General features: G+C 37.1%; 6 protein-coding genes across 11 annotated transcripts in view; 2 read left to right on the top strand and 4 right to left on the bottom strand.

Annotated features, from left to right (window-relative positions):
- Nucleotides 1–37,502: 37,502 nt before the first annotated feature.
- Nucleotides 37,503–60,373, bottom strand: LOC148820995 (PRELI domain-containing protein 2-like). Of its 2 annotated transcripts, XM_088931901.1 has the most exons (7): nt 60,308–60,373; nt 59,743–59,837; nt 56,738–56,795; nt 55,337–55,410; nt 53,483–53,643; nt 47,957–48,062; nt 37,503–39,192 (listed from the first exon to the last, which is right to left on the bottom strand). In XM_088931901.1, the coding sequence occupies exons 2-7, from the start codon at nt 59,815–59,817 to the stop codon at nt 39,136–39,138; spliced, it is 531 nt and encodes a 176-aa protein (XP_088788027.1). In that variant the 5' UTR covers nt 59,818–59,837; nt 60,308–60,373; the 3' UTR covers nt 37,503–39,135. The 2 variants fall into 2 exon arrangements, with proteins under 2 accessions (XP_088788027.1, XP_088788025.1); XM_088931899.1 differs by lacking the exon at nt 60,308–60,373 and having other exon boundaries at nt 59,743–59,949.
- A 980-nt stretch (nt 60,374–61,353) lies between these two features.
- grxcr2 (glutaredoxin and cysteine rich domain containing 2) lies at nt 61,354–63,731 on the bottom strand. Its single transcript, XM_088931898.1, has 3 exons — nt 63,387–63,731; nt 62,300–62,518; nt 61,354–61,527 (listed from the first exon to the last, which is right to left on the bottom strand). The coding sequence occupies exons 1-3, from the start codon at nt 63,729–63,731 to the stop codon at nt 61,354–61,356; spliced, it is 738 nt and encodes a 245-aa protein (XP_088788024.1).
- A 760-nt stretch (nt 63,732–64,491) lies between these two features.
- On the top strand, nt 64,492–94,790 carry sh3rf2 (SH3 domain containing ring finger 2). Of its 3 annotated transcripts, none has more exons than XM_088931897.1 (11): nt 64,492–64,627; nt 65,043–65,164; nt 65,875–66,299; nt 76,352–76,534; nt 80,348–80,638; nt 87,016–87,149; nt 88,615–88,785; nt 90,337–90,593; nt 91,072–91,394; nt 91,714–91,973; nt 93,200–94,790. In XM_088931897.1, the coding sequence occupies exons 3-11, from the start codon at nt 65,916–65,918 to the stop codon at nt 93,408–93,410; spliced, it is 2,214 nt and encodes a 737-aa protein (XP_088788023.1). In that variant the 5' UTR covers nt 64,492–64,627; nt 65,043–65,164; nt 65,875–65,915; the 3' UTR covers nt 93,411–94,790. The 3 variants fall into 3 exon arrangements, with proteins under 3 accessions (XP_088788023.1, XP_088788021.1, XP_088788022.1); XM_088931895.1 differs by having other exon boundaries at nt 76,352–76,621; XM_088931896.1 differs by having other exon boundaries at nt 65,038–65,164; nt 76,352–76,621.
- plac8l1 (PLAC8 like 1) lies at nt 94,635–97,033 on the bottom strand. 2 transcript variants are annotated; one of them, XM_088931903.1, is made up of 4 exons: nt 96,946–97,033; nt 96,421–96,625; nt 95,900–96,036; nt 94,635–95,594 (listed from the first exon to the last, which is right to left on the bottom strand). In XM_088931903.1, exons 2-4 carry the CDS (start codon nt 96,545–96,547, stop codon nt 95,463–95,465), a joined length of 396 nt encoding a protein of 131 aa, XP_088788029.1. In that variant the 5' UTR covers nt 96,548–96,625; nt 96,946–97,033; the 3' UTR covers nt 94,635–95,462. The 2 variants fall into 2 exon arrangements, with proteins under 2 accessions (XP_088788029.1, XP_088788028.1); XM_088931902.1 differs by having other exon boundaries at nt 96,421–96,580.
- Nucleotides 97,034–98,284: 1,251 nt separating this feature from the next.
- Nucleotides 98,285–120,910, bottom strand: lars1b (leucyl-tRNA synthetase 1b). The gene is made up of 32 exons (XM_088932648.1): nt 120,810–120,910; nt 119,617–119,738; nt 118,927–119,014; nt 118,556–118,636; nt 118,288–118,425; nt 117,553–117,714; nt 117,165–117,277; nt 116,719–116,782; nt 116,566–116,633; nt 115,864–116,089; nt 115,691–115,778; nt 114,994–115,070; nt 113,986–114,039; nt 113,587–113,727; nt 113,199–113,276; nt 112,705–112,790; nt 111,939–112,004; nt 111,609–111,691; nt 111,354–111,492; nt 110,039–110,251; nt 108,366–108,423; nt 107,380–107,443; nt 105,294–105,477; nt 104,968–105,058; nt 104,555–104,695; nt 104,142–104,282; nt 103,360–103,470; nt 102,017–102,127; nt 100,862–100,966; nt 100,615–100,710; nt 99,947–100,079; nt 98,285–99,252 (listed from the first exon to the last, which is right to left on the bottom strand). The coding sequence occupies exons 1-32, from the start codon at nt 120,813–120,815 to the stop codon at nt 99,050–99,052; spliced, it is 3,531 nt and encodes a 1,176-aa protein (XP_088788774.1). The 5' UTR covers nt 120,816–120,910; the 3' UTR covers nt 98,285–99,049.
- Nucleotides 120,911–122,868: 1,958 nt separating this feature from the next.
- Nucleotides 122,869–144,179, top strand: part of rbm27 (RNA binding motif protein 27) — a 23,596-nt gene continuing 2,285 nt past the window's right edge. The window contains exons 1-21 of one of the 2 annotated variants that reach the window (XM_088933074.1): nt 122,869–123,088; nt 124,654–124,772; nt 125,351–125,490; nt 126,017–126,096; nt 126,955–127,157; nt 129,610–129,969; nt 131,125–131,352; nt 131,782–131,916; nt 133,055–133,207; nt 135,282–135,423; nt 135,699–135,852; nt 136,203–136,418; nt 136,853–136,975; nt 138,011–138,136; nt 138,687–138,761; nt 138,985–139,152; nt 139,556–139,660; nt 140,079–140,270; nt 141,956–142,039; nt 142,823–142,933; nt 143,805–144,179. The exon at nt 143,805–144,179 is cut by the window's right edge and continues 2,285 nt beyond it. In XM_088933074.1, the coding sequence (XP_088789200.1) occupies nt 123,030–123,088; nt 124,654–124,772; nt 125,351–125,490; nt 126,017–126,096; nt 126,955–127,157; nt 129,610–129,969; nt 131,125–131,352; nt 131,782–131,916; nt 133,055–133,207; nt 135,282–135,423; nt 135,699–135,852; nt 136,203–136,418; nt 136,853–136,975; nt 138,011–138,136; nt 138,687–138,761; nt 138,985–139,152; nt 139,556–139,660; nt 140,079–140,270; nt 141,956–142,039; nt 142,823–142,933; nt 143,805–143,894 (3,063 nt within the window). In that variant the 5' untranslated portion in view covers nt 122,869–123,029 and the 3' untranslated portion in view covers nt 143,895–144,179. The remainder of the gene's footprint in view (nt 123,089–124,653; nt 124,773–125,350; nt 125,491–126,016; nt 126,097–126,954; nt 127,158–129,609; nt 129,970–131,124; nt 131,353–131,781; nt 131,917–133,054; nt 133,208–135,281; nt 135,424–135,698; nt 135,853–136,202; nt 136,419–136,852; nt 136,976–138,010; nt 138,137–138,686; nt 138,762–138,984; nt 139,153–139,555; nt 139,661–140,078; nt 140,271–141,955; nt 142,040–142,822; nt 142,934–143,804) is intronic. The other variant, XM_088933075.1, reaches the window with a different exon arrangement.

The following is a 144,179-nucleotide window of genomic DNA, read 5'->3' as shown; positions in this document are numbered from 1 at the left end:
GATGAACTAACCAGGGTGGGCCAAGATGAGCCTCTCCAGTGTCTTCCTGACATGAGAAGTCAGTACTACCAGTTTATAGTCATTGAGGATGGTGGGGCACCCTTTCTTTGGTACCGGGACCAGGCATGATGTTTTCCAGACAATAGGGACTCTCTCCAACCACAGGGTCAGGTTGAACAGGCACTGGAGCACTCCGCTCAGCTGATCAGCACGAGCCCTCAAAACTCTGGGACAGACATCACCTGGTCCTGTGGCCTTACCCTGGTGAAGCCTCTATCACTCCCTCTTCACCTAGTCGGCCATGATGGTCAGCTTAGCCTGGGGGATGGTGCTGATAGCACTGTCAGCACTGCTGGTGCTAATGGGGAAGGTGTTGGAGAGTGGGGGAGTGAGTAGCTGTTAGGGGCTGTAGCTGTAGACGGCCGTGGTTGTGGGGGGGATGGAGGAGGTGTAGTGCAGTCGCAGCTGCGAGGGCTTAGGGAGCGTGTGGCTGTTTGAAGCCAGTGATCTTTCTCATACTGCTCCATATGTTCCTCACCTTATTCTTTGCATCTTGTTCTCTACCTTCCTCCTGTAGAAGTCCTTACACTTCCTTAACTTATAATAATAATAATAATTGCTTACACTTATATAGCGCTTTTCTGGACACTCCACTCAAAGCGCTTTACAGGTAATGGGGACTCCCCTCCACCACCACCAATGTGCAGCATCCACCTGGATGATGCAACAGCAGCCATAGTGCGCCAGAACACTCACTCCACCTCAGCTATCAGTGGGGAGGAGAGCAGAGTAATGAAGCCAATTCATAGATGGGGATTATTAGGAGGCCATGATTGGTAAGGGCCAGTGGGAAATTTGGCCAGGACGCCAAGGTGACACCCCTACTCTTTTCGAGAAACACCCTGGGATTTTTAATGACCACAGAGAGTCAGGACCTCAGTTTTACATCTCTTCCGAAGGACGGCGCCTGTTTACAGTATAGTGTCCCCGTCACTATACTGGGGGATTAGGACCAATATGGACCGCAGGGTGAGCACCCCCTGCTGGCCCCACTAACACCTCTTCCAGCAGCAACCTTAGTTTTTCCCAGGAGGTCTCCCATCCAGGTACTGACCAGGCTCACACCTGCTTAGCTTTAGTGGGTTGCTAGTTGTGAGTTGCAGGGTGATATGGCTGCTGGTGTAGTTCCGCTTTAGTTCCCTTTATACACGCTTAACCTCCTCCCTGTCCCCCCTCCTAAAGCCTTTCTTCTCGTCATTCAGAAGAGCCTTCAGATCGCTGGTGATCCAGGGTTTGTTGTTGGAAAAGCAGTGCAGTTCTTTGGGGGGAAAGGTGTTGTCCACACAGAAGTTAATGTTAATGTTAATCTATAACACAGTCCACCATGTTGTCTATGTCGTCTCCATGCAGCTCGCACAGCACATCCCAGTCAGTAACATCCAGAGCACCACATACTGTAGATCCTCCATAGCCTCCTGAGACCATCTCCTCACAGTGCTCATGGTCACAGGTTGGCGCTGGACAATAGGCCTGTATAGTGGTGTAAGCAGGACAAGGTTGTGATCTGATCTGCCAAGGGGGGGAAGGGCAGTGGAGCTATATGCATCCTTATCATTAGCATATAGTAAGTCCAGTGTTTTATTTTCTCTGGGTGGGCATTTAATAAACTGCTGGAAAGTAGGCAGAGTGGTGGAAATAGAAAGGTGAATAAGTCCCCTGAAATAGCCATGAAAGCACTAGGTGTTGTGTTTGTAGCCTGGCTGTGACAGTGCGTATGGCATCACACACTGCCTCCGCATTTGCCGTAGGCGGAATGTAAACAACAACAACAAAGATGGTGCATCTAAACTCCCGTGGCAGATAGTATGGACGCAGTCCGATAGCAATCATTTAAATGTCCGGGCTGCAGAAGCGCTCCTTAACATGAGTACTGTATGTCCAGGATTACACCATCTGTTGTTAACATGCACCGCAAGCCTCTCTCCTTTCCTCTTGTCGCTCTCGGTGGCGTTTCTGTCCGCCCACACTGTCTGAAAACATTAAACAATACTACAAACTAATTTTAGGGACATCTGGTGAAATTCTGCATCAAGTCATTACAAAGTTCAAGATAGTGGTCAATACTATCAAATGTGACATGCAACTGAGTCTGGTTCAATGATTTCACTCCCCAGTTCAAAGGCAGGGTCCAACTGCTTACACTACACAAGAAACAGTATGAAAGTTCCCCTTTTTGTGTCCACTGCAAGTGTGCTGAATAAGAATGATAGATACCCCAGGAGACTTGGCATTAGCAGAGAACAGCCTCTTATCAACCCAACCAGCATTTCTTTATGTAAATTGGGTGAAGTTAAATTATTAAAATGGATTCAATTAAAATGAAATTATGGGTCTTGATTCTTCTTAAAAAGACAGACCCTTCAGCTTTAACTCATTGATTTAATAAAATACATTTAATTACCTTTGAATAAAGAATAACAGGACCAACAATAATACCAGGTAAAATATTTGTAAAAGCCGACGTATGTCACTAATTCTGCACATACTGTATGAACAGCAGCCATCTTCATTTGAGATTCTAAAGTAGGGGCTGATTATTATATAAAGTTTAATCTGAACTGAGCTGTGGATTTATATAACAACTATTATGGTTACAATAACTTGAGTTCTTCAAGTGTGTGTCTGTGGTAGAATTCTGCCTGAATAGATCAATACGGGTTTATGGGATGGCCTGCAGTACAAAAATAAAGTTTTGAAAATTGATATTTCAGTGCAAGTGTATACAAAAATCCTTTTCAGCATATTCTTGCTCTGTTCCCCTTGATCTCATGGGACCTACAGCTCAGAAACAATGAATGCTGAGTATTTATAGGATTACATTGCTCACTGACTTCAATTCATCCGAGGTTTAAGATAAACGACCAAGCACCCAGCTCTGGTCTTTCAATGTGTTCATTATTTTCTGAAGTTATTTTCCCTGCAGTACTAATTCTGTTCTTATAATGGGGTTGTAATCGATTAAGTCAGTGAATCCATAACAACATGTTGCTGTAAATTTAGAATCCAGGGCCTCTTTTTGTTGTTAAGGTTTTCATAATAAGTCTCATGCCCTGGACACAGCATGATCTCGCATTGCACTTGTTTAAAAGGTCATTAAGAACGATATATAAGACAGATGGTTGTCAAATTAAAATACTGTATGTGGACCATTAGAAATCCTGAATACAAAATAATATCTAAAATGATGGAGCCCCTTACATACTTATACGTACAAAAAATGAAAGGGTTGCACATTTTTCAGTTGACATACAGTATAACTATAATCCAATGGCTGCAAAAAAAAAGAATGAATGTGTTTATTTTTCTAGAAAAATATTTTTTCGGAATTCATTCACAGGTGATTTTTAGAATATGCTGAAAGTTGTACATGTTTTCATCCAATACTTTTATTGAATCACATAATGGCAATGGATGTTTTGTACATAATATAAAAGTCCAGGTAGAATGTGATATTTTAGAATATAAATACATAATCAATAATGCCACATTGTTTGGGTGAAAAGACTACAAAGCAATTTGGAAAATATTCTAATACATGAATGGAATAAGATACGTTCTTTCTGTGCTCAAGTTGTTGTTGTAACTAGCTAAAAGCATGAGTAACCTAGGGTGTTCAGTGAGTGGGGAGTAACTACAGGCTTTCAGTGACTGTACTCTTGCAGACACAAGAAAGCCATTGCTAGAGTTTAGAATTGGCCTGTACTTTGCTCATTACCACATTCGTCATTCTGTTGCAATATTATAAGGATAATATATATTAGCATAGAGATGCCCACCTAGAAAGACAAAACAAGATTTATGGAAAGTTTAGTTCCACCAGGACTTGCATGTGAAGAAACTAATGAGGTATAGTGTCACGCCATGTAGTTGTCCCCAGGCAGCATTCTTATCATCACTCCTATTTGCAGGATCAGTACACAGTGCTGTGAGATTAGTACCTGAAGCTGGTAACTAATCGTGAAGCTGCTTGCAACAGACGCATTGCATCTTCTTTAACAGAAACTGTAAAACAAGAGTATTTTATTTTACTGGTGTGGAATGACTTATTTTTCCATTCTGCACAGGTAAATGACAAAGCTTAGGCTCTTATATTGTCTCCCTGCAAAATAGATGTTTTTTTTGTTTCCTTTGGAAGGTTGGTGTTATTAAAAGTAGTACTGTGTGTGTTATCAACAGAACTTAGAGCTCACTGCCGAGGTGCACTAACGTTTACAGAAACCTATTTAACTGCAACAATGTGTTTTATTTCATGCTATTACGAATGCTTTATTGCTAATATAAAATCTTCAAATTGGTACAAACTAAGGCCATTGCAAAACCTGAACAATAAATAATGAATAATGCCATATTACAGTACATATTGCACCATAATGCTTTTTTACATTGCATTAATTTATTCTTGTAGAGTACCAGCTTCATCTCCATCTCAGAATGTAGTTTACAGCTGAACAAGAAAAATATCTATATAAATAAAGCATTGCAGTACAATACTATACTGCAGCCATAAAAGAAAAACATAAAAACTGGAACTCGGCTAGAAAGCACAATGTCAAGCAAGAGTATATTAATTTTTCTGTCAAAAAAAATCAGAAGCACTTTCTGCTCAAAGATCTATTTAAATATATTTTTGATATCATAATTATTGCTTAGGCTCCAGCTCCCCTGCAACCCTGTATTGGATAAAGCATTTAAAAAAAAAAGATGGAGGGATAATTATTGCTTGTCTGATCCCCACAAGAAAAATCTTCTTGAGCTGTAGTCAAGATGTAGATTCAGTTGGAATAAAATAATGCTGCAAATATATTGATTCAGCCTATTAAAACACTGAACCATAAGAAAGCTAGAAAATTCCACATCCCATTTTACTGATGAAGTCAATAATACCTTTTTTCACCATTTGGAAATATGTTCTTGCATATTTAAGAGAAATTGTGAATCACTGGTAGTATGATTTAAAGTACAATAGTTTAACAGTATTTCAATTTTTAATCAGCAACTTGTCTTACAGTATACAGTTGACACATGCATTGTAGTACTTTCACTTTTACCCTGACCAATTTCAGCTCTTCATTAACTTTCAAGTGGATATATATGTTCACTATTTTTTTCCTCGTAATCCAAATATTTAAGGTGAAATATTTGAGTTCTACAATTTTTTAAAGTGGAAGGATCCGTTTCAAGTTTAGCTTTGTTTTTTTCTTTATTTTTTGCCAGCATGACCTATATAATTATGCAACACGTTTATATAAACAATTCAACTGAGCTATTTCATATATTATTTACAACAAAAAAGATTTAACAGACATTTTTTCCCGCTTTTAGCAAACACCTATTGTGCACTACAGAAGAGGACTGTCTGATGCAGTAGAACCAAAAAGCAAAACTCAGCCTGGGAGAGCACTTATATAGCCCAAGCCATTTTTCCAGTGCTGAAACTCATCCATTTTTAATATCAGAAGTAAAATGTATCCCATTATAGCCATGCTGAACCCAATGGTGATGCATTTCAGGTCAGGTTAAGATCAAGTATGAGATGGTTAAATCATTGAGTAAACACCTGAGCATTAAAGCCAAAGACTAAACATGTAGTAACTGGGTCAACAAATATATGATTTCTCTAGGTGGCTGAATGTGATGTTTGTTTTTATTCTGCTTGCCTACAAGACTTGTACCTTACATTTTTTTACCACTGAATAGTGTACTGTAGGTGTGCATAAGTTCTTTATTTTATTGTGTTGTATTTGATTAAATTAAGAGCTGGATTAAATTTTTCTCTTTCCAAAGATGCATTTTTACAGGATTATGTTAAACAGTTCAGACCTGCTAAGTGCACATTAAATTGCAATGCATACTTTGATTCACATGATGTTTTTTTCAGTATGAAGACAAGAAAAAACAAGCTAGCTACATGCAATCATCAAAATTCCTTGCTCACTTAAATTTCCATGTTAACTTCTACTGCTCATAATTACATAAGTGCCTTGTTAAAACCATCTTTCATTCATGCTTACATTAAGCAAACTTTACTTTATAACCCCTGCTGATGAGAAGAGATTTTAAAGTGTTTTGTGGTGGGCACACACACACAGTAAACAAGTTTAAAGCTTCATTTTGACTGAGATCTGAATATTGTGGCATATCATAATAATAATAAACTTTATTTTATATAGAGCCTTTAAAGGTGGCTTCTCAAAGCGCTTTACAAAATGAGAACAGTAAATAAAAAGAATACACAAGATAAAACACAATTACGATATACAAAGGAGACCGTGGATGGTGGTACTAGGAAAAGCAGAGGGGTGAAGAATGGAACCAGGTACTGTAAGTAAAGGCTCTTCTAAAGAAGAAGGTTTTGAGTCTGGATTTGAAGGAGTTTAGAGAAGGTGACTCTCTGATATCCTTGGGCAGAGAGTTCCAGAGCTTGGGGCCATAACAGGAGAAGGCCCTGTCACCCATGCAATGTAGACGGGCTTGGGGAACAGTTAGGAGACCAGAATTAGAAGAGCGAAGGTTGCGAGGTGGGGACTAAGGCGATAATAGTTCAGACAGGTATTGAGGTGCCAAGCCATGCAGAGCCTTATAGGTGAGCATGAGGATTTTAAAGTCCACACGGAAGCCAGTGCAAGGACTCCAGGATAGGAGTCATGTGATCACTTGCACTAGACCTGGTCAGGATCCTGGCTGCTGAATTTTGGACATATTGCTGTTTGTTCAAAGTAGATTTAGATACCCCAGCGAGTAGAGCATTACAATTCAATTTGAGAGCACACAAATGTGTTGATCAGCTTTTCAGCCACAGTTAGAGATAGCATAGGGCATAGTCTAGTGATATTTCTGAGGTAAAAAAAAAATGTTTTGACAATATGCTGCACATGTGGGTCAAATGTTAAGCCAGAATCGAATATCACCCTAAGGTTTTTCATTTTAAACTGAAGCTGAAGTACAGAACCATCTACAGATAGGGTTACAGGACTGGTTTTACAAAGTTGATGGGGGGTGCCAATAAGCATGACTTCAGTCTTGTCACAGTTAAGATGAAGGAAATTTTGAGTCATCCAAGTCAGGGATGCAACTAGATAGAATAGAGACAGCCACATCAGTGTCAGGTTTGGAATGGATGTACATTTGAGTATCATCATGGGAGAAGGTGTTTTTCTTTGTGATCTTAAGACATCTTACATATCTTTTTTTCATTTCTAAAATAAGATGGTGCACTCTGTAATTTATTCACATGGCAGTTTGACTATGAGACAAGGTTTAATATGATTATTTTTCTAATGGAATATCAGGTTAATTGAGGTTTTCTTGTTGAGGACAATCTAAAACAGACTTCAGTTTGAAAGCACTGAAAAAATCATCCCAAAAAACTACAGTACTTATTTAGGTCATGCTTGTTTGTCTGACAATTATCTCTGCAGTTCTGTCAAAATTTGATAAATGAAAAGACAAAGATTATTTATGTGTATCCCTATTACCTTTTGAATATTATGGCATAGAAATGAATTGTTGAATCCAAATCTTTCAAACCATCAAGGAAATTGTGGTATTAATTGTACTTCTGAAACAACCCACTACTGTAAGTAAACTCTTATCCTAATTAAATAGATCTTTTATTCTGTTTTAAAAGAAGATCAGTTTGTTTCCAACAGTCTGGGGTTGTGTTCCTAATAACCACTTACATATGAAAGTGTAGCTGAATATACCCAGGTTATTGTGGGTTATAAAACTTAGCTAGCTAAATGAAAATAACGGACCTGAACCAACTATTTCTGGTTTATTGAATGGAGCATGTCCTACACTCTGAATGAGGGTCTTTAGAGGGGGAGACATTTCTATTCTATGATGCTCTCTCGTAGGCTTTATGTGCACTTTTCACCAGGCAATGGGACTGGTGACAATCTGATATGTAGAACTTTATCATTTGCCTTCTGGAAATTTAAATAGACACTATCGTGGAACAAACTCTGTTTATATCCATCACTGCTCTTGCTTGCTCAAAGAAGTCTAAAAAGATAGTTAAACAGGATACTTTTCTAAACCTTTTCTAAAAGGGATAATGTTGGTGAGATAACTACAACAAATATTCTGGATTCTCTGGGTACAACTGCTTCTTTCTCACATCAGCCCTGAAAGATCTTGGCTTCGAGTTTATGAATAACAATTTGTTTCTTTTGAGAAGAACAGGGAACAGATATATCTTCTGGCCCTAATGTAACAATTATTTAAAATATTTGGCTTTTTTGGTCATCTACAATTTCCCCTTTACTGTATATCTTTATCTCATCTCTCAATGTGCTTTTGCTATTATAATGTTAGAAGAACTGTTTTGTATCACTTTTGACTTTGCAATATTTTTTCAACCCCTTCTGTATTCTTTCTAATGTCTGTTTTGATCTGACCTTACAGCTGCCTAAACTCTTTGTTTCCACATTTCAGCTTTGTTTCTTCTTGATTATTAGAACTGTTATAACATTTAGGCCTCCTGTGCTTTGCTCAACTCAGGTCCAATTATTTCTCTCAGGGCTCAGACATGTATTTTAGAATACCAATCACAAATAATTTATGACGTGGTCCAGGCTGGGGCAGCACAGTGGCATGGTGCCTTGCAGTGCTCAGGCCCTTGGCTCAATAGGGCTTCTGGGAAAACTGGGCGTTGTGTGAATATGTGTGCATTTGTATCTATTTGTGACCTATGATGGACTGGCTTCCCATCCAGGGTGTATCCTACCATGTGCCTGTTCCTTACTGGGATAGGCTCTGTCTCCCCCACAACCCTATATTGGAGAATGCAGTTAGAAAATGGAAACATGGTCCAGACTGCAACTGGCAGTATTATATCTGCTTTATGGGGGTGAACCCATATTCTAAATGAACATTTTTAGTATCCAGGCCGTCACAGAAGCATCACAAAGAAACCTTTGAGAGTAATATTATAAGCAGTCATGTGAAAGAGTTTGGATAAATTAATACAGTAGGCACCAGAATGTGTTGTGAGGTCAGAGAAAATAATCTGTCATGTTTGAGAATTCCAGAAATGTGGCTGAAATTAGTTGAATGATGAACTAGGCAGATACAGCTTAGGGGCTCAATTAAGAAACATTTTGCTACAGCATATGGATCTATACTGGCTCATCTGGGCACAATCTAAAGTGCATTTTACACTCTGTGTTAGCAAGCTACAGTGTAAAAAAAGGTGTTGACCAGTCAAAATAATAATACATGCATTCGCATAGGCTCAACTAATGAATATAAATTAATCGCAGTATTCATTTTTTAGGTCAGTTAGCAGCATGAATCATGCCTCAGATATTTTCATAGATCCAAGAGCAAGCCATTTTAAATTAAATCACAGAAACACACTTCTACTCAGATTAATATCACATTCATAGACACATTCCAAGCCATGGATTTGCTTTTTTTTTAAAATAAAATCCCTCTAGTCACTGCTGCCTGCTCATAATGCTTCTTTTAGGGTAATAATAGCAAAGTAGGCACCTCAGGCAAAAAAAACTAAATTTATCAGCTTTGTTATATTAATCATCATACATTATAAGTAAGGGATTATAATTATTAATTCATGCTCTGTTGGATTTGAGATTCCCAAATCAATTCTAGAATGTCCCTCTTATTTGTTAGTTTCTTATTTGCAGTTTATTGGAAGACCTAGATCTATGTCTTTTATTATGTATTTTTAAGGTTTGGTAGTTCAAAGTGTTATCTCAGCTTGCTATTAATGCCATTAAATCTTCCTCCTACTGATTCAGAAACCCAGTGACACAATTAGTGTGAAGCAATGAAATCAGATGTAGAAAACAGAAATCTTCAATGAAATACACAATACAATTACAAACAGGGGATTACAGTAAATATTTATCCAGTTAGTTGGCTTCTAGTTACAGTAAGTGTAGATGGTGGATTATGTTTAAAACATTTACCTCCATTTTGACTTTTTAGTGACACTTGACATTACAGTCTTAAAAAAAAACATCAATTTTTGTGTTTCTGGTAAAAATCTTTTTCTGTTTCTATATGCTTCTTCTACAAGAGCAATCAACAATATAAATGAATCTTCAATTGAATGAATAAAATAATTCATTTTTACCTCATGGTTCTTAGCTCAATTAATTCAATATTTTCTTTTATAATTAGCCTGAATTCTCCAACTTTTGACTGGAAAAGTTTTGAAAATGTTTTACTTAATGAACATTAGTTTAATTGTAATTAATTAACTGCAAATTTGACAGGCACAAAAATGAAGGCTTATAAAAGTCCTGAATATGAAGCCCTATTTTAACAGTTATGAGAATTACCCTGGTTAAACAGAAATACATGAAGGAAATGCAATTCTTAAATGGCCACAATATCTTAAAATGTACCACATATTCTTTAACATAACATCAACATGTTTGCCAGGATATGTTTTAGACTCAAAGAGGATGTGAACAGGAATAGACTCACACAATAGCAAAGTACATCACTGTAATAGTACATCCTCATAGATCTGGAGAATGAAACGTAGAAAATAAACAGACAAAAAACTTGGAGAGATTAATTCTTGAAATGGGATCCTGCTGAACAAAATTGATTGAAAAACAGTTTGACATTGCCCCCAGACACTGTCAGACAAGATCGCTAGTAGCCCTCAAGAAGTCTTCTGAAAAAGTCAGATGAAAACATGAAGGCACCAGAAACACCAGAAATATGACTACACTGTATCAAAGAAAAAGACTAAAAAAGCAAAAGTAAAATGCAAACTGTAGAGATTAGGTGCGTATATGTGCATGTAGAATACAGGTGTGTTAGTTATTTGAACAGCGATAGTGGCAACATTTAAAAAAAATGAGAAATGTTCACTATGATTTGTAGGATGTTTGTGGTCACCATCTGATCAACTGAATTTGTTGCCAGAATGTTTTCAGAAGTCAGAAGAAATCCCCAATATATCCAGGTACTATTCCTATGATATTTATTTAGTATCCATTGCAAACCTGTGGCCATTATTCAAAGTGTAACCTACTGTATATGTTTGAGAGTTATAAAAGTAATTTAAGTGTGTGTGATATTTTAATCACTATTCACTATGGCATTTTCATATTGCTCAGCATGGAAACACAGACTACAGAATATACAGAGTAAAACAGACAAAAATGTATAATTTAGACAGCACAGTTGGACAAATTCCATAAAGAGCATCTCTCAATCGCACCTCTGGATAACAGAGATAGAGCGAATATTCTGTTCAGAAATTGTAATCAAAGAGTTGTTTTGTAGATTGGGGGAGGTGGATTTGGATGGTTGAAGTAGCAACATTTTATTGCACATGCTTTATCCCTTATAACCCATAGAAAATACATTACTCATTATTTAACTGCTGCATTACGTAAGGATTAGTGACTAAAAGATGTACATTATTTATCAGGAACTATATTTTTAGATACCATGGAGAGGCAGCAGAGCAGTCAGGAGTCTAGAAGAATGAAAGAAAAATGGATATGAAAATGAAATAACTCAACTTCACTATATACATAAACAAGACTCAATTCTTCACCAGGAAGGAACAAAATTACACACATAGTCTTGCCATTAGTCTTTATGTCACTCCCTTATTCACTATCAACTACAACAACATTTATCGCATCTGTATCGTTCCACTCAAATACATAAGTATCTTTTGAAGTGAAATAAGTGTAGCAAATTGGATGCCAGTTTCTGATCAGAATCTCAGGCACTGAGTAGCTGATCCAGATAAACATTGCACCCACATCATCCAGAAGAACTGTCTCTTGTTTTACAGAGTTTTAATGCTGTTGTGAATCTAATTCAGCTGACTTCTTACATCATATGACTTTGTACATCCGGAAAGGACATCATCCTGCAAATTAAGGTGAGATTAGCATGGAGGATAATATTATTTTTTCATTAAGTTCTAATTTTCTGCAATCCTACTAGCTAACCTTGCTTTTCAGGTGAAAGCTTTCTTCTTTCCCTTGAACCATAACATAAGTGGAGCTTTTGTCAAACCTAACAATACAAACTACAGAAGTGTGTCCTAACTCCCTAAATTTCACTGTTTTATTATGGATTTCTTTATACTTCAGCTGCAGACTTAGTCGGATGAGAGAGGACATAATTATCTGAAAAGCATCAGGATCTGCACATTGCCAGTACCAGCAGGATTAAATATGGCTTCCAAGACCATTCAAAATATATATGCAAAATTAAGGGCTCACAAAATGCTAGGATTTTATGTCACATGGTGAAAAAGAATATGTTGCCAAGAATCTGCAGAAGCAAATTCAACAATATGGCTGGACTGCTTGTTCCAGACTTCCAAAACCTTTGTGTAAAAGAGTATCTCCTGTTTTCAGTCTGAAATGCATGTCTGCAAAGTTTTCTACTTCTACTTGTGTTCCTTTAAAGAAGTCCTCAGGATTGATTTTGTCCACACCCTTTATATCACTAGACTAATAAGATCCCTTGTAAGCTTTCTCTGTTCAACAGTGAAGAGCTCCAGTTATTTTAGGCTGTCATCTGTTCTTTCTTTCCTGGACTGACTCCAGAGAAGAAATATCTTTTTTGGAACAAGGAGACCAAAATTATACAATATTCTAAATTAGGTCTCACTAATCCATAGTACAATTTTAGCATTAAAAAATCTTGAATATAAATTTTATATTTTTAAACACTGTATATGTCCTGAGACTTAGCCTGTTTTGGTGAGGCTATAAAGGCCAGTGATGGTCTTTCTCTGATAGTAGTTCAAGTAGGTACTGTAGCTACTTCAGCATGCATAGGCTGCAAAGGAACAAGTAAAGGCTTATTCCATGCTGAAGAGAGAAGAAAGGAAACAACGCTTCGGCTGTGGAGCTTTCTTCGGGTGTGAGAGACAGAGTCAGCAGAGATTATATAGCATAGGAAAACAAAAACCGGGAGTGGAGAGGAGGAGGGAGCAGGAGGGAAGCAGTGTGGGCACTCAGGTGGCACAAAGTCGAGAGAGGTGGAGAGAGGTGTGAAGTCAAAACCTGTAAATGAATAGAGAGGATTAGAAGGAAACACTGTCGTTGAGAGAAGGGGGAAGGTGTGAACATAGTTTCAGGATAATTTTGGTTTCGGGTGTCTTTCTGTTATGGGAGTTAAGAAACCCTTCTTTGAGAACGCAGATGGAGAGATCAGTATGATATTGGCCGTTAGAAGTGAAATGAGAAATTATAGGCTTGGAGAAATCTTTGATCCTTACTGCCCTAACGTTCTCTGAAGCGGTCTCCAAGTCTCCTTCCTGTTTCCCCAATGTACTGTAGATAGCTGGGCATTTTCTGCAAGAGATGCAGTAAATACGGTAGCTGGAGGTACTCTGAATTGTCCAGAGAGGCCTTGAATGAGCGTGGTGTTAGATAAGTATTTGCAGGTAAGGCAGCAATTATGTATTCAGTGTGAGGACCAATTCAGCAATTCCTCTATAATCTCTGCTGACTTCCCTGTCTTTCTCACACCTGAAGAAGGCTCCATAAAGGAACAAACCTTTACTTGTCTTCCTTTGATTGCAAGAAAATGTATATCTTTTGGTCTCATTGAGCTAAAAGAGAGGCAGTAATGGCGAAAGACAGAGGAAAATCTTGTACTCAGACATTCCATGACTGACTTCAACCAAAAGAAAATATAACACTCACTGAGATCTAGAAAACTCATAACTGACTATTTCAGAGGTGAATTATTTTTATCATCTCCAGCATTCAGCTTCAATTTAGTTAATCTATAGTCATGTTTCTTCCACACTTTCACCATATTCAAAATACATAATAATAATGATGATTGCTTACACTTACATAGTGCTTTTCTGGACACTCCACTCAAAGCACTTTACAGGTAATGGGGACTCCCCTCCACCACCACCAAGGTGCAGCATCCACCTGGATGATGCAACAGCAGCCATAGTGCGCTAGAACACTCACCACACATCAGCTATCAGTGGGGAGGAGAGCAGAGTAATTAAACCAATTTATAGATGGGGATTATTAGGAGGCCATGATTGGTAAGGGCCAATGGGAAATTTGGCCAAGACAGCAGAGTTACACCCCTACTCTTTTCGAGAAACGCCCTGGGATTTTTAATGACCACAGAGAGTCAGGACCTCAGTTTTACATCTCATCCGAAGGACGGCACCTGTTTACAGTATAGTGTCCCCGTCACTATACTGGGGCATTAGGACCCACACAGACTGCAGGGTGAGTGCCCCCTGTTGGCCCCACTAACACCTCTTCCAGCAGCAACCTTAGTTTTTCCCAGGAGGTCTCCCATCCAGGTACTGACCAGGCTAACACCTGCTTAGCTTAAGTGGGCTGCCAGCTGTGAGATGCAGGGTGATATGGCTGCTGATTACATATACAGATACATATATCTGTATGGTGTGTTTTGGGAAATAATGCAGAAGAAACTGTGACTTTACTCGGTAATTGCTTATTTTCGTTTTACATGTCTACAATATTTCCTTAGCCTCTCTGTAAATGCATTTCTCAGACTGCATTCACTCACATACGGTATGAGATGGTTCTGCTGCTAATCCCTAGCCACCTTTCCCTGACTTCATAAATCAGCGGCGATTAAAATGTCCACATGTCTTGCATGTGAATTATGTGAGTTTGAGAACTGTATCTATGAAATTCTTCACATTTAAAGAAAAAACATTGAGAACCCTTTTTAAGCACAAGTATTAAGAGAAGGAGTGAACATATCAAATGTTGGAGAGCCAATTTCACAATCGCTAATTTACAGGATACTCTATTTTTAATCCTTTAAGTACTGAGATACTGTACAGCAGTCCTTTACATACTGTAAACATACTCTCATTTGCAATGGAACATGGATAATAACAGTGGTGTTTTACCGGAATAATGTGAGCAGAGTACCTTGTTCCCACCTGGATCTGAACCCAAGAGCCTCCAGTCCAGAAGCCTAAGCTACTACTTCCCCAAGCTGCTACCCTGAATCAGGATAGTCACTCCTGCCTCATTGCTTCTCATCAGCCACAAAAAGCATTCAACAGAAAAGTTCAAATTTGCAGGCCCCAAAGACTGACAAAGTGAATATAAGACCTTTGGGATTTTTTTTTTATATTTTACTGTTTGTATTCTTTCTCCTACTGAATACCAGTGCATTGTACAGGTATGCATACTTAGTCGGGTTGTCATAGACCGAACAGGTAATCACACCTACTTGATGTATACGTCTTTCATTTTATTTTCTTTTACAAGAGCTAAAAGGCAAAGTCTAATCCAGAAGACAGTGACTTATAAATCCAGGCCTCATTGCAATAAGTGGACTGGGAGCATTTGACTGTTCCCTTGGATGCTGGCCCATACTCATACATCTGTGTGGATTGAAGCAAATGTAGCAAAGTACCCTTCTCTGGGACACAAGGATGCCTTTTAGTATCTACAGTGGAGACTTGAACACATAACCTGACAATTATGAGTCCAGAGGCTTACCCTCTACTCTATGCTGTTCCCCCAGTGGATGGGAAGGAAGATTAAATATAGAATCCTTGCACGCAAGACTTTGGCATAGCTGCATAGAAATTATATGGGTCAATAAATATGGGTGTTAAATAAAATACTGCATTTTCCCTGTGGAAACACATGTCCACCTAATGCAGTTACTATAGTTTCCCAACAGTTGGCATATGTGGAAAATTAAAGACCTTTATTTTCACAATTTTTTCACAATGTAGGGGCAGTCGACAGCATCTTTATTTTTTTCCATGATAAAATGGCTCAATCAATGATGGTTTTACAGACAATTAGGAATACCTAGGTGGCACTTGGTTTGTGTTGAGGCCTGCTGTTTAGCAAACTGCTAACATGATGCCAAGCCAGCAGCAGGAAAAATGAACATCTTTACCTTATTAGTATAATGTACCTTGGAGCTTTGGTTTGTATACGCACTGCACTTGCATCTAAGAAGAGATCCTGTTTTTTTTACAGATACTGTATGTTATACAAAGTTATTTGTTCCCGTTTACTATGATATTAAGATATAATCAAGATTAAGCTACAAAGGCCTTGAGGCTTATTTTTATAAATTAAAGGCAAATTCTTTTTAGAAATGAATCAACCATACTGATGCACCACACGCCTTAAAACACTGCAGGCCTTTCATTTCATTAATGTAATATATTATTTAGGCTGTCAAATAGAAAACCCATTACAACTTTTTAATAGATTTCTTAACTGTTACTAGGGCTTTTGATTTAAAAGACATATTGTAAACTTTTTTTGTAAAAAAAGACATTGGACAGGAATAAGGCAGCATGGTGGTGCAGTGGTTAGCATTATTACCTTACATCACTGGGGATTACCTACAGTACCTGGTGCACTATCTGTGTGGAGTTTGTATGTTCTCTTGTTTGCGTGGGTTCCCTCTTGGTGCTCTGATTTCCTCCCGCACTCATACCAACATATTGGTAGGTTAACTGGCTTCTGAGGAAACTGGCCCTAGAGTGAGTGTGTGCTTGTTTGTCTTTCCTGCTTTGTAACTGTTGTTTGCTGGGATAGGCACTAGCTCCCCTGCAACCCTGAAGTGGAAGCAGTTACAAAACTGATGGATATGTCAGTAATGACGATTCCAATTTCTAATTACAGATTAATTTGTTGTTTAATTAACTGTTTGGCCCTTTACTACTGAGTTTGTGTATTTCATATCTACACAATGAAGCATCTGGTTACATTCTGATACAAGCCAGAGACGTCTGATGGCGATTTCCAATGTATACTCTTACTGGTTATGAATCGTCACCTCAGATATTGCAGCTGGGTGAGGCACATTGGTGAGGACAATAATGCAGTTTTTGAGATCCACTTACCAATCAATGAAAATGATACTTACACTAAGAAAGGTTATTTGAAGTGATATCTTGGGATTTGGTGAATGAAAGAGGCATGTGAAATACAGAATGAGCAAAACCAAAGAAAATCTTGCAATATCTATGGTAAGGCATACTGTTGCAGATGTTTAATACAGTACCTCTTATCTCTCTCAGTGTGTTCTGCAGGTTAACACATACTGTATGACCATTCTCAGAGAGCTGCCTGCAAGGGGATTCTAGGCAGCAGAGGTAAACAATACTATTGGCAGTTTTTTAAGACCATTTCTAAGTGGATAACCTCATGTCAGTTTAGTTCCACCATCTGGTATAGGTTCACTCAAGGGTGATTATGAAGCATTAAGATCTCCAAGCTTTTTATATGCTAATTTCTTGCATCTCATTGACATCATGATCCTTATCATGGCCATTTCTACTCTTTAGAATTTTGTTTGACTAAAATATGCTGCTGTTTTTAATATATTTCATAGGAAATTTCTAACAGAAAATACACCATGCTTTAATAGATAAGAAGGGAGCCGCAGTACACAAAAATAACACAAATTTAAGGAGATAACAAGATGTGGGAAAACAAGCATTCCTCACAATATCCACAGTGTATCCTTTGCACTGACTTCTCACATCATGAAGACACTGGAGAGGCTGGTCTTATCCCACCTGAGACCCCTGGTCAGCTCATCACTGGACACCCTACAGTTTGCCTACCAGCCCAGTGTTGGTGTGGAGGATGCGATCATCTACATGCTGCAAAGGGCCTACTCACACCTGGACAGGGCTGGCAACACTGTAAGGATCATGTTTTTCGACTTCTCCAGTGCCTTCAATACCATCCAGCCCTTACTTCTAAGGAGGAAGCTGGAGGAGATGCAAGTTGATGCCCCCACGACCTCGTGGATCACTGACTACCTGACAGGCAGACCACAGTCTGTGAGACTTCAGAACTGTGTGTCTGAACAGGTAGTGAGCAACACAGGGGCACCTCAAGGGACAGTTCTTTCTCCATTCCTCTTCACCCTCTATACTTCGGACTTTAAGTACAACTCAAAGTCATGCCACCTGCAGAAGTTCTCAGATGACTCTGCAATAGTGGGATGTATCAAGGGTGAGCAGGAAGAGGAGTACAGAGGACTGGTCAGCAGCTTTGTGGAGTGGTGTGGGGTGAACCACTTGGAACTGAATGTGACAAAGACAAAGGAACTGGTGGTAGATTTCAGGAGGAAAAAGGTCAAACCTACTCCTGTCTACATCCATGGGAGTGGCGTGGAGATGGTGGACTCTTACAAGTACCTGGGAGTGCACATCGACGATAGACTGGAATGGTCTAAGAACATCGAGGCCATCTATAAGAAGGGACAGAGCCGACTCTACTTCTTGAGGAGGCTCAGGTCCTTCAATGTGTGTAGTAAGATGCTACACATGTTCTATCAGTCGGTGGTAGCGAGTGCCATTTTCTACGCAGTGGTGTGCTGGGGCTCTGGGATTAGAGCAGTAGATTCCAAAAGGCTGAACAAGCTCATCAGGAGAGCAAGCTCTGTCATTGGGTTTGACCTGGACTCCTTGGAGGTAGTGGCTGAGAGGAGAATGATGTCCAAACTAGAGGCCATCATGGACAACTTCTCCCATCCCCTCTTTGACAGGCTTGCAGGAATGAAGAGCACGTTCAGCAATAGACTGATTCATCCACGGTGCGACAGGGAGCGCTACAGGAGGTCATTCTTGCCGTCTGCCATAAGACTGTACAATGCATCCACCTTGCGTCTTGGCAGAGGCAACATCGACAGTGACCTGTTTCTGGACTAAACGCATCTACACATCTACTGCTACATCTGTTCTCTTTCTTTTTCTTTTTCCCGTTTACAACCACTTTTTGTGCAATATATGCCAGGGACCTGTGCAATACATTTATATTTATATCTATAGTTACATCTATATTTATATTCATATGTGTGATATGAGTGTGATACGATTTTCTGTGTACTGTTCTGTTCTAGTTTGTTCTTGTGCGTCCGGACTGTGAGTAACTCTTGTATTGTATTGTATTGTATGTATTGTACTATTATTATATAATTCGTTACACTGTGGCTGTGTTGTGTGTGTTAAGCTGCTGTTGCACTGCAATTTCCCTCACGGGATCAATAAAGTATCTATCTATCTATCTATCTATCTATCTATCTATCTATCTATCTATCTATCTATCTATCTATCTATCTATCTATCTATCTTGTGTCAAGGCTAATCACAAAGAGGTCATGGCCAAACTCTGTGGGCTTGGTTCCAGTCACAGACTGCACTGGTGAAACACTAGACACTGCGCAGGGCACAGCAGGAGTGCCAAGGACAGTGAGAGAAAGGAAATGCATGAGACATGGAGGGTCATGGGATGTACCTATTTAGGGGTGAGGCAAGTATAGTAGTTGCACATCTGGAGGTTGCCAGGGGTCACAGGGGCATCCTGGGCAGGAACACTGAGCCAGAAGGTGTGTAACAGCTGTGTTGAAGCAGCCTGAGGAGCAAAAGTGTACAGAGGCCTTGTCTCCGTAATCAACAGGAATTTCTCCAAAACCAAGATCCAGTGAGCAGAGCAGAGGGCGAGTGATGGTCAAGGCTCCCTTTCATGAATGGAATCAAATAAGAAGAAAGAGGCAGAACACGCTTCAGGTGAGAAAAAACAAAGCAAAACAAAGGAAGAAGAATAAAATAGAGAAATGTTGAGAATTTTCTTTTTGTTTTATGGAAAAATCTTTAGTCATATGTCTGAAAGAAATTATATCCTTGTTTGAGAGTACAAATATAGTTAATAATTATCAAAGTCTCCATAGGGTTCTTCATAAGCTGTAATTAGGTAGAAGTACATGATTGATATTATTTTAACTATTGATGTTCTGCCATCTATGCTAATATTGTGTTGTCAAAGAACCACCGACGCCATTTCTTCTTGAATGCTGACGGAAAGGTAAGCAGAAAGGACTTACTAATGCTTAATTTTGAAGGTACAGCATTGTGCCTTCTGTTATGTGTATGTCATTTGTTTCTCATAGAAGCTTTGTGAATTTCTGTTACACAGTAAACATGGATTTGGTACTACAGAAGATTGCAATGCCTTTGCTTCTAGAACATTAATGTTCAGCAACACCCTTGGCAGAGTCAGAGGAAAGCCGAGAGATAAAGCTGTCTCTCTGACAAAAGTGCTCCTTCAACAGTGTCGCTATGGTAATGGACTGAGAGAAACGACAGTTATTTGGCATAGTGGCATCTGTCAACACATAGCTTACATCGGGTGGGTTGAGAGTAATGTTTTTAACCTTGAATTCCTGTTTCTGTTTGGATGGAGGCAATTACCCAGCTAATCTAATATTGTATCATGTGTATACAGGCTGCTTTTCCTTGATTTGTCGTCTGTGCAAATATTACTACAGATAATCACCTGCTCTGTGGCGTACAGAAGATAACAAGTAACTAAACTCCTCCTGTTGCTGCATTTATCCAACAGAAAATATAACTATTCTTTTCATTATTCTCTATCAGGGCATTGCTTGGATATATATAAAGAGCTCCTGCTGGTATTATTCTTTAATTGTAGGGAAAACAATGGAATTTATGCAAGAGTGGGGAATTATTGTGTTTCACACTTGGTAAGTCAGGGTGAATTAATGATTATTTAATAAAGTTCTGGAATTACAGAAGGCAGAAGATATTGTTTTGTTTGGTTTATATCTTCAGTACATTACTCTGAACCCACATTTGCCAGATGACATGGATATAACACATATGCAGCAGATGCTGTAGTGGTCTCAGGGGAATAATAAGGCCTGTTCAGATAAGTTAGAAGAGGTTTTGAACCAAAAATAAGATTTCCTTTTCTTTTCCAGTATAGTGGTGTTATATTATTTACTGTATGATGCAATGAATGTACTGTTTCTGAAACGAATTTTTCTGCAGAATGCATAGTCAATTCCATGCACCTAATGTTGTCCAATTGTATTGTTTTTATTCATATGCCACTTTGAATTAGAAGGGAAAGAAATTACAATTTCCTGCTTTGTTAAAACACTAAAATATAAGAATAGCTGGTGCCATCTAAAATGCTCTTCCTTGTAGTTTCAGTTTGTGTTTTCCAGTGCACTCTTCACCACTAATACTACTGACTTTGCCAACAAGTTTGAGGATTCTGGGAACTTGAATTAGATCCCTTTGTAATTTTCTGTCTTCAAGACTAAAATATTCTGATTTCTCTTAACCCATCAAGTGCAGGGTATTCCTTCAAGCGCTGGAATGTATCAGGTCCCTCTTTTATGGACTATCTCCAGAGCAGCAATATCTTTCTTGCAATCCTATGACCAAAATTGCATATAATACCCCAGATTTGCTCATCCTAGCCTATATTTTACTTAGCTTCCTTTGATTTTCTGGAAGCTTCTTACATGTAATACTCTGCACTTGTCTTCATTATCATCACCATCACCATCAGGTGGGTGACAGACATGATTGGGACAAATGTAGATGGACTAGACCTCAGCCAGGCATTTACCAAGTCTTGAATTCTAAGTCTATACAGTCTTTCAGAATTTTCTTTACATCCTCCGCAGTGTTTTCTGATCCTTCTTTCTTGGTGTCATCTGCATGCACGTCTGTTGCAACAAACTACTTACTATACAAGAATACAGTATATATCACTGATGTAAATTAAGAAGAGCAATACTCCACTAATTACAGTACATCACCCCAATCTGAGCATTCACCACTTACTGTATCCTCTGTTTTCTATCAATTAACCAGTTCATCAATAAAAATATGTGCAATTCTTTGAATGCCTACCGCCTGCAATTTTATAATTTAAGCCTTCTGAAAATCTAAACATAAAATATTCAATATAACAGTAATATATGTTGAAATATATATATAGGTGATGAATATATATATATATTTCTTATGCTCTTTGTATCCATTTCCACTGTTGCTTGCTTAAAGAACTAACAAATTAGGTCAGCAAGACCTACTTTTTTATACTGTAAATCCATCCTGACTATCTGTTAGAATCCTGTTGCCATATAGATAATCCTCTCATTTTGTTTTAAATATATTTATTTAATAGAAGTAAGAGATACTGGTCTGTAATTAAGTAGTTCGTTTTGTCACCCATTTTATGGATGGTTACAACATTATTTTTCTAATCAGTATGTATTACCCCAGTCCTGAGTGACTGTTGGAAGAGTAATGGTCTATGAATAATATTTCAGGTTTATTTAAGTACAATTGATAGAATACCACCAGGCCCTGGAGGTTTGTTTATTTTAATTGCTTCAACTACCTGCAGCTCTTTGACCTCTTGTACTGTGCTAAGTGGTCTCTGGTAGCAATATAATCTTACTGATCTGCAGCTGTCTTACTGAAGAATCTCATGTGGCACTGTTCAGTTTTGGAAATGGTATGTTTGATTTGCTAAAAAATACTTTACATAAAATGAAGTATGCTGTATAATTTGCATGTAGATTTATTTCCTATCAGGAATCATCTTTAATTAGAAGAATGGAGCAGCTCAGCTATCATGTTATCTGATTTGACTGATTTTGTTTATGCACACTTTGTGAGATTTTCTGAAACACCAACTCTGATTTTTCCGCTCCAGGGAATTTTTTTAACTTCTCATGTGGGAGGGGTAGTGTGCCAAGACTGGGAAACATACCTCCTGGTGAGAATTCTGATTTTGTCTTAATTACATGGCAAATCTCTCTCTCCATGTACAAATGTACATACAGAGAGACTCTACTGTGCAAGCAAAGATAATTCTTCTTTCTTTTACACTTACCTAAGGCACACTGTACACAGAATTATGCTTTGTATTAATAATGTATTGATACGGATGCTGGTACTTTGCTTTTGGCAGGATTTCAACATTTTTCTGCCTCAATTTCATTGTTTGCTTCAAGCCTGCTTTCCAATTGTCAACAGAACGATCCTTGTTAAATGTGATTAAAATGTGTAACAACTTCCAGCAGCCTTTCTCCAATGAAAGCTCAATTTTCAAAAGAGCAAAATCTTTACAGCTTTTCTTTTTGTTAAAGCTAATTTTTGTTAAAGCTAAAACTTGCCAAAAGAGAGAATTTAAATGCACAGCTGCATGAAGACTCACAGCTGAAAAAAAATACCTGGAGTCTGAGGCGTATCCTTTTTTGTCATCTCTTCCTTCAGAATAAACACAGGATTTACTGTTTGCGTTTCATTCTGTCAGATCTGAGACGCATCATTGCCACATACTGTCACTGTACCCACTAACAACCATGAGTTTTCTTTATTCTTTACTTTAACAGCTACCAAAATAAGAATAAATTAATATATAAAAGATACAGGGCCCTGAATGAATACATACATAATAAAACTAAAAATGATGGAACTAAATACAGTTTCATATCTAATTTAAGACGCCACACTGAAACCTCTTACTGATGGCAAACCAAATGATGGCTCATCTCATTGCTTTTCAACAAGTGACTCTCCTGGGGTGTGCTGGCTAGTTTAAGCATTTGCTGGTTGTGTTGTGTAATATCAATTCTCTGCTTGTCTTAGATTCTCTATAATTTGCACTTCATTAACATGTCCACTTTCTCTGCACCCATTGCTTGTGTTGTGTAAATCTTTGTATTCATAAAAAGAACCACAATGTATTCACCTCTGACCCACTGCAATCAGAAAAAATAGTAGATCTTTTATTCTCCAGTACAATCACCCATACAAATATGTCCAGGACACTACCACTTCTGGAACAGCAGACACTAAGCAATATATCTTTTAATGCTTCTATCAAATACAAATTACTTGAGGTAATGTTCTGAAATGGCACAGAAATACATTTTTTTCTGTTTGGAAATTATGGAATATTCCACCATTTGTTCTTATTTTGTCTGCAGGGTTCCTATAATACAACTTACTCTTGCATTAGAGGAATTCAGCAATATTCTTCTTTACTAAAGTCATTCAATTTAAATATAATTGACTAAGTTATAAAACAAATAATACTGTTGTTTCTGGGAGAGATAAGAATAACTTGTGAGGACTGGAGCAGTATAAAACACACACTTTACACTTCAGTGCTGTTGTGAATAGTAAAAAACAACATCTAAACATTTACAGAATGTGCAAATGTAACATTTCCACAGTGCTTTTAATTTGAAATCGCACATTCTTTCACTGATCACAAGATTGTTTTTATTCCTAATTTAGGTAAGTAAACTGTTAAACTCTTCCAATGTTTACATCAATATTTGCTTATAATTATTTACAGAGAATTAACCCTTCATCACTGGAAATTAATATTTTCATAAATGATTATTACGTGTCTATCATTTGATTTAACATTTAAAAAATAATTTTCCTCATCTTTACAACTCTTTTACAAATAATCTTTAAAAAAACACATTGAAAAGTACATATGTGACAAAACATGGATAAATAAAAATACACTAAAAGGCTTTATGCCTCAATTATAAGGTTTTATATATATATAATGCTTTTTATAGTGTCCATAATAACCATGCACTTCGATTTTAAGAAAATACATTATTGCTCACAATGTTATTGTAAGAAGTATGCAACACTGTCTTTATGATGTGCTGTGAATACTGTAGAGATCCTTCATGTTTTTATTCAAGGAAAACCAGGTTATGTAGTAAAGAGGAGAGCTGAGTGAGTAAAAGGCAATTCCTCCCAACAATACCTGTAGAAATTAGATGTAAAATGATTTGAAATGGTTAGATGTTTTAATTGCTATTCCTGTTACAGTTAAACACCCAGGGAATTCCATGAAAGCACAACAAACATTCTTGACAAATGGTCTGAGGCAAAACTTCATTGTGGGAATGGGAGAGAAGGTGTTATCACAGGACAGGCAGCAGGTGCATCTTTCTTCATTCTAAATAAATGAGCAGCATGGTCTAATTATAGTGATTAGTGAAGCAGTCGGGGGAAAGGAGGGGGGGGGCTCTCCTGTGTTTCTGGTTGACACAATAGATAATGACATATGATGAGAATGTTTGAATTCGTTAAGTAATTTTAGTCATCTTCTGAGCAAGGGAGATGATGCTGAAGCTCTCAGACAGGGGAAGGATCTGAAGCATCCTTATAATAATTGTTTACACTCAACTCCACTCAAAGCACTTTACAGGTAATGGGGACTCCCCTCCACCACCACCAATGTGCAGCCCCACCTGGATGATGCGACGGCAGCCATAGTGCGCTAGAACACTCACCACACATCAGCTATCAGTGGGAGAGGGGAGCAGAGCAGAGCAAAGAAGTCAATTCATAGATGTGGATTATTAGGAGGCCATGACTGGTAAGGGCCAATGGGAAATTTGGCCAGGACGCCAGGGTTACACCCCTACTCTTTTCGAGAAATGCCCTGGGATTTTTAATGACCACAGAGACTCAGGACCTCTGTTTTACGTCTCATCTGAAGGACGGCGCCTGTTTACAGTATAGTGTCCCAGTCACTATACTGGGGCATTAGGACCCACATAGACTGCAGGATGAGCGCCCCCTGCTGGCCCCACAAACACCTTTTCCAGCAGCAACCTTAGTTTTTCCCAGGCCAGGAGGTATCACATCCAGGTACTGACCAGGCTCACACCTGCTGAGCTTCAGTGGGCTGCCAGTTGTGAGTTGCAGGGTGATATGGCTGCTTATGAAAAGACTAACATGTTTCTTAGTGATTTTTTGCTCTTTTACCACTGTTGTATCTTACCTTTGCTGTGACTTCCTATGATCTTACCACACCCTCACTGCGCTACTCAACACAAACCTATAAGAACTCCATGGTGCGCTATAAAGTAGTAACAATTGTTTTCCAAACTTTTACAGCACTAAAATTTATTATGGCATATTACAGTATGCTAACACTTTCTGGAAATGTGGTCTCATGTACCCTGGGTAATACCTTTAGTGAGGCTATATAACCATTCAATAATATCAATCATAATGCTAACCATTTTTCCAAAAGACATAACGGGTACATAGGTATGTGATTATAAATTTACATATGGCCTGTACTGTATAAATGTGTTTTGCCGACTGCACAAGACCCCATTAAGATAGTGTCACCCATGCTATTTCTTGGAGTCAGTGTGGTTCAAGCATGTTCCAACAATAGAGAGCCATCACAAAATTAAGGTAAATTTGTCAGGCCTTACTATTCTCTCTCGTGACATTAAGATGAGCCTGCAGTGGAACATTCACTTTGTATGACAAAATGGATGTGGTGGAGGTGGAGCCCACAACCTACTAATCTACATCCACTTCACAACACATCACAGGAAACATCTCCACAAAATTAAAGCACTGTCACCGAAGATAGGTGCTGAAACAAAACATGCCTTCAAAATGAACGATACAACCAGCAGTTGTTATTGTTGATGTTTCTCTTTATATTGTTATCTCCCATTATGCTTCAGACTTCATCAAATAACATCTCACTTGGCGGCGCATGAAATTAATGGTTGAAGCAATTTAATAGCAAAGCCAGCAATTGTACAGTCTTGAATAGATCATAATGGCTTTTTTTTCCCCAGAAATGCTTTAAAGTGTCTTCAGTATTGTTGTCAGAGGGAAATATTTGAATGTATTTTTTTATTTAAAACTGAAAGTTTACAAGAATAAAAATGCAAACGTTTAGTGTGTTCAGGAGTTAGGAATGCAACCTTTGTCATGAATGAGCACCAACATTCTTTTTATAAAAAAAAGGATATAAATATATTGGTGCAATCTCTAAATCAGCGAGGGAGAAAGTAGGTCCTATTTACTTTGGCGCAGTACTCGAGCTCTTATATAACAAGCAAAGGGATATGAAAGAAGAAAAACCTGGTCTCGGAAGAGGACGAAACCATGGCGCTGCTGGATGTAATGTAACCTTTTTTCTTCTCTGTCAAATTACTTCACTAGGGGTTGGTGCTTTTCTTTAATGTTGAGATACAAAGAAGAAAAAGTCCTAGAGGGCCTTGCTTTTGTCTTCTTGACAAGCGCTCTTTTTATTTCCTGGGCTTACAATGAAGAGGCAATACATTAAAAGCCAGCCCTACAAAGCAGCATTAGAAAGAAAATCTGTGCATCATGGGTGGCAGGGGGCTGGAGAGAAAGAGGGTCAGAATGTTGCAGTGTAACTATGTATTCAGGCAAGCAATGGCCATTATCTTCCTTTGTGCCATAGTTGAAATACAGACATTTTGTTGTCCATCCAGCTGAAGGAAAACGTCATCTCTACAATCTCTACAATCAACACAAAAGAGAGAAAAGAAAGAATGTAGCTGAGATGACAGAGTACATTGTTTCTAACACTGCTTTCATACTACTGGCGGATACAAGTTTACAATTAACTGCAGAAATCTCTTGTTGATATTGCAAGGAAAGGCATTTTTTCCGTATATTTTAAAGGGGTGAATGCTGATCACATTCAAACTTAATTATTTTGGCTAAGTTTGTAGTGAAAAGCTGAATGTTTCAGTATTCAAAAAGCTTGTGTACTATGACTATGACTATGGAAACTGGTAGGATGGAGGGGCACTGTCCTATCTGGAAAGCAGAGCTTAAATCCATCTTAGCTCATGTATGAAATAATGGTTGATGCCTCCCAGCTTGTATACCCAACAGCATAGATGTTTGTGACAAAAAGACAACAAAGTAGAGGAGTGAGTAGGAAGTGTTTCCTAATTTCTTATCAGTAAGTCTCCTCTGGGGCAGGTTTGAGGCTATTTCAGAAGAACTTTTGATTGTCACTGCACCACCCATGCACTAATAATGTTTTAAGAAAAAAAATGGTTTCCTGATTTCACCACAAAAGCAATATTATTCTAATGGGAAAATTGGCTCTGTATAATAAAGGTAAGAATAAAATATACTTTACTGTGAACTCATTACAATAAATGTAGACACAAAGTACAGTATACAATGGCATGGTGGTTAATAAGGCTTCACAGCTACATGGTTCAACCCCATCTTAGGGCACCTGTCTGTGTGGAGTTTGCAAGGTCTCCCATGTTGATATACAGTGGGTATAGAAAGTCACCACCCCCTTTCAAAATTTAAACCTTTTGTTGCATGACACTCTGAAAATTAAAACCAATTTTTATTAGGCATGCTCCATTGTTATTCATACACAGTAACCCACATTAGCCAAGTGAAAATAAAATTCTAAAATATTCTTTAATTAATATTACAATAAAACACCTTAATAAGTGAACACCCCCCCATACAATTGCATTTGTAAACTTGCTCAGGTATAACCAATCACCTTACAGATCACACAGTGACCTAATTGGTTCCCACCTGTGATCAATTGTGGTGATTGATTAGTTCAGAATAAAAGCAGCTGTTTCTAGAGGAATCTGCTGCTTAGAAGTGCATTTCAAAGCAAAGAACCACTATGGGTGGAAAGGCACAAGTTAGGAAATGGGTATAAAAAGATTTCAAAGGCTTTAAGTATCCCATGGAGCACAGTCAAAATCATCATTAAGAAGTGGAAGGCGTATGGCACCACCCAGACCTTGCCTAGATCAGGCCGTCCCTCCAAACAAAGAAGGAGACTGATCAGAGAAGCTACCAAGAGACCAATGGCAACTTTGAATGAGCTACAGGTCTTAATGGCAAAGACTGGTCATCGTGTGCATGTGACAACAATATCACAAGCGCCCCACAAATCTGGCCTGTATGGGAGGGTGGCAAGAAAAAAACCACTCCTTAAAAATAGCCACATCAAGTCTCGTTTATGTTTTCCTAAAAAGCACCTTAAAGATGCTGTGGTCAGATGAGACCAAAATTGAACTTTTTGGCCAGAATGCAAAACGGTACATCTGGCAAAAACCCAATACATCTTACCATCCAAAAAACACCATTCCTACAGTAAAGCACAGTGGTGGCAGCATCCTGTTGTAGGGCGCTTCTCTTCAGCTGGGACTGGGGCACTTGTCAGGATAGAAGAGAAGATGGATAGTGCAAAATACAGGCAAATTCTTGAAGAAAACCTGCAGCCCTCAGCCAGGAAGTTGAAGATGGGAAGATGGTTCATCTTCATTGTCAACATGATAATGACCCAAAGCAACTGTACAGTCGCTGAAGGACAAGAAGGTGAATGTCCTTGAGTGGCCTAGTCAGAGCCCCAACCTAAATCCCATTGAAAATCTTTGGAATGACTTGAAGAAGGCAGTCCATCAACAGTCACCATGCAGTTTGATCGAGCTCAAACAATTCTGTAAGGAGGAATGGGCAAATATTCCTCCCCCTAGGTGTGAAAAGTTGGTAGAGATGTATCCAGTCAAGTCTGTAATTCAAGCAAAAGGTGCTTCCACCAAGAATAAAACTCAGGGGGGTGTTCTCTTATCCAACTCAATGATTCTACTTTTTTTTGGATGTTACAAGGTACAATTTGTAAATGAAACTAGAAAAATTCTGATTTTATACATCTTCTTTTTGGGCTTTAGGGCATCAAAAGGTGAACATTTTGAAAGGGGGTGGTGACTTTCTATACCCACATTGTCCATTTTTGTTGAATGCTTTTGTTTAATTTCACCTCCCAAAAAGAAGCAGATTAGGCTTACGTGGCTATTCTAAACTGTCCCTTTGTAATGGGGTTTTCATATAGGTGGTGGTAGAAAAAAATGTATTCTCAAGGAAAAACCATGCTGGCTATAAGATCACAAAACAGAACCAAATTAGGATGAAGGGCTAAATGGCCTCCACTCATTTCTTGCCTGCCTTTCTGATGTCCTGATAATGTGTAACAGCAAATAAAAAAGTGGCTTTCTGCATTATTTAACCATTTTCATTATAAAATTGTTCCCCAAGTTCAAATCCAGTTGCACTGAAGGAAGACCTTTTATGACAGCAATGTAAAATAACTAACAATACTGGCTGTAGCACCAGAATTCTTTCTAATTCAAGAAATGAAAATGGGGAAATAACTTATACACTATTTCTCAAATTACACTTTCTGAAGGATGTACGCTGTCAGCTGAGCAAGAACTACTACAGGCTGTGCATTGCTTATTCTGGGCAAGAAAAGGAAAACCAAAGGCTTCCATATACAAAGGAAAACTACAGTAATTAAGGCTGAAACACAATTAAAAAAGTGAATAATTAATGATGCCCCTAATTAGACTCTGACTGGAAGAATGCAGCTTTGATGTCGTTTATCATTTCAAATTGATAATTAAACCAGATGTAGCACAGACAAATGTATGGTTAGGTTCAAGGTCACTGTTGCTTTTGCCTCTATAATTTATTAAATGGTTAAACAACTTAATTTCAGATGTCCATTAAATTCATCTGAGCCTTTGTCATAGAAGAAAAGGCAAAATCTCTCAACTACTTTTAATCTTTTTTTTTTCTTTTTGGTCCAAAAACAAAATGTATGATATTAAACACATCATCATAAATCAAGGTTACATCGCCCTACTGTATTCAAAAATAAAGCTGTAAATATGAACACTATATCTCATGTACATCTGGAGGAAGGCTTAGATAATGAAAATAATGGATAATGTCCTTTCAGTTACCTTGTCCAAGGTACAGTTGGATGCTCCCACAATCATTTATAAAACGTTTCCTATTCTCATTTTTAATTGCACTTCCCTGTAGTTTCCACTTTTGTATTCTGATTTATGTTTCACTGATCAATTTGAAGAAATATTCAGTTGACTTTGCTAATACTTTTCAGAGTTTTGAATACTTGAATTGCCGTTTAGTCATCTTTGTTAAAAACTAAAAAGACACAGTTCTTTCATCCTGTAAGTGTAAGACATTCCTATAAGCCTAGAAATGTACTTTAGACACATTCTATGGATTGATTCAAGATTTGGAATATATTTTCTGTAATGCAGTGACCAATATTCTAAATGAAGTCTTACTAATCCATTGTGTATCCAAAGTATCTTGATTTATGACAGCGATGTAAAATAACTGTTAGTAATAACTAAAAATACTGTACTATACTTATTTTATGTTGATGTTTTGTGGTTTCTCTACATTATTTAAAGGAGGAAAATTATCTGTCATGATAGTTTAGTAATATTCTTCACCTATCTATATTAAAGGAGTGCTGTCAGATGTGTGTGCAGTCTTGAACTGTCATTTTGTATTTAGTTTGTTGTTTGTACAGTATTCTCTGATTATTTCCTTGTGGTAACAGCTATGAACCTGAAGGAAACCTGGTCGCTTTTCTTTTCAGCATGGAATAAACCTTTACTTGTCCCTTTGCAGCCTTCACACACTAATGCAGCTCCCTACTTGAACTACTACTAACTTCTTCAGTTATGAACTTGACTGGTTTACTGACTACTGTTGACTACAATCTATCATTGATGGATCTATATATTGAGAATCAATGACAATTTAGAAAGACCATTGGTCCTACTTCTGATCCTTGCCATACTCCTATATTCTACCCCTTATCTTTTTTTCTGTCCATTAGTCAATTTTCAGTTAAAATACTGTACATTTATTACAAAGGGTGCCTTCTGCCTCCAATTCAAGAGTTAATATTTTATGTAGAACTTTATCGAAAGCCAGCTGAAAACTTAAATATAGCTTCCATGGTGTTTTCAAATGTATTCATCCATTACTGCTATTGCATTTTCAAAGAATTTAAGAATTACATAAGAATTTCTAAACCCTTATCCCCTAGAATCCCATTAGCTTTAAATCTCGTGGTCTCCATTACCTTCCAAACTGTAAGTCACTATTTTTGCTGAATTGGTTTCACCAGAAATTATAATTCTTTTTTTTTGCAAAGTATTTACTGCATTTGTAATCTGGAGAATAATGTGTATGATACTTGTTTTAAAAAATTAAATGATTATTTATTTTTTTACTAAATGACATGACAAAAACTGAATTTTACAAAGAAGTGCACAAGAGATATAAAAATTTACTCCTCAAAAAATAAACTAAAAATGTCATAAGCAGCCTAAACAGGATTACTTATCCAGTAAAATACCATGCATAGCAAATGTACCACTAGTGACACTCTGAAAAATGCACGAGGCCCTTTGGAAATCATTGTAAATAGGCAAGGAAAGCTCTTTTGCAGCCTAATTAGTTTTGACAGCAGTTCTGGTGAGGGTCATTAAAGCCAGTCTTCCAATTCCACCTACTAATAAGCCTAAAACGAGGTGGTTTATTGCTAGTTTAGTCCAAGCCTTTCCAAAGCATACAGATCCCTAGAATGCTGAGAGGGTACTTGCAGGTAGAGAAATAAAACCAAAAAGTAGAAAAAGAGTTAAGCTATTAAAAGTCAGCAAAAAGCAAAGGATCCTGAAGATGGAAAAGCAGTTGGCTTCATGTCAATCCTATTTTTAGGTTAACTCATGCATGCCTTCCATTAAGACAGCTGTCTAGGTACCCTAGCAGTTTACACTTACGATGCTGATAAATCCTTCTTATCCTGTTTATGAAAGAGCTGATATCAGTAATGTAATGATCTTTAAGACTCTCAAACTCTAAAGGGAAAGAATAGAGGAGATTCCACTTAAGTACACAGATTAAACATATCAAACAGGGTACCAAGAGTTTAATTTCTTTTGTATTTTTGTCATACATTTGTCATAGCCAGCAGCTATATCACCCTGTAATTCACATCTGGCAACCCACTGAAGCTAAGCAGGTGTGAGCCTGGCCAGTACCTGGATTGGAGACCTCCTGGCCTGGGAAAAACTAAGGTTGCTGCTGGAATAGGCGTTAGTGGGACCAGTAGGGGGGCTCTCACCCTGTGGCCTGTGTGGGTCCTAATGCCCCAGTATAGTGACGGGGGGGACACTACACTATGAAAAAGATGAGATCCTTTGGATGGGAAGCAAAACCAAGGCCTTGACTTTCCGATGTCCTTAAAATCCCAGGGTGTTTCTCGAAAAGAGCAGGGATGTTAAAGGGGGACTGCAAAGCTATTTTTATATTTTGGGGTTAGAAATGAATAAGCATTAATGAGTGCATTTCAAACAACAATTTGAGTAAAATTACACAACATCTTGTAAAACCTCCAATTTACGTCACAAAACAGACGAAATTTTCAGGTATGTGCAGTGCCATATCGCCATCATTGTCTGCAATCCAGAACAAGGCAACAAAACTACCGGTGATGTGAAGCAGGCTTGTGAATACATCTCTTTAAATCCAATAGAAATATTGCACTTGACTTCAGTGAAATACTACTTGTTTACACATAGATCACATTGGAACATTTCTGCTGCACAGCCAGTACTTATGTACAATGGTGACCATACAGTACTTTAACAAAGTTCACATTTTTGTGCTTCATTTGAAAGTGGTGAATGTTTTATATACTGTCAATGAATTAATTTTGTTACCGAGATTTAATAACTGGCCAAATTTACTCCTGGCCTTTACCAGCCATGGCCTAATGTGGTGAGCGTACTGTGTGGACTTTAGCTGCCGTTGCATCATCCAGGTAAATGCTGCACATTAGTGGTGGAGGGGACTCCCCATTACCTGAGAAGTGCTGTAAAAGTGTAAGGAATTAACAAGACATACAACACATATAACAAGTTTAGAGTGTCATTAAACTTGGGATTACATTGCTTTAGTTGCAAAATTCTCAATATTAAGATGAAATTGGCAAATTTGTCTAAAGCACTAATTTTACCTTTTTTGCAAACAAAAAATGTTGAAAATGAGTTTGTGAAGGAAGGAGAAGACAAAGGTTTTTCCATGACCAAAACTGAAATTTAAAACCTAATTAATGAGGCAAGTTATTCCATTCTTTATATTAATATATACAGTAACATGTTTGTTGTATTATTTTGTTATTCAAGGCTTTGTACTCTTGGTAATGACAGAGGTCAAACAGTGAAGTTCATTTTCTTTGTGTAATTGATTGATGTATTTGTGTAGATAAAATTTTTACTTTTAATTATGATATCAAAAACTAATCAGAAGACATGACAGAGGATTGTTCAGTATTGGAATTCAAATCAAAACAAAATATACTATATTGTGACAGAGGTGCCTGTCATGAGGTACAGGCAACACGGGAAATACACTTTTCATACACCTTCCATTGAGCGTTTGCTAGATAAGTTCCTGAGGGTGCACACTCAGGGCTTGACTAGTAACTGCTATTACTTAATTTCATATACATTCACATACATAAAACACATACCTAAACACAGGTATGAGTGAGTATTGTGGTGTGAATGGAGAGCACTCTCAAAAAAGATGATACTCACTGTTTGGTGTTGGTACTTCCGGGGGGCATAGGGCAGGGTGGTCAGCCTATGGTGGCCCCAAAAGGCCAAACCTAACCCCACTTCTCCAGGGGTTATTTACTTATTTTTGGAGATGGAAAAACCACATGCATGTGAAGAAAGGGAAATGTTATTGTTTGTATTGTTTATTTTCTGTATTGTTTATTTGAACCGGGATCAAAAGAACTGTGTTATTAAGATATGTGATGTCCTTTGGTTAGAAAGGAATTATGAATGTATAATTTGTGAAATGATTATGAATTGGAGAAATGGTTTGTTCCAGAGGGGGAGGGGCTTACATGCTATTTAAGCTGGCTCCTCAGCCTAAGAGGGAGTTGTTGTTGGCAGCTGGTGAGTCAGGTAGTGTGACTTAAATCAGAGTGAAAGCAATAAGAAAAGGAGGATTTGTCTTTACTTGAAGAATAATTTGTGTTCATTTTTGGGGGTTCTGCTCTCTGGTGTGGGGGACTGGGAGCACTGTAAATAAACTGCACTTATTTTACTTGAGTGCTTCGTGGCGGAGCCATTCTTCTATAAAATGGACCTACTTTGGCCTTCCTCAGGCCATTGTGTGACATATACAAATAACGTCAAAATCCTTTCTTTTTTTAGTATTTTCATTTTCTGGATAAGTGTTTTTTCTGTCCTTTAGAATTACACTGTACTGAATGTTTTTTGTTCACATGTTATTCAGAAATGTTAGATGTAAATGCGAAAACCCTTTTTTTTTCTTCACAGCCCAAAACCTTTCATTAAAAAACATGGATGTTTGAGTCAGTTATGCTGGTAGATGAATACCAATAATGATTAACACAGTAATCCTTCCATGTCAATAAAATGTGAGTCAGAGCACTTTACCTTTAGACCTTAGGCAGTCTGAGTCGTCAAGCTTCAGAGCTAGATTTGCACTTACCTGGGCCAAATCTTTAGGACTTCTTATCAGCAGTGATTAGTATATGATTATGTGCATCACAGAAACATCTTTCTTCATGACTTCATTTTTCAGAAACTTGGTAACAAAGTGTCATCAAGTACTACGGTACTTCAGATTGCTTCCTTCAACTTTTACTGGTAGGTCTCAGGGGTTGGATCAAGTGCAAGGAAGAAACATCACTGCATAAGCCAATAGTGAAGAATCTTTCAACAGTGCCTCTGATCTACATAACTTGGTGACCTTCAGATCAAGGTGAGGGAAAATATAATTAGGTGACATACAGATCTGAGTGTAGACATGTAAAAAGAAGGTATCGTGTAAAAAGAAGGGCTGGAGAGGACTTGTAATAATAAGATGACATGGAGATCAGAGCTAGACTAGACTTGTAACGACAAGGTAATACACCGATTGAAGCTAGGGTAGACTTGTAATAAAAAGGTGACATGCGGATCAGAGCTAAACTATACTTGTAATAACAAAGTGACCTGCAGATAGGAGCTGGAGTAGACTTGTAACAACAAGGTGAGATGCAAATTGGAGCTAGGGTAGACATGTAATAAAAAGGTGACATGCAGACTGAAGCTAGGTAGACCTGAAATAAAAAATAAGACATGCAGATAGGAGCTAGGGAAGACTTGTAATGACAATGTGACATGGAGACTAGGATAGACATGTGTAGGGGTTTTGAGCATGCACTGGGACAATTATTAAATGTAGCAGTAAATCACAAAATGATTATTTGATGGCTATTAGAAATCGACCTTGCGGAACAACTCAGCAACACACACACACAGATACTAATACACGAGAATACATTTATTAATACATAAAATGTGCATATAAACATAACAGATCTTATAGTGAGGGTTAGCAGAATACAAAAGGCATATATTCAATCACGAAGAGTTACAAATACCAAGAGGCACATACATTCAGTATACCATTCATTTATACTGTTTCATTAATGAGGTTTGATTACAACTTCTTCACTACTCAAAAGCAAGTCCATCACTCATAGGAATTAAATAGACATCAACTGGGGTTGAGGTAACAATTGAATTCTCAAGCTGTAATGCAGAATGTTTAATACTCATCCAATTTATGTGGATTCAGATCTCCAGCGGACACAAAGGAATAGCAACAGGCTGTTGCTGCATCCAGTCAGCGTCCTCTGGCCCGGTGCCAGCCTGTCCTGGTGTAGCTGGATGTGTGGGAGAAGGAGGGAAAGATTCCTTCTGCGGCGCGCTGCCAGTGACTCTCTGGAAACCAGCTAGTTAGTCCTGGCTGAACTAGCAGGGTTTGTGCACATGAAAAGTGACTGCGGGTCTGAGCAAGTCACATTCTTTAGACGGGAAGAGGACTGGTTCGTTCCCGATGTAGCGCTAGTCCTGAATACTGATATTCAGCTGTCGACAGTTCCGACCGTAGTTCACTCGTTGATCAGGTGAGCGGTCGCAGTGGGTACCAGCGGTTCACGAGGCTTGCTGCTGGGCTAACCTTGGGTGGATCCTTTGGTTACATGCGGGCGACCTCCGTTCTCGACTCGTAGAACAAAGTACTGGCACTCGGACACACTGGCCATCACGTGATTGTCCGAGTTGAGTCTGAGAATGTCCTGGAGGGGCACCTTCTGGGCCTTGTGCTGCCTCTTTTATCTAGAGGAACTACGGTCGTTCATTGGTTAAAAATTTTGCAGGTATTTGGGACCCACGTGGGGTTATCCTGCCCTATCAGTTACTAATTGGCAAATCAAGGTGGAGGATGAGTAACGATGCTCTCTGACCTTAGGGTTGTAAACACTTTGGGATGAGACTCTCCCTTGGAATCTCCCAGACAGAAAGGCGCCAGAGATGACATTCATTGGGGTGGCTGGAGAATCTCAGCCCTGGGAGTTGTTCTTTATCAGGAAACTCTATCAGCTAGAAAAACACCTTAAATCTGAACCACATGGAATGGCCTCTCTGTGTCCAGCACCACTGAGATGAGAGAGAGACTGGCAAGGGAGCAGCAAACTTAATTCCTGTATTTTTAATAAGCACTGCCGCTATACCTGAAATAAAAAATGTGACTTGCAGATGAGCTTTAGGATGTGAACTCCTGATCTGTATTGTTGCTCTGAATGTACTTGTTTACAATTAGCTTGATTGTAAAATCATGCTTGCAATGTATCAACTGTAGCATGAACATAACTGTTCCTAAATACTGGGGGATATTTTATCATTAGTCAGTAGTTGATATATTGATAGCTTAATTATTCTTAAAATCAGTTTCCTTGAAGTGGCTTAATCGACATTTTTATTTTTTAGTCTGAATTAAGCAGGTAATTCTAATCTTGCTGTGTAATGTGCCTGATGTTTTCACATATAGCATACATTTCTTAGCTGTAGAAACAATGTTCTGAAAACAGTTAACAGTTTATTTTGCATAACATGAAATGGTTAAAATACTTTTTAAGCAATGTGAATAGACAATAAAAATCATTTAATACACAACATTTCTCTGTGAACTTTTACAAAGTGTGTGACCCATAATTTCCAATGCAAAATACACCCACATCATTGCAATATCTTATTGCACAGATAGAAAAATGGTTCTGCGTCTATATACTACCGAAATAAAAAACTGGATGTGCCACACTCATTTTAAAATGTTTTATGTTTCTAAAATGTTTCATTACAATGCTGTAGGCTCCTATTAATTTTCCTGATAGATGTAATAGTGCTGCTGAAGAATGCTCTGCATTTTCACATGGTGCTGTAAAATGCAAAACTGCCTTAGATCAATTTCATTAACATAAATTACTGCAATGTTTTTTATTCAGTTTATTGTATCAAAACAGCCTCCTGCACCTTATTTATTCAACTTATGAACTGTCTGCTTACCTGCTTTTCTAACAGTTTAAAAATATAATTCCTTCTTCAGTGGGGAAAAGGAACCAATACTTGGAAATATTTTAAAAAACAGAACCTTACCATCTCATTAGCCTCTAGTAAACTGCTCACTATATCACTGCTGCTTTCAGGAGATCAAAAGGTCACTCCTGGGCTGATCCAATATGAGTAGATATGAATGGCACCCCAAGTTGAAGTCAAGTTTATTAGCTATACTAATAAATTAGGTAGGTTTCTAAACTGACAACTGACTTTTAATATGGTCTGCAGATCACCAGATCCTTAAAAGGACGGAATGTTGAGCGTCGTAGGATTGAATATTAGTAAATCTGTTATTCTTTTAGTTTTTCCTGAATCTTTCATGATGTAATCAAACCCAGTTTTTACATATACCAACTAATTTCATTTTATACACCTCCAACTAGGAATCAATAGTGAATAATTAGCTCTGCTTTACCGTTTTAACACCTATGCTATCTCGTGGTAGTGAAGGCAATGCTTTCTTTCCCCTGAAATGTGCATTTGTCACCTTTCTTTATGTTCTCTACCATCTTTCATGTTAGAAGTTCCCCTGGTGCTTACAGGATACTGGCTCCCCGATAGCACTGCAGGCACCCAACAACTCTGTGGTGACCAACTCCAGTGCCGTCAAACCAGAGTTCTCTGACAACTGTGTGACACTACTTTCAGGGCTCAGCCTGCACTCTGAACAAACACCCTTAATACCTGAGACAAACTCAGGAGCCCCCTGGTTAATTAAATTCACAAGTCTGGAATTATTACCCTTAACATTAAAAAAAAACTAACAAACAAAAACAAAATCTTCAAATTCTGATTCCAGAAAGCATACAAGCATATACAGTAAGAAAGGGCAGAAATAAGCAGAGGCTATACAGTTCATGATTCATACCTGAAGAAGTCTCTGTACCAATACAGGCTATAGGTTGAAAATAACAGTGCTACAGTATGTGGATATCTTAATTGGCTTCTCAGTTACAAATAATTTGACTAAACAATCTGGTCCTGGTGTGAAGAATCAGTCAGAATCCACTGTGACAATGGAACAATTTGAATTCAGTTTGAAAAGATTGTGTTACTTCAGTAACAGCAGGATAAACAAGATCAGTCTTATTGTTTTTAAGAATAAGGACGTCCAAATCTTTGTTCCAGGATGGTCTCCATAATACGGACACTCTGTAATACAAGACACAGATTATATATTAATTTGCAGTTTTCCATTTTAACAATAAAGAGGTATTTTTATGTTGATCACACTTACAGAATAAAGACAGAATAAGAATAAAAACATTCTTGCATTTAATTCCAAGCCATATTTGAGAATATTTTTATAACTTCTAATTATCAAAATCTTTAAACTACTGGAATCTTGAATAGAAAATAATGCTTAAAACACATTTTATTGAGCGGTTAACTGTTCAATTTACGTTTTTAGCCAGCAGCCATGTCACCCTGCAACTTAAAATTAGCAACCTGCTGAAGCTAAGGAGGTGTGAGCCTGGTCAGTACCTGGATGGGAGACCTCCTGGGTTGCTGCTGGAAGAGGTGTTAGTGAGGCCAGCAGGGGGTGCTCACCCTGCAGTCCATGTGGGTCCTAATGCCCCAGTATAGTGACGGGGACACTATACTGTAAATAAGCGCCGTCCTTCGGATGAGACGTAAAACCGAGGTCCTGACTCTCTGTGGTCATTAAAAATCCCAGGGTGTTTCTTAAAAAGAGTAGGGGTGTAACCCCGGCGTCCTGGCCAAATTTCCCATGCCTCCTAATAATCCCCCTCTATGAATTGGCTACATTACTTTGTTCTCCTCCCCCACTTCAACGGCAGGCAGAGTGACGCGCCGGTTGGAGTATTTCTCGGTCTCATTTAATGGCAACGTCAGCTCAAAGATTTGGTTCAAACCACCAAATGGAGACGGGCGTGCCAACAAGTGGACCCTGCTGATGCCGGATTAACGCTAGGATGAGAGAACTGTTCAATTTATGTTTCTAGAAAGGCTACTATTTACAATTTGAGGGTGATGATGACAAACTATTTTATATAGTGCCTTAGATGGTTACCATTTCTCTGTCTGTATACTAATATTAAAAAAGTACAGTAGCTGCTTTCAAGTGTAAACTTCTAACCAATCTTTAGTCAATGAGAGCAAGGATAATAAAAGGCTTAAAGAAGTGTGATATGGAATGGCTACTTATGTATTAGAACCAAATCCAGCAGTAGCATGTGGGCAATGATTGTATACTGAAAACCTACTGCTGCTAGATGGAAGTCTTTAGTCCAGCACACTGATACTACAGTAATTAAGAATGAGGATCTCTAAACACTGGACAATAGCAGGTACCTGTACAGAATGAGTGAGAGCACAGATGTTTTGGGGTAATCTATTGATAATTCTTGCTGACAGGTAACCAAAGGAAATGGGTCTATTAGTGGAAATAGAAACACTATGACGGTAGGGCTTTTTCAGATTTAAAAATGTGCATGTACTATTCTTAAATGTTACAGTTTAACACTTAAGTGGTAAAGGAGAAAACACTGCTCTTTACTTCACTACAATTTTTAACCTTTAATGCTAATTATAACTTCATGTTAAACTCGAATCCTCTCTAGATGAAAGCTTGTACTGTACATCTTTAAGATGTAAGATGTCTAAAGATTTTCACATTAAAGAATGCATAGTGTAAAAAATGCTTTCTTTGTGATTTTTGTGCATTCATTAATTGAAGTTTAGTTTGCTTTATAATAATCATAAACATGTGAATCCACATTTTCTAAACAGATTTTCAATTTCAGCCATTCAATCCTTTGACCTTGTACTACCTTCTCTGAAAATGTCACTTTTGATGCATGGAAAACACATCAGTGATGTCAGATTCTTAACTCTTGGTTTTGATCTCAGGTTGAAAGACAAGCCATTAGACTGCTTTGCTAAGTTCCCAAAACATGTTCTTTGAAAGCAAAGAAATAAAAAAACACTTGTAAACTTGTTAGCTCTTTATATATACATTAGCTTGTGCATTGGAGATGACATATCTGTTAGACTTTGTAGAATTTGCCATCATGCAAGAAACATACTTTAAATGGATTATGGACTATTAAAGGATAGCTGTGGGTCACAGGAGGGCATTTTGTTAAAGAATGAAGAAATCAATAAAAAAATATCAAAGCATTTTTTTCAAGTGAAGTTCAACCGTTCAGCCCTCATGAATCTGAGATTAAAGGAACTTAATTTACACTTATTATGTGACAGACATTTAAAATGCACAAGAAAATTATCTTGTGTAAAACCATCCATTTTAACATTTATTCACTTTAAAACCTTTTACAGATGGCCTAAATAGCAGATTAGTTTTAGAGAAGGTCTTTAAGTGCTAAAGAAAATTATACTCTACATCAGCCCTCAGGGAAAAACTCTTCGAAGAATTAAAGCATGAACAATTAAACTGAGGAAGAGGGAACTACAATACTCTGCTGACCAATGTTTAAACATTAAGTCTAAAAAGTAACATTAAAGAAACACTTCAATGTCAGGAGATAATAAGATATGAAAATGTAATCTGTAGTCATTACCAAAGAAGGCTTTTTGCAGTTCAAATTATTTTTCCCTTTTACCCATTTTATTCCTTTGTATCAAGCCAAACAAATGCAGAGATTACTGAAACAACTTTTAGCCCTGCTATTTTAAAAGATATTGTGACACTTCTTAAAGAATGTACTATAACTCACATTTACAGGACACCGTTTACAAGATTCAGGAGTCCCAAAGGAAAACAATACAAATGTTATGTTTTTAAGCCCCATTAACCCCACAAGTAATTCCATCAGAATGGAACTGTAAAAAAATGTTTCTGGAATTTTCAAAGTAACAATACCCAGTACGGTATTTCTGTGTTTTACAAACATGGATTTGAAAGATCCCAGTGTGAGATGTGTATTTACCTCTGCTCCATGCTCTTTAATTCAATCTAGAAATACACAAAGACAGTAATGCTATGCATTGAAGTTTAAACAGCTATTCTCTATCTCTGTTAGTGTGGCTGAAACTCTTGAAATGATTAGGGTATACAAAAAGAGACGTTTCCAGAAATAAAAGTATTTCGATACAGAAATACAGAAAAAAATGCCTGCACAGAGCTCATATTACACTGTTTCTTTTTTTCCAACATTATGAATCACATTTGAGGTCCTAACCTGCACTGGAAATAAAAATACAAAAACATTTAATTGAATGATTCCTAATGCAAACCTTTTTCAATAAAATATAACAAACAGTGGGAACACTGGACTGCGCACAAAGTCAAGGGAGTGTTGAAAGATTGTACTTCATGGGATGCAAGTGTATTCAAAACAGGTACATGTTCAAATAAATTTTCACAAGTAATTTACTCCGAGGTGGAAACTAATTTAATCTGCTGCCAGCGGAAAGAATACAACTCTGTTCTGCAAATTGGAGTTTGTTAAACAGTGGCTTGACAGACTTTAAAGCTATTCTCTCAGCAAGTGACTACATTATACATGGATATTAAGGACATTTGTCAGAATTACACCTATCACTAAGCTAACATATATTTTGTTTCCAGATTAGAGTAGAGCTTTCAGAAGAGCATGAAGACGTTTATGCAAATTGACAATCCTTGCTATTAACACAGCAGATTGTTTTCTAAAGGAAGTTCTCATCCATCTTGAAAAGAATACCTATTTAAACTTTTGTCCAGTGCTGCTGCTCTTTGAGAAAGTTTTCTTACACTACGTGCTATATATTGTTATTTGCTTATTTATTTGCTTTTCTTGCAGATAAATGAAAGTACACAGTAAGTTATCTAACCATAATGTAACATTTCAATCACATGATGGTCAATTAATACAATTAATTCAAAGATTTTTCGTATTTAAAAAAATACTACACACACACAGCCAGCCATATTTTAAAACCGGATCATCCACTGAGCTCTTCATACTTGTTATACTTGTTATACATACTTGAGATATACTTTATATCGTAGTACGAAACGGTCTGAAACTGTTTCAAAGTGGTGGAAATAGTAATGTCACTTTGGGACACATGCATTTTAATCAACAGAACACATTAATTACATTGACATAGACTAAATAAACTATTATCAGATGCCCTTAAATCCCCATTACCCAAGATAAAAACAACAGGGTTTTAACACCTATTGTATATTGAATGTCTACCTCAATATACATTAACCAGCAGCCATATCACTCTGCAACTCACAACTGGCAACCCACTGAAGCTCAGCAGGTGTGAACCTGGCCAATACCTGGATGGGAGACCTCCTGGGAAAAGCTACGGTTGCTGCTGAAAGAGGTGTTAGTGGGGCCAGCAGGGGGCACTCACCCTGTGGTCCATGTGGGTCCTAATGCCCCAGTATAGTGACGGGGACACTATACTGTAAACAGGCGCCGTCCTTTGGATGAGACGTAAAACAGAGGTAATGACTCTCTGTGGTCATTAAAAATCCCAGGGCATTTATTGAAAAGAGTAGTGGTGTAACCCTGGCATCCTGGCCAAATTTCCCATTGGCCCTTACCAATCATGGCCTCCTAATAATCCCCATCTATGAATTGGCTTCATTACTCTGCTCTCCTCCCCACTGATAGCTGATGTGTGGTGAGCGTTCTAGCGCACTATGGCTGCTGTCACATCATCCAGGTGGATGCTGCACATTGGTGGTGGTGGAGGGGAGTCCCCATTACCTGTAAAGCGCTTTGAGTGGATTGTCCAGAAAAGCGCTATATAAGTGTAAGCAATTATTATTATTATTAACTACTGTCCTTATATTTTACATTTATAATGGTATTTACTGTATATCAAACAATAAAGTTCACTTTTTTTAAATTGTAAATATAATTTGATAATATAATTTGTTTTCTCTTCCCATTATTTGTGGCAAGATAATGACATTTTGTGGCAAAAAATGATTTTTTACTCTGCAGTACATATACAGTACGTGACTCATCTGCATTGCAGTAACTGGCATGAGCTATGTAACAAAAACAAAAACTGAATACCTTTCATAGAGAATTCATCAAAGATATACAGGTGAAATTGACAGTTTTATGTACTCGCTTCATTACAGTCATAAGATTTGGGGGAATACCCCTGCACTTAAAAGTTTTGAAACATCAACTGCAAAATGAAATAATTGCCAGGTGCCAGAGGTATTTTTCACAACTGTGCTGTTCCTGCTGCCATGTCTGCTGCACTGTCACTCATAATTCCTTTGCAATTAGCCCATGCTAGTTTGTATTTTCCACCAACACACTCACTCAGTGCTTTTGAATCTCTGAGGTCTGGTTGTGTTTGTTGGTTCAAGTCAGACAATACAGCAGCTCCTCCATAAAATCATCTTGCCACATGTGTCTCACAAAAAAATAAAATGTTTTGCACAGTTTGAAGCATCAGTATTCCTGTCAAGCTGTATAGCAATATCCTTGGTGAACTGTAGCCAAGTAATAAGCTGGGCTCCCAAATTCACGGCTATATCACATATTCACTGAGACGTCATGTTATCACTGAGAGCAAAGCTTTCCAATTTTTCAGCAGACTTCTCATCGAAAAGTTTACACACCATATTCAGAGATGCTGGAAGAACAAGTTTTTTGACAACCACTTGGGCTATTTTCTCTCTTTTTTTGCAGACCCTCATCGCAGAAACCAGTTAACCAACTAAGAACTTGCACTTATAACCTCAGTGCCTTCGTTTCACAGTGTTCAAAATGCTTATCCTCAAGTTCCATGTGTTTTGTTTCTGAATTTATTTTCAAACTTCAACAGTTTTAACCTATTTACAAGCACCTTGCTACCGTACAAATAATATGCTGCAACTGTGGATGTTGGTTTGTGTTCACACAACTGACTAATCCCTATGAATCCCCTCAAAGGATGTTAACAAGGCAGAAGTCCTGTTCACTACTCAAACTTTTTTCAGTTTTCAGATGCAGATGCCATAGATGATCAAACATCCAAGTTCTATTGTCTTATTAGAAACCTATTCATTTTTTGAGCAGGAATCTTTATTTATTTATGGTTCCTGACTTGTTACTCCATAATAAAAGGTAGTGTGTGGAAAGTGGTGTCCCAGCTGGTTACATCCAAACAGCTACAAGACACACTGTTCTTGTGCCTGCACAAACAAGTTTCTCTTACCAGAAAAGAGTAGCCTATAATGTATTGATGGAAAAAATAAATGCAACACCTCCTCCTCCACACTCTGGCCCTCCTGTCTGTGTGGAACAGGCTAGAAGGTTTGAGCAGAGGGCCTGTGACAGGTCTCCTTGCTCTAAGGCCAGCAGGCATTGCGGGCATTGTGTCTGCCAGCAGTTTCAGCAGCTGTACGGGTGGCAGATCTGAAACGATCTCTCAGATGGACCAGTTTGATGTGTCAGTCCTGCTCCGTCACTCGCTCTTGGATGATCATCTGTCCTGCCGGTGTGCTGAAACCTTCTCTGCAGTTGGGACACAGTGGAGCGGCTTTCTCCATAGTGTCTGGCAACGCTGGCACATTACATGCCTGCCTGCAGCATGTCAATGGTCCTCTCCCTTGCTTCTGGTGACATTCGTGGCATTATGGAATGCACAGAAACCTGACTAAGTGTGGCCTTTTTCTTGCAGTGACCTAAGCTTTGAAGTAAGGCCTTTTTAAAGGTGACCTGATCAGGCATTGTCCCACCTGGACCTCGTTGGGTAAAAGTGCTGCTAATGAGCTTTCATGTGATTGGCAAGTTGCAATCCCTCACTGCACAAGCTGTTTTGCTAGTTAGAGGGCTTAAAACAAACTGACAACTTTTTGTGAAAGTACATAAGCTATAACTATAGTATTCTCATTCCAGAAAATGTTGCGCTTCTTTTTTCCCTCATCAGTATATATTTTAAATGACAAATATATACTGTTACAACTTGAGGGGGTGGGGTGCTCAACGTTTAGCAAGTGTCAACAGTGTCAATGTGCAGTTATCAGGTTTGAAAGCAAGTAGAAACAATGTATGGAAGATGAGGTGTTTGCAGAGCTGTAGGTGGTCTCTGAGACACATTGATCAAAGAAATTGGTTAGTTTACTTTAGTTAATTAAATTCTTGGCAAATCATTAAGAGTTTACAACAGTCCAGCAAAGCAGGTTAGAAAGACAGGTAGAGAAGGGGACACGAGAGAGACATGGGAAGGACAGAAAGACACAAGGAGAGAAAAAGTAGCGCCTGGTGAGAGGTCCTTTTTCCGTATACGCCTTAAAAACCAGATTCAAGTTAAGTGTTTGAGCCCCGTTGAGAGAGCATTTTTAGAATAGGGAGATAGGGCCTTGTTCATTTTTTTGCAACTGGATTTATAGAGAATTGACATCATGTTGTATTTTTTTTCAGAAGGCAGGTTAGTCTCTCTTGTTGGAATGTATACTGTGGTTATTATGCAGGAATTTGAATAATTAGTAGTTGTCTGAGGGTTTTCTGAGAGTATGTAGGCCTCTGAAACATCTTTTGTAGATAGAATAACTTGTATGTTGTGTGTTGTTTAGTTAGTGTCATTTTTAATAAATATTTGTTTAACCCAGTGTGCCTGATGTATTAAACATTGACCAAAGTTGTGCCCAGACAACAATAATTTACCAAATACCAAACTGGATATACTGGCAGGAGCTTTACAAGTTGGGGGTTAGGATTCTTTATTTTAATTATTGGCTATCCTGTCCAGATTTACATTTGCAAGCAACTGAGTGCCTAATATTTCACAAACTATAATAGCTTCTGATAATAACAGATTATAATAATAACAGAACAAAGTTACTGATTTGTAATATAATCTCACTTTGGATGATAATAGTAAACAGCAGCACAGGACACACAAATAGATGAAGAGAACAAAGATAAATAAGGCCCAAGAACACAGCACAAGAGAGAGGGACTCTGAGCCATGAGACCTGATCTCCATGAACTCTCCTTGCTGCTTCACAGAGAAACCAGATTAATATCTTGTCTATGAACAGAGCAGATGCTATCAAATTATTCTCACATCATTTTGTGCAGTATTAGATATCTAATCTGCAGTAATGAATAGAAACGGGTATATTTTGACTCATTTAAATCGTCTCTTTAATTTCACATTAAGTATATAAAGCACATAAAAGGGTTAAATAAATTTACCAGGGTTAAAGGAAATTTATATTCACAATTTCCCTAACAATACACTTAATGAATTTCTATCTCAGCTGTTCAATGCAGGTTGACCTATTGAAGGATTCACGATGCAAAAGTCTAAGAATTTCCCGATGAGTGCCAAACAGAAAAAGAAAACTGACTGCCCACATAGATTTTCGCTTGCTGCTGTCAACGGAATCCCTCTTGACTATGGTAAACCCCTTTTGTCAGCTAAACATAAATAACAGTGGAGTCAACGGAATAAAGAGAGAGCTGGTAAAGCAGCATGTACTGTACCACAAGACAAATGGGAGGCCTTGTTTGTGTTCAGGACATTTACCTCCTGTTTGTTACAGTTTGACAAATATTAAAATGAAAAGACGCTTTTAAGAACCGAGGCATTTACATTAATCTTTTCAAACTCACAAATCCTGACGTGGAGGCTACCTTGAAGTGATTTTAATAAAATATTATAGAACATCTTGTAGCTTGGGAACACAATAATAAAAAGTTTAAATTTACAAATTTATTCAGTTTAGGTTGGATCATATATAAATATGTGCACACATACATCGTTTCCATTCATTTCTATTGGATTTTTATCTCAGAGGGTTCCAAATATTACTTTTTTATCAGGTGTACAAATTCAGAATGAGTAACTGCACAGGTGCACAGTAATATTACAAAATGATATGTTAGCATTCTTATAAATACTTTACAAAGCCTTGCGAGCACAGAACAAAGACAACACACCTGAGAGAAAAAAAAAACAGGACAAGACTCCTTACCTTCTTCACTCCTTCACTGAAAAATGATTTAGCGAACACTTCAAATAACCTGTTGAGTTTCCCTACACCCGTGACATTGATGCTTCCTTGCTGACAGAATTCTGTCCTGTAAAAAGCATACAAAATGTGATGACTTTATCCCTTTTAACTACTTTAACAGAAAAAAGGGCTGTACATTAGTTTAATACCTGTGTCACAATCAGGGAATACAAAATATATCCACACATATGTGCACATGTTAATTCCAATTGTGCTGTAGGTCTATTCATTTTCCAAGAAATAATTATTTGACATACCCAGTTAGTAGATGTCCGAGAGCTAGACAGCATTTTACATTAAACATCAAGGCCAGGGAAGTGTGACATCAACAACTGTGTGACGGCAAATAATATTTCTAAAGAGATAACACCCGTCTAAGGTGACATTTCCCACTCTTAAGATTAGATAAGATAAGATCACTTTATTAGCCATGTACAATTTCTTGCATTACCCTTTTTGCATACCCAGCTTGCTCTCCATGAGACACAGACACACAGACAGGGAGAGAAGCTTGGGGTCAGAGCGCAGGGTCAGCCATTGTATAGCGCCCCTGGAGCAGTTGGGATTAAGGGCCTTGCTCAGGGGCCCAACTGAGTAGGATTCCACTCTTGGCTGGAATGCAAATCCGAATGATCAGAAATATTACATTAAATATTAGAGGCTTGTGTTCTTCTCTCAATCCAGCTCTCATAGCATTAATATATTGACACTGGGACTTGAAGAATTCTCTTAAAACAACAATTTGCAGTAGGTCCAACCAAGGTGCTGTGTGCGAACCAAACAAGTTATATAAAAAACACAGTCAAACACCACAGTAACATCTCAGTAGAGATGAACTGGCCTTCAAAGAAAAACTAAAGGTGAAGTTGCCCTCACCAGAAACCTACTGTACTAATAATGACTAAGAGCCGAAACTATTTCTTTGTTGTTCAAAATTGTTTCTTATTCTGCTGGAAACAACCCGGTGTTAGGCAGTCCTAGCAAAACCAGGGTCATGAATGGTATCTTTGCATCTACAGCAGGAAATCAGGAAAAGAACTGATGATGCTTTTTAACTATTTTAATTTCCAAAAACATATGAAGGGGGTTACTATTCAATCATCACAGTTACTCTTAATATGCAGGGGGTATTACAAGATGCTCCATTATGTCAGTATGACCCTATAGTGTATGTCCAGCTGATGCTTATTGCATGGTTGGGCAGAGAATGCAGCTTCTTAAAGCCAGAAATCCTGTATTGTATTTACAGTTTCATAAACATCACCCTGGCAGGCATCACACATACTTCTAAAACAGGGACAGAGATGACACTTAAAACGTACCATTAAAGATAATCAAAAAGACCCATGCTGGGACTGCCTGTTCAGAATGACTGCTTTCTGCAATCAAATGCATTCAGAGGTAGAAATTAAAGGCATTTAAAATTTTAACATCAACAATATGCTATCAAACTCTCATAGAATGCAAGATGGGAAATTGTTTACTGTGAATGCAGCGATCACAATGAAAAAAAATAACTATCATATAGCCCTTCAAACGTATTGGGAATAAGCATGCTTAATTAGCATCTTACTGATAAAGACCAATTATGTCAACAGTAACTAATTAATCCACCTATTCAACATCTTATAAACACTTCAGTATCTAGTAAGATGATAGCCTTTTGGTAAATCAGCTGCTAGATTTGTTGCCTGCAGGTCCTGATAGGATTCTTTTTCATAAATGAATTTATGTACTTATCTTCCAGAACCAAACACATAACGGAAAGATGCTCACACACACACAGTGTAACACCTACAGCAGACTTCACAATTTGCACTTCAACTCTGAAATGAGGTCAATCTCGCAGGTTTTTTGAAACAGTAAACCAGATTCTCTAGAGTTTACATACCTAACTGTGAAAACATGTCCAGCTGGTGTCTTAATAGCAGTCCCACACAAGAGAAATGTAAGTAAAGACTTGAATATTATTAAATGATGTTATTTCTTTAATGAACTCTCCTGGAACAACTGGAGGTGTATTATCATACTGTACTATAAACAAGAGTTTAATTTTAAATTATTTGTTTAATTAAAAATAATATTTGCAACCTTTCAAAAACAACTGCCCTTTAAGTTTTAGCTTGTAGGTTGATATTTACCATATTAATTTAGTTAAAAACTCTAAATTCTATGTATCCATCATGGATAAATACACTACATTATAAGCTCCTGTGTGATTCAATCATGGGAAAAGCACTGCACAGCCCATTGACAACTATACCATCACTGTCAATTTTAACTACCAGAAAATTACAGCCTATTACATGAGCCATTTGAGTGGCAAAGCAAACTTGTCTTTTAAAATGCTTCATACAGTGATGTGTGTTTCAAATTCCTTTCTGTGCAAACCTTCCTGTGTCAAATCATACTTCTCCTGACAGGTTTTCTTTATCTTAGTTTACATCCATAGCAACATAAAACTGTGTAATTACAACATATAGGTCAAGCAAAAAGAGAATGTTATTATGTGTTACAAAAAATGTTCAAGACACTAGTTTGTTCATCTATTTGTTTAAAGGTCGGTTGCAATTCATTTTTTCCACCCTTAAATAATAATTACATAATGTTTTTGCTTATATTACTTCCTGGAGCACAGTCTCAATATCAAAGAGCATGTTAATGTAAGAGACTAAATGTAAATTATAATAATTAGGCCATTTTTATGAAGGTAATATAACTTGAATTAATCACAACACATCACCTTAGAAACACTAATGGAAAATACTAACATTAGTTCTAAAAGAGCACTTAGTCTATTCTTCAGTTCCTTTTATAAGCCATCAATGTTATAGCTGACAGTTTGGAACTGTGGATTATGTCCTTGAATATGTCTGTATTACAGAGATCTACTTTTTAAGCATTAAGCAATACAGAAAAATATCTCCAATGTATTCATGTATAAACCAACTTTGAGAAACTCCTTTAGCCTTAAAAGGTTTGCATAAGCCTAACAATACAATATTAAAAACTCTTATTTACTTATCAAGATCCTCAATGGGTCTACAGTTGTTGATTTAACTATGCATTTAGCACTTTCAGGAGGCAGCATAACTTAGTGGGTAAGCCACTGGATTTATAACCAACAGACCTGCAGACCAGCTGTTGTACTACACTCAAGGTATTTTACACAAGTAGCTCCTGTCCACCCAGCTTTATAAGTGGGGACCAGCATTGCTGGACGTGATCCCTGTGATGGACCAACAGGAGAAGAGTCACTAGCTGTCAAGTTTGCTTAACACTACAGAAAGTAGGACAAGTTCTGGCTTAACAAGCTACTGTGACATTTACTTGAATTTTTTTTAGTTCTTCAGAAAGAGCAAGCATGTTTCAACATGGGATGTGTCACAGAAAATGACCTCTTGTAAACACAACTAAATAAATATCCCTTCCTCCTTATCTGCAGTTAATTTATTTGTGGTTTTGCATATCCATGGTGTCAGGCCAAGCCTGACATGAGAGGCATTATTCTAGAAACTTCCAGAACATTCGCAGATGCCTGAAGTGTCCCAGACATTTTTCTGCACATTATGTCATTAAGAATATTCCTTATCCCAACAGAAAATTATGCAGTACTATATTTATTTTCAGTCACATTCTTTTGTTATTTGGAATATTTATGTTTTTACCTTTTGTCTTTACACTATATACAGTGCACAAAATGTATTGTATAGTAGAGCTTTTTCTGGTATACACATTTGCATTATCCAGCGACAGTGCAGCATTGTATCGCCTGTGAATAAGAAGGACTGTGTGTATAATTATTTAGAAAAATAAAATACATTCTCAACATCTGTTCAGATCAGTACAGAAAACGAGATGGAGTGAAAGAAAAGAAGCCTTGCTTTCTTTTTCCTGACCACTAAACAGACTGTGTTATTCAATTGGTCTTGTCAGGAAGAGGGTGTTTTGCCACTAAAATTAACAAAGTGTAAATCTTTTTTTCTAAATTGTTTGACATTGAAATTCAGAACATAGATCTTTGGCAAATAACTGAATCAGATTAAACCATTTGGAGATCCTAACAAATAAAGGTATTTTATTTTATGTTAGCAGGTTGATATAATTCCTTTAAAAGAACATTCCTTTTTGATGCCAGTACTGCCACTGATGGTAAGTGTTTATTCATTCAGTTTCTGTAAAATAGGTTGCTTGTCTGCCTAGCATGCACAAGAAAACAGAAAAGACAAAGGGTTCATGGAGAGTACTGATCAAAAATCAATACCTACAGTACAAAGTCAACCAGTCTGCTTCATTAGGATGACCGAGTTACACTAGGAAGTCTATTAATGAAAGCCATCTGCTTAAATATTGAACACATTCAAGGAACTGATTTCTCTTAATATTCTGCCTAAAGCAGTGTAATTTAGGTGTCACTCCTTTGCCTGAAAGACGAAACTAAATAATGAACCATTTATTGGAAAGCTTATGATTATTTAACATAGAAATTACAGCAGTAACAGATTTGTAAAGAATATCCAGCACGCAACTAATTACTGCACCTTCGGAAAAAAATATTGCCCCATGTTCAAATGAATCTATGTAGGAATTTAATATGCTTTAATATAAAAACTAAGAAAATTAATGGGCAGAAAATTCGGAGAAGCAGAGGAAATGCTAGTGTGCACACACAGTATGTGAACAAACAGAAATAGAAGGCCTAAGAATCCAGGACACCAGCTGTCTTAGGCCTTGACTTTCACTGGGCAACCAAAAGTGTTTTATTTAGTCTATCACTGTTGGTTTATGAAGCAGTAATTCAGTCCATCAGTGGAAAACCTCTTTGCTAGGCAACAAAATGCGTGACATGTCAAGGCCAAAAGCTCCATTAACACTTTGAAGTAATAATTTCCCAAATGGAACAGAAGATAAAAGATAAAGCCCTCTGTACCATGCATAATACTGATACCGTACGAATGTATTTATTTCTGACATCTTTAAAAAATGTAACATTGGCAGAACCCAGAATTTCACCACATGGATTGTAGAATTTATGAAGAAGGCTTACAAACAAAAATAGGCACTTCTTTAAAGAAACTAGGATATTGACTTGTACTGCACGACTGGGTATGAAGGTTGAGCTCTTGCTCGATAACCCTTTGTGCAAAGAAGTGCATTCTGTTTTCCTATTTTCAATTTTCCCCCTTGGTTTCTGTTTGTGTCTTCAGAAAAACAAGAGGAAGTTCATTAGGTTGGCTTTGTCAGTAGCTTTGAAGATTTTACATCCATGTATCAGGTCCCTCTGTAGTCTTCTTTGGAAAAAAAGTATAAGTTCTATAAACCTGTTAGAACAGGACATTCCTTTGAGACCAGGAACTCACTCATCTTTGGACTGAATCCAGAGCGACAATATTTTTCCGGAGAAAGAAAACCAATACAAAAATATTTACATATTCGACATTTTTCTGCAACACAGTCACCAGAAAAAACAACAAAAGAAACACTTACCAGTTTGGGTTAAGTGCACTTTCCCTGAAAACAGATACTTCATGTAAGGTAGCATACTGGGCCCATGTGAGACAACGGCTTTTAATATTCATAATTCTATGCTTCAGATCCAACCATGACTCCTCTTCGAGGTAAATGTCATTGACATTCAAGACGTGAATCTGAAAAGTAATCACATTGCTTCACTCAGAACAGTGCTGTCCTTATTATGTGTATGATCAAACATTAAATTATTATTTCTGAATTCATTCATGCCAGCACTGGAACCCAACTGTTAAATAATAAACAATAATAGCAGTTGGAATAGAATGGAATAACTTTTTTGCAAACTCCATAAAAGAAGAAGTTTATATGTATACATATAAACTTTATAGTTTATAGAAATACAACTACTTATTATAATTTTCTCTTAATAGTGACTATCCTTAACGGCACTAACAGTCAACCCAGTGGATTTCTTCAGAATTGACAGCAAAACAGGAATGAGGACACATGGAAACTACACGAAAGTGCACTTAAAACGTTTACCCAAGGGGATGTGGGAGAATGGAACAATCTGCCCAGCCATGTCTGGAATTTTTCAAGAAACGACTCAATAAGATCCTTGGATCAAAAAACTAATAACCACCATTTGATCTCCTCTTTTTGCTAACAATTCTAATCTTCTATGTTCTTAACAACTATTTTTTTAAATGCTTATGCATTATTTGCCACCGGACAGAAGAGGAAATGTAAACATAAACTGTGTCTGAATATCAAGGTCTGGTGAAGGGGAAAGGAGCACATACCCAACGGATGAATGAATGAACTGATTGATGAATGACCAGACAGAGACAAACATACACCAGTCATAATTTTGCAATAAAAACGGGAATTTCTAAAGGTACAGAAAGGGAGAATGTAATGCGTTCACAAAAACATATCACATAAAACAAAGCCACAACTATCATCGCTCCATGTATGCATTTTGTGAATTGATCAATATTTTAATTTTTTTAGAGCACTCAATATCAGATGTTCCCAATAACAGTGATACAGGAAATGTAAATGTAAAAAGGTGTATCTTCTGTAAATGATACTTTACTATTCACAAAAGGTAATATGTGTATAAACAGCCAAACTGACATCATGATTCTTAGGATGGCTGCGTTCATAAAATGAATCCATGTTTCAATGTGAGTATTTAGACTGGATTAATAAGAAAAATTCATAGTTAAAAACTGTACACTTAAGATTGCGTTAGAGTGCGTACAGAATTTTCCCTTTTCGCCCTTTAGCAATGAAAGACTACTCTAAGCTACCACTACAATGAAACTGTCACATTTATGAACAACTAGGCCCACACCTTTGGAAGAGACATGGAAGAAGCAGTTTAATGTTTTTCACAAATGTTTTTCATCAAATGAAAATGTCACACTATCTATCACTGTGACATGGCGTAAACTTTGTTACAAGTGTAGAACCATTAAAGTAACTCATGAAGTTATGTGTCAGCACCTTTGACAACTAATAACGCCCTCTGGCCAAAGGTCAGTGTATCAGTGATAAAATGCAATACTTCTCCTGTCATAAATGGATGAAATAATGCCTTTATATATGCAACTTAAAAAAATGTACATACCAAGACATAAAAACATATAAAAAATACAAATGGGTTAAAGACAATAAAGACACAGAATGTTGCTAACATTAAAGTTTTTAATCTTTACAAACCTGAAGAACTTATTACCCATTAACAAAAACAATATTTCCAGTATTCTAATGTTTGCAAGTGAGAGTATTATTCATAAAATATACAAATAAAACAAGTTTATATTTTTTTATAAAACAAGTGGAAAAAAAACCTCAACATACCTTTCTTAAGAATTTAGGGATCACATTGTTGCAGGTCGCTATCCTTCTTCTATATATAATTCCTGAGATCTGGTCTATGTAGAGGGTAAAAATAAAATAATGTAATAACTCCAGCCTAGCATAAGTTCAAAAGAATTACTTCCGATACCTGTCTACTTTCATTACTTTGTAATACTCTTTGTTATATCTTACTGCTAGCCAATAAATGTTCTGCACACAACGCATAAAGCTATGTGCTTTTTAAATATTATTTATAATTGACATGCAAACATCACAAACATATAGATCAAAGTTCCAAGAACAGAAATGAGCAAGTAATTTCTCTAAATGACTACTCAATGCAGATATGAAAATAATAAAAGCTACAGTTATTAAGACTTGTACCACACAGAAAGCTTGCTCTTTTTTCCTCGACTTTGAATGTTACTGTGCCAGGCCTAAAGAACTGGAATATAAGCAGCACCATCTTAAATTAATAATCCTTTCCTATATCTTTCTGGGAAGAGAAACAGTTTAAATTACACTTATTTTAAAGAATGCAAAACTAAGCAAAATGTATTTTAGAAATTTTGTGTTAGAAACACATGGACCAAACAGGCAATATGAAGCACTAATCCCCTCCTTGTCTATAGAATTCTAAAATCGAACACTAAGCCCTTCTGAAAAATTGCAAGGCATGAACAAACTTCACTGAATTTGTCAACAGGACATAAAATAACATAAATATAATGCCTGCACAACAAATCAATAAATAACAAAGTAAAAAAACTCTTGCTATTTAGCAGAGAGGCAATGCAGCTCAATGAATATACAGGGGGACTGAAGAACAAGTAAATTACGTACAAAAATAGTCCTACCTTATTAATCTTGGTATTTGTGTTAATATTCATCTGACTGTATTGTAAAAACAATACTTCACAGTACTTAATTTACATCATATAAAGGTCAAATACAAAAAGAAGAGATTTTCATTATTTAGCCTATATTACTAACAGTTCAATTTATAGTATACTATGAAGACGTTCCAAGTAGGTAGGTGCAGTGGCATGCTTGGGCTGCAAAAGAACGAGTAAATGTTTTGGCTGTGGAGCCTTCTTCACGTGTGTAAACCTTCATCATGGAATAATCTTTTACCTGTTTCTATAGTATAGTATGGCCGTGAATATTAAAGCCCAGATAAAGACCTCCACTTAGTAGTCCTTGGTGAAGACTTCAGTAAGTCTCCTTTCTATACATCCTGCTTTTAATATTTTAAGTTTTAATGTTAAGTACTATTCAATAACAAATAACAGGACTATGACTATGTTAGGTGTGCTTTTTTCTTTAATTCAGAATTTTAGTGGGCTAAAGTGAGAGGATAAACTAAACAGGGTTTATAAATATTGAACATACTGTACATACCTGTTTTTTCTTCAACAGTTTTAATTCCCCTGACATGTTCCTCGAGAGGAGTAGGATACTGTAACATAAATGATATTAAAAAAACTTTTCATTTTCTGTAAAGATATATACATATAATTTCATGTGTTGAGTGGTAGAAGATATCATAGTTATAATGAATATCTTAACCATTCTCTGTATAACCAGCATTGGTAAATAGTTCCACGGAGTGCAAAAAGCAGTTTTAGCATAGGTTAACATATCCCCTTATAATTCAAAACAACCATAGCAGGAAATGGCCTTTGGTTAAAACATAAAAGGAGAAAAATATTAAATGAGTTCAGCTGTGCCACTGATTGGTTTGTCTTAGGATAACTAGGTTATGGTGTGAAATATAAAAAACATAGAAGCAAAACAGAAAAGCATACTTGAACTTACTTGAAGATGTATGTGTTCCATTTTACAATCTTTGGAAAAACTTCACAAATTTTATGATCTCAGCACTGTAAGTGATGAACCATTCCCACTAGCAACACATCCAAAGTTTAAGAACTTAATTGAATGTTGTACGACTGTATCATAGGGATTTGCTTCAACTAAATATGGATAGAAATGTGCTGAATGTCCCCATGAAGGTACTCATGACCAACTAAAGAGGCTCGTGTATGCTGGCATGAAACAGCTGTAACGCCACTCGGATCCTTCAGTCTTGTCACACACACTTACAGTATCTCCACGTGGTTCCACCAGAACAGAACACAGAACCTGAGGGTCACATTTTGGAAATACTGTAGCCGAGAGATTTGCAGAGGAACAGAGGTCCATCCATCCTTTTACCAATCGCTTCCATTCAATTTAGGGTTATGGGGAAAGTCAGAGTTCATTCGGGCAAACAACACACGCAAGGTGGGGTACATCCTGGGACATGATGCCACTCCATCACAGGGCACACACAAACACAGACAAGCACACACTCACAATAGGGTCAGCTTTCCCCTTTGGTTAAGCCAATTAACTTACCATTATATGTTGCACTGTGGGTGGAAACCAGAACACCCAGAGAAAACCCATGCAAACGTGGAGAAAACATATAAACTCCACACCGATAGCACCCCTTATCCAGAATTGAACCCAGGGCCCAATCAATTCTAACCACTGCACCACCATGTCACCATTTGAGAGAGATGTCTATTGTGCTTGATTTAAAAAGATCACTTCAATGTAGAAAATCTGTTTCAATTCTGCATACCTTAAAATAAACATCAGGCTTTTTGTGTCATTATTTTCCAGACCTAAATACTTTATATGTTTATATAAAACAGGAAATTAATTTTCTAATATCCTATTGACGTTTGAGTCTAAGAAGGGCCAAAATGAAAGCATCTTTTAACTTCTTTCACTGTGTTTACCTCTCTTAACCTGAAGCAAAGCAGCTGTACAAACACCCACTTAGCACACAGTACAAGAACACTCTGGGTAGAGGCATAAGCATCACAGAGGCAGGCTGAGATCATGCTGTGTATCCAAACTGCCCTGACAAGACAACAGAAAAGGCCTGTTTTATAGGTGACAGCTTGTGAAGATGAGCCTGTCAGCGTTTCAGAGATTGCCCATATCTAGTAAATTGGAAATGTATGCATTAAGGCACTTGGCGTTTATTTATTGTATGTGACATTATCTAGCCTGAGGTCCTGTGTTGGTTCTGCAGCTTTGTTATTATTTATCTTGCCTGTAAAAGATCCAACGCTAAAATACTGGCACACTTTATATATCAATTCACATAGCATACTATACAAATGACAGGTACTTCTTTGTGGGTGGTGGTAATTAAACCAAATACACCACTATAGATTTTTTTCGTGATCATTAGCTCTAGATGCCATCATTAATTTTAATTACCTATTTAATTACATACAATTAGTTTAAATCTGATGACATTTTGGCTTGCAGTATTTTCAGATGCTCAACTGTTCTAACCTTATACCACAATAAATAAGGCATTTGAATTTTACCGAATGCTGTAACTCAAAGATCTTCAGCGTCCTCAAGTGGCTACATTACTTTTAAAACAATAAATAATCTGAGTTTTACTTTCTGCCCCCATGGTTTGGGTGTTGTCCGAGATGAGCACACGAGCAACAAAGCAACGTTTATCTAATCAATAATTTGTAAAGATAAAATTAAGGATATATCGTCACATAGAACTTATGTGAAAGGGACCGGTTTAATGGGTTTATACTACTCATGTGACAGTATTACTTATTAACCCTCATCCCTACCTAAAATGCAAACTCCACGTTTGTAGAGTACTTTGTTTTAGTGTATGAATACAAATCAACAAAGAACCCCGTTATATTAAACTAGAGACGAATTTTCATTTCAGTTCCCGGATTCCTCTGGTAAGCGAAAATAACTCTTCACCTCCAGTAGAACGCTATGAAGTGAAATGTAACACTGAAAGGCCTGACATAATTAAATTCCTGTGCACGGCTGTCTGTCCTGCATAATATGATATCTTATTCGACGGGCAAGTAGAGAAATATTTCAGTCTTAACTGTTCTGTCCTTCGTGTAGCAAAGCTTTAACGGTAATACAGACAATGCCGCTTTAAACGTACTGTAAACATTCGAAACTTGACAAGATAATGATATCTGCCCAGACCAGAAAATGACATCACAACACATCCTGGGGTTTGTAACCTATTCGCTGCGCCAGTACAGTATAAAATGGAAAAAGTCGATTATATACTATATATAAAAATAAAAAGTTCAATATATAAAAAAAAGTCAAAACTGTAATGGTGGAAATGTGCAATGCTCGGGCACCCGTTCAGTTACTGTTGTATTTAATCTGAATTAAATACGATGAAGGAATCCAATTCCTATACCAAAACAGTTAACCCCGTTTAAAACAGTTATAGTTTATCATCAGCTGCTGATTTTTCAAAATCGATTAAAAAATAAATACTGCGATGCGATACCACTATGCTCCAATGGATACATTATTGTTTACGAAACATACAGTACCTTGTTTAAGTGCATATCTACCACGCGTTCAAAGGGATATTTGTACAGCTTTCTTGCGTCCACCGTGATAACCATGCTTATAACAAATATCAGTTCTGTGAAAGAAAATAAATATATTTTTATAACTTTTTGGTAGAATCGTTATTATCCACTTTTGGGACGTTTTGCTCGACTCCTACGTAATGCCTATGTAGAGGAAGCATGCATTCTAACTAAATCTATTGAATAACTTTATTGGTTACCCTAAAGCTGCAGTGCAGGACGCTACGTAGAAAGAGATTTACATAATACTAGTAACACCAGACATTTGCAAGTAAAACACTAAATCTAAAACATCCTATGAAAGTTATTTTGTTTTTTTAATATACATCCTATAAACAATACTAAATCTACGCAATAACAAAGCGAATGTATTTCAGCCCACAAAATGTGCTGCTTCGATACTGTACATACACCTACCCCTACTTTCATTACAGTTTTTTTTTAGTTATTTAGTGTAGTATTTGAGATGTTTGTAGCACTGAAGCGAGACAACAAATTAAATTTAGGGTTGAAAAAACTGTACCTGTTGCTTTCCTTTTAAGTGGTGGTGCTAGTTACGGATACGGCACTTACTGTAAGCGGAAATACACTCTTTGCTAGTACCTAGCACTACTGTTAAATACGCTTTCCGCCGAGATCGGCACATAGTTGGGAAAGACATATACAGTAAACCATTTCATGCAACACATTCAAATATCGTGTTCATCTTATTGATATAATTAACTACTATAGGCCATCCAATCCTCACAAGCCTGAAACGACGTCACCCCCCGAATAGATCTAATACTAATAGTATAGATTAATCAGATGCTTTATCTCAGCAGCGATACTGTACAGCAGAGTGTAAACGAACTCAGGGCAGTTGGGTCCTGTTATGTACATGTTTATACTATTTTGTACTTTAATACAGATATATTAAAGAAGCCGTATTTTTGGTAAACTTATATAAAGTTTATTATGAACGTTCCCATTATGAAATATATAGTATTAGTATGCAATTCGTGTAATGCATTGTACAGTTCATGTCTGAAATGCTGTTATCTGTCACCACGTTGTGACAAAACCAGAGTTGTTGGGGGAGCAACCAGGTGGTCGAATGTTGCAAATACAGTATATTTGAATCTGAATGAAACTTGATACTGGTGGTAAAGTTACTGAAATAAATTGATGGGTACTCCTTTAAAAATCCTCATACCATTACAGTCTGGATGACTGTCAGATCGGACAACCTAAAAAGAAAAGGCAGACAAAACTGAACGTGGACAATCTCGGCATTGCACAAAACTGGGGTCCTTCTTAAGTCAGTCATGTTAACTTGACACACTATACATGCAATTTGCACAAATTTCTTTAGTTTTGTGATTCAAGTGGTGCTTTACATGTGTCACATTAGGAGCCCTGATTTAACAAGAGACAACTCTGTAACCTGACGTTTTTTATTCTTCTTAATAATTACATTTACTTCACAAACCTTTATTTACACAGTACAATTTTTCAACTTTGCAGTGTTCAACAACACAATTGATACAATCTGTATATCTTATATTTATAGTTACAGGTCTAGCTTCCTCAGTGGGTACAGGACTGGCAGGGTTGCAGGCCATCCGCATTGCACGCAGGACATCGCAGAGCTCTGATGGATTCGTTGAAGCGGTTGGCCAGCATTGAGAGCTTGCTTCCGTGGCACAGGGAGCAGGGACAGCACCCTGACCCCCCGCACTCCAAGCATCCGGTCACCTCATCCTAAGAACAGCAGAAGAAGGACAGGTCAGCTCCTCTGAATTCATCCACTAGGGGGCGCATACTGGCAAGGGCTGAACAACACCTGCCATGGTGCAGAAACTGACTGGGTTGCATTCTAAAGGCAAACACAGAGGGGTTTGTCATTGAAATCCTCTGTTGAAAGCGTTCAGATTGCATTATGTATTTGCATGTCACATACTGCATGGTACTGATGTATAATATCACATGGCAATGCAAGTTCCCACTGAGCTTTTATTTATCCAGTTTCAAGCCATCTACTGTATAATTAACTTACTCCCCTGCTTGTGACCAAGAATGAGAATTTCTCGTTTTTCACATTTGTTACAATGGAGCCCATTGCTTTTTCATTCACTGGGTTATGATTCATTTCTCCTGCTATTAAAAACTCGCAAGTTGTGATTTAGCCTCTCCCACAGCATTTCTGATTGTCACCCAGATCAAATGTCCTCTGAATCCCAAATAATCCCAGCAGTTCTGGAATAAAAATCCAGGAAGTTCTAAGGACAAGAAGAAAAAAGAAAAAAAAAGAAACAGCACACACAGAAAGACCCAAATTTATCATATAGATTGGTAATTGTGCATATTCAACTACCCTGCTTCAGGAGAATGTTGAGACTGTAGAAAGATATGTGGTGAATAATAAAAAGAACACTTTATCTTTGAAGATGTTTAACAGCCGAGTCTTTGAGTGCAGGAATAGCTGCTGAACAGACTTATTTTTATTTGATGAGTAAGTATGTATTAGTATTACCTTGCTGTTTGCAGTTTTATTAGGTTGATCTTCCCCAAGAACACCATGCGCATAGTCTTGTCCTTCTTTACCACCTTCATCTGTTCTTGAATCCCCGTCTGTGCTGTCTCTGTTCTGAAGAGAGCTCTTTGTAGATGCCTTCTTCACCCAGGGAGACCTGATGATCCGCAGATTGCTAGTGTAGATTATTATCTTTCCAAAGTCCAAAACAGATGATGGCTGGAAGACACAGAATGAAAGGCATTCAGGTCACCGTCAAATAACTGAAACAGAGATAACACATAAACTGTAGGTGCCCCCTTTTTTGTTCAACCAGATAAATGTAGCCCTACTTTGCAGGAATCACATCATATTTAAATGTGTATTTATTGGAATACTTTACCACGCTGGTATATTTTAAAGAAACGTTTATACCGAAAAATAGTGGGTCTACAATTTCCAATGATAAATCTTGAGAGCGTTTGCATAAGGTGTCAAGTTACTGGCTGTTAGTAATAAAACCTGTTCTTTTCGGGGTTTTGACAACAAACCACTAGAGGGAGATCACCACAACACAGAGCACTGAAACTACTGAAAATAAAATGATTTGTTCTGTAGAGCTTTTCAGACACTAAAATACACACTTTTTTAAAACATTTGATCTTATTCGCTTCTATATTCTCTTAAAGCTTTTTATTAAAACACAGTACTAAGTAGACAAGGGTACTGAAGATAAGTAAATTAAATGCAGGATATACGGCCAAGAAGATGAAGCAAAGTGTACCTGAGTAAACTACACATTAAGGCAACAGTATATAGCAATAAGCAAATTACATTTGTTTTGTAGGTGTTGTATATATTTAGACATGTACTACAATGGTGCAAGATAGGTTTGCCTTTTTCTAGTTTTAGTGTGATTGCCAAGTTTTCTTATTATTTATTCTATTCTTGTTTGTTCCGGTCTTTTTGCTCAAATAAAAATATAGCCATTAAACTGTGAATAACTTTAAAGTTATTTTTTTATTCCTGCATTGTACTTAAATCTGAAAAAAAAAGCACTTTACATGCCATGCAAGATTTAAAAATGAACCTTTAGTTAAGTACTCACTTTGGAGCTCACTGAAGATGGATCATCAAAAAGGGATGGTTCACCTGTGAGGCTGTACTTTCCACCTCTGTACACATTGATCCTTTGAGCCATTAAAGGAGGTGGCGAGAACAGTTCTGGTTCCCTCAGCTCTTCAAATCCATACAGCTGTTCAACCTCTAAATGCTTTGGGAGTTTCCCATGGATGAAACTATGTGGATATTCGTCTTCTGGACTCTCTAGCTCTTGCCCATCTTCATAGACATGCTTTAAAACTCTCCCACTGTAAGATGAAGCGATTTTAAATCTCACTTTCCTAGGTTTCCCTTCAAATCTCTGATTCAGTTTAATTTGAAGTTCATCCATTTTGAAAATACACTGAATGGCAGGATCCTGTATAAAACACTCCCGTCTTACACTTAAGGGCTTTAACATTATGGTAACATCAGCTTTCCTCCTGTCTCCTGTCCCTTGAATTATTTAGTCTCTGGATCAGGTATACAAAGGCAGTGACCACAGTGATACCCTTTCATTTCATTGTTGTGCTTAGCATGTATGGTAATGGTCATATTTTTAATTAAATTAAAAATACGATTTGAGGTAGTTAAATGCTTTAAGACTTTAGAAAATAAAAAAGAAAGACATGGAGAAATAATTGATTATAAAAGAAAAAATATGATTTGTAGAAATAGGTGACCCTGTCATTTTCACTGTTCTCTTGGAAATAAAAGAAAGTGATGTCAAGCTAAGGCCAGTCAGAGAAGATGTTGTCTAACTTAACAACGTATGCACTTACAGCTCCATATTGTTAGATGTTGTTTTCCATATTGGCATATTGCTTTGCAGGATCATGCTATGATTAAATCCTGTGGATTAACATTGACATTATTAATGAATGGTGCCAATCTGTGCATATAATAATAAAATCATTACATAATCTAAGTGAACTAACGAAACATCCATGATTTAATGTATTTAGAAAATAAATGTGTATTACTAGAAAAATCCTTATTCCCATTCTTTGTGCTTGTTAATCTCCGTTTGTCGTAAAACAAAATTCTAACCTTGTTAATAACTAAAGAATATTTATTCTGTTCATTTCCTGGAAATACTTTATGCATTTGGCTTTAAAAGGGTTAACGAGTGCTGCCTGAAAGTTGATACGAGTACAATAAGTGCTTAGTTGTTCTAAACTTGTTCTATGTGGTTTGGAGCTTTGTCTCCAGTACTGTCATGTACCTGACCGAAGACAATAACACAAGGTTAGTACTTGTTATTTGTGCTTTACAAATCTTTAAATATTGCAATATCTGTTTTATTTTTGTATATGTTGCTAATTTAAGTAATTTGTTTGTAAAACTGGTTTTGGTCTTCGTAATAATTAGGTCGTTTTATGTCTCGTAACTAAAAACGTCAATGTTTTCATCTTTTATCACTGTTTAAAGGTACAGTTTAAGAGTAGCTTCCCTAGCACTCCGGAACGTCTCTGTTTAGATGAGTTTTTACTATTTGTTAGTATCTTTTCATGCGTTATTATTGCTTTGTCTTAATAAATTGCACTACGTACTTCATTTCTTATTTTTGATGTCGTTTATGATTACTTTTTTTCAGTGTTTGTGTGATTTTAAATCCCTAAATTAGATATTGTTATATATTATGTTATTTTTCCAAGAACAGTGTGTTTCAGACACCAACAATGGGAAATTCCAAATACTGCTTGGGTAATCCGCATTCTCGTGTATAAGGGAAGTTACACAGAATTTGCAACGTGACTACTAAGGGCGTGTCGATACTAGAAGGTATGAAATAACGTGTCGATGTCTGCCTGCCATGGAAGTAATTAGGAACTGCTAGAATTTCTTGTCTTTATAGATGGAAACGATTCTTTTTACTTGGCGCAATATCACACTTAGCGATATATATCCTTTCTGAGCTCAAGACAGTCGTTCAAGAGCTGTCGTCATACTGTCAGTTGAGATCTACGTGCAAAACATATTGTGACCTGCTTTTTAACTTTGTTGAAATTACTTTTTAAGAAGTTTACAGTGATACGTTAGTAGCGATACATTTCTTTAAAAGGCATGTTTAACTCATAGGTAGAATATTGTTACTTATTAGTGTAAAGCGTGTCAATTGTCTGTTAAAAATCTTATTACAATACACATGTGCTGTATACAGTATATTTAATTTACTTAAGACATTTTTAAAATCGCATTAATGCAAGAATTTTCCATTTCTCTGGTTATGTTCTTTTAAAACATGTAAACATGAGTTAACTAATCATCATACCGTCATGATTTGGAAAAGTGCAAATGCAGTTTTGTATGTTTTAGTTTGGCAGCAGTATATGAACTGGATTTGCAGGTGAGGATCCACATTTCACCTGATATCCACAATAAAATTCACAGCTTTACAGAATTAATAGTTTTGCTTTCAGGGTTTGCAAAATGTTGAACATTCTGATCATCATTAATGCTGTTTTTAAAGTTGCTTTTTACTGTGTTTTAAGAATGCAGTAACCAGTTGAATCTGCAATAACCCTGGAGGAGGATGGGGGACTTAGCCCTGTTGGACCTGTTGGAGTGCCCACTATGCTTTGAAAGACTGGACATTTCTGCCAAAGTGTTACCGTGCCAACACACGTTCTGCAAGCCATGTCTTCAAAGGATGGTGTACTCCAAGGCAGAAATGCGCTGCCCTGAGTGCAGGACCCCAGTTTCCTGTGGAATCGAGGAGCTGCCAGCAAACCTCCTCCTGGTTCGTCTTCTGGATGGAATTTGGGAAGGCTGCCAGAATGGGATGAGAAGGAGCACATCCCAGAGACACATTGTTCCTATGGCCCACAGCCAGTCAATCAGGAAAGGCAGGGATTCCAGGAGCTCACAAATACCCCAGCGTAGGCTGACGATGAGTCGCAGAAGCCCACTGGATGGGGCAAGTATCTCTTTCATCGTTTACAGCTCACAGTGTTACCTGTTCTTTTGTTTCAATGCCAAAATCAATACCTTTCTTTCTAGGTTAGAAAACACAATACATTTCAATGCACCTCCAGCTGTTTTTTTTATTTGGCAAAAGCTGTGACAAAGCAAGAGTTGCTCTCTGACCCATCAGCCTCAAGATCAGTTTAAGTACATCAATTAATTTTATTTAATTTCTTGTATTAAGAATATAATAGAAAAGAGTAGCATGTATATTATATTGTATTGCATGATTCCAGAATTTATTAACCACAAATAAAAAAGTAATATTTTTTTGTTACACAATGACTGCAACATGTTGTTTTATTTAAATACAACCTACACTGTATTTGCAATATTTTTTAAATGTGTACTTCAGCGAGTATGAACAATGTTTCAAAATGAAAACTAGCACATTGAATTTAGAGAAATTTTCTGTGTTGCAGAATGGCTGATTTCATAGCTGAAATTGGTATTATTTCTTATTTAAAAGCAGATTAGCTACACATTCAGCATTATAAATTGAAATCCTGCGAAAAAGTCTACATACTCTTGTGTTAGTTTTTTTGTGGGTACATTAAAAGCAAAAGAAGAATCTCTTGGGATATTTCTTTTTGGAGGAAATAGGAGGAAGCTAACCAATATAGAATCAAATAAATACAGTAGAATAGAAGAAAAGCTTGTGTAGTTCCATTCTGTGGTTTTTTAACAGTTTTTTAATTACATTTTTCTAAACATAACAAGAACTCAACAGATGAATACTACACAGACAGTGCAGAAAGGGTATAATCAAAGAAGCCTTTTAAACTAAAAACATGGCTGACACAGTTTGTTATGTCTGTTCTATGATCTGCCTGTATTTCAAATGAATTGCACTGCACATGAACACAATGAAGTGTGATTCAAGGGTATTCTGTCTCCACTCAATGTCACAGAAAAGGTTTTCAGCTACAAATAGACTTGCCCGTAATAGGCACCATGCTTGAAGATTACTATTAACCTGGAAATCGTCAGTGAGCAGAAACATTTGAATGCTCAAAGTCACAGGATCACATATCACATCTGAAAAGGGACTCCCAGAATGACTGTTTAAGTTTAAATTGGATTAAATGGTGTGTTAAATTTGTAGAGGATGGAAAACCATTATCGAAGACTGCATCCCGATCTAGACTACTGTTGGGCTTGTCTAGCTCTCTCTATTCTTGAGCTTGTTTAGCTCTCTATCCCACATAAGCATCATTGCATAATAAGCATAACTACCCAAACTCTGTCTCCTATGTCTTCTGTGACTCAAACTTTAGGAGACTTGCACTCTTGCTCGTAATCGTTTGGGTATGTCTGCTTCCTATTGGTTACAGCTGCTTTCCCTCTGAAAGGAAATGTTGGATTGTTGTCCCAGCATGTTCCCTGGAAAGGAATGTGGCCGTTACCCTTTTCAGGTGACTCCCAGTTGGCCTCACTAGGTTTGCCAAAAATCAAGTCCAGTGTTCGAGAGAGAAGAAGGGTGTGACTGGGTGTTGCGGTAGGGTCTAGTGTTAAAAGTGCTCTGCAGTCGGGCAGTGACATGGCCCTTTCCCATTAGTAATGACAGATTTCCTTTTCAGGGACACAAGATTTAGACAATATCCCAATGTTTTCTCTTACATTAGCCTTATTATTATTCGTTCTTTGTTTGTATTCTGGCACAGCCACGAAGCAGGTAAACAGCAGTAGTGGGCTTAACAGCACTTGGTCAATATGAAACAATTTAACCACACTTACTGTATATAATAAGTCTTTGAATTACTGGTTGTTAAGTGGAAGTGCTTTAGGTCAGAATCAAGATTTATGGTCTCACAATCCAGTTCCTCCACTATTTGGTATGCATGATACACCTTCATTTTTAGAATAATGTGTTTGAATTGTGGGTGTTAGATTAGTTTAATTGGCGTCTAGGAAAACTGGCCTTGTGTAAAAGTGTGTGTGCCCTGTGATGGGCGGTTGTCCCATCCAGGGCGTGCACTGCCTCTCACCTGTTGCTTGCTGAGATATTCTCTGGCTGATTTGGATGAAGCAGTTAGAAAACAGATGAATGTATTTGAATTGGTGTTTCATGGGGGGCACAGTTTGCGTCAATTATTTACCTTTTCTCGCAGATACAGTATAATGTAATCTTTCAACTCAATATCATCTCTTATGCTTTGAAACAGGTCATTTAGAATGCTCTTTTAGAACCAAAGTGATAGGTCAACTGAGAACACATTTTCTCGAGAGGCCTTGTTAATCTCCTACAGTACATTATACTGAGAATTTCCAAATGCCACCTGTTTACTGGTCCTTATTTATTAAGTTTTTAAAGAATATTTAGGAGGAGGTAAACCCCTAACCTCACCCACTTCCACCTCCTAAGTATACATATCAGGATTTTGGCACACCTACCCGTGTATTATCATTTTACATTCTTCCCTCCACCCTGTCATTACCCTAGCAGAAGGTCTTGACTCATCCTGTATATAAAGTGCAGTTTTACCATCAGGTTGTCTTTCCGTAAGCCAGGAGTATTAAGCCAATAAATCAATCTAATTCAATTTCATCTTAATTATGGCCTTTCCAAACTACTGAACTTACATTTGTTGTGTGTTTTCCAGTGATTCCGTCATGAGCTAACATGAGAAGCTTAATTTTTACTTAAGAAACTATAAAAAATACAATGACCTTAGCATGGCAGAATAAGCTTAATGGGTATGGGCACAATATGCAAAAGTGAGAGAAGGTTGAATGTTAGGGTTGTGTACAATTCCAGGAAACAGTGAAGCTTTCTTGTTTTTTATGTTCAGTACCCTTCATATAAGTCAGCTGTAAGAAGTTTTTATTTGGGATTTTTTTAGAAGCTGAGAAACTCTATTAGTTTGGAAAATACTACTTTCAGTAATATCTAATCAATTAAATTGCCTCAACAGGATGTGTCATTCATAAGACATAGAACAGTTGGCTATGCAATCTACCTAAACGTCTTATGTCTGCAATAATCAGCTTAGATCTGTGTCAAGGCCAACTTTGCTAGCAAATTAAAATTTAGATTTAAGAAATAGCTAACAGCAGTTAACCCAAATGATCTCTGAAGGTAAGTGTATTACTTCTGCTGCTTGTTCTTTGTGGAATTAATATGCCTGTGTAACTGATCTACTTCTTTGTTACATTTATGTTTTTAAAGTCTGAAGTTAGTTAATCAAATATGTAGCAGAACACTGGGGTCATTCATGTGAGAAATTGTTTTGGTGTTTCCAAAGAAAAAAGTCATTTAGTTCTATAATGGCATTTAAATTGTTTTAAAATGGTCCAGATCCCACAGTGTCCCTGAATACCTTACAAACTCTTGCACCTTGCAGCATTATTAACTTTAGCTATATGACTATTGCTGTTTGTTATATTTTTTGTTTTTTCCTAACGACTTGTTGAAATTCTCTAGTTTTGTTGTCTCTCTTAAAATATTAGTGTTAGGGTTTGCAGTGTCTACTGTTTGAAGTGTGAATTAATTTTGCACATGGGAGGAAAGCTATCCAAACATCTTCCTGAACCTTGAGTTTGATGCTAAAAATAAAAAGCACTTGCTAAAAATATTATGATGATCCCTTATGTTATTTACCACTAAATGTAAGTAAATAATTACACTTATTCTTACACTTATATGACCTGCTTATTCTCAGTTTCTAAACCTTTGTTTTACAAACCATGGACAAATTCTTAATGCTTGAAAATATCATTTTTAAACACTCATGAAATCACTGTTGTGGGTATGGTACTGTATGTACAGTATGCATAAAGAAGGTATTTCCATCTGCTGGTTTTACCTATGGCCCTGTGAATTGACACTGCACTTTTACAACAGTGTATTTTCCAACAGTAAGGTTATCATCTGACTGATTTGTTCAGGCACCAAAAGAGTTCACAAGGCTAAGTGTCTGGAGGTTCAAACATTTATCAGGCAAAGGACAGTCTAATGAATGCCTTCTGTGTGATATTTGTGCCTTATGCTTATTTTAAACAGATGCTATGAATGCCATATGCTCTATTTTCTATTAAGCTGTATATGAATTTGGGGGTAGATGCTTTAATCTATCTGCTTTAAAGAATTCTAGAAAATATTGACTCACTCACTTGCAATGGACTGTTTTTACACCAACATTTTATCTAATTTAATCTGAGATACACTTCAACAATGCAGTTGTATAGACACTTTAATATGCAAACTCCCTCTCATCTAATGAAACAAAAGGTAGGTCAAATAAGAACTTCAGAGTCTCCCTGGAGACCACGGTAATTGTTGTGGCAAAATAATTTCAGACTTGCTCTTCTGTACTATGGTGTGAAAAGTATTGTGGCTTTTTTGTGTTTTGTCTTTGCATTACATGAAGATTATTTGGGCAAAACATACAGACATATAATGCCTTTGGCAGGTAAAATTAGATACCATATAGGGCTTGTGTTAATAAAAGAATCTCATATATAAATGTATTGCACTAGAACTTGGTTTTTAGCTTAGTTTTAAATTTTAAAAGTAGAACTGTGTTTTAAGTCTTTCTCTGACTCATTGCTCGGGTCATCTGTTTCACATTCTCAGGCATATGATCTGAGTGATAAAATAGCATAACAAAACATAGTTTAAACGCTTCCATTGGAATGCACAAGTTTTGACTTCGTATGTTTTTGAAAAGAAAATAACTGTCTTGACTGTCTGCACTCCTTTTCAATGATCACTGTACCTGTTTCTTTGTCTCTTGTCTCTTGTATCCATTATCAGTTTTTTATATAAATGAATCCAAAGGTTAATGAGGTAATGTATTGTCAGTTATATTCACTTTAATTTGTTTTAAATACATACTCCATATTAAGATCTTCATCTTAAAAATTACAGTGTAAACCATACATTTTATGAGAGTTTAGTATACTGTATATCACATAAAAGGCATTGTGCATTTAAACACATGTTTTATTAGGCTGAAAAATAATATGAAAAAAACATTAGTGAGGAAGAATGTGGTGTTTAGACCATTTTTTTACTTGGTAGACTGTACTTTTATGAACTATCCTGTCATTAATGTTTGCAGTCCTGCAGTATTTCTTTAGAATATGACATTTAATTTATAGATATTTAAGTCTTATTATTTTAACTCAAGCAAGAATCAAGTAGAGGGAGGTGGCACGTGGTGCAGTGGTTACCATTGCTTCATTGCAGCAGTGGGGCTGTCTGTGTGGAGTTTGTATGTTCTCCCCGTGTTACCCTGGGTTTCCTTCGGGTGTTCCCATTTGCTCCCACAGTCCAAAGACATACTGGTATATTCATTGACTCATGGAGAAATTGGCCCTGGTGTGAGTGTGTCTGCATGTGCATTCCCTGTAATTGACTGAAGTGCGGTCCAGGGTGTGTATCCTGCCTTGCACCTATTGCTTGCAGGGATAGGCTCAGGTCCACTTGCGTCCCGATATTGGATGAAGGGTTTTAAAATTAATGGATGTCTGGAAGAATCGAGTATTATGATATAGTGCCCAGTTACACACTGAGTTCCTTGTAAGATCAACTGTCCATTGCCAGGTGTAAGTATCTCCATTTTAGTGAAGAACCAAGTGTTACATGTGGAATGAAAGTTGCCTCGGATGAATAATTGATAAGTAGACAAAACTTTCTTAGTTTAGTCTAGGCCTACAGGGTACATACAATACCCTGTACCCCGTGTGGCAGATGTCTGTGTAAGATAATGAGCAATGCTTTGATAAATCTACTTCAATAATAACTAAAGCTTTGTTATGCTAAGACAAATCGTTATATTATTTATGCTGGTTTTTATGACGCTGAATATTTTTTGTCTGCTGTCTTGTAGTTTACGTTCCATACTATACAGCTTGTTTCCTAGCAAGAACATTAGAAAAGTTGCGATGAGAGGCCTATCTAAAGTAGCTCACTTGGTAAGTCGGTCTCTCAAGGGTATTTAGTAATAAAAGTTTGATTTACTTAGTGACAGAATGTAATGCACATCAAAATTAGTAAGAAAGCCACACAATACCTTAAAATTGATGTGTCCCATACCTACCTTATAGGTAGTCATTAGAGGCTTGCAACAGAAAAATCAAGTAACAATCAAATCCTTTACAGGCCAAAGAATTACATGCTAGCTTGGCAATCAGAAGAAATCCTATGAGAGAAAGGAGTTTGATACTTACGGGTGTGCTTTTCATTTAAAACAATAATAATAATGGCTATGCTTTGTACTGTAGGTGGAATTAAAAAAAGCACAGACAGTCTCACTGTGCATGTCCTTAGTTTTCATGTGTAGACCTCATCTCATGGTAAATCAAGTAAATTATTAGGTTGGAGTGGAATTGAATGAGACTGCTGATGGTAATGAAAGACCCAGAAAATCCTCTTCGAGACAGATTTGAAAATGATACAACGTTAGAATCAAATATATGAGACTTGCAAAGCAAGAAAGCTTGCTTTTGAAGGTGAAAAACAAAAATGATGCCAAAGAACAGTTTGTTCAAGCCAAGCAATTGTTTTTTTTTTTGCTGGGAAGAACACAAGCCATTATTCTGATTTCTGTTTTTCCTGTAAAGCAAATAGTTTTAAAAAATAAGTCATTTCTTCTGCCTATTGAGAAACTCATTTGTGAGGCAGGCACTTAAGGAGAAGGAATAGGTTGTGGTTTATGTGGCATAGACATCAAAAGACAAGAAGTTAACAGCACAGGCCTCATTAAAGCTGCCAAAAGATTATTCCTAAGTGAGTCCCTGCATTATGTCTGGACCTCTTGTAGAAGTCCCTAACATGGAAGTATATCATTTTTGCATATTAGAATGACTTCTCTCAGTCTGTTCATCCAGTGTGCAGAGAAAATGATGATACTGCGAAGAGAACTCTCCAAATAGTAACAGTAGTTCAGTTGTGGCAGAACCACTGTAGCAAAGCATGAAATATTCATATGCATTTTAAATTACCTATGAAGTAAGCCAACATATAATAAGTCAGGACCGGGTAATTATGAGGTAGCATTTCAACAGTATTTGATTGATGTAGAGGATGTTCATTTTGAACATTAAAAAGAAAATGAGGCTCTAAATTGCAAATCTTGATTCAGCTGTTTGTACAGTATACTTATGCAAAGCAGCAGATCCTAAAACATTAAATATTTAACCATTATAAGACATGTCACTTATTAGACTGGTAATATGGCATGAATAAATAATTTGCTCATCAAAGATTTAAAAAGAAAAGACTGATTGCTTCTCAAGTGATGGACTTTTTTTGATTGCTTACAATTTCAGAAAGATAATAGCATTTTTTGCAAAACGAGAAACAATCGGATAACCAATCAAGTGACAAAAAAGTAACAACAACAGATAGATCAAAACTAAGTTCTCTTTGGTGGGTTTAACAAATACTTGACCTTGCCCTGATTTGTACGCTACATTCATTAGATGGTTATTCAGTTGTGATAATGCAATAATACATATACAGTAAGTGTAATATAAACCCGATTTGTGATTTGTCATTCTCAAGCCCTGAAAATGTGGCTTACAAGTAGGATTTTACTCTGAATTGGTGATCTTGGAATTGTGAACGTTGTACTTTAAAGAGCTTAAATATCTCTCTGATATCTTGCTGGTGACGAGGCACAGTAGCAGGCAGCCAAGAAGCCAGCATTCCTAGAATAACCTTTAGTTATGATGTTTGCCAGGGCTCATTCTCTCTCAAACGAGAGCAGGGACTCCTTATTAAATAAACTAAGATATTAGGGAACTGTTTTCTATCTTAAACGTTGAGATGATGTGAATATTAAAAAAAGCTGCTGTATTGCACCTTAAGAAACCTGCAGGTCCCCTGATCCAGCTAATCACATTTTAGAAAAACAGAACAAACTGTTGAATGCGAATGTTCATCTGTGTCCTTAAATGTAAAATGCTTGTGTTTTTTGAAGAATCCTGAAATGTCTCTAGTGATCCTGCTACGGCTCTCGTGGTAGGTTGAGAATCACAGGCAATCTGCTAATGGTTCTTTTATTTTCTATCATATAAATCCAAGCCAATGCAATAAACAAATAAATATGATCATTTACTGGAAATTCCTTGTGAGGTATTGTCATATAACTACAAAGCAGATACTGTATGTTAATATGATCGAGGTAGGCTGAGTAGGTTTGAGGCTTCATTTTCTTCCTGCTTCAGGCTCCCAGTTTGTAGTACAGTCTGTGAAATGTGGCGCTCCATAGTCTACTTCACTCAGACATACTCCTGGATCACGTTTTCTAAATGTATTCCTTCTGTACTCCACTGGTTTCATATTGCATTCTGAGTTTATTTTTAAAAACTTAGGGACTTATAATAATCTATTGAACAGCTCTGCAGTGTTGGCTTGAAGTGATGTGTCTCTGTGCACCTTCGCGTATCCCCCATTCTAACAGACTTTGATGGAAACCCTCCGGCGAGAGTTCTTTGTAAAGCAGAGTGTGATTCTACAGTAGTTATTGTTGTTACAGTAAGTTTAAGAAAAGACATTTGTATTAAACACAACACTGAACTGCTGAACATGGTAGATTTAGCCTGTTCAGTGCCCATGGATGAATTCCCTGTGTACATCCATAATGTGCAAATGTTAACCACAAAAAATACCTCCATACCTATATTGGTACTGCAGATGGTATAGTATGGTAAGCCTGACCCCACAGTAGTTGTATTTGACCTTTCAAAGCCTCCCTTGGGGGGTGAGGGGGGGTCAGATATGGGTGCTGTTTTATAACTTTAAAACAAATGCGAACCCTTAAACCTTGAACAATGAGACAGTGTCAGAGGGTTTTTTGACCCTTTTTTTAACTTGGTACAGGACATAAGTACAGCAGCTAGCAGCTGGGAGCTATCCTCCTATCTGCACGAGGACACTACTCCTGACTCCTGTGCCACCTCCATGGCACCTCATTACCTCGTCTCCCGGTTACAGTAGCTTAATTGTTTTTGTTGCATTAGTCTGGGCTTCCATTATACCAGAAACCCTTTTCTTTTTTTGAATTACAATCTTGAATAATTACATCAATTATTTATTTGGTGTTTCTGTGGATTTTATTCATGTTTTATTCATGACTGGCTTGTATAACAGACTTTAAACTGCAGACCTGCTTTACCTTATGTTTACAGGCAAACAGTGTCAGGGGTTGTGTTAGCTTTTGCCATGAGTGTACTTTATTCATCCCTGATAAGAAATGTTCCCGTAAATACAAACATTTACCGTGTGTTGTTTGGCTGGAAAACAACTTGCATTGCAAAATTACAAAAATGCTTTGTTTGAACGGTATCTTTGCCAACAAAAACTGTAACAAGGGAAGTGTGTTAAAGTGAAGTGATATTCACCAAACACCCCAAGAAATGTCTTCTAATGGTCTCTAGACTCTTGACATGCAAAACAATGAACTGCATTGAATTTTCTGGATATAATGCCTTACAAAACACACATTGTTGTATGTGACCTTTATCAGAATAGCCTAACCTTTGTGTACAGTAAATGCCTTCTGAAAACAATTCAGGCAAGCACAAGCAGGCTTTCCTCTGTCAGCTGTCACCAAAACAGTTGTTAACATTTTTGGCTTCATCCAAGCATCAGTTCTTTTATTGCGTGTGTGGTATGTCCTAAGCAAAGAAAACAGCTTTAATTCACCACAAATAGAGCCAGGGAGGGCTGATGTTTCAACAGCTGCTGTCTGAGTGGGAAGACCACAAACATTCCCTTTTGGAAAGACCATACATTTTGAATAGCCTGTCTGGATTTTCCTCATCTTCAGAGCCGAGGAGTGTTTTATGCTTTTTTTCTTTCTGAAAGCATACAATGCCCCTGTATGTTTAAATGGCTACCACCGTCCTAGTCCAAGATGGATATTTGATTTGTCTCTTTTACTTATCAGGCAATATTTGTCCAGTATATCTCAGGGAAGGGAAAAATAATATATTTTATGAACCTTGAGTTAAGAAATATAATTAAAAAAATGGGTTTTCTCCTTTTATTTCTAGGTTCCATGCGCCAGGGCTTTATATAATTACAGAGGAAATATACCTGGAGGTTTGAACATTAAACTGGGAGACCTTGTCATCTTGCGGCAGAAATTAGATGAGAACTGGTACCACGGAGAAGCCAATGGGACCAGTGGGCTCTTCCCTGCCAGTGCTGTGCAAGTCATCAACCAGCTGCCCCAGGTCCTGTGCCCATCGAGACCTTTGTATGATGCTGAGGTGGGGGGGAAGGACAGGGATGAAAATAAGATCACCCTGTTGTCTCCAAAGGTCTGTGACTGGTTAATGACATATGTTAATATTTATATTAATTTGATTTTCAGTCTGTGTTGCCTTCCAGTTATACCTGTGTGGAAAATCAATAATTACAGAATGAGCTTCAGGCCCCCAGATTAGTTTGCAATTCTGTTTTCAGGGAATTGGACTGGGGTGTCAAAATAAGAACTCACTGCTATTGCAAATAAGTCTGTTAATAGAAATGATTAATAGAAAATGAGATTGAGTTCTCATTGGATTTCATGTTTATCCTTTAAGTATTTTCTTGTTCCTGAAGAAGGTTGCATATGAAACATGCCACATCATTTTTAGCACAAGTTAGTTTAATGTGTTCAGGTGCTTCCGTTTATGTTTAAAGCAGAACATATAGTGAAAAATAAAATAGTGTAGACATAAAATGAGCCTATACAGTACAAATACGTATATGTTTCTAAAAAGTCAACAGAGAAATCTCAGTTTCGCAGTTAGATTATGAATAGGTCATGTCTCTTGACAGATCATAAGAAATACAGCTTATGCTTACTGAAAAATCACTCTTAGCCCTTTTTTTAGACCCCGAAATAAAAGAGACTCATGTAAAGTCATGAGTAGTTACTTTTTGCTCATTAATGATTGTCAGTTGTGATGCTGGACACAAGGCGGAAGATCATCCAGTTAATGTAAACCATCAAAACGCAAAAAATGAGGCAGAGCGCTTGTCTTCTCTTCCTGCTGCGGAAAATACTTGTCTTCTCACTGCCCCAAACTCCCTGAAGCTTTTTAAATGGTGGGTTATTTTAGAAAAGAAGACCCAAAAGCACATGCGATTACATCACATAATCTAAAAACTGGGATAAACGTGTCTGTTGCACTGGGGAATTGAAAAGGCAAGACATCCATTTTGTTTAAAATAGATGTTTTTTACAGCTTTGATTATCATACCTGCTAATATACAGTATTTGAGAATGAAAGTGCACTGGCAGAATACTGTGCTCATCCAAGACTCTTAACTATAAATAACTAGTTTGTTAATGAGGCTATTTGACAGGAAGGATCTGAGTTTTAAGGGTGTGTAAAGAGCAAATATTTTTGTAACTCTGTAACTTGTTGAAGCATTGGAGACTACTTGGAGATTTTGTGGTTTAGTGGTTGGAATCAGAATAGATGATCTGTAACCATTCCACCTAAGTTCAATGGAAAACTATTATTTGTGAAGCAATGCAGGCATTCAGCTTTATCAAAACACCAGTTGCCTCTTGGGTGAGGATTTGAGGCATATAACTATAAGTCAGTGGGACATTCTTAATATTACCTACCAGCTACCTGATTCACGACCTCTACTTTCAGTACTAAAAGCATCCTTATGTTTTAGCTGTGGGTGCTAGCATAAGCAGATTTTTTAGAATTAATTCATCCTTCTGGAAAGCTGAAGATATTGCAGCTCTGGTGTTCAAACCCTCTAGTCTGCAGTAATTCATCATCTGAGTTTATGTCTTGTATCATGTCAGAATTACAGATGACTATCTCGAATCAAATAATCTCAAGAGCCTTGTGATAACTTTGCGTGAACACTATACATAGCTTGGTATGTTGCAGTTAATATTTGTGCTTTTTGCTGTGTTCAGGTGTTGTTTTGTATTGAAAGAATACATTTTGAATCTCAAAAACATTGTTTATAAACCTCAGTTTACAGTCAAAGAAACAGCGGCTTGATTAACAAATCATGATTAGTGATTTCTAGGCATTCACGGCATCAAGCAACATTATAATCTACTTGTGTCAGTTCCCTAAAATTCTGTTTTTAGAAGATAATTATTTGAATTCTAAACAGCTCTGTGCTTTGAAGATCAATTGTAAGTGTTTGCATTCTCTGTAAGGTGTTTTTGTCACTCCGAAGTGCTACATTACCATCCAATTAATTGAAATCTCTTCAGTGATCTTTAAAGATATTGCTAAGGGTGACTTTTAAAGCCTAGAATAAGTAAAGTGCATTAATTTAAATTAATCACGTTAGCTTAAAAATCTAGTAAGCTATATTAGATCTATCAGGGTTACAGGTAAGCACAGTATTAATCATTTATTCTTCATCTTACCTTGCATACAGTTTTAGATGCTGCAGCTGAACAACATCTTGTATATATACAGTATACATTACTTCTGACATATGGGAATGCAAAGCTGGAAACGTGATCGTTCAACAGAGACCATTTTGTCTGAGTCTCCCAAATGCAGTAACATCTCAAAACCCAATAGAAGTATAAAATATAATGCAGCCTGTAGCTTACTAGCGCTTATATAATTCTTCATCTAAGCCTCCTACATTATTGGACCTCATGGAATCTGCTGAACCAACTGTTTCAGTAAGAGCCGAAAAAGCTTTTCTTTTTTATACTTCTTTGTTCTAGAAAAAAAAAACAGTAGTTACTTGTTGCAGTGCATTTGATACATGGAAACCTTATTGAGGCATGAGCTACAGTATGATATCTTCTAGATATTCTATTGAAGGTTTACAGCATAGGCACAGGCTTAGTTTTTTTTAAAACACAAGCTAATTCCAATTACAGAATGTCAATGGTAGGCGGATGATTGTTATTTTATTGTCATTTCAATAACAGATGAAGTGATATAGGTCACATGATGTAGTTATGCTACAAATAAGTTTGGAAGCACAAATATGACAGAATATGAAGATGTTATAATTTGCCAGTCAGTGATTTTTTTTTTTTGCTTACCTCTCCACCTCTCCATCCTATTAGTAGACACTTTGTGCAGAAAAACTGCTGACTTACAATGTGACCTTTCACAGCTATCAGATCAGATCGAGTTTTCTGCTGTTTTCCCCAAACTGGATTTGTTCCCAGATCCTGGAGGTAATTGACAAGATGAGCTGATCCACCCTGCTGCTTTTATGATAAGGGCAGTTTTTGTGCAGCTCACCATTCATTCTCACACAGCATGTGTAGAATGATGTACAGCTGTTACGATATCATTGGTTTTCCCCCTCCATAATAGACACATTTGTCATTTAAAAAGTAAAAAAGAAATGCCATTGTTCCTCACTTAATATGCCTACAGTCGTTCAATACATTCTGCTAATGAGGATTTCCCAGCGGTTACAAAGAGCTAGATTTCTGGTAAAAGTGATGTTAAAGACAGAATACACTTTGCTGTAAGTTCTGTGCTGTTCTGTGCTATTGGAGCCAAGACAGGTGAAATGCCAGTGGAAATCATCAATGCCCATACATTTACCAACATCTGCCAAATTTTAGATAAAAGGGTATTATTTTCACAAGTGATTGCCATCTTTATATGCATCACAGCGACCGCTTTATTCCACCAGTGCTGGGAACTGGCGTGTTAAGACACAGAAATGCTTTTTTTTTTCCTTGGTGGCACACCAACACATTAAGGGAATGCATCAATCCAGACTGCCTGTTTTAGTTATATGTGTCAGTCCACTCTGCCTCTTTAAGTTAACAGCACAAGGCTTGCCCTGCCACCTTCAATTAGCTTTGACTTTTAGAGCAGAGGTAAATGAAAGGGCAAGATAACATATCAGCTAAGTCCCTAAAGATTCTGTAAAGAGCTGGGGAACCAAAGGTATCGGGTAAAACAGAAAGTAGAGAGAAGATGAAGGTAGCAGAAGAGCAGATGGTAAAATACGAAACGCAGTTTGTCCTGTAAAAGTCTCTCTCGGAAAATAAAAGGAGGCACAACGTTTTTTGTTTTGCATATTTTTAGACGGGATCTGTGAAGCATACCGAGACAGCAAAGGCAAACGACTCTCCAGAAACTCGCAGCAGATTTGGGGATGGCAAGACCAGCGCTGTGGTTGGCCACACATTCAGCAGCACAGAACCGCGGAGTCCCAGGGAGCTCTTAATGACCAACGCCCTGAATCAGCTGAACAGGCTATCCCAAAACCCCTCAGTGGAGCGTCAGCCTCATGAGATCAGCTCTCCCACCTTCGGCAGCTCTAGCAACCCTGCTCTCGTGACCCAGCTGAGCAGGTATCTCCCGGAAGACTCACAGGTAACACTTGCTGTGTTGTGCTAAGATGGGGGAGGGAAGATTCCAGAGACAAGCCTAAATGATGCTCTGGAGCTGAATAATACAATTATATGTAGTAGGATTTTTCAGAAAAAAACTATTTTTTCCTGAATGTTGTCTGTTGTGGTAGAAATACATAAACTGATTTGAGAAAAAAATATTTGTTTTAGACTAAAATTAGAAGGAGTTAAATATGTGTAAGAAAATGTGTATTGTTATGAGATACAGCATACTCTCATGATGGCTATTAAATGGCAGTGACAGATGTATAGGGTCTAAAAGGAAAGCTTTGGTGGTGTTAAAGATTTTTCTAGAAGATAATGTGAGCTGAGAGCATTTCATATCTGTAACAGCAATATTTATTTGTGAATAGTATTAAAATACAGTGTATTTATTTTCGAAAACTATCTTTGTTGCAACTACCAAACTTGTACTTTCATAAATCTGCAGTGCTTTCTTAGTCTAGTGGATTTACTGCCCTCATTTTCTTTCTGGGTTGTACTGTATATTTAACGACAAAGAGAATGTGGTTGGAGGCAATACTCATTGAGGTATGGTGATAAACATATGAAATATGTCAATTTTGTTGAGTCTAGGAACAGCTTATGGAGGCAAAAGATAAAGACAGAGATAGGGTCAGGCAAAAATAAAGCACATTTGTACATAATCCAAATTACACACAGTATATTAAACATTGCATTTTGACAGTCTATCCAGGCCTTTCCCTTCACCTTGACAGCAGACACAAATCTCACCAGTTGCAACAGACTCAGCCTTTGAAAAGCTCAATCATACTCTCATAAATGTAGTGCTTTATTCTTTTTCGCCTTGCTTGATCAAACATTCATTTATGCCTAGATGTGTCAAAGCACTCCAAAAGATCAGCAGGCAAATTGTGCAGGCCTAGAAAGCTCCAGCCGTTAAACTTAGGACAGAACAGCAATTAAAACAAAATAAGTGGTTCAAATTACATTTCGGATTTAGTAGTGGGTTTTATCTGTCAAAGCCAGTGGGTTGAAATAAGCAATTTGCAGGTTTCCAGCCACCAAAAAATTATGAAAAATTATGTGGAGATCATATCCCAGTTCCTCTAACAATGCAATTTCTCTTCTCCACCTCCGCCTTGCTCCAGGTTTGCAACGCTTCTAGGGAATTAGGTTTCACGTGTTACACAGAAGAAGGGGGAAAATAAACTAGTGCACTAATGCAACTCTTCTTTAGTTCAGCTTTTGATCTGAATAGTCAATTTTCACTTCCTGAAATGTGACGATAAATGTTAGGCTTTGCAAAGAGTAAATACGAATCAAATGTCGTACACATCCAAGCCTCACTTTTTGGAGAGTTAACTTTAATTTCACTTAACAAGGAAAGGGTGCAAAACATAGTATGGTGAAGTATAAGCCAGACTGAAGAAACTAGTCATCCTGTTTTAGCTAACTTGGTGTAGTATAGATTAGAAAGATGATTGGCTGCCTAATGTAGTGCTTATAATTATTTCACTGTTTCTTTGAAAACAGTTACTGTAAGTTGCCTTTTGTAAGTTCCTGAAGAATGAAGGAAGATCGGTATAAACAAAAACAATATTATTTCTTATTTATCCACAGAGGAAGATTTTTAAAGTGTAGAAATCTTGGCATTTCTTCGTTCTTTGGTCAAAAGAATTACAGTATTTACAAATTGTCTTGCTAATCATTAATTACTGTAAAGAACTGGGAAATTGGAGACAAGCTAATACAATATCACAGGGCTGCATGTATGCCAGAGATACATAAATAGCGTGGGAGGGACACTTGCTAGTGGAATAAAAATAAAAGCTGCCAACAAATCCTAGGGCTGATACTCTCAGCCTGTCAGAAACCATTGGGGAAAAAGGCCAGTTTTGTTTTCTCGTCGGTACATTACAGTCTGCAAAGCTATCTGCGTTTTAATTACAATCCTCAGTAAGAATTGGAAAATGCAACATGATGTGTATATACAGTATATATAGTAGGTTTGTTTTTTTAATAAAGCTTTGAGTAAGTGATGAAAATGGGATTTAGTCAATCTAAGTTAGACAGCTAGATAGGCAAGAAATACATCTCTAAAGTTCCAATGTACAGTACATGTTACAGTCTAAGAAAAGTCATGTTGTTGCATAAGTGTGTTTATAATGAATGCAACCAAATTCCTTGTGCTAGAATGGTTTGGGGAGGCAGTAAAGTGTTAGCATGGCTGCCTCGCAGTGCTGGGCCCCTGGACTGCTGTCTTCGTGGAGTTTGAGATGCTCTGGTTTCCCCCCACAGTGCAAAGCCATACTTCCCCCACAGACATGCAAATGTAGGTTAACTGGCCTCTGGGAAAACTGGTGTGAATTTGTGCCCCGCCTTGCGCCCAGCTAGTGTAGGATAGGCTTGGATAGACTCCAGCTCCCCCTCAGCCCTGAATTGGAAGAAGCAGTTAGAAACTGGATACATGGATAGAATGGTGTGCAGTGCAAAGAAATTAAGGAGCCATTAAAGTATCGAAACCAGGATGATATCCAAGTGAGTGTATTTTTTAGTGTATCTGCATTGACATGCTGAATGTAAGAATTCAACTTACATTTTCAGCTTTTTGTTGCTGCAATTATTATTGACAGTAAATAGAAGAGATTTTATAGGTAGAAGAATGAATATCAGTGCTTTTAAAGGTCTTTAATTTTGTGTATTTCGGCTGCATTAAAATAAAGTGATCTCAACTTTATTTAGAAACTTTTTATTATTAATAGACTTTTTTGCTATTGTAGTTTTCTGCTGTGAACTACAAAAATGGTTTAAACAATATTCTACAGACATTTTGTTGCATGTCTGCTGTTCCCTCGTTTAGTAGATATTTCAAGGTTTTAACCTGTGTTTACCTGTGTGTGTAGTTTACAGCTACAACTTTCAATGAAACCATCTCTTGGTGTAAAATAATCACATGTTGATTTCTTGGGCTTTGAACTCACATTCAAGATCATTTTATTTATTTATTGCTTCTCAGCAGTTTATACCAAATTTAGGTTTGGCTGGTTTTGAAGAGCCGTAGTAGTCAGCAAAATGTCTTTTCAATTTTCTTTTTTCAGATGAAGATTATAAATACTGAACCCCAGTGATAAGGAAAACCTCCTTGGTGACTGTTTTTATAAATAATCAAACCCTATTTCAGTTCAGCTCCTCATCCTGATCAGGAGATGTATACTGTACTGTAGCTGTAAGATGTTTCTGCATTGATGTCATATTTGCTGATCCCAATGCAAGCAAGCTGCTGAGTAATCTGTCTTAAAAAGCAATCATTATTCAACATTAAAACATTCCCAAACAGTTTTTTTCCCAGAACCTTTAGGGAATAACATTTCTATTAAGACTTTTAAGGAGAGTCTTTCATTTTGTTCTGCTGATCTTGCTGAAACATCATATGCAGTATAATGTAAGATTGACGGGATTGTGAAAATAGTGATTAACATGTCTGTGTTACAGGCCTCAGCTGCTGACAGTGCATGCACTAAATGACCTTGATCCCCTGAAACAATGAAAATTCTCAATTGTATTTGTGAGGTTTGACAGTGAGGTGTTAACATATCATAGAAAAAATCAGCTGTATTTTATGAATATTACAGGTTGTATGTTTTATTCTGCAGGCATATCACTCTCGTCTACTTAAATGGTCAATTCACATTGTTGTGCTTGAATCAGTTTATCTAATCATTACATTGAGATTGCATTGTACAATGTGTAAAAATTTCCAGTTGTTACTAGCATTCTGAATTCAAGGTAAAAATTATTTTAATGGGCCTTCATCTTGGAGATAGCTGTGTCTTTTTACCTTTTGAGAGTGAGTTTCTGGCTCTACTAAGGTTTAAAATGTTAGCAAAGTGAACTTTCCTCAAAGATTGAGGTAGATGACCAGTACTGGGTAGATGTCAAGCCCACTCTCATTATAAATGACACTATGTGTCATTCACACTCTCATAGATGTGTCCGGGACACTTGTGACTCCAGCTTGAACCCGATTGTCACAGGTCTGATGCAGGTCTGCACTTTTCAGAGTAATCTTTAAAAACTTTGCCCATCATCAGTTAATGCATGTACAGTATAATAGTGTGTCCCATGATTGAAAAAGAGTACTTCACCAGCACTTTGTGAGCTTTGGTCAAGAAATTGGGTGGGTGGGATTCAATGTTTTTTTTTCAGTCATGTGATGTTGGTTGCACCTGTCCAGAATTAAATCAGTCAAAAACTTTTTACAGTATTCTCTGGCTGACTTTAGATGATTAATGCTCATGTTGACTGGAAGTCAGACACATGCACAAACTCCCCTTCATTCTTTGTGAAGTGTACCATGTTGAATGGTCATGCTGCTTGTTATCTTTATGATTTATATTGAGATAGAAAACCACAATGACCAAAACATATCTTCTGAGTCATACAGGAGGATCGACACAGTACAAACATGTAATTTAATATTTGGTTCTCTTTCATTGACTTCACCTGTAGATTGCTTGGACTGGATTACATTTGTGTGAATTTGCTTTCAACCTTATTTCAGCTGTGTTAGCAGAAGGATTTGTGCTCACTGACATCGTGCTACAATTGTGTCTTTCTACCATCATAGCCTCTACCTAAAAACCTATTGCATATAAAGGAGAACATGGACTGAATTTAGAACACATTATGTCTACAGTATGGGAGCATTATTTTCTGTAAATAAGACGATAAAACCTGGTTATCTGCATTTCCAGTGTCCATAACATAAAAAATTGAAACCATTATTTGTGATTCAATTATATGCATTTGTCTGATATACTTACAAGTCACCAGTAGCTTTTCCCTCTTTCAGCCTTGGGAAAACTGGGTTTAGTGTGGAGCAATAACAACAAAAGGGTCCACTATAATGGCTCTTCCATGATTTTTCCCCAAACCACACACAGCTTGGACACATCCTTCACAACACATCCTGTGGCTGAGATGTATTTACAGGTCTTTTATTTTCACTCTCTTTTAGTGACTTTAATTGTTGCTTTCCTCATAGAAACGCAGCTCAGGTCTGATCAGCAAGAATGAGGAACAGCATGTTCAGTTAATGATAGTCTATTCAGAAACAGTAGAAAATCAATTCACCTCTCTTCCTGAAATGTTTTAAGGTTTCTGGGAATGACATATTAGTGCTTCCGATTTCCTGTTGCTGACAAAGCAAAGGGGGCACAGACAAGTCATTGCTTTATTCTTTTGAGATTTCTGTGATCCACAAAACTATAACAAATCATACAAATGATGATAATTAGAATAAGAATATGTGAATGTGGAAAGAATTCAAGAATAAAAGGAAAATTTAAACCTATTTATACCTGTATCTGAAGGCCAATGTCCAATTCTTTACTTTGTTATTTTTGTTAACTTTATAATGATTTTGACATCCAGGGAGGCACAGAGGTTAGCAATTCTGCATTGAAGCAATGGGGCCCTGGGTTTTATTCCAAACTTGGAGTGATATCTGTGTGGAGTTTGGATGTTCTCCCATGTTCACATTGGTTTCCTCCTGGTACTACAGTTTTCTCCCACAGTCCAAAAACATACTTGTAGGTTCATTGGCTTCTGGATAAATAGACACTCACACCAGAGTCGTTGTGATTGCCCTGCAATGGACTGGCATCCCATCCAGAGTATATCCTGCCTTGCACCCATTGCCTGCTGGGATAGGCTCTGACTTCCCTGCAACCCTGAATTTGAAGAACCAGTTAGAAAATGTACAGATGGATGTTTCCTTGCGCTGAATTCACCAACATTGTTTCTTAAGAGATGTGAAACACAGAGGTGTTGCGAAATATATCTGGTTGTTTTCGGCGTCTGGGAAATACTGCTTCTCAAGCATTGCTTCCTTCACTATGGTGAAATTGTAAACCATCTATTTTGGAAAGTGTCATAGATTTGTATGGGGAGTACACCAGCAATTTTAGGAATTTCTGTTAAAAAATGCAATTCGAAAATGGTTTGCTTTTTTCTACAGCCTTTATCAAGCACCGGTAACTCCTGCAAAGACAAATCTGTAAGATGAACAATGTTATTGACTGAATTCCTCAGAATTGACTGTTTCATAATTTGCAAGACATTTTGAAATCTCAGAATGTACGCATTGAACTTTTTTCCTTTTAGGTTGCATGCTGTATATTTTAAGAATGTTCTCTTAATAAAATATCCATTACTTACCTTGTTTAAATCCTATAAAATGCAAGTCCTGCTTGACTCTGACTAACCTTTTTAACAGCAGTGTTTGTAACTATATTTGAACAGTGTATGATGCAGATAAGGAGTGCATAGCAAACACTTTAAGAAAATGATCCCTCTTTAATGTGTTTGATTTAGGTACCTAGCAGTCCTGTTGAAGGAACAATTGTCGCAGATTCTGCACCAGCTTTCACCATGGCTTTCATAAACCCACAGTCCCATGCTACTTCTGCAGAGAATAATCACTCAAGGCAGCAAATTTCCATCAGTGTGTAAGTAAATCTGACCACTTAAATGTGTAAAATGCCATGTGGACACAGTGTCCTGGTGAATGAACTCCCTAAAGAATTTAAGAATTGAATTCACTAAGAAGGGTGATCTTATTACAGGCTGGAAAAACCTGGTGATGATTGCTTCAGAGGAATGCACAAGAACTAAGCACGTTGTAACATAGCCAAATTAGAGAGTTAAATCGGCTGTGCTGAAAATCTCCACTGTTTAACAAATGTAATTTCTTTTTAGTTATAGCTGCCTTAGGATATTTGGTGCGGTCTGTTTCTTATACTGTGTGCTTACGTTTTGCAGAAAAATGCACATCCAAACAATAGTTTAAAGGAGGCATACAATTTTCAGTAACGACATTATAACAATCATATACTATAAATTCTTATGTCTAGAGACATGAATTTGAATGCATTTTCAATAGTGTTGTGGAAACACTAAGGAACAAGTGGGTTAAGACAAGGAATGATACAAGATGTAGATTAACATCTTTTGTGTAAAATTGAAATGTTACTTAATAAAATGTTATATCAATATGCTAATGCCATTAATTGTCGGTTTACAAAAGTGCCACTCTGCCTAATGGCCTACATAAGTATAGGCAGTGATACTATTTGTACAACATTTTTGTATGTGGTGAGCACTATGGGTACTGGGAAGGAAATCTCACATAACAAAAACCAAGAATTGACATCATAAGCTGATGCAGGATACTCTGACATATTGCAACCCAGTGTCACATGTAAGCTAGTGCTGTATGTAAAACTGTGTGATTCCTTTAAGAATTTGTTTCTACATTCCTTACTATAGATGAGCTAAAAAGTGAATTTGTTTTTGCTTTTTAAACTGAGAAGAATCATCCATAATTCACCCCAGCAGTTCATCACCTACCTACATCCTTGTCTCCCTTTCCATGAAAGAATAAAAATATACCTCTTAGCTGTTCCTTTTCACCTTTACAATAGCACGTACTGTATTATACACCACATGGAAAATGACAATAGCCTCTTATATTTATTATATAAAGTCATTTTTTGAATGTCAATGTATCACTTAATCTCCAGTCTTCTAATATTAAAAGCTTCTTTGGAAATTAGTTTTCTGACTAATTTCTTAGCATGATGTTCTAAAAGGTCTTTTCTGTTTTTTTACAGTAAATTAGTTGTCACTGTCTTGTGTATTGTAAAATATAGGTATTGCTCCCAAGAAACTTCTCCAACATGTTGTAGTTAAGTGTTTTTACAAATAGTCTACTTTGTAATCCTTTCTCTAATGGTTAATTGATCATAAATGAGGTAAAGGTTTAATTTCTGTAGGACTTATGACAGTTGAGCTCATTTAATAAATGAAACAAATAGATGTTCATTATTTTAAGGGAGCACGATACATTTTGGCTGTGCTGTGGGTTCTGTACAGAAGGGCAGTAGCCTCTGATGCCTGGTGTGTGTTTTGTAGCTGTGCTGTCTTGTCCTCTTACAACCCCCGTCGTCCCGAAGAGCTGGAGCTCCATAAGGGAGAGATGGTGGGGGTTTATGGAAAATTCAAGGAGGGGTGGCTGAGAGGCCTGTCTCTGAGAACAGGGAAAGTGGGCATCCTGCCTGGCAATTATGTCACCCCAGTATTGAGGTAAGATAACAGGTTTCATGGCTTTATATAGATTGATACGGTGCTCTCACTAGGGAAGATCAAAACTTATGCTGACTGCCAGTACATAGATAAAATGTAACATTAGGCTGTGCATGTATCTCCCTGTCAATAATGTCAGGAATATGTGATGTCTCTTTGGAACACGGCCAGCTTTTTGAGGTAACAAACTATAGCCTACCCAAGAGCTGTTTGAAATTGTATCTCTGGCTTAATATAGAGAATATTGAAAGAAACATTTGCTCAGAGATAAATCCTCATGTCTATGAGTTGGCTAGTTTGTTTTTTCCGCAAAATGTCCAGCCTACATTGTCAGGCCTATGATTTCTCTTGATCTGTTCAGTTAAAAACAATCCAAACAAAAAGCTGAATTTGGCTGATCTGTAATAATCACCACACCTTCTCCAATGGATTCTGTTGTAGTTCAGGTTAAGTATTTTAGTGTTGTGCATACAGAAAATATGGTCACACTTTGAAAATGTGGGAAGAGCGGAATTTGACGTTATAACATTTGTAGGACGTAATAACAAGGGGGAAATCAGCCTGTCCCCCTTCTGATTTTAAACAGTTTATGTCTGGTCAATTGTCCCACACTTTTTCACATTACTTCTTTACTACATTTAAACTAAACTGCAGCAATACATTTTTGTTTTAATTCTCTAATAATAATAATAATTGCTTACACTTATATAGCACTTTTTTGGACACTCCACTCAAAGTGCTTTACAGGTAATGGGGACTCCCCTCCACCACCACCAATGTGCAGCATCCACCTGCAATAGTAATGTTATTATCCAAGTAATAACATTATTTGTTGTTATACTCATCGGAGGAAAATAATTTTCAGAGACATTTTGTATAAATCAAAGAGAAACATCTTTGAAATACAACAAATAGAGCGGCATTTTGAGGGCTGTGAGCTATTAAAAGCCAGATACAGCTCATAGAGATAACGCTCATTATGACATAGTTGAACATGGGCATTGGCAAGGAGCTGATGTAATGCTCTTGCCTTCCGTTGCCCTATATGAACAGACACCTGACATTGATCTTGTGCCTGCTGTCTTTCAAGGGAGGCTGGCTAAACTTAAAAAAGCCCACTCTCTGCAACAGATTATTAATTTGGATCTATAAAAAATAGTGTGATAGACAAGACTATCAGTCTTTTCTTATTTACTTTAATAAAAGTTACAGTATATTATCAGAGTCCATGGTCTACGTTTTATGGTATACTGAATTTGTTCCCACAGTAAAATGGCAAATCTGTAATCCAGATAATTACTAGACAGGTTTTAACAGTTATGTCTGCCTCTCTGAGCCCTCAATCGGGCAAAGCAGGTTATTCTTGCATTAAGGGATTAAACTATGAAAGAGCATACAAAGAAGAAAGTTGTGAATGAAAATAATGTATCACAAAGTGACATTTCTCAAAGCACCTTTTCTTCGTGACTTAAATCAGAATGGTTTCCTACTGCATTTGTAAGTGCTTATCTTGAACAGTTAAACCCTCTAATGCTATTGACCTCAAAACAGAACATCTGCCAGGTTCCTTGACCTCAAATCAGTCCCTGCTCAGGCCGGAAAGAGGTCTCTGACGACTAAACCTCCAGTCGCAGCGATTGCCCTGGATAGAATTACTCCAAATGGGACGACAAGGCCAGACTTCCAGGCACACTCTGTTGCCATGCCAACCCCCGTGCTGTCAGCAGGCGCAGCGAGAGCAGCAGCCCAGCAGGAAGGAACAATGGGGAGAGGCACAGTGAGGCGTGCCTTTACTGCTCCTCAGAGGGGTAAGCACATTGGGAGCAAGCTTCGACAGGCGTCGGCCAGGGTGGAGCTCTGTGTGGCTCCTTACTCTAGAGGCAATGCAAAAAGCCTTTTCTCCTGGATCATGCAGTACATTTCTATCGAGAAAGCCTGGCCTAGATATATGTTAATTTAACATGCAGCTAATTTTCCTCAGTCTGAAGACTTTTGAATAATTTGCATTAGAAAGTAAAAAATTGACAGGACAGTGAGTTTGGCCCTAGATACTTTTTATGAAAGTATGAATACTAACCCCAGAGCAATATGTAATATCTATTAAACACAGGTGCATTCTTTCTGGGATATTTAAATCAAGTTCTTATCATTTTGATCCAGCCACTGTAAAGAAGCACAGTTTGTTACAGTACATACTCATATGAGATATGATTCAACTAGTTTGTTGTTTCACAAAGCCCCTTACATATGGCAGTAAACTGAAAGAATGTTTTCATGTGTTGTCAGGATCATCGGTAAAGAGTAATAGTTCTTTCCAGAAGCCGTCCACTTTGGTTGCTCGGCCCCAGCAGCCTCACCCCTCCGGGATCACAGTGCAGACACACAACATCGCCTCTGCACCTGTTACAGCTCTAATGAGGCATAACCAGCCTGCAAGCACTGCTCGGATGCTGTACCGGGTTTCTGAGACAACATCGCCCACTGCTGGCAGTTCTGTGCTACTGGATGCCATAGAGTCTGCTGCTAAAGAGCTGCCTAGCAAACCAGCTACAGCAGCTCCCCACTCCATTTTGATTAAGCCAGACTCCTACAAATACAATACAGAAAAGGTAGCTACTTTGACTGTAAACTAAGATATGCCACTCCCAAGCTCTGAGCAACACAGTTATCGGGAACAATAACTTAAGAACAATAAGTTTTTCTTTTCAATATATTTACATTCTCAAAAAAAGATTATTCTCTGGAACAATACACATTTGTCAAAAATGAAAATGTTGTGGTTTAAGGAGACTCTGTAACTGTTATTTTAAATCGTTTTTTCTAATTGATAGTAAAGTGAAAAGAAACAAACTACTGTATAGCCTCAATTTTTTTCTTCATTTTTGTTCTCTTAATGGAAACATAGTTAACAAAATCTTTTAATTTCAGCCTACAAAAACAGTGCGATTTCAGACCCAGGACTCTCCTCCCTCAACAAGGAGCAGCTCCCAGCCACCAGCAGGACAGACAAACCTTCCCACAAGGCCAGGAGTGTCTGCACAGGACCAGAGAGGCAACCCAGTTCCTGCTGGCTACCACAGCAAGATACCACTATACAGGAAAAGCAGTTCAGCAGATATCTCCAGTCCAGATGCTCCACTGCAGGGCAAGAAGCCCGCTACCTCAGTGTCCCAACCTAATGCTAACAGGTAGTACATCTGATTTAATTGCACCAGTGCTGTTTACTAGTGTGAAAAACAGGGTTCTGGGCTTTATGGACTGTTTCTGATGGAAAAAGTAGAGGTTAATTCCACATTGGAGTTAAAACTAAAGGTGCAACACCTGAAATAGGCACCACAGTCTAAATCTTATGTTTTTTCTTTTTGCTTGTCAGTGTGGAATTAACCTCTGCTTGTTCATTTGCAGCCAACGTGTGCTGACACAGTTCCCCGTTCAAAGCTCTGTTTTCGAATGAGTTGCATTTAAGGGTGGAAGCCAATAAGAGAAACAATAAGAGGGCAGCAATACTTAGTTAAGGCATAATTATTCTTCTTGCAGTGCTGGACTTTTAGCAAAGACAAGACAGATCAGGGTTAGCTAAGGTATGGTCCTTGAAGGGCTTTTAATTATTGTTGTCTTATTATCAGTTTCACTGGATTAGTCATTGTCACTTTTCAAAAGTCAGAATCATTTTATTTGTTCTGGTTAGGATTATTTCATAACATGCACTTTCACACACTGTTATTTCAGTGTTGTTTCACTGTACAGACTGAGTTTTAAAATGACCTGGAAAACACAATAGCCCTCTAATGTGAACAAAAGTAACAGGCAGCACATTGTAGAGTTAACTAAGCTTTAGCTTTTCCTACTTTTGACTTTTAGATTATTGCCACGCACAAAATAATATAATGAAACACTAACTTTTAAAATTCTTTTGTTTAAACTGACTTTGACGCATGCTAGTTTTCTTGATCTTATCAGAGGTTGGAAACCTTTTCTGTTTAAGCTGATAATTATCAATTAATTACACATTTTGGTAAATTAGTCCTTAAATTGCTTCATTTAGTGACTGTGGAAGAATTTAATCACTGTGACTTTTTAGCCTTAAAAAAGGGGGACTTTTTTTTCATTAAACACTTGCATTTTTTAAAAATATTTTAATTTAGAAATCTTAATGAATCTCAGCTGCATTATTCATTTTAGAAAGTAAAGATCCTATTTCAATTTGCCAAGTGCTGTCTTGCTTTGGGTAGTTAAGTGGACTAAAATAAGCAATTATAATAAACCCAAAGGATTTAAAGACTGGTGTTTTTTACAGTGTTTTCTGTGCAGCAGCATTATAGACTTAGTAAAGGAAGCAAGCCTAGTTATAACATGAATGCATGCGGTATGTGCTAGTATTCTAAAAGCAAGGAATTTCATGTCTTCGTTCCAGGTACAGAGTGGTACTGCCCTATGCAGCTCAGTGTGATGCAGAGCTGAACCTGAAGGACGGGGAATCAGTGCTGGTACAAAAAACCCGACAGGATGGACGGTTCCTTGTAACCCAGGAAAAGAGTGGGCAAACAGGGCTTTTCCAGTGCAATATCCTGGACTTTCTTGAGAAACAGCTGACTAATGGTCAGCAAGGGACCTGCCAAAATTAAATTGTATAGAATGCACTGAATGTACTCATCTTACTAAATATTAGTTACAGAACACTGTACAAAACATCACCACAATACTAAAAAAGTTTTATCACTTTAGAACACTACTGTGTAGTCTAAGTCTTTGTGAAAATATTGCAGATGAAAGGCAGAAATCTGCAAATAAAAGCATACAGTGTATGCTTAAACTCTGCTGATGATTGATTGAATTATTGCCATTGGTAAAGAGATGGTTTATACATTTTACACAACTTTTTCTATTTTAGACTTAACATAGGTCACCCACAAATCTTTTACAATTTTGAAGCAAGGCATTGCCTGCATGTACACTGCTGAGGGGTTCTTAGTCAAAGCACTAGACAAACTTTCCTTCGTTGTCAGTTTACTCATAAAGAGCTAAAGAAATTTTAATCTGTGGGACAAATAAGATCCAGGTGACTTCCAAATATTTAAAACATTACAATGATTGAGGGATATTAAACTGCACCTGATTTTCATACTACAGTATGCACAAAATTTGATGTTTTAGCATTTGTACTGGACACTGTTTTTTTAATATTGTAATGTTGTATACAGTACTATTGCTTCAGTCCAATAAAATTTTTATTTATAATTTTGAAAATGCATATAAGCCTTCTATATAGTGTAAACAGTTCTAATGAAGCATTTCCAATAATTGTCTGGATATTCAGATCAGTAGGTTTTATAAAATCCATAACTGGGTCAATATTTCAAAGAAAATTGAAAGGCATGTCATTCTTTTCAGTACAGACTGTAGGCTTTATAGACAATATGAGCCTTTTGTGCCTAGCTTCATCATCATGAATTTATGAAAAGGTACTCTGGGAAACTCTGGATTATTAAAAGTAACAATGCAATATTTTTAAGAAAGACTAAAATAACGATAACCACATCCTAACTGTAAAAAACATGTGAGAGGTTTTTAAAATAAAGTACAATTAAGTATATTAATTTTTCCCATACCAAGGAAATGTGCCATTCTTAATGTGTGCCATCATTAAAGGTTTAGAGTGAATTTAAGTTACTGCATGTGCCATCTACCGTATCTATCCAAATGTTAAAACTATCTTCTACCAGAGAACAGAACACAATATGGAGTGGATACTGGAGAACTGTTTTGGTTGAGAGTGAAGAGCTATCAGTACTGTACATTGGATAATATAAGGGGTAATGATGACAAATCAAGTGCATAAAAGTAAATACTGTTGGTCAGTGTGTTGACTTTATTTTTTAGGAAAAACTGTACATAATTTTTGCACTCCTTAACTTGATTTCTTGGACTGCTCCTCTGTTATGCTTTATTGATGGTAAATAAAATATATCTTTATTAATTATGAAAAATAAAATGATATCTCCCAACCTGATTTTGTACTTTATGGTTTATAGCGTATATTTTAGTTTTCAGTCAATTTTATACCTTATGAAGATGTTACAATTTTATTTTTCATTTAACATTCTACACCTGGCTATTAAAAGTGTAAATTATTGACATTATAAACCAAAACTGTCAAGAACTTTCTTAAATCATGGTTCCCAGGGTATAATGTCAGTCACATAAGAGGAATTGAAAGCCACAAGGTAATTGTCAAAAAAGGTTCTTAATTTAGCTAAATCAAGGATCACAATATATGATCCTTCCTCTAGCAAATTTATGATTTACATGGCCATAAAAGAAAGGACCCTTCTTGTCAAATACAGTATATCAAGTGTTCTCAGCCAGAGATCTGGTACAGCAGTGTATAAAATCAAAAATCTGTTCTGCCAGTGCTTAGACTGGACATAGAATGGTCTGTAGCTCTGCTTTTAATATTTCATGCTTGGCGGCAGCATTTTGTGCAATAATTTGACACTTACTGTAAGTTTGATTTACTTTAACACAGAATCCTGAAAAGGGGTCCTTCAGCAATAGAAAACAACACTCAAAACTGCTGACATATAAAAAATGAAAGAAAATAAAAAAATATTGACCTGCAAATTGAGTTATTAACCTTAAACACAGGAAAGCAGTGGTCAATTGACAGAACAGGAAAATCAGGAGCTGTCTAGAGCTGTTGACACTTGGTACGTCTGAGACTTCAGCCTTCGCTTCAACTCTCGTATCATCTGGCACACAGCTAACGGATAGCAACAGTACACCACAGCCCAGTCTTCACACGCGCTTCCCTGAAAAGGATGGGTGAGGAAAACAGGTCTGTAGCAGCATCTGTGGTGGTCTAGTCACACTGTACTTATCTGAAGAACTAAAATTCCAAAAACTTCAAATCAGTTGGCTTCATAACTGCAATCTAATGTAATATAGTGTGGTGTCAAGTATGAATTTAGCCACAATGTTTTATTTGTTCCTGTCTAATCACTACAAAAGGCTACACAACTGCCCTAAGTAAAAGATAAAGTAATTATCTTGCTACTAGAAAATGCATTCCTGAGCATGGCTGTCCTATCCATATAAATCTGTGAAACAGCCTTACCCGTATTTTGTATTTCTCCCTTATCCCTACACGCATTGCAAATGTAGATCCTGGAAGCATTGGTAAGCACAGGCACTCTCCGTACTGATGGGCAAGACTGACATCTAAACAGCAGGGAGACACTGCACCCACCAGACCTACAAATGAACCAGAAAGCTGAAAATAAGGTTTGAAAACCCTTTTAGCCATGTCCTCAGAGTCAAAAATGTGCTTTCAGACAGTAAGGGGGACAGAGTAACATAGATTAAAAAAAGAAAACATCAGCCGTTTTTTTTCTAAATATAAAAAGGACATAGGTTAACTTTCATGTACAGTATCCCCTCCATTACTGCTGTAAGACTCACGCCAATTCCTTTCCCTTACCTCAGATCCAGAAATTACATTTTAAAATTAAAGTCACTATATCTTAAATGTTGCTCTTGCAAACCACCAATGGTCGTTCTAAGGTTATTGACTTTCCAAATGCTACTGCTACAGGGCCCTGCTGAATCAATACACTTGAATCAATTGAGTTTGCTTACACACAGTTTTGTCACTGCACACGTTGAAGAGACTTGTACTCCAGTCTCCACCTGTCTGTGTTATGGTGGTTATGGTTGTTGTGGTGACTCCCAGGCCAGGCTGAGTGACGACAGGAAATTCGGCCATGGTGGTGCTCAATTCATTAGGAATCAATTAAGCCTTCAAATCCAAAGGGTAGTGAAACATCATTCTTTCAGACTCAGACTTTTGAGTAAGACAAATAAAATTAATTTTTAGAACACAAACGATGCTTTACATGAAAAATTCTATTTGAAGGTAGTACTCAAGAAACTCTGAAGAAAATCTAACACTGTAAGGGAGCAAAACTAAATTGCTGTTTGACTACAACTCTCTAGCATTATCAATTCTGCTTTAGGTTTGCTGTTGTCTGCTTTAATATACTGCAACACAAAATTTCATGAAGTAAGCAAACATTTTAACAGGTAGTTCATACACTGTACAGATATTTAATTACAAAAACAAGCCTATGTCATATAGCATGAAATAACAAAAAAAACACTTACTTCATGAAAGGTTTTGCAGATTCACTAGCAGAAAAACTGCACTTCTAAAGACACAGACCTTTAACAGAAAATAAGGAGAAAATGGGAGCAGTGAGATGAACAGAAGAGTAGACGATAGTCTCCTCTAGGAACAGGGTGTGTTTCGACCGATAACACAACTGCCATGTTGAGTTATTCTCACGGCTGGCCGCAGAAGATAACACACGTCTTCGACTTCTCGAGGGGACTAATTGTATGAAATATATAAAAAACTAAAAATAACCAGACTATCACATGTTGCCCCTTATACATTCTTGAGTTTACATGGAGAAAGCGACAAACCTATAGATTTTTGAGTGCAGATAAGAAAACCAGATTTGAAAAAGCAGAGACTACTGAACAAATATAAGCCTAAACCAAGCATTTGTTAAGAAAAAAGAAGACTTGCTTTGACAATATTCACAATAGTTAGTGAATAGTTTATTTTTGAAAAGCAGAGATAGTGAAGTGGAACTATTATAATTTCTATAACTGAAAGCTGAGGCAGACAGAAAAATTATCAGGGACAAGATCCTTGCTTGCAGAGACAATAAGGCCAGCATGCACTATGTTTGGCTACACAGAAGTAACATACATGATCTTTTCACTAGCAGTGAAAATATCCATGAGCATCTTAAGTGCAAATTATAGAAAATATACTTAATAAAACACTTAAGACAATAATATTTAGAATAAAACAGTCTTTTTAAAGGAAAAGAAGAGGGTTGACTTACACAGACCAGAAGAAATATTTAGGCTCCTCACAAATTGCAGGCAACTACTCACCCGAGACATAAGCACGTACAGTTGTGGTATTTTTACTGAACCATTTCCTTCCAACTTGCCTGCACTCAAATAGATCACATCACCTTTTTTGGCCAGTTCAAGCGGAGGTTAAAAATCATGCAAGCATGCGGTATGAAAATGCACGTCTTTATCTTTTTCAGTCGTCAAAAAAAACTCTGCCAATTGGCTTTATGCTTTTCAAAACTAAGTATACTGTATGAAAAATACATTTGGCAAACAATGTATATAGAATACCTTCTTTACACAAAAAAATAGATGGTCATTGGCAACAATTTTAGGTTCTGTAGGAGAAGGACCTCAAGAATAACATTGAAAGAATCAAATGAATCTCGAATGTAATAATGAGGTGCACACCAAAGTTTTTACTAAGGTGTAAAAACTGCACCCTCTAACATGCATGCTGTTTCTCAATCTGGTTTTACTGATGGGAGCCCCAGTGAGAACATGGGTAAGATAATGTTATGTAAAACACCTTGGCAAAGTAATATTTTAACATTGTCACACAGAGAGTGAGTACCTTTAAACTCTTTATTTAACACAACCGTGGAATAGAACCATGGCAGATGATCACATACAGACTAAGATTGTGTATTATCATTGTAAGGCAGTCAAGACTTGCAAACATTTTTTTTTACAATCAGGAGCAGTTAAAACATACAGCAAATCAGAAAAACAAGAAAAAGACTAGAAGTGTGGTTGCTTAAAGATTTTCTTGAAAATGTCAGTTTTAAATATTGTTCAATACATGGCTTTTTAAAATGTAAGGTCCCTCATTAATGATCATACAGCACAAACTCATCAAGGTCCTGTGGTCTTCTATTACAACAAGAAACAACTGTTTTGATATCAAATTGCTTTCTTAAGTCAAAATTACTTTCTACTTTCTGCTTTCTAGTGTTAGTGTGGGTGGATTAAAAGGCCGGGCTTAAATCCATTTGATTATATATATTTTTTATTCTCTGGGAAAAAAAAGTTTTGCATTTGTACTGCTCATGTTTAATGCCCTACATGTTTTCTTGCCAGTTATACTTGAGAAAAAAGGGGAAAAAGCAGAAAAAAAAGTGTGGAACAATGCAGGGAAAATAAAAAATTGACTGCAGTTTTAAGAATGTAAAAAAACATTCGGAGTCTTAGAACCAGGACTGGTTTTTAAATGTAAATGAAAGCCAAGTGGCCACTGAGTGGTTGAATACTATACTGGAAGTGATGGATTCTGTCTGAAGCCCAGTGTGTCAGCCCTTTGCATTTCTCCTCTATTATTTTAACCCTCTCTGAACTTTTAAACCAGGTAAACTAGAGTAGTTCCCACATCCACTGAGAGGCCATTATCTGTAATGTGAACTTTCTTGGCCCCCAGGTCGATGTGAAACGTGGACTTTTCCGAGATGACCGTCTTCCCCTGCTCCTCCTTTCCAAGAACTGGCACTCGACGAGGCCCGAGGACTGGATCATCATACCTCATCAGCTTGACTTTTGACACATCTGAAATGTCAGAGAAGAAACACCCCACCTTTAAACAACACATAAATGGGAAAATAGGCTCACTGCTCTTAGGAGCTTGGTTTTCCATCTGCTCTGTTAATTATAACCACATTCCATCCATTCATTTTCTACCCAGTATAGGGTCCCAGGGGAGTGAGAGCCTATCCTGACAAGCAGTGTGCGCAAGGCAGGATACAGCCTGGATGGGATGTCAATCCACTGCAGGGCAGACAGACACAAGTACACACAATCACACCAGGGTCAATTTTCCCAGAAGCCAATTACCCAGCATGTCTTTTTACTGAAACCATGCAAAAAACCATGCACGGAAAGAAGACAAAGTTACATTGTACCCCAGGAACTGAACCCAGGGCTCCAGTGCAGCAAAGCAGCAATGCTAACTGTTGCACCACCGTGCTGCCTACCGTGAACCACATTCATTCCTAATTTTTGTTTACCGAAGAACACGTGTGCAATTAATTTCAAAACAATATAGAATTCAGGAATTGTTTTTTATTTATAGGAAAACAAGATCTGTATGAAATGAAATCTGATTTGCAGTAAGTAACTGTAATTGGAGGCATCTGAAATCAGATCCAACACTTGGCTGCAGGTGAAAGTTTCTATCTTTCCTAACTTATTTTTGCACTTTAAAGCAAAAGAGACTGAGCTTGAACAGGTCCCGAGGACATACCTTTGATAAGTCTGTTCATTTTGGCTAGCCGTCTGATGATACTGTCCTTGTTGTCTCCTTGCCTGATGTCAATCTTGGTAGAGAAAAGGCCACTGGCAGGCTGGGGATTCACAAAGGACACAGGGACACCAGGCTACAGGAAACAAGTGAAACAAGAGAAACACATGTACAAGAGTGGAAACTGAGACTGAGCTTTGTTTTGCCTCAATATAAACAGTAACACTACAGCAGATATTTAAATACAGAAACCATAATGTTCTCTTTCAACTGCATCTTAAAGCTACAGCCAAGTCACTTCTTTATGTACTAATAACTGTTGCAGAAACATACAGCAAGTACAAAGATACACGGTTTAAAGTCTTGATTTTATACCCATAAAAATAATATATTTTAATATGACATTAATGAAGGCATCTCTTGAAAATCAACAATGCAAAATCCAATTCAACAAGACAAATAGGTTAAAGCTGGATGACATACACATTGGCATGCCAACATGTTTAATTGAAAATTAAATTTGGACTGGAACCAGGACATAAATCATGACAATTATGAAAGAAAAAATGCATATGGTCTTTGTTATTGGACAGTAGTAAATCAAATGGGAACTCAAGAGAATAAATGAAGGGCAAATATTTAGCAAATGATTAGTCACAAAAGTTTTATACCTCTGATCTGAAGACACAAAATGGATTCCCTGGACAACAATCTTCCTTTATTTTGTCATCTGCTTCTGAAGCAAAAACCACATCAATCTGCTCAAGCTGGAAAACAAGTAGAAATCCGTCACCCAATAATAGACAAGACTGTCAAAAAAACTGAAGCACAAGACCTATATGCCATATATATAAAATACATTGAATTAATCCATTCTTATTTCTAAAAAAAATAAAAATTCAATATAAAGTTAATTACCTCAAGGGAGTTTGTTAAATAAACAATATTTTCAAGCAACACTGCCCGTTCATCAAACTCCAGTTCAAGGTCCAGCACCCGGGCTCCATTCTTTTCCAGGTTTTCCTAAAGAACAAAGCACCTTTTAGTTCTTTGCTGTTTAAGAACACACGAAATACAATTAAAAATACATTAAAATTACAATTGACACAAAGCCATTCAGCTCATTTAGTATTTGGATGCTTATAGGTCTAAGGATCTCATTTGGCCACTTTTAGGAAAATGCCACGGTATCTGCTTCAACAACGTAGCTGGGTAGCTTGTTCCACACTCTCACAACCTCTAGGGTAAAGAAGCATCTCCTGTACTCAATTTTAAATACTTATTCCCAATGTTTCCACTTTTGCCATCAGGTTCATATTTCAATGTTCATTCTGTAAAAATCTAGTGCATTGACTTTGAGGATTTTGTACAGTATTTTTATCAGGTCCCTCCATAATATTCTATGTTCATGACTAAAAAAAGGTTCCATTTCTGACAGACTGACAGAGTAGGAGAATCCCTTAAGATTTAATAAATCTTGTTTCTCTTGTCTGGACAGATTGTAGAGCACATTTTACCTATAATGTGACATCCAAAAATTGTACACAATAATTTAAATAAGGCTTTACTAGTGCAGTCTGAATTGTTTCAGGTTTGTCTTTCTTAAAAGGAAGTAGGCTTAAAAAAAGTTGTGAATGAATTCATTTCAATTTTTACTTTATTAAATCTTTCTCAGAGGTAATTCATCAGCTTGAGCATTATTTTATGTTACTGTAACTAAAAAAATCAAAAGTTTATTAAAATCCTGCTTAGTAAAGCTTTAAATTATTCATATCACTAATATGATTTAAGAAAACCTGCTGAAAATAAGGAAGGAACTGTTACTTGATCAAATAAAGCAGATGTTGTATAGCACATACTGTACATAAACCTGGACTGTATGAAACTGTATAAATTGGGTGTTTTCTCATAGATTAATGTTTTAAAGCACTAGCTGCTTCAGGACAGGATGGAAAAAAAAGCTCAGGGAATTTAAGTAAGCAAATGTCTTTTCTGCCAGAAATCAAGTTAAGTTCAGGACTCGGTGGGGTTTAAAATAAGGCCCGAGCAAATTTACATAAATGCTTAGCTTACCTTAATCATAGCAACAAAAGGCATCACCCTCTTCATATATTTTTTCAGCTCTGGCAATGTGCTCAGCTCACTAGCTATCACTTTATTCTCTGGCAGAGTCCCATTGTTTGCCTGTAAATATTTTAACAAATAAGGTCAAACAATCACACAATTGTATTTAAAATCAAACAAGAAAAAAAAATCATCAGACAAACATAAAAAACATTAGATTCAAATCTGTAGTCTTGCCAAACAAAACTCTCAATCACATATCGTTATTCCTGACTTCTATTAGGAATAAAAATGTGCTGGAAGACTTTTTTAAATGAAAAATTAAAGCCCTCAAAGGCATGTGCACATGGAAATCAGTTTTTCAAATGGAACTAATCTTCAGCTCATTTTGTTGTTTGGCACAACTCTAGTGAAAAATAAACTACAGGATAATATAAGAAAAAATGTAATGGACTTATTCATTTTTGGAACATTTGACACATCTGGAGCAATGCTTTTTTAATTAATGTTTACTTTGTTAAATGGTAACTACTGTATTTTCTTACAGCTACTTCATCAGTTTGAGCACTATTTTAAGCTTAGTAAAATAAAATGTCATTAAAGGGACAAGTAAAGGTTTATTCCATGCTGAAAAGAGAAGACAAGAAACACGTTTCGGCTGAAGAACATCTGAAGAAGGCTCCACAGCCACCTACAGTACTTGAACTGTCTTTAAATCCTACTTAGACTTAAAATATTCATTACTCTAATATGATTTAAGAAAATCTGTTTTTAAAGTATGAGAATTAAAACAGAACTGTGGAACCGAAGCTACATTAACCACCTATTATAAAATGCTGGAAACTAACTGTATAACTAAGAAAAATTTACAAATAAAAATTACAGCTTCTGGTTGTATTGGTACTTTAGGACAGGGGCTTTACACTGTTGAAATACATGATTTTTATATTATATATGCTATATTAGCTCATTTTTAAGGGAAAGTAAAAAATAGTCTCGTTTTCAACCAAACAGAATAATTAAGGAAGATATATACTCTAACATTAAGTTAGACTGCAGAAGCAAACTTATGAAAGACTTCAAGGTTTTTATCTGCCTGGAGACTGAAATCCAAAATTTAAACTATGTACAATTTTTCATCCTCTACATGTGTTTTTTTATTCAAATCTTCACCATTATGCAAGCATGACTGTTTGAAGATATTCTGTCTCTCAATATTTTAAGACCCAGATGAAAGGAAAGGCTATGTATAAAAAACTCATCTAGGGGAGCCAGCCTCAGAATACAGAGAAAGAAATCAATTTCCCCACTCTAGCTGAGCAGGAGAGGAGCGGTCGGAGAAAGTGTCTTGCCTGGTAATGCTTGCGCAGCAGACTCAGAGTGCTGTGTTGCCAAGGTGGGTAAGTCTTGGCCACATAGATGGTGCAGTGTGAGGGTTTCGGAGGGGGCCTTTGGTCTCCTTTCTGAGAAAATCAAAAAAGCATGCTAGCTCATTCACTGTAAGATGACAAATGCAGCCTGAGAAGTATTTTTAATTTGTTATGATGCCCATTACAGCAGAGCTTCAGAAACACAAACAAAACAGGAGAGCAATTTTAATGATTCATAAGCCACTTTCATACATAAGCATTTTATGTAATGTACTGAAAACTGGAGGCGTGTGTTCTCTTAAAAGCCCTGCAAAAAAAGCACTTCTTGCTGTTAACAAAGCTTGGGTATCCGTAAACTCATTTTACATGACAGCTGTCAAGTTGCTTTACATCACTGCAGAAAATTTTTCACTGACTTTCCTCAGATGAAAAAAACTAACAGAAAACTCAGTCCTGACAAATGTTCCAAAGCAGTTGATGCTGACTGCTGCTGAGAACTTTGATATTACACAGGGCAACAAAGACACATTGTAAAAAACCTTTTTTTTTTAAAAAAAAGGCCAGCAATCAATGTGAAAGTGTTAAATTATTTAAACTGAACAAATGTAAACCAGAGTAAAGAAATGAATGGATTTAAAAATGAAGTGCAAATACTTATGTGCTTCAGCAGTGTGACAGAGATGCAGAATAAATTCTCTTCTGGTACACAGCCACTCTTTCCCTGCAATGTGCTGTAGTACAAATAACTTTTTGCCCTCTATTACCTTTCCCTTGGCAGGAAGCATATAGTTCTTCAGACGCAGACGCAGGTCGTGAGCGGTTTCCATTAGATACTGAGAAGATCTTATCAAGATTTCATCCACAGGGCCAGCAACAGGCCAGGCAGCCTTCATTAGTGATCCGCTCTGGAGGGAACAGCGAGTGATATTAGTGGAAGGGGAAAAGACAAGCAGCACGTCTCATCACAAAAACATGCACCACAGACCTCAATAGATCCTCCATTTATTTCATCTCACTGCTCGCTCAGCTGTTTATCAGATAATCTTTACCAGTTCTTGGGTTCTCAAGGAGCTGTCTAATTTCGTTTCGGGAAACAAGCTGTCTGCTTCTCCTCACAATTCAAAAGTGATTTATTTGAACCTTTCAGATCTGTTTTTTTTTTCTTGTCCTGCTTTACCTTTCCAAGGAGTGTCCAGGTGTATTCACACAGGTGGGGGCAGATAGGAGCCAAAAGAAGAGTCTGAAACTCTATAAACTGGAAAACCAGGTCTCTGTGCATCCCTTCAATGGCAAGCTCACGGTACTTGTCCTTCGCTGCCTAGAGACACCACATTGTAAAGCATTAATAAGCTGAAGCTGAAACAAGAGAAAGTTACCATTCCTCTCTTTTTGACTTCCTGTTCAAAGCACTGCAAAAACTACTTTGCAAAGTCCCAAGGAAAAATAAAGAACACTATCCATCCTGAATGAAAATATAAGCTCAGCATGTGACACATGAGAATGAGCTCCTCCAAACCATCAATTGCACTTTTACAAAAGCATTTCTAGCTATGTAATAAAGTTAAAACCCCATAGAAAATACCGACCCACCTGGAATTCAAAGAAGCCAGATTTCAGAGCTTCTTTAAACATCATCTTCTCATAATGCTGGTCTGTTCTGATGATGCCTGCATTCATTTCACTTCACACAGAACAGAAAATAATTCAAAAATTCACTTGGTATGTTTATGAAAGGATCGTGATCATTTTAACCAACAGATGAAATAATCATTTTAAAGCACAAGCATAAAAATTAAGCAAAGAAGAATGGCAAGAAAAGGAGAAATAATGGCTAGACAATAATGAACCTAGACATAACCAAACAGGCCAGAAAGACCCATGCAAAGGGAACGCAATACAAAATAAAATCTCAGTACCTGGCAAAGACTCTGTCATTGAAAGTGTTGGCAGGCCCGCTCCTCAGGCTGTTCTGATTGGCTATCATCTCCTTCACCCACTCCACCCAGGTGTAGAGGCGCAGAATACCCGCGTCAGCCATGGCCTCCACAAAGTTGGCATCTTCCACCGTGTCTCCTGCGTCCGCTAAGGCCAGGCGCATTCCTGAGGAGCACGAGACAAAAACCTGTTAGACGCCCTTCTCCCCAGACTAACTCTACACCTCTAATTGCTCACACTTTTTATAGCGCGTACAGCCCCAGAGGATTTACTTACAGAAAGGGAACTCATTTCATCCAGCAATGAAGTGCAGCATCCACCTGGACGATCTGCAGCACAAATTATATACCAGCAGCCCCACTACACAGAAGCCCACTTCAATTGATTCCTCAAATTCTAAACCCAATGCAGAATTGAATGCAGGAGGTGCTTCTTTACCCTAAAGGTTGTGGGAGTGTGGAACAAGCTACCCAGCTATGTTGTTGAAGCAGATACCCTGGCATTTTTCTAAAAGTGGCCAAATGAAATCCTCAGACCTATAAGCGTCCAAATACTAAATGAGCTGAGTGGCTTCATGTCAATTGTAATTTTAATTTATTTTTAATTGTATTTCTTGTGTTCATAAACAGCAAAGAACTAAAAGGTGCTTTGTTCTTTAGGAAAACCCGGAAATTTATTTTTAATTATATTTCTTATGTTCTGTGAGATTAACAATGATTATGAACAATGCCATGAAACATGTGATTATAATAGTCATGACCTCAGTTTAACGTCTTATCCAAGGGATGGTGTCTCCTGTCGCCATATTGACAGGTGGCTCAGGTTGGAAATTCTAATCCAGTGGGAAGAATGCCACACTATCACTCCTTAGTTAGCAAGTACCTTCCTAGTGCTGAAAAGGTGCAGTCTTTCCTAGTTTCTGGAAAAAAAAAATAAGGCTACACAGAGGTGCCACCCCTGTTAAACCAATTCACACATCCTTTAATTCCTCCATGAGAATAAGATTGTGCTTTTAATAATATTAGATAAAATAATATTTTATCAGGTGCTGGCTTAGCTAAGTGCTTTTTTGGAGATATTCTTTTAAAAAAGAAAACTGAAACTCGAACTGCTATAAATGCAAATGGAATAAATATACTCTGGGTGCCAGTTAAAACAGAACTGGTTTTCCAGAATATTGTAATAGCAAAAAATATTAATGAATATAAATAGGAAGTGGCACCTCAGGGGGCTGTCTGGTTTAAAGGCCATTCCTAGATTTACAGTATATAAAACATCTAATGTATGGGTATCCTATAATTATGAGGAAGCCCCATCCAATCCCATTGGTAGGAAGTAGACAATTAATTCGAAAATCTCACCCAGCCATTTCATGAAATAAACTAGACTTTTGGCTGCATGGTTGGGGCATCCCGTTCTATACTCCCACACCTTTTGTTTAAAGAAATACCCCCTGTTTTCACAAGTCCACTGTCATGTAGTTTAATATTTTTACTTGAACAGTAAAGTAAGTAACTTAAAATAATGATTTATTTTAAATACATCATAAACCTGGAAGCATTTTGTTCCTTTTGAGAAATAAATAATAAAAAACTGGCAAATTCACCACCTCCAGCTGTGAAACCATATGGTTGCAGCTTTATCTACACCTGTAAATATTATAGGTCATAGATGAAAGAAACCTAAGAGAAAGCAGCATAAATGAGAAATGAGTCCAGCCTCTTGAAAAATCTAAATATAGGTCAGTTGAAATGAAATCTGAATTAATAGTCTTTGTATTGCTGGGTCTAGCTCAGATTTAACTAAAACTAGCTTGCGGGACTAATTTAAATAATTCTTATATCACATTGCTTTGAGACTGTGATAATTAATCACTGAGGAATATACACCAAAACAGACTCCAAATATTTATAGAAAAAAAAACAATGTATACTAACAGCAGGATTTTTTTTCATGTAAAGCACTACATGAAAAAAGCTTAAAAAAAAGGTTATATTCACAGATTATTAACGGAATACCAGTAAACGCAATGTGAAAAACTTCACAGGCCTTCAAATCTCATCTTACCATCAGCAGAGAATTTATTGACAGCCTGGCTTAAGGTTAGAAAGTTCCCTGTGGATTTGGACATCTGAAATTAAATAAAGCAATCAAAATCAACTACACAAATAAGAAAAGAGAAAGGTTACAAACAAGAGGAGGCCATTGGTAGCTCTTAACTTATTTATCCAATGATCTCAGGATATTCATATAAGATACTACAAGATATAAACTGTATCTTGAAAGAAGCCAGGCTTTAGGGTCTTAGCTTCATGTCCTATTCTCCCACAACCCTGTTTAAAATAGTACTTAGACTTAAATACACTTCCACATAGTTTCCACTTGTGACATACAGTTTGTTTTTGTTGTTTCACTGCTGATTTAAAAGACATTTACTATGATGACTTTGTCAATCCCTTTGAGGATTTTGAATGCATGAATCAGTCTCCTTACAGTCTTGTCTGTCTGAGATTGAAAAAGTTAATCTTTCTTAGCTTGTCAGGACATTCTCTTTAGTTCAACAATGTTACTGGTTGCACTTCTCTGGAGATTTTATTTGGACTGACTGCGACTATTTTACCAACTACAACAAATGACAGATAATCAATATCAATTAGGCAGAGCAGTGGCCCTAGGACAGATCCCTGTGTAACTCCACAAATTGCAATACCCAAATTTGAGCATTCTTCCCTTATCTGCATTCCCTGTTCTCTCGATCCTCAAACCATTTTGCCATCTATATAATATACATAAGATATTGGTGTGAAGCTTGAAGAATACCTTCTTCTCCGATTACATGCAAGTGACACTGAAAATCTGTCTGGAGTAATTGCAATATTAAAGTCACAAACATTTGATTAAAAAAAAACTCATGGTGACTTTTTAAGGTTCACATAAACGCTATTAGAGAATATATTAAAGTGTAGAATTATGATATTATCTGATTGATAACACAGACTGACTGCTTATATTCAGGTATGCATAAAACATTATAATTACAATTATAGACATACCTTCTCAGAGTTCAGCAAAAGATGCCCATTGGCTCTGACCGCTACAGGCCATTTTCCACTGTGGAATTAAAAAAAAAAGATTAAGATTAAGAAAAGAAATACAGTAGGATCTCGACATTCATTAGGATTCAATGCAGAGAAAATAACCAAATTCACCCCATATCATCACATAATTTATGGTTAAAAGACATAAATAAGCCTCCATTATATGATAATTCAAGTACTAATAGCTTGTCAGGACATTCGCTTTATGTTAATTGAAATAAGATTGATCAACTAAAAGAAACAGCAGTAATCACAAACAGAATAATATAGTAATCAGCTAAAATAAACAATATGAATCCTTCCTCTGCTTCCAGTCTGCCCTTTCTCACTCTGCCTCTGTAATTAGTACGCCGCACTATAATGAAACAAGAAATAAAACTGTCCAAGAGCCTGTAAAATCATCTCCAGCCTGTCACTCAGGAGCTAGATTCAAACTACCCTAGTCTGTTGCAATGCTAATTTGAAAGTGTCGCTTAACGACCTGCAGCTCCATTTCATCCCACTATGCTTTTCTTCAATCTAAGACCCCCATTGGCCAGACCAAATCGTGAATAAAGATGTCAAGACACTGCTGTATTAAAATGCACTTTAAAGTGGATCCAATTGAAAAACCAACATTGTAAAGCTCATTAAGTCAGCAAAAATGCCCCCTGAAGTGTACCAGTGTTGAGCGACATCTTAAAAGGCAATAATACAGAAAAGGCATGATGTCTAAACATCACTGAATTCTACTGAACCTCCTCTAAGACGGAAGCACTTTTTGTGGTAAAAGACAATTACAAGTCCATACCTGTTGTACAGTTGGACAGAAATCTTTTGAATTACAAAAATAAAACTGTCAGCCTGAACAAGAAGACATTCAGATTAAATTAAAGTGGAAAGACAGATGATGTTCCAAAGCAGGTCTCTGACAAGAACCCATGCACTAATGTTTTAGCACTTAATATCGTTTAGCATTTACAGTAGTTTTACAGCCTTTTGGTTGCAAGCAGAGGACAACAGAATGCTGCCATCACTCAAGACCTTTATTTAGGGCATTTACAGGTTTTTTTTCATTCTAATGGGTTTCAAAAAGTCTGTATTTTTCATTTTTCTAAAGGTCATCTCTTCCTTGTACATGTCAAAAACCTTACTTAGTTTTAGTTAATAACTTCCCTTTAACTTCTTTGTGAGAAAAGTTTAACTTTTTAAAAAGTTCCAATAGCACAGCTGAGAAATTTCTTTCTTTTGTGTAACATTTTCTCAGATGAAAAGAGTAGACACCACTGACAAAAGTACACAGGCCAAAAATGTACAGAGCACACACATTAAGCATCTCCAATTATTAATAATTGTATGTATAAATCTTGCATAAAAACCATTATAAATCTGAATAGTCTGTGATTTCTAGTTTTTTCATGTTTTGTATAAATTAGTTTTCATAAGCATTACATTATTATTAATAATAATCATAATAATTACAATTGTGCCACTGAGTCACCCATCTGTAAATATTTTCTTCACAAAATTACAATACAGTTTTATCAGGGAAGTACAGTATAGAATATACCTATACCCAATACTAAATGTTTCTGCATAGGCTTTAGTGTTTTACTGTCACAGAGACAGATGTACAGTATGCAGCTCACCTGTCTTCAGGCCACATGGCCACATGGTTATATAGGTAGTATGAAAGGTGATTTGGCACCAGGTCCTTGCCAGATGCTCGCACATCAACAGGATACCAGTACTCAAATTCTCGCCTCAGCTTCTGCAGGTGCTCTTTGGGAATTGTTGTATTAGGGTACGGAGAGTTTTTAAAGAAAATATAATCCCAGACTTCTTTTGTCATCTGCTCCGGCCTGTGTAAAACAAAATAAAGTATAATGGACTGAAAAATTCCTTTGAGCATACTACTCCTGATTCAGTAATAAAAAATTCCTAAAAGAATCAACAGAATCTTTCTATGCCCCCTCCCACGTAGGAAGCAAAACGATAAAACATAAATTAAGCATGATAAAGAACTACAGTGTTAGGTGGCATTTACCGACTAAAATTCTATATCCAGTACAAAATATCAAGCTGTAAACTAAGCACCTAGTTATTTGAAATGCAGTTATTTTCACGTAAGAGCTCAAATCACAAAATGGAGTAAGTTGAGATTTCCCCTTTAAAGAATAATACTCAATTTTTACTTTAACCTTTAAAAAAAATAATTTGGTACAGAACATAACTAGGATCTCCTCTTTCTATTCCCAGTGCAAAGAAGCTGGTTCACACCTTTGTCCCCTCTCGTACTGATAACTGTTATTCTCCAACTACATCGAGTGACTAAATCTCGATCTTAAAGTTTATTTTACTCCCGTTCTAGAATCTTAGTATTGTTTTATTACTGAGTTTTGTACTGATGTTAAAGGTTTAGTTTTGACATTGAGGCCTTGTATAATTTTACTCCTAGACATTAACCTGTGGTCCACATGAGACAGGATTCTTATGTACAGGTACAGTATGTAATCTGTGGGCGGCAGGGCCTTCTGTTCCTGTACTTTTAAAAAGTGGAATACCCTTCCCAGAGCAATCAGTGAATTTGATTTAAAACTCACCGCTGTTCAGTTTGATTTGACTTATTTGTATCTCATCATCTTTTCTCTGCACTGTATGTAGTGTTAGACTGAATTTATATGCGCTGTGCTTTGCAATGAGCAAATGGCTTGTCATGGAAGGTTTTTTATAAAATATTGACTCTTTCATTATTATAAACGGTTCTATGGGCATAATATAATGAGATGCATTAAAAATGCAACATATGAGTATTGGAACCAAGAGCATTTGTTGAATTTTTAATGCCCCTCAGTATATTATTTAGCACTGGTCAAAACAATCTATTTCCTTTAAGAGGCATCTTGGAGTAACCACCATGTGCTGTTAATCTCGCAAAACGTGCACAATGTCAACAAGCCCTACTTGATGCCCAGAGGAGAAGGGCCTTGTCCATTCAGAACGCCGCCTTGCAGAAAATGAGCCACTGTATAGTAAGCCATGTATATGGTGGAGTCTGAAAGGGACTCGATCAGCCACTGCTCATCCCACGGTAAACGGGTTCCTACAATAAAACAAAAACTAAATGAAAAACGAATTAAAGAAGATGGTTTGCATGTAAGAGAAGCAATTTTATTTCTGTTTTTTTAATTACTCCACTCCACTGTCACTCATACTCACCTAATCCATAGGTTCTGGAGCAGGCATGTTCTTGCAGCCAAGCCAGAGTCGCTTCAAAGTTCTTCCTGGTTTCATCACAGAACCTGTACAGGTTTGACATGATATTACTTGGACTGAAATTGCTCAGCGCTAATGGTTGAGGCCTGGTGATGATGTACAGTTTCCCCCCAACCAACTAAAATATAAAATATATAAAATATTCACCATTTTGCATAAAAAGAAAACTCATTTGATTCTTAATATTAATATGTAGATTACCAAAAAATTGCATTCTTTAATTCTTTTCCTTATTACTGTCTTCATACTGTGAAAAAAAGCAAAAGGGCTCACGTTTCCAGATTTTTCAGGGAGACGGAGGCTTGTTCTTTCCACTCTTTGTCTCCATAATCCAAATACCTGGAAAAACAATACTATCTGAAATGTACAATCACCAGAATTGGAACAGATGTTTAAAATGAGCAACCAACGCATGTAAAGTATTAACTTATGAACCATCCTGGACTCTACACCTGCTAAAACCCTGTTGTTGCACATCAGGTGGAGACTGAGTGAAGGTGCTTTTAAAACCGAAACAGGAAGCTCTTCTTTACACAAAGGGATGTTTTATGTGAAACCAATAAAAAATGTTTCTTTCAAGAAGAGGCTGGATGAGATCAATTAGCTACTGACAGTGTTATGGGCTAGACTGGCTGAATGGTCTCTCCTTGCTTACTACCTGTATTAACTTCTAGGACAAGATCTTTCTTATTTTGTTCCCCATTCTGATCCTTGAACACTGTTTTGAAAGAACAAAATGGAACAGCACCACTAATTATAAATGTAACAGTTTATATTAGAGAATCACCACTTGTACAAAAATGGCAAAAAGCTTACAGAATAAAATACACAACAACAACAACTGTTGGACATTTGGTGTGTGAGAAACTGATTATGCAGGCATGGTATATTCTAAATATTCTACGTAGAAATGAAAATTTTACAAGGCTGAGAAAATTAAACTGAAAATGCATCCTTTTTTGTAGAAAACTAGTTAGAAACTAGTTAGAGAACAAGAGTTCTCCTCTTTATGTACAGCGGGATCGGGAGACACACTTACCACTGGTCACAAAGAGCGACCACACACTCGTCACTTGACCGGGACATCACTTGTTTTTCAGGCTCCATGTAAACCAGAGCCTCATCCTACAGGGTGACAGAAGAGTTTCACTTCACATGACTTTTTACCGTGGGCATTAACTGCCCATTAATTCGTTAGGTCATCTCTCCCAGTACAATTTGTTTGTTCGCACATAAATACCTAACTGCTATAGGTAAGCCCAGTGCATTAAAAAAAATTCAGTAAAGGTCAAACGCAACCAATAAAAATTGAGATTACATACAATTCAACAACTGCTTTGAAGAAAGGACAGTATACACTCATACAATCAGACATGACAGTTTTCTGAAAAATCTGAAATGGAAAGAAATATTCACTCTGGTAGTTATGTACTTCCATTTCTAGAAACACGTGAATAGCTTAAGCTACAAAATGAGATCAAGTTTGACTGCCTTACTGGTAGATAGGAAAATAAAATTCTAAAGCATATTTACATCCTCAACCATCTTCTTCTGAATGGCTTTCTTCACATCTTGTACTTTCTGCCCCTTGTATCCCTCCACCAACATGACCTGTTGCAAAGATGCAAACAATTTAGTGTCCAAAAGATAGAACAACTTGACACAAGCTTACTTACAACATATTTACAATTTCAAACTTACTCTAATCACAAAGCATAGGTACTAGAAGCCTTTACAGCACCCTTGATTCTGTTATCCAATTCCATGAAGATAAATAACTATTTAGTATGACTATTTTAAAAGAACAACTAAACACTACATGCAATCCATCCATCAAGGTATTTTATCCAATGCTCAAGCAGTACACTTAGCATACCTGCCAAACCCAAATTGTAATCTCTGTATAGCTACAAACACTTACTCCTTCATAAAATCCCTTTAGGTAGACCTTTTCCTTTGCTTCTGCCAGTTTCTCCCTGTCATTCTGACTCTGAATCTTCAGCTCGTCACATACTTGCGGAGCTGAGAGATTTCCATATCCTGGGATCTCAATGATGGGCACCTGGACGTTACGGGACGGACACAAAACAGATAGATTAGATTACACATCACAAACACACAAGCAAACCTGACTACCAAACCATGAAAGAGTCATACCACAACAGTAAATGTCACCCTAATGTATTATTTTAAATAAACAACCTTACAAATGCAGAAATTTTGGATGCCTCCTTGAGAAGAGAGACCTGTATATAACGATCTCCAGTTGAACACTAACAGTGTTCTTAAATTTAAGAACAGATTTTCAATTAAAACTTACTGGTTCAAATGGTAGAACCATTTTGTCTGTGATCCCATATTTCTCTCTCAGTGCCTACAAAAGAAATTCAAATCAACATCAGAAAACCGTGCAATTGTTGTGACCAATGTCTTAAACCTTGCACTGTCAAACCAAAACACACAACACGCCTCGAGCTCCATAAGTTACCAGAATGACTGCTCACATTAAGGTGCTGCAAAACAAAACTGTTTTTTACCCTAATAACAAACATCTTTATGAAAACTTGACCTTTCCTCCCTCAGCTATTTCACATATAATACAGTAAGGTCTTGACATTCATGAGGGTTCAGTGCAGAGAACTGTCATGAATAGCTGAACTCACATAAACCAAGTTCAATCCTAAATGTACTACACTATGTAGTATGCATGGTTAAAATTAATGAGTAACCCTCCCATACTGTATATGGTAATTAAAATACTATTGTATTGTCTTTTAGATTATTTAGATGACATTGATCAATTAAAATAACAGTAATCACAAAATTTATAGTAATCGGCTAAAACAAAAAACATGAATCCATGCTCTGCGCCCAGCAGATGCCTGCACTTTCTCCCTCTGGCTCCACTGTAATGAAAAGGGCAATAAAACTGACAGTGCACCTGTGAAGTCACGCCCAGCCTGTCATTACCCAACACAATACAAAACAAAACCAAGACCACGTTGAGATGCAGATGCTGGGTAGTGGGTACCTGGGAGGTGCACTCACTAGTTTGATTTGCCTTACGATCCTAATCAGTTGTGTGGCTAAACTGAAAGTTGAGCTTGACAACCTGCAGATCAGTTTCATCCTGCTCTTCTTCCATTTAAGACCCATCAGCCCGATCGAATCACGAATAAGTGTTAAATTTGTGGATGTCGAGACACTACTATACAGTGGGTCTACATACCAAGAAATTAATATATGAAAGTGTTTATCACAAAACTACACTCAAAACATACTGTACAGGGCCCATTCAAAGGAAGGTCCTGTCAAATATCAAACTCACCTGCTTCTTCTTCAGATCTCTGAGGGCTGCAATGTCATCAGGAGAATCAGAGGGAACACTGGTGACTACTCCAGTGCCTGGAATCACCATTAGAAACAGAGTCACAAGCAGCACAGAGATCTAGGACCTTTTCCTCTACTCTCAAATTACATGAGACTGCCTCTGAGTGGATGACCTTTTACTGGAAATCATATTTGCTGGAAACATCTGTTGGTGATAAATTCTATATATTCCTGGTCTTCCATGCCCCAGGACTTTTAGGACATCGGTAATTTACGCCTGACAAGTCAGTGAAGATGATAATCCTGGAGAGACAAGGGTCCATCACACTGAATTACAGTGACTCACCTCAGGAAATGCAGTCTGACTGCTACATGAAGTTTATGAAATTAACTCTGGGGTTTTAAATGATAATGACATCTTTCTCCCTTGTTCAAACTATCTCAGTCACAGTTTCACAAATTCTAAATGATACTGTAATGAGGATTGTATATCAGAAAAAAAGCATTCAACATGCAAATGCATGCTCCCAATTGAAAGCTCATTTGCAAACATGCAAAATAGTATTTTAAAAAATCTATGCAAATACACTGTTTTTGACACAATAGTAAACAGAACTTTGGGTATTGGATCACTGCAGAACTGTTTTATGGTGCAGAGAGCTTTAAGCTACAGTATATAGGAATAAGAACAATACCTTTGTCTTCCTTAATTGTAAGCATTGGCAGAGCATAGATGGTTTTGTACGACGTAAGGGGTGCACTTAGTGCACATCCAAGAATGTCCTGAAAAAAAGAGAAGGACACACTGTTTTGCCTGTAACAAAGCTTTGAAAGAAAAACACCATAGTTTGCATTCAGGTTTGTATACCTGGCCCAAAAGTTCCATTATCACCGGCACTACCCCATTCTCTTTAGTAAAACCTTGGAAGGACATGTTCCTCGCTGATCTCCGGGTACAGATAAAAACATCCCTGCTCGCTGTCTCAAAGGCGACGTACTTCATGTCAGGCCTAATCCAGCAGTTTGTTTGGCCAAACATGGTCTCTGGTCTGAGAGTGGCCGCAACCAAAAAGATTTTTCTATTTTTAAGGGCACTGCAGAAAAACAAAGGAAATAAAACAGGATTCACTGCTACACGAACAAAAGATGAATTTTCAAACTCGGTACACACACAGGATTGCATGGCTGTCTCGTATCTTTGTAGATACATTTCTCCCAAAATTTGAAGACTTATTTTTTTAACTACCCATCCACCAATTTTCGAACTGCTTTATCCAGTACAGTGTTGCTGGGTACCACAGCCTAACCTGGCAAGTAACAGCAAGCAACACATTTACAGACATGCACTCAATCACACCAGGGCCAATTTTCTCAGAAGCCAATTCCTACCAGTATGTCTCTGGACTGTGGGATGCAAACATGAGCAGAACAAACTAAATATGTGGAGTTTGTAACTGAGGAACTGAACCCAGGCCCCAATGTTGCAAGGCAGCGATGCTAACCACTGCACCATCGTGCTGCCCAAGGCTTATTTTTAGTTGAAGAAAAAACTATAACTGCAGATGTGTACCTTAGTTTTGGGGGGAAGGGCTCAATCATCTTCATTTTAATTAAAGTGTACTCCTGTGGTCCAACTCCCTAGAAAGACAACAAAGAGCTTTCAGTTTTGAAAGGAATGTGCCAAAGTGGTTTAGAATTGACACGGGCTGTCGCTTGTTCTCACCTCCCCTGTTTGTCTGTCGTGGTCCATGCATGGCTGTCCATCTTTGGGAGAATAGATGGTATATCTGTAAATACAGAAGACGGAATTAAAGCATGACGATGCAATAGACTAAATCAATTAAGGTCTTTGTATGTTTATGCATCACATTGTCTACCTTACAAATGTTAATCAATGAGTTTTCGTGATTACAGAAATAGCATCCTTATAATAAAATGCAGAAACCATTAAGATCATAATGCTTAAATATCCGTCAGACTTCACTGTTTTTTCCCCCTATAATAAACATCCCTTGGATACAAAAATTGACAGTAATGCATTGAAGATACTAACGATCCATCTTTCACTGAATAAAAATGCAAAGCCTTTTCTGAGATCTGAGTATCAGAGAAGGATCCAATATCAGCAGAGGCTGCATGAAACAAAAATATTAGTAAAAATAGACTTACCTTTTCCCAAATTTGATTTTCTTCCTTTCTCTTAGAGTCACAAACTGCCATCTTACAAAGGAATCGTAGTATGGGTTCACATCTGTTGTAATGAAGGAGCGACGCCAGTCCACCTGCAAAAACAATTCTATTAATGTTCACCTAATACAGATGAATTTTCTGCAATTTCCCTCACGGGATCAATAAAGTATCTATCTATCTATGAAACAGTAAATTTCTGAAAACATGGCAAATAAATCAACCAGGATTAATAAATTTGTAGCCTCAACATGTTTACTTGTTGTTTTTTTTTACTTCCAGACTGTAACCCTATGAGTATGTCAATTTCACGTATTTATAAATGGAATGACAAGGAGCTGTTTGCTTCTTCCTTGGACTGAAGGATTACCTTGACTCCCATGCTTTTCATGTCCTGAACCGCCAGTGGTGGGAAGTAATCCAGCCAGAAGTCTGCTTCAGCGAAGTTTGCAATATCTTTATCCTGCAGGCCCAAGGACTTCATGATGTCCCACTGGTATTTCGCACCTCCTGACTTCGCTGCTGCTTTGCTCTAAACATCACCAGTAGGGCCGTGTGGGGGAAAAAATACATTTTTAAACTCTACTGTTGTTTGTAAAGTTTTTCTTACCAGCTGCACTGAAAGTAAATGTAAATCTTCTCACTTTTATACTAGGCAAATTCACAGTGTCTTTATAGCATTAGTAAATGTATTCTAAAATGGCTTCTTAGTGGGTGGCACAGTGGTTAGCATTGCCGCCTCGCAGTACTGGTGCCCAAGGTTCAGTTCCTGGGATGCTATCTGCATGGAGTTTATGTGTTCTCCCCGTATTCACGTGGGTTTCTTCCAGGTGCTCCAATTACCCCCCCACAGTCCAAAGACATACTGGTAATACTAATTGGTGCTGATTGACTTCTGGGAAAACTGACTCTGGTGTGTGTTTGTGTGTCTGTGTGTGTGACCTGCGATGGCATCCCATTCAGGATGTACCCTGCCTTGTGCCCGTTTGTTGTTGGGATAGGCTCTGGCTCCCACATGACTCTAAATTGGATGAAGTGGTTAGAAAATGGATGGATGTCTTCCTAGTGATCACAGACATATGTGCACACACACACACACATATACCTTCTTGCCCTTTGCCTTGTCCTTAATGATAATTTCTTCACCCTGTCTAGCTGGAGGCTCTTCTTCATCCTCTTCTTCTGGGAACACAGGAGGATTACCATAAAGTTCCATCTCCCTCTTCAGTTTGTCTGCACAGGCCTGGAGACATAAGCAACCGACTATTTAAGGTGCTAAACGCAATACATTTGAACTCAAACAATAACGGCATTCGTCAAACTGTCACAAAATGGAATCAAGCCACAGTAAGAAAAAAAAAGGAAACCCTTACTTTAATTGGCATTCCTGTGCAATGCAGCCCAAAGGGAAACAGGCATTGCTTTCCCTTCAGTCGCTGGTATCCTACTGCAAACTGCATACAGAAACACAGAGGTCACTTTCTTCCAGTACAGTATATTCACTAGTAAAACAACACAGATATGGGGACTGATTTATACTTCACTTGGGGACTAGCCTCACTGCAAAAGACAGTACAAACTTTGGCATCAATCTCTGATCTTTTTTTATCCTAAATTGCTGTAAATTGTATTCCAGATCCATTCTATATTCATTAAATAAAACACTCAAATATACTCACCTGAAAGTAAACGCACTGTACACAGACATGGGACGCTAAGACATACTGATATTAACTAATCTTACCTCACATTTGGAAAGGGAGAATGTGTGTCCAAGATGCAGCCTGCCATTCATGTACGGGTAGGGAAAGGTAACAAAGAACTTCTTTTTGCTAGGAAAGATAAAAACAAAACTTATTGTTAAAGATATAGATACTTTATTGATCCCGTGAGGGAAATTGCAGGGTAACAGCAGCTTAACACAGACAACACAGCAACAGTGTAACGAATGATACAATAATAATAATACAATACATACAATACAATCAGTACAGTGAGAAGTGCACTAAGAGTTACTCACAGTCCAGAACACACAAAGAACAGAACAGAACAGTACACAAAAAAGGAGTTTTCATTAATATACAGTATATTAATGAAAACTCAAATTAGTAATTGATGCTTGGTCACAAAAATCCCAAGGGTAAAGAAAACTACTTAAATGCAAAATTAACCTGTCTTGGAATTAGCTGGATAGAGCTGTACAATACAATTACAGTTTCAAACAAAGTGAAATGTACTTCATGCTTGGTTTTAAAAACACTCATGCTACTTAGTAACATAATGCTGAAATAACATTCTATTTCTTACTATGAAGCAGTTTGATTAAAGATTACAGTGATTTCTTTCTCAATGACTCCATTTTGAGTGCAATATAACTGAATTTCACTGGTTTTCAAAGTCACCAAAAACACACAGTACAGTCTTCAAAACTTACCTTTCATTTCCATCATCACAGTCAGGGGCGTCAGCTTCAAAAGCTTTTTCCTTGTCCCATTTCTGCTGGATTTCTTTCTCAATCTTTCTGAGAAAGTCTAGTTTTGCAGTTCCCTTTCGTTCCTGGAGAAGAACACACAGTAAGTAAATGGATTCAAATTCAAGGAATGAAGGAACGAGCAAGATCTGTTTCTAGAACATGAGAGAGGTTGTGAACAAAAGTAGGCCAATCTAGCCTGCATGGCACTTGGGAGCTAATTGATCACAGGCTATCTTCCAGTTATTTCTCGATAGAAGCCAGGATATCAGCTTCAGCAACATGGCTGGGTAGCGTGCTCCACACTCCCACAAGCCTGCTTGTGTAAAAAAGTGCCTTCGGCTCTCAGTTTTAAAAGCCCTTCCCTTTTTCTGCAAAGACATGTAGCTATGAAACAATAAAATTACACATGAGCGGAAAAATTCAACCTCTTTTTAGCCAGATCTGGGCCTAAGTCATTCATCATCTTGCTCACATAACTGCAATCCTGTTTTTAATTGTTTTGTTACCAACAGATATATGCAACAACTTTAAATATAAAAGATTTTTTGCTTAAAAAATCTTCACATTACATTACAGTTCCCAGCTCTTTATAAATAAACTTAGCAAAATCAGTCTAATACTACCTTCCAATTCCAAAGAAAAATAAACTGGAGTATTTAGGCAGCTGCGGTTATTGTTGTCCTTAAAATTAGAGTCATATATAATTTTGCTATATATGTTTTGTTGCAGTTGTTAGCATGGAGCATAATTTAAAACCTGAAACAATTACTTCCAAATATTTTTGGAATATTCGAGTAAATGTTCCAAAAGAATTGCAACATGCAAAATGATAATATATTAAAGTTATAATTTTCTAATACAACCCTCTGTTTCATATTTGATATAAAATTATTAAATGTTTCATGCACTGTGATTTGCATTTACTTTTCCTATAATATGCTGTTAAGTTTGCATTACTCAAACTTTAACAATCACAATCTTAGGCTGAATTAAAATATTATGTCCCAATGACATATCATGACTTCACACAAGACATCTTGCTATGCAGTTTCTAGTTTTGAGAATCAGCTACAACGTGTAAGCCCTAGGTACTGACATAAACCGGACATTTATATCAGTACCAATTATAAATACTAACCTAAAATGGACCTTACCGTCATTCTTATGTCTCCGTTTGATTTTTTCTAAATTCGAGTCACTCCGGTTTGTCTCAAAAACGTGAAGTATCCACGCCAGCGGCTTGACTTGGAAGTAACTCCTGCTGATGACATAAAAAACCGAAGAAGTCAATGTGATTCGCTTTGCATTTCGGAAGTTGTAGTACGCAATGTGTCAAAACCCAGGCAATTAAGACCAACCGTACACTATATCCCAAACACCATTGCGAACTTCTTCGCACCTAGCGTGAGAGTTTGTCGCAAGGCATTTTGGGAGCCGTGGTTTACTTTTCTTTTCTGTTTCATGCTTAAATTATTTTTGAAAAGCACGCGTTTAAAACAGAAGAGTGGTTAAGCAGATTATGAAACTAGACTAATTAGACAGTAATATGAAGTCAAACGTTTGAAATCCGGGTGAAATGACAGTGAAATAGTTGCATGCAACCATTCAGTGTTGCATCAGTCTAGAGCACGCTTGCTAAGATACGTCACAGTGTGCGACTCTTCGTAAAATAGCCAAAGGCAAAGGTTTTTAATACTGTACATTAGATCACGTGTCAATCCCTCTGTGAATCAATGAAACATACCCTTTATATTCCTCTCCCTAGCATTCATTTGTGGGTAGTCATCATGATCTTTAAGAATTGTATAATAATTACGATTCCTTACACTTATACAGTGTTGTTCTGGACACTTAACTAAAAGCGCTTTACACCACCACCAATTTTATTTCCAAAAACCAATATGCTAAACATAATTCTGTTATTAAATGCAGAACTACAGATGTAACTCCAGAGCATTTAATGACTGTAAAGCATTCTGAAAAATTAAGTGATGTAGCACCGGCAAAGTTCATATTCTTGATGAAGAAACGTAAAGATGAAGAAAGTCAATGACATGTTGTGACTTATTTGAGCATTAATTAATAAACCTTTCTTAACTGTTAAATAAGCATACCTTTTCTTTAGAACAATATTGTAGAATTGATTGTAGAAAAACTTACAGAATCTGACGAAATAATACATGTTGACATGAAATTAGGATTGCAGTGTGTATTTCTACTTGGGGTTTTCTTTCGAAACAAAACCGAGATGTTGTTTGAAACAGTTGGTCTATTCCGCCAACTCTCTAAACTATGGCAAACAACGACTTTGAAGAATCAGAGATATTTCAAAGTTAAGAAGAAAAATAAACTATAAAAGGGTAAAGGATATGAGTGAGGATCTGCGCCAGTGTGCGTTGTCTGCAAAAAAGGTTAACGTTAAATCCACATATAAAAGACACAAAGTTTCGGTTATTATGCCTTCTTCAGCTATGTGATGAAGGATTAGCTTCTGAAACGTTGGATCTTTTCTTTCTATGTTTCAGGTAGGAATTAACATTTAAAGGCAAAAGATGACATGCAAAACGAAAAGCTGTAGTTCAGGGGCTTGTTTTGACCTACGTTTCTTTAAATGAATGTCACCTTTCTGGTACTGTCTGAATCCTGTTAGGCTGACAATAGTGTCACACATCTAAATATTTGATTTTCTCGGTTGAGGTTTCTATCGACCATACACTGACCTGTTAGTGTTAAGGGTATAAACCGAGGCCCTGTTTGTATGAAAGATTTGCAAGGTGCGTAGTTTTTAATTGCTAGCCCAGAACGAATTAGGTGGGTAGAAAAAATAGCATTTCTACAGAACAAGCTATGTGCCATTAAACTAATTTCCTAAACAAAGGTGTTGAGTGTTTATGAAACCATTACTAACTGTATAACTAATTAGAAGTAAAGACGCTGGGATTTAACTGGAGAGCCTGTACATATGGTTAAAAAATAAAGCATCGAAACAAAATATTTACATGAAAAAACTGAAACAGCTATCAAGCTATGATTAAACGATCCACATTTGCTACTATCACCATGCCAAAACCACGGCATGTACAGCTACAGTAATACTTTTTAACTACGTTGACGTTAGTTAAACTAAGTCCCTCCTTCTCTCACCGCACAGATTGGCTTTTTCGCCATAATCCCCTGGAACGGAGCTCTGATTGGACGCTCTTAACGCCTGTCATCCTAGAATACTAGGTTAACCGTAAAGCAGTTTGTCCGATCTGCAAGTTGCTAGTATTAGGCCTACAGCTGCGTCTACGATTTATACATTTTTGACGATGAAAGTGGAAATAGTACAACATATCGTTTATTTATAGTTAGTATTAGTGCATTTTAAGAAAATGATCATTGAGAATGTGGAAGCTTTGAAGTCGTGGCTGGCCAAACTCCTGGAGCCAATGTAAGTGAGAAATGAAATTACATTTGAATTTTAAGTGGCAACGTCTTTTTTGAATATATACTGATTTTTAATCTGTTTGGTGGTTGTTTAGGTACGTGGAGAGTTTAGAAAATTACTGTTAGTAGTATTGCTTTCGAGGTAGCCTGGTGTTTAATGTGCTACAGTTGGCGAGGTGGTTGCCCTGTTCAGTACTTGAACTGCAGCGTAGAGAGATGTACGGTCTTGCTGCAGCAGAATGGTTAGGCCAACGATTATTGCCTAGTGTGGAAAGTTGTCTTAGTTTTTTTATATATTTTAAAACCTCACTGATTACAAAACGGCAGACACTTGCTGGTATTTTATATCTAATATTTCATTCTCAGTCTTTGCACATCCATTTTTAGAATAAGTTAGGTCTGGACGATCTACTAGGCCACCTTGTTGCTTCTCATCTTTTGAGATCTTGTCTCACAGTTCTTGAATACTATCCTTTTGATGTTGTACTTGACGTTAGTGGCCAGGGATTCAATACTTACTTGATTTGACGTTAGGGGAAGTCATTAATGTGTGAAGTAGGTTTACATTTCTGTATTAAAATACTGTAGTAAATAGTATTACTACAGAAATGTGGTTTTTTTTTCTCAAATTTACAAAAAGTAGAATCGAATCACTCTTAAAATAACACTACTACACAAGTAATGGGTTTTCAGTGATGTGCATTTAAGTTTCTAGCAGTAAAACATTTCATTTCAGTATTCAACAATGTATTCTCTAAGCCTTAATTGCAACTTTAGGAGCGGTTTTATTGAGTTTCCAAGCAGTGGAAGCCATAGTGATTGTAAGCATTTTTTCTTTATGCTTTTGAAGTCTGTTGTGATAGAATTGCAAAAGTGGGTAGGGCCAGGTGAGCTGAGCAAAATTTAATTCTAGGCAGGAATAAAGGAAGGGCTGATTGAATTAAAACTCAGCAACCGATCACGTGCACCTGGGTAGTTGCTACAGTAATTATCTCTTTGCCTGAATGCGTATTCATATTAAAACAAAAGTTAAAAATATTCACCTGCAGGGGACCACATTACCCATGAAACATGTGGCTTCGAACAACAAAATACAGGTGAAATGTAATGCTATTGGTGTCATTCCAGTATCTTCTTCTTGAACATTGTACATGCCAAATGCAATGGATTAATACATCATGGGCCTCGTATTTCTATGAGGTATTGTGGTGACAACACAAAATTCTAAAAGCACCCCAACACTCCAAATATAACCAGTGTGTTGATTTAATCTTCATTACCTTGAATACTCTCCTTTTGCTTAATTGTGTTGTAAATATGGGAGGACTTCGGAATGTTATAATTAAGCAAGGTGCTCCAATTCAACTCCTTTTTGTCATTTTTTAAATGTAAAATTAGTGAGTCTGTATACCTTCCAAATATTTTTGTGTATTTTGTTTATAGTTTCACTATAAAAGTGAATTCTTTCATTAGTCATTACTTGTAGCTTGCTTTGCTTCCACCAAAGTGTTAGTTGTGCTAGAGACACTGGGAATGTTTTTAAGATGACGGCAATTCTTTCTTTTCCAGATGTGATGCAGATCCATCAGCTTTAGCCAACTATGTAGTTGCCTTGGTAAAAAAAGACAAACCTGAGAAGGATCTTAAGGCGCTCTGTGCTGATCAGTTGGATGTGTTCTTACAAAAAGGTAATGGACAAGTTTTTGTCGGAAAATTTCACTTTGTGTTTAATTCTCTACTGAACGTCTAAGAAAATATTTGTGGGCTTTTAGAAAAATCAAGTGCACAGATTTTCGATATCATGTTTTTCCATATTTTTGATTAATTGATCATCTGTAATTTCTGTGATATACTTTGACTTTGGTATGAATTTGACTGTGGTGTAAGCACTAAAGTCATCATCATCAGTGAGAGAGAGAGTGAATAGGGCTCAGGTGATGGGATAACCTGCCGAATGTCAAACCTTGACAAAGTCACGTAGGAAGAACGCTGCAATGCAGCAATTTACACTGCTTATAAAGCGACCAATGTCTTCGTGCTATTGGCTTGTTGTATGCTTACCTAAGTCAAGTCATTTATTTCTTGTTCATGAATGGTCACCGCCATAATTTTCTTGCCAAATTTCCGTACAAGGTACCTCACCCTTGATGCAGGATACCTATTGATGCTTAATGGTACTATTTTAGATATTATTTAACGCATACTGCTTACTATATCGATGTACCTTTTTTATTTTAATAATCACATTAACATTTTTGACTTTCAGAGACGACTGGTTTTGTAGATAAACTTTTTGAATGCTTAACCACAAAAAACTACTTGGGAAATCAAGAGCCACCAGCTAAGGAAGTTTCAAAGGAGGAGGCAAAGCCTGCTGCTCAGAAAGTTGAAGAAAGCAAGGAAGAGGTAAACACTAGCTTATTAACTTTGTGTGTGCGCAAGATCTTTTTCAAAGATGATTTAACAGTAAGCGTGTCCTTTAAATTGATGGGGGTTTTTTTAAATACTGTAAGGCTTACACTATAAAATTAATTCACTTTGTTTCTCAGCAGTGTAATGGCTCTCAGTATATATTATAAGGAACAAGTAAAGGCTTATTCCATGCTGAAAAGAGAGGAAAAAAAACAACGTTTCAGCTGTGGAGCCTTCTTTGGGTGTGAAGTTCTTCTTTGGGTTTCTTTTCTTCTCTTTTCAGCATGGAATAAGCCTTTACATGTTCCTTTGCAGCCTACGCATGCTGATACAGCTACCTATTTGAAGTATATATTATAGACACAGTTATAAAAAATGGACAGAATATTGACATTTTAGCATTTCTCTCCTTCTGCATAGATGAAATGTTTGTGGGACAATGCTAACTCAGTTTGAGTTTTCACAGGCATAGCAAAAAGGGCAGTGTTGCAGGATCTCATGATGTTTCTCGTCTCTGTAGACTGGAAACGGTGATGAAGAGAGGGAGGGACGAAGGAGGAGGAGCCCTTTGAGAAACAGGTCTGATCTTAATGAATCAAGGCAAGTTTAAACATCTGTTTTTTTTCTTTGGCTGTCTGGTCTTTGCCCACAGAGAAGACGGTTGCCTTCCTTGAATGGAACCAGAAATGAGGATTCTATTTACATCTAGGAAAGCTGACATTCATTAAGTAGAAGGTCATATTTTTACTAGCATAATGCTGAATAAATATTTTTAGTCATATGTATTGAATGGTTTATGATGGATTTTAATGATTTATTAATTGTTTTACAGCCTAAAATCATTTGTAACTCAATTTTTCTGTTATAGTTGTCATACGATAAGCATACTTGCTAGATGATGATTATATATAGGATCTCAAGTACACGGACCAAAATAATAGGAACACTCACCATATATTATGCTGGCCTCCCCCTCCCCCAGTAGTATGAACATCTTGTATAGCACTTGACGTGTATTCCACAAGGCTCTAACGCACTCTAACGTTTGAGCTTCTTTTTCATTTAATGGGCATCTTAGCTGTCTTTTCCCTTTAAAGATATTACTTTCTAAAATCTGCAGTGCTTTGCCAGTATTATAATTAATCTGTCATGCCAGTAGAACACATTAGGTTGTGAGTTGTGTATATAGTAGGAAAAAAAACTTTCTTTGGATTGTTGTCAGGTTAACCTTTTCCTTCACCAAACAATTGTTTGCCCCCTCTATCCAGAGTGTTCAGAAATCTTTCAGCTCACTTTTTAAGACTGTGTAATTGCACTGTTGGCAGCACCTGATTTCAGCACTTCAGCGTCTGGCTTTGACCTGCCAGTTCAGCGCTCATGGATATCTGGACTACTTAGCTGCCGAACATAAAAGGCTGTGTTGAGGTCTGACAGAGGTGGCATTGTGTTGCTCCTTAGAGTTCGTGATGACAAGAGAAGGGACGACCGCAAACGTCGAGATGGTGACCGACATGGTAAGGCCAGCGATCCGTACAGAGAGCGCTACGACCGCCGCGCAGGCACCAACCGGGCCCGGAGCTTCAGCAGGAGCAGGAGTAAGAGCCGCAGCCGCAGTGGCAGTAGAGGGAAGATGGGGGACAAGGACCACAGTCGAGGAAAAGGTAAGCTTTAACATCAAACTGCGCACACCTGAGGGTCAAGGCCAGGAGTGCACATGTGGAATGGGAGGCGTGAATGGCCCTTTCATATTCACATGCAATTCCACCCATGTAGGCATATATTTGATTTTTCTGACAGGTAAACCTGTTGAAATCGTTACCGTTATGATTTGAAAGCACTTAGAATTTCAGGGCTTGTTCACTGCTCGTGTTCTGTTATTCCATACACTCATTCCCCAGCTACTACATCCTTAACCACTTCCAGGAAGCAGACAAGACTGCTCATGTTTTCTTTGACTTCCATAAGCAGTCCATTTTTTTTTCCCCTTGATGACTGTGGCCTTCAGCATCTGTTCAGAATCCTTTTCTAGGTTTCATTCCTGCTGCATTTACAGTTTACTGATTTAAGCACATTACAGTTTGCTGAAATTTAAGCAGCTAACATTTTAGCGTTTTGTACTGCTTGCTTAGCCACCAACTGGTAACACAATTATGTGAATTATTGAAAATAAAAATGTAACAAAAAAACAAATGTTCTTAGCTTTGTGCTTGTTACAAGGTAGTCTTTATATTTTCTATAATAACACAGTATAGACTTTTTTAACTGCAATATCAATGGCCACATGACTTAAGAATGTCACTATGGAAAATTAATGTTTCAGAGCAAAACAATGAATGATTTTTTTTTAAGTTTTACAATTGTAATTGTTATACTAAGTGACAGTGGGGATCAATCGATTTTTACAAATTTAATAGGGGGAACGAAAAACAAAGCCACAATTTACATGTTTATATAGCTAACAGGGTATCTTGATTTTGTTTGCCATTCTTTCTTTGTGAAAAGTAACGATGTGAACAACATAACAACATCTTTATAGATGGGGCCAGAAAAGTTAAAGCTAAACGAAAGCAATGACAAGGCCACCAATAATAATTAACATAGCTTTCTCTATCCTTTTGAATTGCAGTTTGCATCGCATAGGAAGCATTGTAACATTTTAAGCAGAACTTGGATTATTCTATCTTGTACGTGTGTACTGTATATGTCTTCCCAAAATAATGGGAATGATTAGGAAAGGAATTTTCCCAGCTTTTCTAGCTTTACTCTTTTAAGCATTCTTTTGATCCGTGCTGTCTGTAATGTACAACAGTTAGAACCGTGAACTGTTAATGTAGGTCCATGAAGTACAAATAGTAAAGCTTCATATACTGCTGTATACTCTTTTTGTAATTTCATACCAGCTTACCACTAATGTCGGATGCCTCTCCCTGTGTTGGTACCAAAGAAAAATTCCTGCTAATATCACATTAACCCATCTTCCCTTATAAATATTTTGAGATACGTCGTCCACCTTCACACAATTGCTTACAAATGCTACGTAACCCATGTTATAGCCATCCTCGGCACCACACCTGTTACAAATGAAGTAAACTAAGATCAGAATGATAGTGTAGCCTGATATAAGAACATCGTAAAGGTAGCATACGAGAGGAGACCATTCAGCCCGTCTAGTTTGGTTCGTTAGGGAGTAGCTCATTGATCCATGGATTTTATCAAGCCTTTTTATGAAATAATCCAGGGTATCTGCTTCAGCAACATGGCTGGGAACTTTGTTCTAGATTCCTGAAAAAATGCTAAGTATTGCCTGTAATATTTTTAAATTATTTCAATGTTTATTTTTAAGTGCATCTCCCAATCCTTGTTACATTTGACCAAGGGTCTATGAATATATATATATAGTCAGTGTGTTAAAAAAGCATATTGTACGTATGTATGGAGGTTATTTTCTCTAATGAGACTAACATGTTGATGTCAAAGCTGGTTATTCCTCTGTGAGTGAGGTGTTTAGGTGTTGCACAGGGGCTGCGTGTTTACAAAGGAATTGCAACTGGTCTTTTTACGAACGGTACACTTGCTGTATTTTGCATACCTTCAAGGCTAAACATCTTAGTATAATTTGCACAGGGAGCTCAACTGTTCAGGAAATGTTTCAGTTTTGAGGGGTTTTGCAGAATTTTATCATGGTGGGGGTCTCTGAAGATAAACTGTACTGTAACGTTTTCCACTGTCTTTGAATTGTGCATTGATTTGCTAGTGAAGCTATGGTTTAACTGATATTTAATGTTTTAAGTGTTATTTTAATAATATTTTAAAATAACTGATATTTTACAGTGTGTGAAGAGAATATTCACCTGAATTCAATTGAAGCAAATGCAGGAAAAAGGTTATTGAAGATACTGATACAATTTTGCTAATTGCGTGCCAATATTAATTTAAGGAAGCTTTTGTTTGAACGCCCAGGTCAAGCACGTGGAACTCCATGGAGTAGTAAATGCAGTGCCCTTGAAATAGCTCTGTACGTTCCTCTTTGGACTATTTGTTTTTTCTGCTGTTGTTCCAAAGAAGACAAAAGGGTCCCATGGGTGTTGAACATCGCATCCTCTTGTTAATCAGACCACAGGTTAAAATTCGAGATGGAGAGGAAGGAGCCAGAAGGTTACCTTCCGCCCTCTGTGCCAATGTGCAGCTCCCTCCAGCAACAGCAACAGCAGCAGCAGCAACAGCAGCAGCAGCAACAGCAGCAGCAGCATCAGCAGCCGCCGCCGCCGCCCCTGCTTCTCCCCCTGCCACCTCCTCCTCCACAGCAGTACTCCTCGGGGGGCCAGGCCGTGCCCAGCTCCGTTACTGTGGTAGCACCTGCTCACCTCCCTGACAGCACCACCGAGAGCTGGTCTAATTACTACTCCAACCACACCGACTCCAAGCCATTCAACAGGAGCACCGCACTCAAGCGCCGCTGCCGCGACTACGACGGTAAGCACTCCGGCCGTGCGGGCCCCCTCCCTCCAGACCTGCTGCTTTCAGAAGGGTGGTGGGATCAAACTCGTGTGCTGTGGGTTGAGTGTAAGGTGTTATCTTATGAGTTTTTTTTTAAACTCTTTCAAAAAAAAATCCGCTTGATTCCTTGTTTGCACGGGGATTGTTTCTCCTGTGGTGATTAACTGCTTACAAGGCTCATCTTTCTGCTTACAAACTGTAGCGAAAATGTTCAATCTTAAGGGCTTCCCTCCCCTTAACAGTGTCTGTCATTTTAATGAAGTGTGGCAGAAGTCTAAATTCACTGCTGACACAAGCTTGCATGAGTGAACAGAAGCAGAGTTAACAAAATTCACAAAGTGCAATATGCTGCCCTTATCACGGTGGAAAAATATTAAAATTCATTTGAAAAATAGAAAAAGGTGAAAGTTGTCAGCCCACAGTGAGAGGGCTGGGTGTTAATGAGATGGATACACCATTCTGTTCTGCTTCTGTGAAATAATTGAACTGTTTGTATCTACCATTGAAACTCGAGCACGTTTTGTTTACAGATATTAATTTTCCGCTTCATTTAGCTTCATGTAAATTTGCTATACATCTTATCAAGCTCCTAATAAAGCATTAGGACTCTGCAGGATTAATCATCTCTTCATAACAGTCTTTGGTCCCTGTGTAGTCCCATTGGGTACATTAAAACCCAAGTAAAAATAACTCTCAGAGGACAGTTTGTATATTTACCTAGACGCTCTTATTTACTCAAAGGTATTTTTAACCTGCCCTTCTTTGGAGGCTGAGCACTCTTAGATGAGCTGTAGTGTGCTTTGGTACAACATGCAGGAGATCCAATGCAGAGGATCTGAGTTTTTAAGCAAAACCCCCAAGGCGAATTTGAACTGAATCTCTTGAAAAGTTCCGGGATTATATATCCTTCTCGAGGGCACTCGTACTTCAGAGGTTTCTTAAAAATGAAAGTGCAAATATTAGTGATTAGCCATGAAACGTTAATTTACTGTGTTGATGTGAATTCTGTTAATATTTTTGTCTTTTGATTTTGTGGGACATCGCCTGTATTCTCATTTTGTGCGTTTAAACATTCAGCCGTGTGTCTGTCCAGCTTTTAATGTTGTGAACTTCATGAATCTCTTTTTCCAGAAAAAGGCTTCTGTGTACGTGGTGACTTGTGTCCCTTTGATCATGGCAATGATCCCTTAATAGTGGATGATGTCACCTTGCCAGCCATGATTCCTTTCCCTCCCCCACCTGGCATGCCTCCCCCCAGGATGGGCATGCCTCCGATGGTGGAGCCGCCTTCCAATATGAGGATACCACCCATGCCTCCTCATGGACAGCCCACGCCACCGGGCATGTTCCCAGTGCCAGGTCTGTCTACTATTAATAGGCATCTGCTCTAGGTCATTTGCTCTGAAACTGAGATGTCTAGATTCTCTATAGTGAGGTTATTTTACAGTTGAATTGCATCTCCTTATTATCACATCCTCTTGGTTATAGAACATCTAAAAACACAGAAATACAAATTAGTGCCAGCTAATCCTTGGCACCATAAGATAAAAATTTGAAATGCATATTTTTTCATTCTAGAGTCAAGTAAACGAAAACATTTTTTAATGCGATACTCCAAGAAACCTGTGTTTGTGGCTGTACTTTGGATAATCTTTCTTTCACAAAATACAGACTAAAGTAACTTTTCTGAAGAAGCATCGGGTTGTTTTTTAGCTAGCAGAATGAGAGTGTGTGATGATGCCTACTTGCAGTGCTGGTAGACTAAGCTTGATGTTGTGTTTTCCATAGGACCTCCACTAATACCAGCAAGTGCGGTAGATACTCGGGAACACTCTGGGACAAGTTCAGTTTCTGCTCTTGCCCCACCAGGAGTAGGACCTCCTCCTGCTTTACCTCCGCATCCTCAGTACACTTTATCAGAATGTAAGCTTGCTTTTCTTATTTCTGTTGTTAGGCTGCAGGGTCAGGGACAAAACTAAAACTTATAATTTGTTGAGAGGGTCTCTGAGATCTTTGTAGACACTTTTCCTGCAGAAGATGCAATATTTTATAAGGTGGACATTCAGAACTGTTTTGAACTGGATTATAATAAGGGGTATAATTATATTTTCTGAAAGCTGTCACCAGGTAATTCATTTTCACAATTTAAAAGTTTGAAGGGGAACTGCAGTCCCAGTTTCTCAGATTGGTTATTAAATCTCTGTAACAAAATAAATTCATTGCAGGTATAGCAAAAAATTACAAATTACAAATTAAGCACAAAAACATGAACTTTGTGAAAGCACTGTAAGTCGCCATATCTCAAACCCCTTTGTGCAAGTTCATGCAATTTGCACCATGAATTGGCCCTTCCTGCTCACTAGTCACTGTACTACTAGACTACTGTAACAAGAATAAGTATAGGTTGTGCAGCACACTTTTCACAGCTGAAATGATCCAACGTGATTTGCATGCAGAATTAACAAGTAAGTTGTATTCGTCAACAAAACCGTCTCAAAGTTGAGAGCAACGTTTCTGTTGGATTAAAAGAGATGTATTCACAAGCCTGCTTGTATACAATATTATAGGGCCGCATCACGTCACTGGGCATTTTGTTGCCTCATTCCTGGAAATTGTCTATTTTTCAGATGTAATTTGTAGGTTTTGCACATTACTGTGTACATTTTACTTTTATTATAGTTTGAAATACACTTATCAGTGCTGATTCTTTCTAACCCCGAAATAGTTCCCTTAAGAGAGAAGCTGTCTTTGAAGATTTTGTTGGTTTGCTAAAGTCTTCTCCACTTTTAAGAATTATGCAGTGGATTTATTTGTGACTTAATTATTCTTTTTTCTTAACTGAGGATTCTGCTTTTTAAGCTTCTGTTAAGAAGAGAGAGGAAAGTGGTGCTGTAATTTTCTTTCTCTGGCTGTAGTAACATTGTTTGTTCAGATGGTAGCACTGTTGTCAAAGCTATCATTTTTACAACATGTACATTAGAGTGCCTTTTTATCACTTATTTTAAAACCCCTTTTAGATTTAGGTTTCTGATTTGACCTCTTTCTAATATTTTATTTTCAGATAACTATGACCCTGAAGCATATAACCCAGAAGCACCTGGGATCACAGCTCCAGGCAGACCCCAGTACAGGCAGTTCATCCCCAGAATACAGACGCAAAGACCTAATCTCATTGGACTCACCTCCAGTGATATGGACACACAGAATTCAAGAGGTGAGAGATGGTTATACTCTAATTCTACATTAATTTGTTGATTGATCCATTCCTAATATATAAGAACATAGTTTGACATTCAGCCCATGTAGATTATCTGATTGTTTTATTAGCTAATTGATCCAAGAATCTTAACCAACTGCTGTCAGCTTCACATTATGTCTGGGTAGCTCCTTCTATAACTCTATTTAGTTTTAGCATAAAATTGTACAATACAAATCAATAAAGTTTCTTTAGTTCCCCCAAAATACAAACTGGTCAGAAAGTCATTTCAGAATGAATACTTTCTCTTAATTAGGATGCAGAAGCAGCTTATTGAAAATAAAAAAGGTTGATGGGAAAATAAAACAAAACTTCAAAGTCTGTGTATGTAGTAAGTTATAAATGTCTGTGATGTCGAGTATCCATGCCACCCACATCTGTCCGAATATATTTATGTATTCATTTTGTGTTTGTGACACTAAACAGCTCCTTACTGATAAAAGAAGCACAGAAGAGGTTTAAGTCAGAGACCTACAGTATAGGAGCAGCCATTAATGTCCGATTTCACTTAGCCACAGCGTAAATTAATATAATCTAGTGTTTCTTGTAATGTTCTAGACTCTTTCTGCAGTCCAGCTTGAAAACATTGGCTGTGGTCTATAATACTAATTTTACAAACAACTCAAACATGACAAAAGAAATTTGGACAGTACAACAAGGGAGGTTATCGTGAACATAACAACCCATATCTATTATATTCAGCATATACTTTCTCTGCATATTAAGCATATACTTCCCTTTCTTCTCTTTCTCATATGCCACTGTTGGGGCAAATATAATTTTGCAGAAATCCCTACACTCACGCTTAAGTGAAAAATATGCAGTGTGGAAGGAAGTGCTGTCTAGTGTAAAGTTTTGAAAGATCCATCAGTGACTTTGAGCATTTGAAATTATGCAATATATAACCAGTCGGGAAGAAAATGACAGAATTTGAACAGATAAATTGAGATGAATTTTCATAAGCAGACTAAGTATGAGAGGCCCTTACTTAGCTCAGACCCAAAGCTTCATTTAACTCTATTATTAAAGTCTGTTAAATACAATAAATCTCCTTCAAGTAATTTTACTTCTTGCTGACTTTCTCAGAGATATTTAGCTCCTGTTTTGTTGACTTCAATTTTATCAATGTAATATTAAACTGGATTTATGATAATCTATTTTTTAGTTTTATTTAGTGCTTTTCCCCAATAACAGTTGCCTCAAAGCTTTGCCTAAATGTTGGAAGCACAATAACCTAAACCAATCTGGATCAAAGTAGATCAACTAAAATAAAGCAGAATTGCTTTGAATAAATAGTGACTAAACACTGTTCTCATTGTTTCACTGAAAAGGTGTTGCTGATTATTTTTATAATGAGATTTGGAATTGCTTACTTGAAGATATACATTCTAAACTGCTCCTCTGGGTTTCTCCCTTTACTGAAAGCTTGAGTTAAACCATGTTGTTGGATTTCTTTTCTGTCCTTTTCAATATAATACACATCGTTGATTCATGACTGAAAGTTGAGGTTGATCCACTGTTTCAGCAGATAAGTCATCTGTACACATGGCAAACAGTTTTGCTCAGCTAGTTACATATAACATGTCAGGGCCAAACCCTAGGGAATAGGTTTTGAAGAAGGCCATTGTATTGATTGGCATTGTAATTCAACATGTTTAGTCTATAAAACAACATGAAATTGTTTTCAGTTTCCTGATTTTAAGTTCTAGTTTCATAGTTTCTGCTTATTATTGTACACAATAAGTAGTTATTATATTAAATAATTGTTTTGCAAGAGTTATTGGAGTTTCATATTTTATCACACTCATTATTGGATGAAGGCAAACATGATCACTCGGTATTCAATGCAGAAACTAAATTTCATATGTGGGAGTGGTATCATATATACATAATTCCATCTAGCTGTTTGGGAAGGTTATTTTTTAAGAATGTATTTATCTTTGTAAGTGAATTTCTTAAAATTTGTAGTTGTGTAATATTAAAATACAAATGTAAAAGATCTATTTGTGGTGATGGTTGATTTTGTGTACAGCGGCCAATATTGTGATCCAGACTGAGCCCTCTCCATCAGCAATGACAAATAATAACGCAAGATATAGCAACGATCAAGACAACCGCAAGAGGTCTATGGCTAACACTGAGGGGCCCCAGGCAAAGAAGCCCTGGATGGACAAGTAAGAATAAGACCATTATTGCACTTTTTTCTTCATTTCTTTCTGTGTGAATTTAGAATGTTATACAAATTACTGCAGCTAATTTCTCATTCTTTACATGTACATCTGCTGTCATTATCCTCTGTCTTAATTTTTGGAGTTATTCTACAGTTACCTTTAATGTAATGCATTTAAATCATACCTAGAGAAAATTAATTTATAGAAAAGAAATATTTCTGGTCATAGATGACCTTTGTAAGGGCATTTTCTGAGTTGATTCTTTTTATTTCTTGCAGGCAGAATTTCAATAACCAGCATAAACCTGCTTTTCAAAAGAAAAACCATTATGCCAACACAAAACTTGAAGTTCGCAAAATCCCTAGAGACCTTAACAATATTACCAAGCTGAATGAACATTTCAGCAAATTTGGCACTATTGTCAATATTCAGGTAAGATTTTTCTGTTAGGTTTTATACACAATGGCATGTTAGTCTCTTGCAGCATTCTTTCTTGATACCCACTTGATACTTTAGGCCATGATAGCCCCATGGTAACTTAGTTCTTGAATGGGACAAAATGTATATGTGGTGTTAATAAACTTGTGCGCTTCTCTTATATGCTTGTCAGATAAGTTACCATGAACATTAAGTGGGATATTTCCAATAGTAACAGATGGAGTGCTAAAAATCACTGTGAGGTTGAAATAGTGTACAGTACATGCAGAAACTTAATTTCATGAATCCTCACCCGGGAGCACCCTTTGACCTTTGAAGTAAATAATGCATCTTTTCGTGTTCAGGTTGTGTTTGGCGGCGATCCAGAAGCGGCTCTTATACAGTACACCACAAACGAAGAAGCCAGAAGGGCAATATCCAGCACAGAAGCTGTGTTAAATAACAGGTTTATCAGAGTCTACTGGCACAGAGAGAATAATGAACAGCAGCAACAGCAACAGCAGCATCAGGCCCAGACGCAGACTGCCCCCGTAGCATTGCAGCATACAAGTGTTCATAAGGTAAACATTGTATATTAACATTTTACTATTAATATAGATTCTCCAGCATGTTACTGTATGTTCTTTATATGTGTTCTACTTTCTAATCCTCTGTGTTACTGTTTATCTTTGTTTTTTCTTATCTCGGGGGGGGATATTGCAGTTAAAAACAATTTTGTACTTCCCTAAAGCTAACAAAGGGAATATATTAATAAATGCTATGTTATGGAGTAAAAAAAATATTTTTGAGATCTCTGTTTTGGTGCAAGCATCAATACATCTATTTTGTTTAGAGACTGACACATTAACGGTGACTGTAAAAATCAAGGCTTATGTTTATTAACGTCAGTTAAGGCTTTAAAAAGAGAATCATCTTGGTCTGGAAAAGATACAGAAGCTAGTAGTAGTCTGAATTGTTTTGTCTTGAAGTTAAACCAAACTGTAATCGTTTTAAGGTCATCAACAAACAACATAACCCTGGATCATATGTTCTTAACAAAATGACACCAAAACATCGTCTTGGAAATACCACTGGGAATAAAGGAGATGCTCCGCAGCCCAGTACAGAAGTTTCATCGGTAATATCATTATCTATCATGTGTAACATACAATTTTTTTCATACAAACAAATTTAATACATTCAAGCTTTCTTTTATCTTATGCAATGATGCAAAATTGCTTGTTGTATTGACTGAAATTTAACATTTGTTTCTTGAGGGGGAAGATAATTATTTAGATAAACTTTTACTTAATTTTTAATATTATGGGGCTTAATACAATTTTTCCTTCAGGTTTTATAAATGTGTTTTGAATTTGGTGTTATTTGTTCCATCTTTAGTTTCCTGGTGATACTAATTTTTACTTTATTTTTGTTATTGACCCACTAAATTAAATTATAGTGTTTGAATCAGTGGGAGTTTGTATCATGAAAGATAATTCTTTTTTTTTAGATGTTTTTCTGTAATAGAAAGTTCATAATTTGTCTTGGAAATAGCTAACCAGGACTTTATTTAACACAATCGCAATGTAACCTACGTTAGGATCTTATCAAGCAGTTTATACATAAATTATTTTATTAAAGGGAGGTTCAATTATTAGCTACAAATTTATATGGTAGTTGCAGTCATAACTTTTTTGTCTAACACTCACTTATGCACTGAACTGGGCTCACTTTTGTCTTTCACAAATAATACATATACTGCAACCAAACTAACTTAATAGTTTTTTTTTAATTAATTCGATACTTAATAGGAGCCTTGCATGCTTGACCTCCGTGCACTGTCTGAACACAGTCACTTGCATCTGTTTTATATATGAGCAAGATTATCCATAAGTACACATCATAAAAGTCAACTTTTTTTTAGTTATCAATTGTTCTAAGAAGACAGGAGAGGCAAACATCTAAGAAGATTAAGTATGAAGTCTCATTTTTGTTAGCTGTCAGTAAAGATTAGGATTTTGACTATTATAAAATTTCTGCAGTGCTTTGAGCAGAGCACATAGTCTTTAACATCGCACATTACTGCAGGAGTAATCTTTCATGTTGGTGCCCAGTGTTCTATTCCTCATGTATACGATAGACAGATGTTTGATATGTGGTTATTCTCTTCCAGGTGATGCCTGCCTCCATGAGTCTTCAAAAAGGAGCCTACAGTTCTGCAGTCATGAAGATGACTTCAAAGCCAATGGTGAAAGCGACTAAGGCACTTGAGGCACATGAGGCCATGAAGAAAAAGCAGGTGAGTGCTACTACAGAAAATTAGCCTTTTGTGATGATTCTTGAGGACATGTTAATCTGAAACGCACAAAAAGAGTATTTTTAAAATATACTCTTCCTACCCCCTGGGAGCAGGTACCAGATCCCCTGTATAAAGACTAAGAGCATTTACTTCCTTCATACCTGAAAGCATTCAGTTGTTGAATAATTAAAAAATGTTTGCAGGTAGTATTCTTATTATTATGGTTGTTGTTATTTTTGACTTAAAAACAGATTCTCTTTCTTAACCTTATATTACTGGATGAGTTCTGATTGAGCAATGTTGTTGAATGTTTTTACATTATGGTATTGTTATGTTTATGAGCTTTTGATATCCAAGACAAATTCCCTTAGGGGCAATAAAGGTTAATTTGATTTAATTCATATTTATATTAACTGAATATATGCATTTCTATAAAATATTACTTGTTTTTGTCATAATGCACATATTTAGAGGTGTTAAGAGGATGATTGTATGTCATTATGGGAAATTATTTCAGTTCAGGTAACTTATGTTTTGTGTTTTACTTCAGGAAGCACTAAAATTGCAGCAAGATATGAGGAAAAAGAAGCAAGAAATGCTAGAGAAGCAAATAGAATGTCAGAAGGTAAGTGTTATTCTGTTACTGTATTGTGTAGTGTATTGTGAGAAAACAGTTTGTCAAAATAATTGCTTTCTGCAAGTGTAATTGAGTATTAAGCTGTGACTTAATTCAGGTGTTAATCCCTTATGTATAACTGTAGCAGTATTTTAAGACATAGTTTTTGTAGTGATGGAATGCTTCTTCATCTCTCTTAGAATAAAACTAACATTTCTGTATGGTATTTCAGGTGTTGATTAACAGACTTGAAAAAAATAAAAACATGAAGCCAGAGGAGAGATCGAGCATTATGAAGACCCTGAAAGACCTCACTGAGAAGATTTCACAGCTGAAAGATGAAATGAAGCCATCTTGTAACACTCTAGCAAAGTCAGCCCAGCTTAAGACTAAAATAGATGTAAGTCAGGTCAACTGGTTGGATGGATTTTTTTTTTGCATAGCATATTACTTATTTTTGCAACAAGAAGTATGAGTAAGACATGTTTTTATCTTGGTATGGTAAAATAAGAAGACTTTCTCTTAATTTAATCATGATGGTGATAAATTATATATGTATGTAGCCATTACTGATACTTTAATAATTAATTGACCTTCAAGTGTTAGGATGACAACCAATGTTAGTCTGAATTCTTCCCTTTTTCTTTAAGGTGAGCTATGAATGCCAGTTTTCATTCCATCAAACTGGGAAGTTCAAGGGATTATTTTAGTTTATTCTCCCTTGAAATTTATATTCAAAGCATGAGATAATGTTGATTGTGGCAGTTCGCTTTTGAGTAATGGCATTTGTGTGTATGTTTAAGGCACAGAAGGAACTGTTAGATGCAGAGCTGGATTTCCATAAAAAGCTGAGTTCTGGAGAAGATACAACTGATTTAAAAAAGAAACTCAGTCAGCTTCAGGTAGAGGTAAGAAAATGTAAATAAATTCACTTGTTACCACACTGTTCATAAGTGAAATATTGTTCTTGTCCCGTTTATTCTTAAAATGTGTTCTTTTGGTAACGCTACTTTGAATAAAGCAGAAAATCCCTTTCTGTTACGTAAGCAGAATAGGAACTTTCCCAACCCATCACAGTTTAATTGCGTTAGATGAAATATACATTGCTATATCCCTTTTATGTGATAAGGCTACATTAAACAGCAGGCACTTTGCAAGCCCAGAGGAGAAAAGACTAAAGAATTTAAAAATTAAATCCTACATTGATCCATTTCTTAACATTAAATTTTGAGTTGTTGGGGCTTAGACAGAGAGGGAATATGACAGTGTGGCAGGTGGTTGTCTGTGGCAGTGGTAGAAATTGCTCCATGCCTTGTGCTTTTCCAGGCGGCCCGCTTGGGGTTAATACCCGCTGGTCGAGGAAAGGTGACCCCAGTCCGAGGTCGCGGAAGGGGACGAGGGAGGACCTTGAGGGGCCGAGGAGCTGGGAATCACATGGTGGTGGACCACCGACCCCGTGCTTTGGCCATCCTGGGAGTAACAAAGGAGGAGAAGGACGAACTGATGCCTCATTTTGTTGTAAGTAGAGACCACAAAGGTGTTACATTCTTGGGCAGAGAGAAGATGAGGATGAATATCTTACTGTAAGCAGTTAGACCGTACCTCTAAAGTTTAATTTATTACTAAAACTTATTGGATTCTCCGAGTTGGTCAGAAGCACAAGTACACAGTTTCTAAATGTATACAAAATGGTATCCAGCAAAGACACATTTACATATGATCTGTTATCAATGAACCTGAATTGGATTACACATTTTCCCCCAAAACATACAAGATTTGTAATGTTGATTTGTACTAATAATTACATTTAGAATTCCATAACCTGCAACTGTAGTGAGAACTGAAGTGCTAAGCTGAACCAGCCAAAAATGAGTGTCTGTTAATTTCTCTACTTTTTTTTAATTGAACGGTGTACCTCAGTGTTTGGGGAAATTTGTTTTCAAAAGCTTGCTGTCATTAGAAGCTCTTTCTCCTTTTCCTCAATAATAGTGAAATAGAGGCCAAAGACCCATATCGTTTTTAATAAACACTGATGTAGTAAATGCATAAAGAATCAGAGAAGGCTAAGCATCCCTGTGGTGAAAAATGAAATCGTAGACATTTTGTTTCCTAGAAAAAAGCAGGGACCTCTAAGAAAAACATTGGAGGTGAAAAGAACTAGATGATTTGCACCATATTAAATCCTTTTACATTGATAAAAAGTCTGAAAATTCCTGTCCATGTTTTTTTTGAGTCCTATTGAAATATGCGTTTTGTTCCCTCCACTTCACAGTCATGTTTTAGATGCATTTTGTTTTAGATGCACAGAAAACAGTATCCTGTTACAAGGTCTAAGTAATTTGTTGAATTAAAAACACATTTACTTTTCACCAAAGTCCATAAACTGTCTGCAGAACCTGTAACATATACTGAAAATCAGCAGAAATGTAATTTTTATGACTAAAGTGCAGGCACGTGGCCGTTCACTGGTCTCTGCAGTTGGTATGTTACAGTTGGTTGTTACATGAGCAGGATGTGCATTGTTCTGCTGTAGAACAATGAGGTAGAGCTTGTAGAAAGAGTAGCAAGTGAGGTCCTAGGGTCTGAACAGTGTAGCACTGTATAGTCAGTTCGTCATTAATCAGTTAAAGCCAAATTCTTTAGCACCTAGAGACAGTCCTCCCTAGACCTTCATAATTCAATTAGTCTGTTGAACACAAGATTTACAATGTCATGTGCGTAGGCTGCAAAGGAACAAGTAATAGGTTTATTCCATGCTGAAAAGAGTAGAAAGAGAACGCATTGTTTTGGCCGTGGATTCTTCTTGAAGAACGCTCCATGGCCGAATCGTTGTGTTTACAATATAATTATGCACTATAATCACTGATATTCATCAAGTTGGTTGACACAAAACCATTATCTGCTCTCGGCTAATCCTCCAACATACCAGTGGCACAAAGCATGGTTCCTTCAATAAACATATTGGTTCCATTCTGTTTTTCTTCCAGGTTTTTGCCTGCTGTGTGCTCAGTAAATTCTTTCACAGAGCTGGGTCCTTTAAAGAACCTGAGAGATTTTTAGCTCCTAATATTTTTTCATTTTTAAGTTAAATGGGAATACACAAAACCTTATGTAATTCAGTCTGAAATGTTGCATATCTTCAGTTCAACATGCTACTCTATGGTTTCTGTAAATATATAAATGGTAATTTATCTTTGTGATAGAAATTTGGAGAGATTGAAGAGTTACGTGACCATGATGCCACGAGTGTTGTGATGACATTCAAGACGCGAAGTGAGGCAGAAAATGTGAGTTTTTAAACCATATTTGATGTTGTATTTTATAATAGTAATTTAAATAACAGACATGGTGCATAGATACCTATGATGTCTTATTAGCAATCTCCAACTAGGATTCTGAATGCAGTTCATGAAGAGGATTCATTTTGGGTATTCTTTTGACCTGGGCATGATGCGTTACAACAAACCTGAGTACTAAAGACCAAAATAACAAAGGTTTTGATTTGCTGGTCAACTAATCATTTGCACATGTTTTAGTACGCAATTCTACATACCCTGTTAACTGAAATGGCATATTTTGCATTTCAGTATATTTTGTGTGTGTTTTTGTCAAATTAAGTTGGATTTATCTACTGCTAGGACTTGGTGAGGACTAGGTGAATGTCTAAATATGTTTAAGCATAAGATCTTTAGGGGGTGTCCTTACGTGTATGTATTTGTGAGCATTAGTGTGTGCAGGCTTGTTCAAGCTTTTTACAGATCTAAGAAAGGGATTAATAAATCACATTGCATAGCTTTACTGTATCACTCTGTCAATGTTAGTTGAGTATTGCTATTTTTGTAGGTCCCATACATTTTCAAACTGTATTAGAAACATACTGGAATCCATTTCTCTGCTGAATCTGCTGAAAGATTTTCCTTTTCCCAAAAGAGCCTGTTTCACTAAATTATCTAGTAAGTGTTGTCATTTTAAGGATAGCCAACAGAGCTTGCTATCTATTACTACTACTTTTACAACTTAAAATGTTATTTTAAGGAAATTAAAAAAATACACTTTTTACTTTTTTTCAGGCTGCCAACCAAGGTGCAAAGTTCAAGGGTCGCACTCTGCAGATCTCATGGTATAAGCCCAAGACTCCATCAGTATCAACTGAACCAGAAGAAGAAGAATCTAAGGAAGAGGTTAGAAATACAATGAAGATTGTAAAGTAGCATGGAGAATTACAGAGCTGGGGTCATATACCATTTGCAGTTGCATTCTCTGGCACAGTGAGTTATCACAGGGCTCATACCTGTACAGTAACTCATATGGGACGGTACATTGGATACTGCTCATGCAATAAGTTCTTAAGATAATCACTTATGTGTCTTAAATGCAAGCAGAAGAACCTTAGTATGAAGACGAGTTATATGATGATACCGGACAGATTAGGGTTGACACATGACCTGCCAAATGTTAGATATAATGATGTGGGCAGCACAATAACTACATCATTATTTTTTTTTAAATAGAAATCTAATGAAATAGAAAAATGTAATGGAAAAGGAAGCTATAGGCTTTATTTCTGCTAGATCTCTTGAAAATCCAGGGAGAAATAAAGCTTTAAGGAATAAGTAGTAGTTAATTTCATGAAGCCTTCTTCTGACAAAAGTGTATTTTATCATTTTTTACCATTCATTATGGCAAACATTAACCTCTGCTTGTTCCATTTTAGAATACTCCTTGATCTAAACATTTTTAATGTTGAGGAGGTGGAGAATTTGTAGACATTAACAAAGGTTTTTTTCATGTCCTTGAACGTATTTAGAAGTTAATTTACCCAGTGTTTTGAACTTTCAAAACCACAAATAGAATACATGCAAGAGATTTGAAAAATATAGTTGTGTTTATAGGAGGTGATTGTTTTCAGCATGATTCTGCTGTGAGTCTGAGGTTCCGATTATTAATTGGTATCCTAGCAATCACATATAGCTACATTTAAACCTTCAGATTTTTAGAAAGAACAATAAAATTTGAATGAACTGATGTGATCTTAAACTCTTGTCCACCCAGGAGGCTGAGTGCTCCCTCTTACACCCTGAGGAAGAGGAGGAAGATGATGACGAAGAGGATGAGGATGAAAGCCGTTCGTGGCGAAGATGAAAAAATTCAACACCCCCCTTTTTTTTGTGAAAGACTGTTAATTTTTGTAGTACAAAGTAGATGTATTTAATAAGGTAGAAATCATGTTTTCAAAACAGAGTTCAGGTTTTGAGACTAAGAAGCCAAAATAAGTGAAAAGTCAGAGACGGTACTTGCCGTAATGGTTATAATAGGAATGTGAGAAAACAAGACTCCATTCAGCTGTCAGGGTTCATCTGTTGTACATTTTGGGATATCAGATTTTGTAATAGCTCTCATTTAGCTGTACGTAGCATAAACAAAGCA

This window comes from Atractosteus spatula, chromosome 14 (assembly GCF_055471065.1).
Source record: "Atractosteus spatula isolate fAtrSpa1 chromosome 14, fAtrSpa1.hap1, whole genome shotgun sequence".
Lineage (NCBI taxonomy): Eukaryota > Metazoa > Chordata > Actinopteri > Semionotiformes > Lepisosteidae > Atractosteus > Atractosteus spatula.
The sequence above is the reverse complement of the archived record's forward strand: the minus strand, read 5'-3'. Positions and strand labels throughout refer to the sequence as shown.

Coding starts and splice junctions, on each gene's coding strand:
- grxcr2 (XM_088931898.1), bottom strand. CDS start 63,731: ATGGATGAACTTCAAATTAAACTGAATCAGAGATTTGAAGGGAAACCT. Junction 62,519..63,386: donor CATCTTCAGTGAGCTCCAAA/GTGAGTACTTAA, acceptor TGTGTCTTCCAG/CCATCATCTGTTTTGGACTT. Junction 61,528..62,299: donor ATAAAACTGCAAACAGCAAG/GTAATACTAATA, acceptor TGCTGTTCTTAG/GATGAGGTGACCGGATGCTT.
- lars1b (XM_088932648.1), bottom strand. Junction 113,277..113,586: donor TAAAGGGATTTTATGAAGGA/GTAAGTGTTTGT, acceptor TCTTTGCAACAG/GTCATGTTGGTGGAGGGATA. Junction 99,253..99,946: donor AATGAACAGACTTATCAAAG/GTATGTCCTCGG, acceptor CTGACATTTCAG/ATGTGTCAAAAGTCAAGCTG.
- plac8l1 (XM_088931903.1), bottom strand. CDS start 96,547: ATGGCCGAATTTCCTGTCGTCACTCAGCCTGGCCTGGGAGTCACCACA. Junction 96,037..96,420: donor GTGCAGTGACAAAACTGTGT/GTAAGCAAACTC, acceptor GTTCATTTGTAG/GTCTGGTGGGTGCAGTGTCT. Junction 95,595..95,899: donor GGGAGAAATACAAAATACGG/GTAAGGCTGTTT, acceptor CATCCTTTTCAG/GGAAGCGCGTGTGAAGACTG.
- LOC148820995 (XM_088931901.1), bottom strand. CDS start 59,817: ATGGTTATCACGGTGGACGCAAGAAAGCTGTACAAATATCCCTTTGAA. Junction 56,796..59,742: donor TAGATATGCACTTAAACAAG/GTACTGTATGTT, acceptor TTTATGTTACAG/TATCCTACTCCTCTCGAGGA. Junction 55,411..56,737: donor AACTGTTGAAGAAAAAACAG/GTATGTACAGTA, acceptor CCCTCTACATAG/ACCAGATCTCAGGAATTATA.
- sh3rf2 (XM_088931895.1), top strand. CDS start 65,916: ATGGGGGACTTAGCCCTGTTGGACCTGTTGGAGTGCCCACTATGCTTT. Junction 90,594..91,071: donor CTTTACTGCTCCTCAGAGGG/GTAAGCACATTG, acceptor ATGTGTTGTCAG/GATCATCGGTAAAGAGTAAT. Junction 91,974..93,199: donor TCCCAACCTAATGCTAACAG/GTAGTACATCTG, acceptor TCTTCGTTCCAG/GTACAGAGTGGTACTGCCCT.